Genomic DNA, 144,179 nt, shown 5'->3' with positions numbered 1-144,179 from the left:
AGTATGGACCCAACACTGTCTGATGTACAGTATGGACCCAACACTGATATACAGTATGGCCCCAACACTGTCTGATGTACAGTATGGACCCAACACTGATGTACAGTATGGACCCAACACTGTCTGATATACAGTATGGACCCAACACTGTCTGATATACAGTATGGACCCAACACTATCTGATATACAGTATGGACCCAACACTGATATACAGTATGGAGCCAACACTGTCTGATGTACGGTATGGACCCAACACTGATATACAGTATGGACCCAACACTGATATACAGTATGGACCCAACACTGATATACAGTATGGACCCAACACTGTCTGATATACAGTATGGACCCAACACTGTCTGATATACAGTATGGACCCAACACTGTCTGATATACAGTATGGACCCAACACTGTCTGATATACAGTATGGACCCAACACTGTCTGTTGTACAGTATGGACCCAACACTGTCTGATATACAGTATGGACCCAACACTGATGTACAGTATGGACCCAACACTGTCTAATGTACGGTATGGACCCAACACTGATGTACAGTATGGACCCAACACTGTCTGATATACAGTATGGACCCAACACTGTCTGATGTACGGTATGGACCCAACACTGATATACAGTATGGACCCAACACTGTCTGATATACAGTATGGACCCAACACTGATATACAGTATGGACCCAACACTGTCTGATGTACGGTATGGACCCAACACTGATATACAGTATGGACCCAACACTGTCTGATATACATTATGGACCCAACACTGTCTGATGTACGGTATGGGCCCAACACTGATATACAGTATGGACCCAACACAGTCTGATGTACAGTATGGACCCAACACTGATGTACAGTATGGACCCAACACTGTCTTATATACAGTATGGACCCAACACTGTCTGATATACAGTATGGACCCAACACTATCTGATATACAGTATGGACCCAACACTGATATACAGTATGGACCCAACACTGTCTGATGTACGGTATGGACCCAACACTGATATACAGTATGGACCCAACACTGATATACAGTATGGACCCAACACTGTCTGATATACAGTATGGACCCAACACTGTCTGATATACAGTATGGACCCAACACTGTCTGATATACAGTATGGACCCAACACTGTCTGATATACAGTATGGACCCAACACTGTCTGATATACAGTATGGACCCAACACTGTCTGATATACAGTATGGATCCAACACTGTCTGATATACAGTATGGACCCAACACTGTCTGATATACAGTATGGACCCAACACTGTCTGATATACAGTATGGACCCAACACTGTCTGATATACAGTATGGACCCAACACTGTCTGATATACAGTATGGACCCAACACTCACTGATGTACATTATGGACCCAACACTGTCTGATATACAGTATGGACCCAACACTGTCTGATATACAGTATGGACCCAACACTGTCTGATATACAGTATGGACCCAACACTATCTGATATACTTTATGGACCCAACACTGATATACAGTATGGACCCAACACTGTCTGATGTACGGTATGGACCCAACACTGATATACAGTATGGACCCAACACTGTCTGATATACAGTATGGACCCAACACTGTCTGATATACGGTATGGACCCAACACTGTCTGATATACAGTATGGACCCAACACTGTCTGATATACAGTATGGACCCAACACTGTCTGATATACAGTATGGACCCAACACTGTCTGATATACAGTATGGACCCAACACTGTCTGATATACAGTATGGACCCAACACTGTCTGATATACAGTATGGACCCAACACTGTCTGATTTACGGTATGGACCCAACACTGTCTGATGTATGGTATGGACCCAACACTGATGTACAGTATGGACCCAACACTGTCTGATGTACAGTATGGACACAAGACTGTCTGATGTACGGTATGGACCCAACACTGATATACAGTATGGACCCAACACTGTCTGATATACAGTATGGACCCAACACTGATATACAGTATGGACCCAACACTGTCTGATGTACGGTATGGACCCAACACTGATATACAGTATGGACCCAACACTGTCTGATATACATTATGGACCCAACACTGATATACAGTATGGACCCAACACTGTCTGATATACAGTATGGACCCAACACTGTCTGATATACAGTATGGACCCAACACTGTCTGATATACAGTATGGACCCAACACTGTCTGATGTACGGTATGGACCCAACACTGATATACAGTATGGACCCAACACTGTCTGATATACGGTATGGACCCAACACTGATATACAGTATGGACCCAACACTGTCTGATGTACAGTATGGACCCAACACTGATATACAGTATGGCCCCAACACTGTCTGATGTACAGTATGGACCCAACACTGATGTACAGTATGGACCCAACACTGTCTGATATACAGTATGGACCCAACACTGTCTGATATACAGTATGGACCCAACACTGTCTGATATACAGTATGGACCCAACACTATCTGATATACAGTATGGACCCAACACTGATATACAGTATGGACCCAACACTGTCTGATGTACGGTATGGACCCAACACTGATATACAGTATGGACCCAACACTGATATACAGTATGGACCCAACACTGATATACAGTATGGACCCAACACTGTCTGATATACAGTATGGACCCAACACTGTCTGATATACAGTATGGACCCAACACTGTCTGATATACAGTATGGACCCAACACTGTCTGATATACAGTATGGACCCAACACTGTCTGATATACAGTATGGACCCAACACTGTCTGATATACAGTATGGACCCAACACTGTCTGATATACAGTATGGACCCAACACTGTCTGATTTACGGTATGGACCCAACACTGTCTGATGTATGGTATGGACCCAACACTGATGTACAGTATGGACCCAACACTGTCTGATGTACAGTATGGACACAAGACTGTCTGATGTACGGTATGGACCCAACACTGATATACAGTATGGACCCAACACTGTCTGATATACAGTATGGACCCAACACTGATATACAGTATGGACCCAACACTGTCTGATGTACGGTATGGACCCAACACTGATATACAGTATGGACCCAACACTGTCTGATATACATTATGGACCCAACACTGATATACAGTATGGACCCAACACTGTCTGATATACAGTATGGACCCAACACTGTCTGATATACAGTATGGACCCAACACTGTCTGATATACAGTATGGACCCAACACTGTCTGATGTACGGTATGGACCCAACACTGATATACAGTATGGACCCAACACTGTCTGATATACGGTATGGACCCAACACTGATATACAGTATGGACCCAACACTGTCTGATGTACAGTATGGACCCAACACTGATATACAGTATGGCCCCAACACTGTCTGATGTACAGTATGGACCCAACACTGATGTACAGTATGGACCCAACACTGTCTGATATACAGTATGGACCCAACACTATCTGATATACAGTATGGACCCAACACTGATATACAGTATGGACCCAACACTGTCTGATGTACGGTATGGACCCAACACTGATATACAGTATGGACCCAACACTGATATACAGTATGGACCCAACACTGATATACAGTATGGACCCAACACTGATATACAGTATGGACCCAACACTGTCTGATATACAGTATGGACCCAACACTGTCTTATATACAGTATGGACCCAACACTGTCTGATATACAGTATGGACCCAACACTGTCTGATATACAGTATGGACCCAACACTGTCTGTTGTACAGTATGGACCCAACACTGTCTGATATACAGTATGGACCCAACACTGATGTACAGTATGGACCCAACACTGTCTGATGTACGGTATGGACTCAACACTGATGTACAGTATGGACCCAACACTGTCTGATATACAGTATGGACCCAACACTGTCTGATGTACGGTATGGACCCAACACTGATATACAGTATGGACCCAACACTGTCTGATATACAGTATGGACCCAACACTGATATACAGTATGGACCCAACACTGTCTGATGTACGGTATGGACCCAACACTGATATACAGTATGGACCCAACACTGTCTGATATACATTATGGACCCAACACTGTCTGATGTACGGTATGGGCCCAACACTGATATACAGTATGGACCCAACACAGTCTGATGTACAGTATGGACCCAACACTGATATACAGTATGGACCCAACACTGTCTGATGTACGGTATGGACCCAACACTGATATACAGTATGGACCCAACACTGATATACAGTATGGACCCAACACTGTCTGATATACAGTATGGACCCAACACTGTCTGATATACAGTATGGACCCAACACTGTCTGATATACAGTATGGACCCAACACTGTCTGATATACAGTATGGACCCAACACTGTCTGATATACAGTATGGACCCAACACTGTCTGATATACAGTATGGATCCAACACTGTCTGATATACAGTATGGACCCAACACTGTCTGATATACAGTATGGACCCAACACTGTCTGATATACAGTATGGACCCAACACTGTCTGATATACAGTATGGACCCAACACTGTCTGATATACAGTATGGACCCAACACTCACTGATGTACATTATGGACCCAACACTGTCTGATATACAGTATGGACCCAACACTGTCTGATATACAGTATGGACCCAACACTGTCTGATATACAGTATGGACCCAACACTATCTGATATACAGTATGGACCCAACACTGATATACAGTATGGACCCAACACTGTCTGATGTACGGTATGGACCCAACACTGATATACAGTATGGACCCAACACTGATATACAGTATGGACCCAACACTGTCTGATATACAGTATGGACCCAACACTGTCTGATATACAGTATGGACCCAACACTGTCTGATATACAGTATGGACCCAACACTGTCTGATATACAGTATGGACCCAACACTGTCTGATATACAGTATGGACCCAACACTGTCTGATATACAGTATGGACCCAACACTGTCTGATATACAGTATGGACCCAACACTGTCTGATATACAGTATGGACCCAACACTGTCTGATATACAGTATGGACCCAACACTGTCTGATTTACGGTATGGACCCAACACTGTCTGATGTATGGTATGGACCCAACACTGATGTACAGTATGGACCCAACACTGTCTGATGTACAGTATGGACACAAGACTGTCTGATGTACGGTATGGACCCAACACTGATATACAGTATGGACCCAACACTGATATAGAGTATGGACCCAACACTGTCTGATGTACGGTATGGACCCAACACTGATATACAGTATGGACCCAACACTGTCTGATATACATTATGGACCCAACACTGATATACAGTATGGACCCAACACTGTCTGATATACAGTATGGACCCAACACTGTCTGATATACAGTATGGACCCAACACTGTCTGATATACAGTATGGACCCAACACTGTCTGATGTACGGTATGGACCCAACACTGATATACAGTATGGACCCAACACTGTCTGATATACAGTATGGACCCAACACTGATATACAGTATGGACCCAACACTGTCTGATGTACGGTATGGACCCAACACTGATATACAGTATGGACCCAACACTGTCTGATATACATTATGGACCCAACACTGTCTGATGTACGGTATGGGCCCAACACTGATATACAGTATGGACCCAACACAGTCTGATGTACAGTATGGACCCAACACTGATATACAGTATGGACCCAACACTGATATACAGTATGGCCCCAACACTGTCTGATGTACAGTATGGACCCAACACTGATGTACAGTATGGACCCAACACTGTCTGATATACAGTATGGACCCAACACTGTCTGATATACAGTATGGACCCAACACTATCTGATATACAGTATGGACCCAACACTGATATACAGTATGGACCCAACACTGTCTGATGTACGGTATGGACCCAACACTGATATACAGTATGGACCCAACACTGATATACAGTATGGACCCAACACTGATATACAGTATGGACCCAACACTGATATACAGTATGGACCCAACACTGTCTGATATACAGTATGGACCCAACACTGTCTTATATACAGTATGGACCCAACACTGTCTGATATACAGTATGGACCCAACACTGTCTGATATACAGTATGGACCCAACACTGTCTGTTGTACAGTATGGACCCAACACTGTCTGATATACAGTATGGACCCAACACTGATGTACAGTATGGACCCAACACTGTCTGATGTACGGTATGGACTCAACACTGATGTACAGTATGGACCCAACACTGTCTGATATACAGTATGGACCCAACACTGTCTGATGTACGGTATGGACCCAACACTGATATACAGTATGGACCCAACACTGTCTGATATACAGTATGGACCCAACACTGATATACAGTATGGACCCAACACTGTCTGATGTACGGTATGGACCCAACACTGATATACAGTATGGACCCAACACTGTCTGATATACATTATGGACCCAACACTGTCTGATGTACGGTATGGGCCCAACACTGATATACAGTATGGACCCAACACAGTCTGATGTACAGTATGGACCCAACACTGATATACAGTATGGACCCAACACTGTCTGATGTACGGTATGGACCCAACACTGATATACAGTATGGACCCAACACTGATATACAGTATGGACCCAACACTGTCTGATATACAGTATGGACCCAACACTGTCTGATATACAGTATGGACCCAACACTGTCTGATATACAGTATGGACCCAACACTGTCTGATATACAGTATGGACCCAACACTGTCTGATATACAGTATGGACCCAACACTGTCTGATATACAGTATGGACCCAACACTGTCTGATATACAGTATGGATCCAACACTGTCTGATATACAGTATGGACCCAACACTGTCTGATATACAGTATGGACCCAACACTGTCTGATATACAGTATGGACCCAACACTGTCTGATATACAGTATGGACCCAACACTGTCTGATATACAGTATGGACCCAACACTCACTGATGTACATTATGGACCCAACACTGTCTGATATACAGTATGGACCCAACACTGTCTGATATACAGTATGGACCCAACACTGTCTGATATACAGTATGGACCCAACACTATCTGATATACAGTATGGACCCAACACTGATATACAGTATGGACCCAACACTGTCTGATGTACGGTATGGACCCAACACTGATATACAGTATGGACCCAACACTGATATACAGTATGGACCCAACACTGTCTGATATACAGTATGGACCCAACACTGTCTGATATACAGTATGGACCCAACACTGTCTGATATACAGTATGGACCCAACACTGTCTGATATACAGTATGGACCCAACACTGTCTGATATACAGTATGGACCCAACACTGTCTGATATACAGTATGGACCCAACACTGTCTGATATACAGTATGGACCCAACACTGTCTGATATACAGTATGGACCCAACACTGTCTGATATACAGTATGGACCCAACACTGTCTGATATACAGTATGGACCCAACACTGTCTGATTTACGGTATGGACCCAACACTGTCTGATGTATGGTATGGACCCAACACTGATGTACAGTATGGACCCAACACTGTCTGATGTACAGTATGGACACAAGACTGTCTGATGTACGGTATGGACCCAACACTGATATACAGTATGGACCCAACACTGATATAGAGTATGGACCCAACACTGTCTGATGTACGGTATGGACCCAACACTGATATACAGTATGGACCCAACACTGTCTGATATACATTATGGACCCAACACTGATATACAGTATGGACCCAACACTGTCTGATATACAGTATGGACCCAACACTGTCTGATATACAGTATGGACCCAACACTGTCTGATATACAGTATGGACCCAACACTGTCTGATGTACGGTATGGACCCAACACTGATATACAGTATGGACCCAACACTGTCTGATATACAGTATGGACCCAACACTGATATACAGTATGGACCCAACACTGTCTGATGTACGGTATGGACCCAACACTGATATACAGTATGGACCCAACACTGTCTGATATACATTATGGACCCAACACTGTCTGATGTACGGTATGGGCCCAACACTGATATACAGTATGGACCCAACACAGTCTGATGTACAGTATGGACCCAACACTGATATACAGTATGGACCCAACACTGATATACAGTATGGCCCCAACACTGTCTGATGTACAGTATGGACCCAACACTGATGTACAGTATGGACCCAACACTGTCTGATATACAGTATGGACCCAACACTGTCTGATATACAGTATGGACCCAACACTATCTGATATACAGTATGGACCCAACACTGATATACAGTATGGACCCAACACTGTCTGATGTACGGTATGGACCCAACACTGATATACAGTATGGACCCAACACTGTCTGATATACGGTATGGACCCAACACTGATATACAGTATGGACCCAACACTGTCTGATGTACAGTATGGACCCAACACTGATATACAGTATGGCCCCAACACTGTCTGATGTACAGTATGGACCCAACACTGATGTACAGTATGGACCCAACACTGTCTGATATACAGTATGGACCCAACACTGTCTGATATACAGTATGGACCCAACACTATCTGATATACAGTATGGACCCAACACTGATATACAGTATGGACCCAACACTGTCTGATGTACGGTATGGACCCAACACTGATATACAGTATGGACCCAACACTGATATACAGTATGGACCCAACACTGATATACAGTATGGACCCAACACTGATATACAGTATGGACCCAACACTGTCTGATATACAGTATGGACCCAACACTGTCTGATATACAGTATGGACCCAACACTGTCTGATATACAGTATGGACCCAACACTGTCTGATATACAGTATGGACCCAACACTGTCTGTTGTACAGTATGGACCCAACACTGTCTGATATACAGTATGGACCCAACACTGATGTACAGTATGGACCCAACACTGTCTGATGTACGGTATGGACTCAACACTGATGTACAGTATGGACCCAACACTGTCTGATATACAGTATGGACCCAACACTGTCTGATGTACGGTATGGACCCAACACTGATATACAGTATGGACCCAACACTGTCTGATATACAGTATGGACCCAACACTGATATACAGTATGGACCCAACACTGTCTGATGTACGGTATGGACCCAACACTGATATACAGTATGGACCCAACACTGTCTGATATACATTATGGACCCAACACTGTCTGATGTACGGTATGGGCCCAACACTGATATACAGTATGGACCCAACACAGTCTGATGTACAGTATGGACCCAACACTGATGTACAGTATGGACCCAACACTGTCTGATATACAGTATGGACCCAACACTGTCTGATATACAGTATGGACCCAACACTATCTGATATACAGTATGGACCCAACACTGATATACAGTATGGACCCAACACTGTCTGATGTACGGTATGGACCCAACACTGATATACAGTATGGACCCAACACTGATATACAGTATGGACCCAACACTGTCTGATATACAGTATGGACCCAACACTGTCTGATATACAGTATGGACCCAACACTGTCTGATATACAGTATGGACCCAACACTGTCTGATATACAGTATGGACCCAACACTGTCTGATATACAGTATGGACCCAACACTGTCTGATATACAGTATGGACCCAACACTGTCTGATATACAGTATGGACCCAACACTGTCTGATATACAGTATGGACCCAACACTGTCTGATATACAGTATGGACCCAACACTGTCTGATATACAGTATGGACCCAACACTGTCTGATGTACGGTATGGACCCAACACTGATATACAGTATGGACCCAACACTGATATACAGTATGGACCCAACACTGTCTGATTACGTAGGCCCACCGCGTATCGGGACCCAACACTGTCTGATATACAGTATGGACCCAACACTGTCTGATATACAGTATGGACCCAACACTGTCTGATATACAGTATGGACCCAACACTGTCTGATATACAGTATGGACCCAACACTGTCTGATATACAGTATGGACCCAACACTGTCTGATATACAGTATGGACCCAACACTGTCTGATATACAGTATGGACCCAACACTGTCTGATTTACGGTATGGACCCAACACTGTCTGATGTATGGTATGGACCCAACACTGATGTACAGTATGGACCCAACACTGTCTGATGTACAGTATGGACACAAGACTGTCTGATGTACGGTATGGACCCAACACTGATATACAGTATGGACCCAACACTGTCTGATATACAGTATGGACCCAACACTGATATACAGTATGGACCCAACACTGTCTGATGTACGGTATGGACCCAACACTGATATACAGTATGGACCCAACACTGTCTGATATACATTATGGACCCAACACTGATATACAGTATGGACCCAACACATTCTGATATACAGTATGGACCCAACACTGTCTGATATACAGTATGGACCCAACACTGTCTGATATACAGTATGGACCCAACACTGTCTGATGTACGGTATGGACCCAACACTGATATACAGTATGGACCCAACACTGTCTGATATACAGTATGGACCCAACACTGATATACAGTATGGACCCAACACTGTCTGATGTACGGTATGGACCCAACACTGATATACAGTATGGACCCAACACTGTCTGATGTACGGTATGGGCCCAACACTGATATACAGTATGGACCCAACACAGTCTGATGTACAGTATGGACCCAACACTGATATACAGTATGGACCCAACACTGATATACAGTATGGCCCCAACACTGTCTGATGTACAGTATGGACCCAACACTGATGTACAGTATGGACCCAACACTGTCTGATATACAGTATGGACCCAACACTGTCTGATATACAGTATGGACCCAACACTATCTGATATACAGTATGGACCCAACACTGATATACAGTATGGACCCAACACTGTCTGATGTACGGTATGGACCCAACACTGATATACAGTATGGACCAAACACTGATATACAGTATGGACCCAACACTGTCTGATATACAGTATGGACCCAACACTGTCTGATATACAGTATGGACCCAACACTGTCTGATATACAGTATGGACCCAACACTGTCTGATATACAGTATGGACCCAACACTGTCTTATATACAGTATGGACCCAACACTGTCTGATATACAGTATGGACCCAACACTGTCTGATATACAGTATGGATCCAACACTGTCTGATATACAGTATGGACCCAACACTGTCTGATATACAGTATGGACCCAACACTGTCTGATATACAGTATGGACCCAACACTGTCTGATATACAGTATGGACCCAACACTGTCTGATATACAGTATGGACCCAACACTCACTGATGTACAGTATGGACCCAACACTGTCTGATATACAGTATGGACCCAACACTGTCTGATATACAGTATGGACCCAACACTGTCTGATATACAGTATGGACCCAACACTATCTGATATACAGTATGGACCCAACACTGATATACAGTATGGACCCAACACTGTCTGATGTACGGTATGGACCCAACACTGATATACAGTATGGAGCCAACACTGATATACAGTATGGACCCAACACTGATATACAGTATGGACCCAACACTGTCTGATATACAGTATGGACCCAACACTGTCTGATATACAGTATGGACCCAACACTGTCTGATATACAGTATGGACCCAACACTGTCTGATATACAGTATGGACCCAACACTGTCTGATATACAGTATGGACCCAACACTGTCTGATTTACGGTATGGACCCAATACTGTCTGATGTATGGTATGGACCCAACACTGATGTACAGTATGGACCCAACACTGTCTGATGTACAGTATGGACACAAGACTGTCTGATGTACGGTATGGACCCAACACTGATATACAGTATGGACCCAACACTGTCTGATATACAGTATGGACCCAACACTGATATACAGTATGGACCCAACACTGTCTGATGTACGGTATGGACCCAACACTGATATACAGTATGGACCCAACACTGTCTGATATACATTATGGACCCAACACTGATATACAGTATGGACCCAACACTGTCTGATATACAGTATGGACCCAACACTGTCTGATATACAGTATGGACCCAACACTGTCTGATATACAGTATGGACCCAACACTATCTGATATACAGTATGGACCCAACACTGTCTGATATACAGTATGGACCCAACACTGTCTGATATACAGTATGGACCCAACACTGTCTGATATACAGTATGGACCCAACACTGTCTGATATACAGTATGGACACAACACTGTCTGATATACAGTATGGACCCAACACTGTCTGATATACAGTATGGACCCAACACTGTCTGATATACAGTATGGACCCAACACTGTCTGATATACAGTATGGACCCAACACTGTCTGATATACAGTATGGACCCAACACTGTCTGATGTACAGTATGGACCCAACACTGTCTGATGTACAGTATGGACCCAACACTGTCTGATATACAGTATGGACCCAACACTGATATACAGTATGGACCCAACACTGATATACAGTATGGACCCAACACTGTCTGATATACAGTATGAACCCAACACTGACATACAGTATGGACCCAACACTGTCTGATATACAGTATGGACCCAACACTGATATACAGTATGGCCCCAACACTGTCTGATGTACGGTATGGACCCAACACTGTCTGATATACAGTATGGACCCAACACTGTCTGATATACAGTATGGACCCAACACTGTCTGATATACAGTATGGACCCAACACTGTCTGATATACAGTATGGACCCAACACTGTCTGATATACAGTATGGACCCAACACTGTCTGATATACAGTATGGACCCAACACTGTCTGATATACAGTATGGACCCAACACTGTCTGATGTACAGTATGGACCCAACACTGTCTGATGTACGGTATGGACCCAACACTGTCTGATGTACAGTATGGACCCAACACTGATATACGGTATGGACCCAATACTGTCTGATATACAGTATGGACCCAACACTGATATACAGTATGGACACAACACTGTCTGATATACAGTATGGACCCAACACTGTCTGATATACAGTATGGACCCAACACTGTCTGATATACAGTATGGACCCAACACTGATATACAGTATGGACCCAACACTGTCTGATATACAGTATGGACCCAACACTGTCTGATATACAGTATGGACCCAACACTGTCTGATATACAGTATGGACCCAACACTGTCTGATATACAGTATGGACCCAACACTGTCTGATATACAGTATGGACCCAACACTGTCTGATATACAGTATTGACCCATAATGATATACAGTATTGACCCATACTGATATACAGTATGGACCCAACACTGTCTGATATACAGTATGGACCCAACACTGATATACAGTATGGACCCAACACTGTCTGATGTACGGTATGGACCCAACACTGATATACAGTATGGACCCAACACTGTCTGATATACATTATGGACCCAACACTGATATACAGTTTGGACCCAACACTGTCTGATATACAGTATGGACCCAACACTGTCTGATATACAGTATGGACCCAACACTATCTGATATACAGTATGGACCCAACACTCTCTGATATACAGTATGGACCCAACACTGATATACAGTATGGACCCAACACTGTCTGATATACAGTATGGACCCAACACTGTCTGATGTACAGTATGGACCCAACACTGATATACGTATGGACCCAATACTGTCTGATATACAGTATGGACCCAACACTGATATACAGTATGGACACAACACTGTCTGATATACAGTATGGACCCAACACTGTCTGATATACAGTATGGACCCAACACTGTCTGATATACAGTATGGACCCAACACTGATATACAGTATGGACCCAACACTGTCTGATATACAGTATGGACCCAACACTGTCTGATATACAGTATGGACCCAACACTGTCTGATATACAGTATGGACCCAACACTGTCTGATATACAGTATGGACCCAACACTGTCTGATATACAGTATGGACCCAACACTGTCTGATATACAGTATTGACCCATAATGATATACAGTATTGACCCATACTGATATACAGTATGGACCCAACACTGTCTGATATACAGTATGGACCCAACACTGATGTACAGTATGGACCCAACACTGTCTGATGTACGGTATGGACCCAACACTGATGTACAGTATGGACCCAACACTGTCTGATGTACAGTATGGACCCAACACTGTCTGATGTACGGTATGGACCCAACACTGTCTGATATACAGTATGGACCCAACACTGATATACAGTATGGACCCAACACTGTCTGATATACAGTATGGACCCAACACTTATATACAGTATGGACCCAACACTGTCTGATGTACGGTATGGACCCAACACTGATATACAGTATGGACCCAACACTGTCTGATATACATTATGGACCCAACACTGATATACAGTTTGGACCCAACACTGTCTGATATACAGTATGGACCCAGCACTGTCTGATATACAGTATGGACCCAACACTATCTGATATACAGTATGGACCCAACACTCTCTGATATACAGTATGGACCCAACACTGATATACAGTATGGACCCAACACTGTCTGATATACAGTATGGACCCAACAATGTCTGATATACAGTATGGACCCAACAATGTCTGATATACAGTATGGAACCAACACTGTCTGATATACAATATGGACCCAACACTGTCTGATATACAGTATGGACCCAACACTAATATACAGTATGGACCCAACACTGATATACAGTATGGACCCAACACTGTCTGATGTACGGTATGGACCCAACACTGATATACAGTATGGACCCAACACTGATATATAGTATGGACCCAACACTGTCTGATATACAGTATGGACACAACACTGTCTGATATACAGTATGGACCCAACACTGTCTGATATACAGTATGGACCCAACACTGTCTGATATACAGTATGGACCCAACACTGTCTGATATACAGTATGGACCCAACACTGTCTGATATACAGTATGGACCCAACACTGTCTGATATACAGTATGGACCCAACACTGTCTGATATACAGTATGGACCTAACACTGTCTGTTGTAAAGTATGGACCCAACACTGTCTGATATACAGTATGGACCCAACACTGATGTACAGTATGGACCCAACACTGTCTAATGTACGGTATGGACCCAACACTGATGTACAGTATGGACCCAACACTGTCTGATATACAGTATGGACCCAACACTGTCTGATGTACGGTATGGACCCAACACTGATATACAGTATGGACCCAACACTGTCTGATATACAGTATGGACCCAACACTGATATACAGTATGGACCCAACACTGTCTGATGTACGGTATGGACCCAACACTGATATACAGTATGGACCCAACACTGTCTGATATACATTATGGACCCAACACTGTCTGATGTACGGTATGGGCCCAAGACTGATATACAGTATGGACCCAACACAGTCTGATGTACAGTATGGACCCAACACTGATGTACAGTATGGACCCAACACTGTCTGATATACAGTATGGACCCAACACTGTCTGATATACAGTATGGACCCAACACTGATATACAGTATGGACCCAACACTGTCTGATGTACGGTATGGACCCAACACTGATATACAGTATGGACCCAACACTGTCTGATATACATTATGGACCCAACACTGATATACAGTTTGGACCCAACACTGATATACAGTTTGGACCCAACACTGTCTGATATACAGTATGGACCCAACACTGTCTGATATACAGTATGGACCCAACACTATCTGATATACAGTATGGACCCAACACTCTCTGATATACAGTATGGACCCAACACTGATATACAGTATGGACCCAACACTGTCTGATATACAGTATGGACCCAACACTGTCTGATGTACAGTATGGACCCAACACTGATATACGTATGGACCCAATACTGTCTGATATACAGTATGGACCCAACACTGATATACAGTATGGACACAACACTGTCTGATATACAGTATGGACCCAACACTGTCTGATATACAGTATGGACCCAACACTGTCTGATATACAGTATGGACCCAACACTGATATACAGTATGGACCCAACACTGTCTGATATACAGTATGGACCCAACACTGTCTGATATACAGTATGGACCCAACACTGTCTGATATACAGTATGGACCCAACACTGTCTGATATACAGTATGGACCCAACACTGTCTGATATACAGTATGGACCCAACACTGTCTGATATACAGTATGGACCCAACACTGTCTGATATACAGTATTGACCCATAATGATATACAGTATTGACCCATACTGATATACAGTATGGACCCAACACTGTCTGATATACAGTATGGACCCAACACTGATGTACAGTATGGACCCAACACTGTCTGATGTACGGTATGGACCCAACACTGATGTACAGTATGGACCCAACACTGTCTGATGTACAGTATGGACCCAACACTGTCTGATGTACGGTATGGACCCAACACTGTCTGATATACAGTATGGACCCAACACTGATATACAGTATGGACCCAACACTGTCTGATATACAGTATGGACCCAACACTTATATACAGTATGGACCCAACACTGTCTGATGTACGGTATGGACCCAACACTGATATACAGTATGGACCCAACACTGTCTGATATACATTATGGACCCAACACTGATATACAGTTTGGACCCAACACTGTCTGATATACAGTATGGACCCAGCACTGTCTGATATACAGTATGGACCCAACACTATCTGATATACAGTATGGACCCAACACTCTCTGATATACAGTATGGACCCAACACTGATATACAGTATGGACCCAACACTGTCTGATATACAGTATGGACCCAACAATGTCTGATATACAGTATGGACCCAACACTGTCTGATATACAATATGGACCCAACACTGTCTGATATACAGTATGGACCCAACACTGATATATAGTATGGACCCAACACTGTCTGATATACAGTATGGACACAACACTGTCTGATATACAGTATGGACCCAACACTGTCTGATATACAGTATGGACCCAACACTGTCTGATATACAGTATGGACCCAACACTGTCTGATATACAGTATGGACCCAACACTGTCTGATATACAGTATGGACCCAACACTGTCTGATATACAGTATGGACCCAACACTGTCTGTTGTACAGTATGGACCCAACACTGTCTGATATACAGTATGGACCCAACACTGATGTACAGTATGGACCCAACACTGTCTAATGTACGGTATGGACCCAACACTGATGTACAGTATGGACCCAACACTGTCTGATATACAGTATGGACCCAACACTGTCTGATGTACGGTATGGACCCAACACTGATATACAGTATGGACCCAACACTGTCTGATGTACGGTATGGACCCAACACTGATATACAGTATGGACCCAACACTGTCTGATATACATTATGGACCCAACACTGTCTGATGTACGGTATGGGCCCAACACTGATATACAGTATGGACCCAACACAGTCTGATGTACAGTATGGACCCAACACTGATGTACAGTATGGACCCAACACTGTCTGATATACAGTATGGACCCAACACTGTCTGATATACAGTATGGACCCAACACTATCTGATATACAGTATGGACCCAACACTGATATACAGTATGGACCCAACACTGTCTGATGTACGGTATGGACCCAACACTGATATACAGTATGGACCCAACACTGATATACAGTATGGACCCAACACTGTCTGATATACAGTATGGACCCAACACTGTCTGATATACAGTATGGACCCAACACTGTCTGATATACAGTATGGACCCAACACTGTCTGATATACAGTATGGACCCAACACTGTCTGATATACAGTATGGACCCAACACTGTCTGATATACAGTATGGACCCAACACTGTCTGATATACAGTATGGATCCAACACTGTCTGATATACAGTATGGACCCAACACTGTCTGATATACAGTATGGACCCAACACTGTCTGATATACAGTATGGACCCAACACTGTCTGATATACAGTATGGACCCAACACTGTCTGATATACAGTATGGACCCAACACTCACTGATGTACATTATGGACCCAACACTGTCTGATATACAGTATGGACCCAACACTGTCTGATATACAGTATGGACCCAACACTGTCTGATATACAGTATGGACCCAACACTATCTGATATACAGTATGGACCCAACACTGATATACAGTATGGACCCAACACTGTCTGATGTACGGTATGGACCCAACACTGATATACAGTATGGACCCAACACTGATATACAGTATGGACCCAACACTGATATACAGTATGGACCCAACACTGTCTGATATACAGTATGGACCCAACACTGTCTGATATACAGTATGGACCCAACACTGTCTGATATACAGTATGGACCCAACACTGTCTGATATACAGTATGGACCCAACACTGTCTGATATACAGTATGGACCCAACACTGTCTGATATACAGTATGGACCCAACACTGTCTGATATACAGTATGGACCCAACACTGTCTGATATACAGTATGGACCCAACACTGTCTGATATACAGTATGGACCCAACACTGTCTGATTTACGGTATGGACCCAACACTGTCTGATGTATGGTATGGACCCAACACTGATGTACAGTATGGACCCAACACTGTCTGATGTACAGTATGGACACAAGACTGTCTGATGTACGGTATGGACCCAACACTGATATACAGTATGGACCCAACACTGTCTGATATACAGTATGGACCCAACACTGATATACAGTATGGACCCAACACTGTCTGATGTACGGTATGGACCCAACACTGATATACAGTATGGACCCAACACTGTCTGATATACATTATGGACCCAACACTGATATACAGTATGGACCCAACACTGTCTGATATACAGTATGGACCCAACACTGTCTGATATACAGTATGGACCCAACACTGTCTGATATACAGTATGGACCCAACACTGTCTGATGTACGGTATGGACCCAACACTGATATACAGTATGGACCCAACACTGTCTGATATACGGTATGGACCCAACACTGATATACAGTATGGACCCAACACTGTCTGATGTACAGTATGGACCCAACACTGATATACAGTATGGCCCCAACACTGTCTGATGTACAGTATGGACCCAACACTGATGTACAGTATGGACCCAACACTGTCTGATATACAGTATGGACCCAACACTGTCTGATATACAGTATGGACCCAACACTGTCTGATATACAGTATGGACCCAACACTATCTGATATACAGTATGGACCCAACACTGATATACAGTATGGACCCAACACTGTCTGATATACAGTATGGACCCAACACTGATATACAGTATGGACCCAACACTGTCTGATGTACGGTATGGACCCAACACTGATATACAGTATGGACCCAACACTGTCTGATATACATTATGGACCCAACACTGATATACAGTATGGACCCAACACTGTCTGATATACAGTATGGACCCAACACTGTCTGATATACAGTATGGACCCAACACTGTCTGATATACAGTATGGACCCAACACTGTCTGATGTACGGTATGGACCCAACACTGATATACAGTATGGACCCAACACTGTCTGATATACGGTATGGACCCAACACTGATATACAGTATGGACCCAACACTGTCTGATGTACAGTATGGACCCAACACTGATATACAGTATGGACCCAACACTGTCTGATATACAGTATGGACCCAACACTGTCTTATATACAGTATGGACCCAACACTGTCTGATATACAGTATGGACCCAACACTGTCTGATATACAGTATGGATCCAACACTGTCTGATATACAGTATGGACCCAACACTGTCTGATATACAGTATGGACCCAACACTGTCTGATATACAGTATGGACCCAACACTGTCTGATATACAGTATGGACCCAACACTGTCTGATATACAGTATGGACCCAACACTCACTGATGTACAGTATGGACCCAACACTGTCTGATATACAGTATGGACCCAACACTGTCTGATATACAGTATGGACCCAACACTGTCTGATATACAGTATGGACCCAACACTATCTGATATACAGTATGGACCCAACACTGATATACAGTATGGACCCAACACTGTCTGATGTACGGTATGGACCCAACACTGATATACAGTATGGAGCCAACACTGATATACAGTATGGACCCAACACTGATATACAGTATGGACCCAACACTGTCTGATATACAGTATGGACCCAACACTGTCTGATATACAGTATGGACCCAACACTGTCTGATATACAGTATGGACCCAACACTGTCTGATATACAGTATGGACCCAACACTGTCTGATATACAGTATGGACCCAACACTGTCTGATTTACGGTATGGACCCAATACTGTCTGATGTATGGTATGGACCCAACACTGATGTACAGTATGGACCCAACACTGTCTGATGTACAGTATGGACACAAGACTGTCTGATGTACGGTATGGACCCAACACTGATATACAGTATGGACCCAACACTGTCTGATATACAGTATGGACCCAACACTGATATACAGTATGGACCCAACACTGTCTGATGTACGGTATGGACCCAACACTGATATACAGTATGGACCCAACACTGTCTGATATACATTATGGACCCAACACTGATATACAGTATGGACCCAACACTGTCTGATATACAGTATGGACCCAACACTGTCTGATATACAGTATGGACCCAACACTGTCTGATATACAGTATGGACCCAACACTATCTGATATACAGTATGGACCCAACACTGTCTGATATACAGTATGGACCCAACACTGTCTGATATACAGTATGGACCCAACACTGTCTGATATACAGTATGGACCCAACACTGTCTGATATACAGTATGGACACAACACTGTCTGATATACAGTATGGACCCAACACTGTCTGATATACAGTATGGACCCAACACTGTCTGATATACAGTATGGACCCAACACTGTCTGATATACAGTATGGACCCAACACTGTCTGATATACAGTATGGACCCAACACTGTCTGATGTACAGTATGGACCCAACACTGTCTGATGTACAGTATGGACCCAACACTGTCTGATATACAGTATGGACCCAACACTGATATACAGTATGGACCCAACACTGATATACAGTATGGACCCAACACTGTCTGATATACAGTATGAACCCAACACTGACATACAGTATGGACCCAACACTGTCTGATATACAGTATGGACCCAACACTGATATACAGTATGGCCCCAACACTGTCTGATGTACGGTATGGACCCAACACTGTCTGATATACAGTATGGACCCAACACTGTCTGATATACAGTATGGACCCAACACTGTCTGATATACAGTATGGACCCAACACTGTCTGATATACAGTATGGACCCAACACTGTCTGATATACAGTATGGACCCAACACTGTCTGATATACAGTATGGACCCAACACTGTCTGATATACAGTATGGACCCAACACTGTCTGATGTACAGTATGGACCCAACACTGTCTGATGTACGGTATGGACCCAACACTGTCTGATGTACAGTATGGACCCAACACTGATATACGGTATGGACCCAATACTGTCTGATATACAGTATGGACCCAACACTGATATACAGTATGGACACAACACTGTCTGATATACAGTATGGACCCAACACTGTCTGATATACAGTATGGACCCAACACTGTCTGATATACAGTATGGACCCAACACTGATATACAGTATGGACCCAACACTGTCTGATATACAGTATGGACCCAACACTGTCTGATATACAGTATGGACCCAACACTGTCTGATATACAGTATGGACCCAACACTGTCTGATATACAGTATGGACCCAACACTGTCTGATATACAGTATGGACCCAACACTGTCTGATATACAGTATTGACCCATAATGATATACAGTATTGACCCATACTGATATACAGTATGGACCCAACACTGTCTGATATACAGTATGGACCCAACACTGATATACAGTATGGACCCAACACTGTCTGATGTACGGTATGGACCCAACACTGATATACAGTATGGACCCAACACTGTCTGATATACATTATGGACCCAACACTGATATACAGTTTGGACCCAACACTGTCTGATATACAGTATGGACCCAACACTGTCTGATATACAGTATGGACCCAACACTATCTGATATACAGTATGGACCCAACACTCTCTGATATACAGTATGGACCCAACACTGATATACAGTATGGACCCAACACTGTCTGATATACAGTATGGACCCAACACTGTCTGATGTACAGTATGGACCCAACACTGATATACGTATGGACCCAATACTGTCTGATATACAGTATGGACCCAACACTGATATACAGTATGGACACAACACTGTCTGATATACAGTATGGACCCAACACTGTCTGATATACAGTATGGACCCAACACTGTCTGATATACAGTATGGACCCAACACTGATATACAGTATGGACCCAACACTGTCTGATATACAGTATGGACCCAACACTGTCTGATATACAGTATGGACCCAACACTGTCTGATATACAGTATGGACCCAACACTGTCTGATATACAGTATGGACCCAACACTGTCTGATATACAGTATGGACCCAACACTGTCTGATATACAGTATTGACCCATAATGATATACAGTATTGACCCATACTGATATACAGTATGGACCCAACACTGTCTGATATACAGTATGGACCCAACACTGATGTACAGTATGGACCCAACACTGTCTGATGTACGGTATGGACCCAACACTGATGTACAGTATGGACCCAACACTGTCTGATGTACAGTATGGACCCAACACTGTCTGATGTACGGTATGGACCCAACACTGTCTGATATACAGTATGGACCCAACACTGATATACAGTATGGACCCAACACTGTCTGATATACAGTATGGACCCAACACTTATATACAGTATGGACCCAACACTGTCTGATGTACGGTATGGACCCAACACTGATATACAGTATGGACCCAACACTGTCTGATATACATTATGGACCCAACACTGATATACAGTTTGGACCCAACACTGTCTGATATACAGTATGGACCCAGCACTGTCTGATATACAGTATGGACCCAACACTATCTGATATACAGTATGGACCCAACACTCTCTGATATACAGTATGGACCCAACACTGATATACAGTATGGACCCAACACTGTCTGATATACAGTATGGACCCAACAATGTCTGATATACAGTATGGACCCAACACTGTCTGATATACAATATGGACCCAACACTGTCTGATATACAGTATGGACCCAACACTAATATACAGTATGGACCCAACACTGATATACAGTATGGACCCAACACTGTCTGATGTACGGTATGGACCCAACACTGATATACAGTATGGACCCAACACTGATATATAGTATGGACCCAACACTGTCTGATATACAGTATGGACACAACACTGTCTGATATACAGTATGGACCCAACACTGTCTGATATACAGTATGGACCCAACACTGTCTGATATACAGTATGGACCCAACACTGTCTGATATACAGTATGGACCCACCACTGTCTGATATACAGTATGGACCCAACACTGTCTGATATACAGTATGGACCCAACACTGTCTGATATACAGTATGGACCTAACACTGTCTGTTGTAAAGTATGGACCCAACACTGTCTGATATACAGTATGGACCCAACACTGATGTACAGTATGGACCCAACACTGTCTAATGTACGGTATGGACCCAACACTGATGTACAGTATGGACCCAACACTGTCTGATATACAGTATGGACCCAACACTGTCTGATGTACGGTATGGACCCAACACTGATATACAGTATGGACCCAACACTGTCTGATATACAGTATGGACCCAACACTGATATACAGTATGGACCCAACACTGTCTGATGTACGGTATGGACCCAACACTGATATACAGTATGGACCCAACACTGTCTGATATACATTATGGACCCAACACTGTCTGATGTACGGTATGGGCCCAAGACTGATATACAGTATGGACCCAACACAGTCTGATGTACAGTATGGACCCAACACTGATGTACAGTATGGACCCAACACTGTCTGATATACAGTATGGACCCAACACTGTCTGATATACAGTATGGACCCAACACTGATATACAGTATGGACCCAACACTGTCTGATGTACGGTATGGACCCAACACTGATATACAGTATGGACCCAACACTGTCTGATATACATTATGGACCCAACACTGATATACAGTTTGGACCCAACACTGATATACAGTTTGGACCCAACACTGTCTGATATACAGTATGGACCCAACACTGTCTGATATACAGTATGGACCCAACACTATCTGATATACAGTATGGACCCAACACTCTCTGATATACAGTATGGACCCAACACTGATATACAGTATGGACCCAACACTGTCTGATATACAGTATGGACCCAACACTGTCTGATGTACAGTATGGACCCAACACTGATATACGTATGGACCCAATACTGTCTGATATACAGTATGGACCCAACACTGATATACAGTATGGACACAACACTGTCTGATATACAGTATGGACCCAACACTGTCTGATATACAGTATGGACCCAACACTGTCTGATATACAGTATGGACCCAACACTGATATACAGTATGGACCCAACACTGTCTGATATACAGTATGGACCCAACACTGTCTGATATACAGTATGGACCCAACACTGTCTGATATACAGTATGGACCCAACACTGTCTGATATACAGTATGGACCCAACACTGTCTGATATACAGTATGGACCCAACACTGTCTGATATACAGTATGGACCCAACACTGTCTGATATACAGTATTGACCCATAATGATATACAGTATTGACCCATACTGATATACAGTATGGACCCAACACTGTCTGATATACAGTATGGACCCAACACTGATGTACAGTATGGACCCAACACTGTCTGATGTACGGTATGGACCCAACACTGATGTACAGTATGGACCCAACACTGTCTGATGTACAGTATGGACCCAACACTGTCTGATGTACGGTATGGACCCAACACTGTCTGATATACAGTATGGACCCAACACTGATATACAGTATGGACCCAACACTGTCTGATATACAGTATGGACCCAACACTTATATACAGTATGGACCCAACACTGTCTGATGTACGGTATGGACCCAACACTGATATACAGTATGGACCCAACACTGTCTGATATACATTATGGACCCAACACTGATATACAGTTTGGACCCAACACTGTCTGATATACAGTATGGACCCAGCACTGTCTGATATACAGTATGGACCCAACACTATCTGATATACAGTATGGACCCAACACTCTCTGATATACAGTATGGACCCAACACTGATATACAGTATGGACCCAACACTGTCTGATATACAGTATGGACCCAACAATGTCTGATATACAGTATGGACCCAACACTGTCTGATATACAATATGGACCCAACACTGTCTGATATACAGTATGGACCCAACACTGATATATAGTATGGACCCAACACTGTCTGATATACAGTATGGACACAACACTGTCTGATATACAGTATGGACCCAACACTGTCTGATATACAGTATGGACCCAACACTGTCTGATATACAGTATGGACCCAACACTGTCTGATATACAGTATGGACCCAACACTGTCTGATATACAGTATGGACCCAACACTGTCTGATATACAGTATGGACCCAACACTGTCTGTTGTACAGTATGGACCCAACACTGTCTGATATACAGTATGGACCCAACACTGATGTACAGTATGGACCCAACACTGTCTAATGTACGGTATGGACCCAACACTGATGTACAGTATGGACCCAACACTGTCTGATATACAGTATGGACCCAACACTGTCTGATGTACGGTATGGACCCAACACTGATATACAGTATGGACCCAACACTGTCTGATGTACGGTATGGACCCAACACTGATATACAGTATGGACCCAACACTGTCTGATATACATTATGGACCCAACACTGTCTGATGTACGGTATGGGCCCAACACTGATATACAGTATGGACCCAACACAGTCTGATGTACAGTATGGACCCAACACTGATGTACAGTATGGACCCAACACTGTCTGATATACAGTATGGACCCAACACTGTCTGATATACAGTATGGACCCAACACTATCTGATATACAGTATGGACCCAACACTGATATACAGTATGGACCCAACACTGTCTGATGTACGGTATGGACCCAACACTGATATACAGTATGGACCCAACACTGATATACAGTATGGACCCAACACTGTCTGATATACAGTATGGACCCAACACTGTCTGATATACAGTATGGACCCAACACTGTCTGATATACAGTATGGACCCAACACTGTCTGATATACAGTATGGACCCAACACTGTCTGATATACAGTATGGACCCAACACTGTCTGATATACAGTATGGACCCAACACTGTCTGATATACAGTATGGATCCAACACTGTCTGATATACAGTATGGACCCAACACTGTCTGATATACAGTATGGACCCAACACTGTCTGATATACAGTATGGACCCAACACTGTCTGATATACAGTATGGACCCAACACTGTCTGATATACAGTATGGACCCAACACTCACTGATGTACATTATGGACCCAACACTGTCTGATATACAGTATGGACCCAACACTGTCTGATATACAGTATGGACCCAACACTGTCTGATATACAGTATGGACCCAACACTATCTGATATACAGTATGGACCCAACACTGATATACAGTATGGACCCAACACTGTCTGATGTACGGTATGGACCCAACACTGATATACAGTATGGACCCAACACTGATATACAGTATGGACCCAACACTGATATACAGTATGGACCCAACACTGTCTGATATACAGTATGGACCCAACACTGTCTGATATACAGTATGGACCCAACACTGTCTGATATACAGTATGGACCCAACACTGTCTGATATACAGTATGGACCCAACACTGTCTGATATACAGTATGGACCCAACACTGTCTGATATACAGTATGGACCCAACACTGTCTGATATACAGTATGGACCCAACACTGTCTGATATACAGTATGGACCCAACACTGTCTGATATACAGTATGGACCCAACACTGTCTGATTTACGGTATGGACCCAACACTGTCTGATGTATGGTATGGACCCAACACTGATGTACAGTATGGACCCAACACTGTCTGATGTACAGTATGGACACAAGACTGTCTGATGTACGGTATGGACCCAACACTGATATACAGTATGGACCCAACACTGTCTGATATACAGTATGGACCCAACACTGATATACAGTATGGACCCAACACTGTCTGATGTACGGTATGGACCCAACACTGATATACAGTATGGACCCAACACTGTCTGATATACATTATGGACCCAACACTGATATACAGTATGGACCCAACACTGTCTGATATACAGTATGGACCCAACACTGTCTGATATACAGTATGGACCCAACACTGTCTGATATACAGTATGGACCCAACACTGTCTGATGTACGGTATGGACCCAACACTGATATACAGTATGGACCCAACACTGTCTGATATACGGTATGGACCCAACACTGATATACAGTATGGACCCAACACTGTCTGATGTACAGTATGGACCCAACACTGATATACAGTATGGCCCCAACACTGTCTGATGTACAGTATGGACCCAACACTGATGTACAGTATGGACCCAACACTGTCTGATATACAGTATGGACCCAACACTGTCTGATATACAGTATGGACCCAACACTGTCTGATATACAGTATGGACCCAACACTATCTGATATACAGTATGGACCCAACACTGATATACAGTATGGACCCAACACTGTCTGATATACAGTATGGACCCAACACTGATATACAGTATGGACCCAACACTGTCTGATGTACGGTATGGACCCAACACTGATATACAGTATGGACCCAACACTGTCTGATATACATTATGGACCCAACACTGATATACAGTATGGACCCAACACTGTCTGATATACAGTATGGACCCAACACTGTCTGATATACAGTATGGACCCAACACTGTCTGATATACAGTATGGACCCAACACTGTCTGATGTACGGTATGGACCCAACACTGATATACAGTATGGACCCAACACTGTCTGATATACGGTATGGACCCAACACTGATATACAGTATGGACCCAACACTGTCTGATGTACAGTATGGACCCAACACTGATATACAGTATGGCCCCAACACTGTCTGATGTACAGTATGGACCCAACACTGTCTGATATACAGTATGGACCCAACACTGTCTGATATACAGTATGGACCCAACACTGATATACAGTATGGACCCAACACTGTCTGATATACAGTATGGACCCAACACTGTCTGATATACAGTATGGACCCAACACTGTCTGATATACAGTATGGACCCAACACTGTCTGATATACAGTATGGACCCAACACTGTCTGATATACAGTATGGACCCAACACTGTCTGATATACAGTATGGACCCAACACTGTCTGATATACAGTATTGACCCATAATGATATACAGTATTGACCCATACTGATATACAGTATGGACCCAACACTGTCTGATATACAGTATGGACCCAACACTGATGTACAGTATGGACCCAACACTGTCTGATGTACGGTATGGACCCAACACTGATGTACAGTATGGACCCAACACTGTCTGATGTACAGTATGGACCCAACACTGTCTGATGTACGGTATGGACCCAACACTGTCTGATATACAGTATGGACCCAACACTGATATACAGTATGGACCCAACACTGTCTGATATACAGTATGGACCCAACACTTATATACAGTATGGACCCAACACTGTCTGATGTACGGTATGGACCCAACACTGATATACAGTATGGACCCAACACTGTCTGATATACATTATGGACCCAACACTGATATACAGTTTGGACCCAACACTGTCTGATATACAGTATGGACCCAGCACTGTCTGATATACAGTATGGACCCAACACTATCTGATATACAGTATGGACCCAACACTCTCTGATATACAGTATGGACCCAACACTGATATACAGTATGGACCCAACACTGTCTGATATACAGTATGGACCCAACAATGTCTGATATACAGTATGGACCCAACACTGTCTGATATACAATATGGACCCAACACTGTCTGATATACAGTATGGACCCAACACTGATATATAGTATGGACCCAACACTGTCTGATATACAGTATGGACACAACACTGTCTGATATACAGTATGGACCCAACACTGTCTGATATACAGTATGGACCCAACACTGTCTGATATACAGTATGGACCCAACACTGTCTGATATACAGTATGGACCCAACACTGTCTGATATACAGTATGGACCCAACACTGTCTGATATACAGTATGGACCCAACACTGTCTGTTGTACAGTATGGACCCAACACTGTCTGATATACAGTATGGACCCAACACTGATGTACAGTATGGACCCAACACTGTCTAATGTACGGTATGGACCCAACACTGATGTACAGTATGGACCCAACACTGTCTGATATACAGTATGGACCCAACACTGTCTGATGTACGGTATGGACCCAACACTGATATACAGTATGGACCCAACACTGTCTGATGTACGGTATGGACCCAACACTGATATACAGTATGGACCCAACACTGTCTGATATACATTATGGACCCAACACTGTCTGATGTACGGTATGGGCCCAACACTGATATACAGTATGGACCCAACACAGTCTGATGTACAGTATGGACCCAACACTGATGTACAGTATGGACCCAACACTGTCTGATATACAGTATGGACCCAACACTGTCTGATATACAGTATGGACCCAACACTATCTGATATACAGTATGGACCCAACACTGATATACAGTATGGACCCAACACTGTCTGATGTACGGTATGGACCCAACACTGATATACAGTATGGACCCAACACTGATATACAGTATGGACCCAACACTGTCTGATATACAGTATGGACCCAACACTGTCTGATATACAGTATGGACCCAACACTGTCTGATATACAGTATGGACCCAACACTGTCTGATATACAGTATGGACCCAACACTGTCTGATATACAGTATGGACCCAACACTGTCTGATATACAGTATGGACCCAACACTGTCTGATATACAGTATGGATCCAACACTGTCTGATATACAGTATGGACCCAACACTGTCTGATATACAGTATGGACCCAACACTGTCTGATATACAGTATGGACCCAACACTGTCTGATATACAGTATGGACCCAACACTGTCTGATATACAGTATGGACCCAACACTCACTGATGTACATTATGGACCCAACACTGTCTGATATACAGTATGGACCCAACACTGTCTGATATACAGTATGGACCCAACACTGTCTGATATACAGTATGGACCCAACACTATCTGATATACAGTATGGACCCAACACTGATATACAGTATGGACCCAACACTGTCTGATGTACGGTATGGACCCAACACTGATATACAGTATGGACCCAACACTGATATACAGTATGGACCCAACACTGATATACAGTATGGACCCAACACTGTCTGATATACAGTATGGACCCAACACTGTCTGATATACAGTATGGACCCAACACTGTCTGATATACAGTATGGACCCAACACTGTCTGATATACAGTATGGACCCAACACTGTCTGATATACAGTATGGACCCAACACTGTCTGATATACAGTATGGACCCAACACTGTCTGATATACAGTATGGACCCAACACTGTCTGATATACAGTATGGACCCAACACTGTCTGATATACAGTATGGACCCAACACTGTCTGATTTACGGTATGGACCCAACACTGTCTGATGTATGGTATGGACCCAACACTGATGTACAGTATGGACCCAACACTGTCTGATGTACAGTATGGACACAAGACTGTCTGATGTACGGTATGGACCCAACACTGATATACAGTATGGACCCAACACTGTCTGATATACAGTATGGACCCAACACTGATATACAGTATGGACCCAACACTGTCTGATGTACGGTATGGACCCAACACTGATATACAGTATGGACCCAACACTGTCTGATATACATTATGGACCCAACACTGATATACAGTATGGACCCAACACTGTCTGATATACAGTATGGACCCAACACTGTCTGATATACAGTATGGACCCAACACTGTCTGATATACAGTATGGACCCAACACTGTCTGATGTACGGTATGGACCCAACACTGATATACAGTATGGACCCAACACTGTCTGATATACGGTATGGACCCAACACTGATATACAGTATGGACCCAACACTGTCTGATGTACAGTATGGACCCAACACTGATATACAGTATGGCCCCAACACTGTCTGATGTACAGTATGGACCCAACACTGATGTACAGTATGGACCCAACACTGTCTGATATACAGTATGGACCCAACACTGTCTGATATACAGTATGGACCCAACACTGTCTGATATACAGTATGGACCCAACACTATCTGATATACAGTATGGACCCAACACTGATATACAGTATGGACCCAACACTGTCTGATATACAGTATGGACCCAACACTGATATACAGTATGGACCCAACACTGTCTGATGTACGGTATGGACCCAACACTGATATACAGTATGGACCCAACACTGTCTGATATACATTATGGACCCAACACTGATATACAGTATGGACCCAACACTGTCTGATATACAGTATGGACCCAACACTGTCTGATATACAGTATGGACCCAACACTGTCTGATATACAGTATGGACCCAACACTGTCTGATGTACGGTATGGACCCAACACTGATATACAGTATGGACCCAACACTGTCTGATATACGGTATGGACCCAACACTGATATACAGTATGGACCCAACACTGTCTGATGTACAGTATGGACCCAACACTGATATACAGTATGGCCCCAACACTGTCTGATGTACAGTATGGACCCAACACTGATGTACAGTATGGACCCAACACTGTCTGATATACAGTATGGACCCAACACTGTCTGATATACAGTATGGACCCAACACTATCTGATATACAGTATGGACCCAACACTGATATACAGTATGGACCCAACACTGTCTGATGTACGGTATGGACCCAACACTGATATACAGTATGGACCCAACACTGATATACAGTATGGACCCAACACTGATATACAGTATGGACCCAACACTGATATACAGTATGGACCCAACACTGTCTGATATACAGTATGGACCCAACACTGTCTGATATACAGTATGGACCCAACACTGTCTGATATACAGTATGGACCCAACACTGTCTGATATACAGTATGGACCCAACACTGTCTGTTCTACAGTATGGACCCAACACTGTCTGATATACAGTATGGACCCAACACTGATGTACAGTATGGACCCAACACTGTCTGATGTACGGTATGGACTCAACACTGATGTACAGTATGGACCCAACACTGTCTGATATACAGTATGGACCCAACACTGTCTGATGTACGGTATGGACCCAACACTGATATACAGTATGGACCCAACACTGTCTGATATACAGTATGGACCCAACACTGATATACAGTATGGACCCAACACTGTCTGATGTACGGTATGGACCCAACACTGATATACAGTATGGACCCAACACTGTCTGATATACATTATGGACCCAACACTGTCTGATGTACGGTATGGGCCCAACACTGATATACAGTATGGACCCAACACAGTCTGATGTACAGTATGGACCCAACACTGATGTACAGTATGGACCCAACACTGTCTGATATACAGTATGGACCCAACACTGTCTGATATACAGTATGGACCCAACACTGTCTGATATACAGTATGGACCCAACACTATCTGATATACAGTATGGACCCAACACTGATATACGGTATGGACCCAACACTGTCTGATGTACGGTATGGACCCAACACTGATATACAGTATGGACCCAACACTGATATACAGTATGGACCCAACACTGTCTGATATACAGTATGGACCCAACACTGTCTGATATACAGTATGGACCCAACACTGTCTGATATACAGTATGGACCCAACACTGTCTGATATAAAGTATGGACCCAACACTGTCTGATATACAGTATGGACCCAACACTGTCTGATATACAGTATGGACCCAACACTCACTGATGTACATTATGGACCCAACACTGTCTGATATACAGTATGGACCCAACACTGTCTGATATACAGTATGGACCCAACACTGTCTGATATACAGTATGGACCCAACACTATCTGATATACAGTATGGACCCAACACTGATATACAGTATGGACCCAACACTGTCTGATGTACGGTATGGACCCAACACTGATATACAGTATGGACCCAACACTGATATACAGTATGGACCCAACACTGTCTGATATACAGTATGGACCCAACACTGTCTGATATACAGTATGGACCCAACACTGTCTGATATACAGTATGGACCCAACACTGTCTGATATACAGTATGGACCCAACACTGTCTGATATACAGTATGGACCCAACACTGTCTGATATACAGTATGGACCCAACACTGTCTGATATACAGTATGGACCCAACACTGTCTGATATACAGTATGGACCCAACACTGTCTGATATACAGTATGGACCCAACACTGTCTGATATACAGTATGGACCCAACACTGTCTGATTTACGGTATGGACCCAACACTGTCTGATGTATGGTATGGACCCAACACTGATGTACAGTATGGACCCAACACTGTCTGATGTACAGTATGGACACAAGACTGTCTGATGTACGGTATGGACCCAACACTGATATACAGTATGGACCCAACACTGATATACAGTATGGACCCAACACTGTCTGATGTACGGTATGGACCCAACACTGATATACAGTATGGACCCAACACTGTCTGATATACATTATGGACCCAACACTGATATACAGTATGGACCCAACACTGTCTGATATACAGTATGGACCCAACACTGTCTGATATACAGTATGGACCCAACACTGTCTGATATACAGTATGGACCCAACACTGTCTGATGTACGGTATGGACCCAACACTGATATACAGTATGGACCCAACACTGTCTGATATACAGTATGGACCCAACACTGATATACAGTATGGACCCAACACTGTCTGATGTACGGTATGGACCCAACACTGATATACAGTATGGACCCAACACTGTCTGATATACATTATGGACCCAACACTGTCTGATGTACGGTATGGGCCCAACACTGATATACAGTATGGACCCAACACAGTCTGATGTACAGTATGGACCCAACACTGATATACAGTATGGACCCAACACTGATATACAGTATGGACCCAACACTGATATACAGTATGGCCCCAACACTGTCTGATGTACAGTATGGACCCAACACTGATGTACAGTATGGACCCAACACTGTCTGATATACAGTATGGACCCAACACTGTCTGATATACAGTATGGACCCAACACTATCTGATATACAGTATGGACCCAACACTGATATACAGTATGGACCCAACACTGTCTGATGTACGGTATGGACCCAACACTGATATACAGTATGGACCCAACACTGTCTGATATACGGTATGGACCCAACACTGATATACAGTATGGACCCAACACTGTCTGATGGACAGTATGGACCCAACACTGATATACAGTATGGCCCCAACACTGTCTGATGTACAGTATGGACCCAACACTGATGTACAGTATGGACCCAACACTGTCTGATATACAGTATGGACCCAACACTGTCTGATATACAGTATGGACCCAACACTATCTGATATACAGTATGGACCCAACACTGATATACAGTATGGACCCAACACTGTCTGATGTACGGTATGGACCCAACACTGATATACAGTATGGACCCAACACTGATATACAGTATGGACCCAACACTGATATACAGTATGGACCCAACACTGATATACAGTATGGACCCAACACTGTCTGATATACAGTATGGACCCAACACTGTCTGATATACAGTATGGACCCAACACTGTCTGATATACAGTATGGACCCAACACTGTCTGATATACAGTATGGACCCAACACTGTCTGTTGTACAGTATGGACCCAACACTGTCTGATATACAGTATGGACCCAACACTGATGTACAGTATGGACCCAACACTGTCTGATGTACGGTATGGACTCAACACTGATGTACAGTATGGACCCAACACTGTCTGATATACAGTATGGACCCAACACTGTCTGATGTACGGTATGGACCCAACACTGATATACAGTATGGACCCAACACTGTCTGATATACAGTATGGACCCAACACTGATATACAGTATGGACCCAACACTGTCTGATGTACGGTATGGACCCAACACTGATATACAGTATGGACCCAACACTGTCTGATATACATTATGGACCCAACACTGTCTGATGTACGGTATGGGCCCAACACTGATATACAGTATGGACCCAACACAGTCTGATGTACAGTATGGACCCAACACTGATGTACAGTATGGACCCAACACTGTCTGATATACAGTATGGACCCAACACTGTCTGATATACAGTATGGACCCAACACTATCTGATATACAGTATGGACCCAACACTGATATACAGTATGGACCCAACACTGTCTGATGTACGGTATGGACCCAACACTGATATACAGTATGGACCCAACACTGATATACAGTATGGACCCAACACTGTCTGATATACAGTATGGACCCAACACTGTCTGATATACAGTATGGACCCAACACTGTCTGATATACAGTATGGACCCAACACTGTCTGATATACAGTATGGACCCAACACTGTCTGATATACAGTATGGACCCAACACTGTCTGATATACAGTATGGACCCAACACTGTCTGATATACAGTATGGATCCAACACTGTCTGATATACAGTATGGACCCAACACTGTCTGATATACAGTATGGACCCAACACTGTCTGATATACAGTATGGACCCAACACTGTCTGATGTACGGTATGGACCCAACACTGATATACAGTATGGACCCAACACTGATATACAGTATGGACCCAACACTGATATACAGTATGGACCCAACACTGTCTGATATACAGTATGGACCCAACACTGTCTGATATACAGTATGGACCCAACACTGTCTGATATACAGTATGGACCCAACACTGTCTGATATACAGTATGGACCCAACACTGTCTGATATACAGTATGGACCCAACACTGTCTGATATACAGTATGGACCCAACACTGTCTGATATACAGTATGGACCCAACACTGTCTGATATACAGTATGGACCCAACACTGTCTGATATACAGTATGGACCCAACACTGTCTGATTTACGGTATGGACCCAACACTGTCTGATGTATGGTATGGACCCAACACTGATGTACAGTATGGACCCAACACTGTCTGATGTACAGTATGGACACAAGACTGTCTGATGTACGGTATGGACCCAACACTGATATACAGTATGGACCCAACACTGTCTGATATACAGTATGGACCCAACACTGATATACAGTATGGACCCAACACTGTCTGATGTACGGTATGGACCCAACACTGATATACAGTATGGACCCAACACTGTCTGATATACATTATGGACCCAACACTGATATACAGTATGGACCCAACACTGTCTGATATACAGTATGGACCCAACACTGTCTGATATACAGTATGGACCCAACACTGTCTGATATACAGTATGGACCCAACACTGTCTGATGTACGGTATGGACCCAACACTGATATACAGTATGGACCCAACAATGTCTGATATACAGTATGGACCCAACACTGATATACAGTATGGACCCAACACTGTCTGATGTACGGTATGGACCCAACACTGATATACAGTATGGACCCAACACTGTCTGATGTACGGTATGGGCCCAACACTGATATACAGTATGGACCCAACACAGTCTGATGTACAGTATGGACCCAACACTGATATACAGTATGGACCCAACACTGATATACAGTATGGCCCCAACACTGTCTGATGTACAGTATGGACCCAACACTGATGTACAGTATGGACCCAACACTGTCTGATATACAGTATGGACCCAACACTGTCTGATATACAGTATGGACCCAACACTATCTGATATACAGTATGGACCCAACACTGATATACAGTATGGACCCAACACTGTCTGATGTACGGTATGGACCCAACACTGATATACAGTATGGACCCAACACTGATATACAGTATGGACCCAACACTGTCTGATATACAGTATGGACCCAACACTGTCTGATATACAGTATGGACCCAACACTGTCTGATATACAGTATGGACCCAACACTGTCTGATATACAGTATGGACCCAACACTGTCTGATATACAGTATGGACCCAACACTGTCTGATATACAGTATGGACCCAACACTGTCTGATATACAGTATGGATCCAACACTGTCTGATATACAGTATGGACCCAACACTGTCTGATATACAGTATGGACCCAACACTGTCTGATATACAGTATGGACCCAACACTGTCTGATATACAGTATGGACCCAACACTGTCTGATATACAGTATGGACCCAACACTCACTGATGTACAGTATGGACCCAACACTGTCTGATATACAGTATGGACCCAACACTGTCTGATATACAGTATGGACCCAACACTGTCTGATATACAGTATGGACCCAACACTATCTGATATACAGTATGGACCCAACACTGATATACAGTATGGACCCAACACTGTCTGATGTACGGTATGGACCCAACACTGATATACAGTATGGACCCAACACTGATATACAGTATGGACCCAACACTGATATACAGTATGGACCCAACACTGTCTGATATACAGTATGGACCCAACACTGTCTGATATACAGTATGGACCCAACACTGTCTGATATACAGTATGGACCCAACACTGTCTGATATACAGTATGGACCCAACACTGTCTGATATACAGTATGGACCCAACACTGTCTGATTTACGGTATGGACCCAACACTGTCTGATGTATGGTATGGACCCAACACTGATGTACAGTATGGACCCAACACTGTCTGATGTACAGTATGGACACAAGACTGTCTGATGTACGGTATGGACCCAACACTGATATACAGTATGGACCCAACACTGTCTGATATACAGTATGGACCCAACACTGATATACAGTATGGACCCAACACTGTCTGATGTACGGTATGGACCCAACACTGATATACAGTATGGACCCAACACTGTCTGATATACATTATGGACCCAACACTGATATACAGTATGGACCCAACACTGTCTGATATACAGTATGGACCCAACACTGTCTGATATACAGTATGGACCCAACACTGTCTGATATACAGTATGGACCCAACACTATCTGATATACAGTATGGACCCAACACTGTCTGATATACAGTATGGACCCAACACTGTCTGATATACAGTATGGACCCAACACTGTCTGATATACAGTATGGACCCAACACTGTCTGATATACAGTATGGACACAACACTGTCTGATATACAGTATGGACCCAACACTGTCTGATATACAGTATGGACCCAACACTGTCTGATATACAGTATGGACCCAACACTGTCTGATATACAGTATGGACCCAACACTGTCTGATATACAGTATGGACCCAACACTGTCTGATGTACAGTATGGACCCAACACTGTCTGATGTACAGTATGGACCCAACACTGTCTGATATACAGTATGGACCCAACACTGATATACAGTATGGACCCAACACTGATATACAGTATGGACCCAACACTGTCTGATATACAGTATGAACCCAACACTGACATACAGTATGGACCCAACACTGTCTGATATACAGTATGGACCCAACACTGATATACAGTATGGCCCCAACACTGTCTGATGTACGGTATGGACCCAACACTGTCTGATATACAGTATGGACCCAACACTGTCTGATATACAGTATGGACCCAACACTGTCTGATATACAGTATGGACCCAACACTGTCTGATATACAGTATGGACCCAACACTGTCTGATATACAGTATGGACCCAACACTGTCTGATATACAGTATGGACCCAACACTGTCTGATATACAGTATGGACCCAACACTGTCTGATGTACGGTATGGACCCAACACTGTCTGATGTACAGTATGGACCCAACACTGATATACGGTATGGACCCAATACTGTCTGATATACAGTATGGACCCAACACTGATATACAGTATGGACACAACACTGTCTGATATACAGTATGGACCCAACACTGTCTGATATACAGTATGGACCCAACACTGTCTGATATACAGTATGGACCCAACACTGATATACAGTATGGACCCAACACTGTCTGATATACAGTATGGACCCAACACTGTCTGATATACAGTATGGACCCAACACTGTCTGATATACAGTATGGACCCAACACTGTCTGATATACAGTATGGACCCAACACTGTCTGATATACAGTATGGACCCAACACTGTCTGATATACAGTATTGACCCATAATGATATACAGTATTGACCCATACTGATATACAGTATGGACCCAACACTGTCTGATATACAGTATGGACCCAACACTGATATACAGTATGGACCCAACACTGTCTGATGTACGGTATGGACCCAACACTGATATACAGTATGGACCCAACACTGTCTGATATACATTATGGACCCAACACTGATATACAGTTTGGACCCAACACTGTCTGATATACAGTATGGACCCAACACTGTCTGATATACAGTATGGACCCAACACTATCTGATATACAGTATGGACCCAACACTCTCTGATATACAGTATGGACCCAACACTGATATACAGTATGGACCCAACACTGTCTGATATACAGTATGGACCCAACACTGTCTGATGTACAGTATGGACCCAACACTGATATACGTATGGACCCAATACTGTCTGATATACAGTATGGACCCAACACTGATATACAGTATGGACACAACACTGTCTGATATACAGTATGGACCCAACACTGTCTGATATACAGTATGGACCCAACACTGTCTGATATACAGTATGGACCCAACACTGATATACAGTATGGACCCAACACTGTCTGATATACAGTATGGACCCAACACTGTCTGATATACAGTATGGACCCAACACTGTCTGATATACAGTATGGACCCAACACTGTCTGATATACAGTATGGACCCAACACTGTCTGATATACAGTATGGACCCAACACTGTCTGATATACAGTATGGACCCAACACTGTCTGATGTACAGTATGGACCCAACACTGTCTGATGTACAGTATGGACCCAACACTGTCTGATATACAGTATGGACCCAACACTGATATACAGTATGGACCCAACACTGATATACAGTATGGACCCAACACTGTCTGATATACAGTATGAACCCAACACTGACATACAGTATGGACCCAACACTGTCTGATATACAGTATGGACCCAACACTGATATACAGTATGGCCCCAACACTGTCTGATGTACGGTATGGACCCAACACTGTCTGATATACAGTATGGACCCAACACTGTCTGATATACAGTATGGACCCAACACTGTCTGATATACAGTATGGACCCAACACTGTCTGATATACAGTATGGACCCAACACTGTCTGATATACAGTATGGACCCAACACTGTCTGATATACAGTATGGACCCAACACTGTCTGATATACAGTATGGACCCAACACTGTCTGATGTACGGTATGGACCCAACACTGTCTGATGTACAGTATGGACCCAACACTGATATACGGTATGGACCCAATACTGTCTGATATACAGTATGGACCCAACACTGATATACAGTATGGACACAACACTGTCTGATATACAGTATGGACCCAACACTGTCTGATATACAGTATGGACCCAACACTGTCTGATATACAGTATGGACCCAACACTGATATACAGTATGGACCCAACACTGTCTGATATACAGTATGGACCCAACACTGTCTGATATACAGTATGGACCCAACACTGTCTGATATACAGTATGGACCCAACACTGTCTGATATACAGTATGGACCCAACACTGTCTGATATACAGTATGGACCCAACACTGTCTGATATACAGTATTGACCCATAATGATATACAGTATTGACCCATACTGATATACAGTATGGACCCAACACTGTCTGATATACAGTATGGACCCAACACTGATATACAGTATGGACCCAACACTGTCTGATGTACGGTATGGACCCAACACTGATATACAGTATGGACCCAACACTGTCTGATATACATTATGGACCCAACACTGATATACAGTTTGGACCCAACACTGTCTGATATACAGTATGGACCCAACACTGTCTGATATACAGTATGGACCCAACACTATCTGATATACAGTATGGACCCAACACTCTCTGATATACAGTATGGACCCAACACTGATATACAGTATGGACCCAACACTGTCTGATATACAGTATGGACCCAACACTGTCTGATGTACAGTATGGACCCAACACTGATATACGTATGGACCCAATACTGTCTGATATACAGTATGGACCCAACACTGATATACAGTATGGACACAACACTGTCTGATATACAGTATGGACCCAACACTGTCTGATATACAGTATGGACCCAACACTGTCTGATATACAGTATGGACCCAACACTGATATACAGTATGGACCCAACACTGTCTGATATACAGTATGGACCCAACACTGTCTGATATACAGTATGGACCCAACACTGTCTGATATACAGTATGGACCCAACACTGTCTGATATACAGTATGGACCCAACACTGTCTGATATACAGTATGGACCCAACACTGTCTGATATACAGTATTGACCCATAATGATATACAGTATTGACCCATACTGATATACAGTATGGACCCAACACTGTCTGATATACAGTTTGGACCCAACACTGATGTACAGTATGGACCCAACACTGTCTGATGTACGGTATGGACCCAACACTGATGTACAGTATGGACCCAACACTGTCTGATGTACAGTATGGACCCAACACTGTCTGATGTACGGTATGGACCCAACACTGTCTGATATACAGTATGGACCCAACACTGATATACAGTATGGACCCAACACTGTCTGATATACAGTATGGACCCAACACTTATATACAGTATGGACCCAACACTGTCTGATGTACGGTATGGACCCAACACTGATATACAGTATGGACCCAACACTGTCTGATATACATTATGGACCCAACACTGATATACAGTTTGGACCCAACACTGTCTGATATACAGTATGGACCCAGCACTGTCTGATATACAGTATGGACCCAACACTATCTGATATACAGTATGGACCCAACACTCTCTGATATACAGTATGGACCCAACACTGATATACAGTATGGACCCAACACTGTCTGATATACAGTATGGACCCAACAATGTCTGATATACAGTATGGACCCAACACTGTCTGATATACAATATGGACCCAACACTGTCTGATATACAGTATGGACCCAACACTAATATACAGTATGGACCCAACACTGATATACAGTATGGACCCAACACTGTCTGATGTACGGTATGGACCCAACACTGATATACAGTATGGACCCAACACTGATATATAGTATGGACCCAACACTGTCTGATATACAGTATGGACACAACACTGTCTGATATACAGTATGGACCCAACACTGTCTGATATACAGTATGGACCCAACACTGTCTGATATACAGTATGGACCCAACACTGTCTGATATACAGTATGGACCCAACACTGTCTGATATACAGTATGGACCCAACACTGTCTGATGTACAGTATGGACCCAACACTGTCTGATGTACAGTATGGACCCAACACTGTCTGATATACAGTATGGACCCAACACTGATATACAGTATGGACCCAACACTGATATACAGTATGGACCCAACACTGTCTGATATACAGTATGAACCCAACACTGACATACAGTATGGACCCAACACTGTCTGATATACAGTATGGACCCAACACTGATATACAGTATGGCCCCAACACTGTCTGATGTACGGTATGGACCCAACACTGTCTGATATACAGTATGGACCCAACACTGTCTGATATACAGTATGGACCCAACACTGTCTGATATACAGTATGGACCCGACACTGTCTGATATACAGTATGGACCCAACACTGTCTGATATACAGTATGGACCCAACACTGTCTGATATACAGTATGGACCCAACACTGTCTGATATACAGTATGGACCCAACACTGTCTGATGTACAGTATGGACCCAACACTGTCTGATGTACGGTATGGACCCAACACTGTCTGATGTACAGTATGGACCCAACACTGATATACGGTATGGACCCAATACTGTCTGATATACAGTATGGACCCAACACTGATATACAGTATGGACACAACACTGTCTGATATACAGTATGGACCCAACACTGTCTGATATACAGTATGGACCCAACACTGTCTGATATACAGTATGGACCCAACACTGATATACAGTATGGACCCAACACTGTCTGATATACAGTATGGACCCAACACTGTCTGATATACAGTATGGACCCAACACTGTCTGATATACAGTATGGACCCAACACTGTCTGATATACAGTATGGACCCAACACTGTCTGATATACAGTATGGACCCAACACTGTCTGATATACAGTATTGACCCATAATGATATACAGTATTGACCCATACTGATATACAGTATGGACCCAACACTGTCTGATATACAGTATGGACCCAACACTGATATACAGTATGGACCCAACACTGTCTGATGTACGGTATGGACCCAACACTGATATACAGTATGGACCCAACACTGTCTGATATACATTATGGACCCAACACTGATGTACGGTATGGACCCAACACTGTCTGATATACAGTTTGGACCCAACACTGTCTGATATACAGTATGGACCCAACACTGTCTGATATACAGTATGGACCCAACACTATCTGATATACAGTATGGACCCAACACTCTCTGATATACAGTATGGACCCAACACTGATATACAGTATGGACCCAACAATGTCTGATATACAGTATGGACCCAACACTGTCTGATATACAATATGGACCCAACACTGTCTGATATACAGTATGGACCCAACACTAATATACAGTATGGACCCAACACTGATATACAGTATGGACCCAACACTGTCTGATGTACGGTATGGACCCAACACTGATATACAGTATGGACCCAACACTGATATATAGTATGGACCCAACACTGTCTGATATACAGTATGGACACAACACTGTCTGATATACAGTATGGACCCAACACTGATATACAGTATGGACCCAACACTGTCTGATATACAGTATGGACCCAACACTGTCTGATATACAGTATGGACCCAACACTGTCTGATATACAGTATGGACCCAACACTGTCTGATATACAGTATGGACCCAACACTGTCTGATGTACAGTATGGACCCAACACTGTCTGATGTACAGTATGGACCCAACACTGTCTGATATACAGTATGGACCCAACACTGATATACAGTATGGACCCAACACTGATATACAGTATGGACCCAACACTGTCTGATATACAGTATGAACCCAACACTGACATACAGTATGGACCCAACACTGTCTGATATACAGTATGGACCCAACACTGATATACAGTATGGCCCCAACACTGTCTGATGTACGGTATGGACCCAACACTGTCTGATATACAGTATGGACCCAACACTGTCTGATATACAGTATGGACCCAACACTGTCTGATATACAGTATGGACCCAACACTGTCTGATATACAGTATGGACCCAACACTGTCTGATATACAGTATGGACCCAACACTGTCTGATATACAGTATGGACCCAACACTGTCTGATATACAGTATGGACCCAACACTGTCTGATGTACAGTATGGACCCAACACTGTCTGATGTACGGTATGGACCCAACACTGTCTGATGTACAGTATGGACCCAACACTGATATACGGTATGGACCCAATACTGTCTGATATACAGTATGGACCCAACACTGATATACAGTATGGACACAACACTGTCTGATATACAGTATGGACCCAACACTGTCTGATATACAGTATGGACCCAACACTGTCTGATATACAGTATGGACCCAACACTGATATACAGTATGGACCCAACACTGTCTGATATACAGTATGGACCCAACACTGTCTGATATACAGTATGGACCCAACACTGTCTGATATACAGTATGGACCCAACACTGTCTGATATACAGTATGGACCCAACACTGTCTGATATACAGTATGGACCCAACACTGTCTGATATAGAGTATTGACCCATAATGATATACAGTATTGACCCATACTGATATACAGTATGGACCCAACACTGTCTGATATACAGTATGGACCCAACACTGATATACAGTATGGACCCAACACTGTCTGATGTACGGTATGGACCCAACACTGATATACAGTATGGACCCAACACTGTCTGATATACATTATGGACCCAACACTGATATACAGTTTGGACCCAACACTGTCTGATATACAGTATGGACCCAACACTGTCTGATATACAGTATGGACCCAACACTATCTGATATACAGTATGGACCCAACACTCTCTGATATACAGTATGGACCCAACACTGATATACAGTATGGACCCAACACTGTCTGATATACAGTATGGACCCAACACTGTCTGATGTACAGTATGGACCCAACACTGATATACGGTATGGACCCAATACTGTCTGATATACAGTATGGACCCAACACTGATATACAGTATGGACACAACACTGTCTGATATACAGTATGGACCCAACACTGTCTGATATACAGTATGGACCCAACACTGTCTGATATACAGTATGGACCCAACACTGATATACAGTATGGACCCAACACTGTCTGATATACAGTATGGACCCAACACTGTCTGATATACAGTATGGACCCAACACTGTCTGATATACAGTATGGACCCAACACTGTCTGATATACAGTATGGACCCAACACTGTCTGATATACAGTATGGACCCAACACTGTCTGATATACAGTATTGACCCATAATGATATACAGTATTGACCCATACTGATATACAGTATGGACCCAACACTGTCTGATATACAGTATGGACCCAACACTGATGTACAGTATGGACCCAACACTGTCTGATGTACGGTATGGACCCAACACTGATGTACAGTATGGACCCAACACTGTCTGATGTACAGTATGGACCCAACACTGTCTGATGTACGGTATGGACCCAACACTGTCTGATATACAGTATGGACCCAACACTGATATACAGTATGGACCCAACACTGTCTGATATACAGTATGGACCCAACACTTATATACAGTATGGACCCAACACTGTCTGATGTACGGTATGGACCCAACACTGATATACAGTATGGACCCAACACTGTCTGATATACATTATGGACCCAACACTGATATACAGTTTGGACCCAACACTGTCTGATATACAGTATGGACCCAGCACTGTCTGATATACAGTATGGACCCAACACTATCTGATATACAGTATGGACCCAACACTCTCTGATATACAGTATGGACCCAACACTGATATACAGTATGGACCCAACACTGTCTGATATACAGTATGGACCCAACAATGTCTGATATACAGTATGGACCCAACACTGTCTGATATACAATATGGACCCAACACTGTCTGATATACAGTATGGACCCAACACTAATATACAGTATGGACCCAACACTGATATACAGTATGGACCCAACACTGTCTGATGTACGGTATGGACCCAACACTGATATACAGTATGGACCCAACACTGATATATAGTATGGACCCAACACTGTCTGATATACAGTATGGACACAACACTGTCTGATATACAGTATGGACCCAACACTGTCTGATATACAGTATGGACCCAACACTGTCTGATATACAGTATGGACCCAACACTGTCTGATATACAGTATGGACCCAACACTGTCTGATATACAGTGTGGACCCAACACTGTCTGATGTACAGTATGGACCCAACACTGTCTGATGTACAGTATGGACCCAACACTGTCTGATATAAAGTATGGACCCAACACTGATATACAGTATGGACCCAACACTGATATACAGTATGGACCCAACACTGTCTGATATACAGTATGAACCCAACACTGACATACAGTATGGACCCAACACTGTCTGATATACAGTATGGACCCAACACTGATATACAGTATGGCCCCAACACTGTCTGATGTACGGTATGGACCCAACACTGTCTGATATACAGTATGGACCCAACACTGTCTGATATACAGTATGGACCCAACACTGTCTGATATACAGTATGGACCCGACACTGTCTGATATACAGTATGGACCCAACACTGTCTGATATACAGTATGGACCCAACACTGTCTGATATACAGTATGGACCCAACACTGTCTGATATACAGTATGGACCCAACACTGTCTGATGTACAGTATGGACCCAACACTGTCTGATGTACGGTATGGACCCAACACTGTCTGATGTACAGTATGGACCCAACACTGATATACGGTATGGACCCAATACTGTCTGATATACAGTATGGACCCAACACTGATATACAGTATGGACACAACACTGTCTGATATACAGTATGGACCCAACACTGTCTGATATACAGTATGGACCCAACACTGTCTGATATACAGTATGGACCCAACACTGATATACAGTATGGACCCAACACTGTCTGATATACAGTATGGACCCAACACTGTCTGATATACAGTATGGACCCAACACTGTCTGATATACAGTATGGACCCAACACTGTCTGATATACAGTATGGACCCAACACTGTCTGATATACAGTATGGACCCAACACTGTCTGATATACAGTATTGACCCATAATGATATACAGTATTGACCCATACTGATATACAGTATGGACCCAACACTGATATACAGTATGGACCCAACACTGTCTGATGTACGGTATGGACCCAACACTGTCTGATATACATTATGGACCCAACACTGATATACAGTTTGGACCCAACACTGTCTGATATACAGTATGGACCCAACACTGTCTGATATACAGTATGGACCCAACACTATCTGATATACAGTATGGACCCAACACTCTCTGATATACAGTATGGACCCAACACTGATATACAGTATGGACCCAACACTGTCTGATATACAGTATGGACCCAACACTGTCTGATGTACAGTATGGACCCAACACTGATATACGGTATGGACCCAATACTGTCTGATATACAGTATGGACCCAACACTGATATACAGTATGGACACAACACTGTCTGATATACAGTATGGACCCAACACTGTCTGATATACAGTATGGACCCAACACTGTCTGATATACAGTATGGACCCAACACTGTCTGATATACAGTATGGACCCAACACTGTCTGATATACAGTATGGACCCAACACTGTCTGATATACAGTATGGACCCAACACTGTCTGATATACAGTATGGACCCAACACTGTCTGATATACAGTATGGACCCAACACTGTCTGATATACAGTATTGACCCATAATGATATACAGTATTGACCCATACTGATATACAGTATGGACCCAACACTGTCTGATATACAGTATGGACCCAACACTGATATACAGTATGGACCCAACACTGTCTGATGTACGGTATGGACCCAACACTGATATACAGTATGGACCCAACACTGTCTGATATACATTATGGACCCAACACTGATATACAGTTTGGACCCAACACTGTCTGATATACAGTATGGACCCAACACTGTCTGATATACAGTATGGACCCAACACTATCTGATATACAGTATGGACCCAACACTCTCTGATATACAGTATGGACCCAACACTGATATACAGTATGGACCCAACACTGTCTGATATACAGTATGGACCCAACACTGTCTGATATACAGTATGGACCCAACACTGTCTGATATACAGATTGGACCCAACACTGTCTGATATACAGTATGGACCCAACACTGATATACAGTATGGACCCAACACTGATATACAGTATGGACCCAACACTGTCTGATGTACGGTATGGACCCAACACTGATATACAGTATGGACCCAACACTGATATACAGTATGGACCCAACACTGTCTGATATACAGTATGGACCCAACACTGTCTGATATACAGTATGGACCCAACACTGTCTGATATACAGTATGGACCCAACACTGTCTGATATACAGTATGGACCCAACACTGATATATAGTATGGACCCAACACTGTCTGATATACAGTATGGACCCAACACTGTCTGATATACAGTATGGACCCAACACTGTCTGATGTACAGTATGGACCCAACACTGTCTGATGTACAGTATGGACCCAACACTGTCTGATATACAGTATGGACCCAACACTGATATACAGTATGGACCCAACACTGATATACAGTATGGACCCAACACTGTCTGATATACAGTATGAACCCAACACTGACATACAGTATGGACCCAACACTGTCTGATATACAGTATGGACCCAACACTGATATACAGTATGGCCCCAACACTGTCTGATGTACGGTATGGACCCAACACTGTCTGATATACAGTATGGACCCAACACTGTCTGATATACAGTATGGACCCAACACTGTCTGATATACAGTATGGACCCAACACTGTCTGATATACAGTATGGACCCAACACTGTCTGATATACAGTATGGACCCAACACTGTCTGATATACAGTATGGACCCAACACTGTCTGATATACAGTATGGACCCAACACTGTCTGATATACAGTATGGACCCAACACTGATGTACAGTATGGACCCTACACTGTCTGATGTACGGTATGGACCCAACACTGATGTACAGTATGGACCCAACACTGTCTGATGTACAGTATGGACCCAACACTGTCTGATGTATGGTATGGACCCAACACTGATATACAGTATGGACCCAACACTGATATACAGTATGGACCCAACACTGTCTGATATACAGTATGGACCCAACACTGATATACAGTATGGACTCAACACTGTCTGATGTACGGTATGGACCCAACACTGATATACAGTATGGACCCAACACTGTCTGATATACATTATGGACCAAACACTGATATACAGTATGGACCCAACACTGTCTGATATACAGTATGGACCCAACACTGTCTGATATACAGTATGGACCCAACACTATCTGATATACAGTATGGACCCAACACTGTCTGATATACAGTATGGACCCAACACTGATATACAGTATGGACCCAACACTGTCTGATGTACAGTATGGACCCAACACTGTCTGATGTACGGTATGGACCCAACACTGTCTGATGTACAGTATGGACCCAACACTGATATACGGTATGGACCCAATACTGTCTGATATACAGTATGGACCCAATACTGTCTGATATACAGTATGGACCCAACACTGTCTGATATACAGTATGGACCCAACACTGTCTGATATACAGTATGGACCCAACACTGTCTGATATACAGTATGGACCCAACACTGTCTGATATACAGTATGGACCCAACACTGATATACAGTATGGACCCAACACTGTCTGATATACAGTATGGACCCAACACTGTCTGATATACAGTATGGACCCAACACTGTCTGATATACAGTATGGACCCAACACTGTCTGATATACAGTATGGACCCAACACTGTCTGATATACAGTATTGACCCATACTGATATACAGTATTGACCCATACTGATATACAGTATGGACCCAACACTGTCTGATATACAGTATGGACCCAACACTGATATACAGTATGGACCCAACACTGTCTTATATACAGTATGGACCCAACACTGTCTGATGTACGGTATGGACCCAACACTGATGTACGGTATGGACCCAACACTGTCTGATATACAGTATGGACCCAACACTGTCTGATATACAGTATGGACCCAACACTGTCTGATATACAGTATGGACCCAACACTGTCTGATATACAGTATGGACCCAACACTGTCTGATATACAGTATGGACCCAACACTGATATACAGTATGGACCCAACACTGATATACAGTATGGACCCAACACTGTCTGATGTACGGTATGGACCCAACACTGATATACAGTATGGACCCAACACTGTCTGATATACAGTATGGACCCAACACTGTCTGATATACAGTATGGACCCAACACTGTCTGATGTACAGTATGGACCCAACACTGTCTGATGTACGGTATGGACCCAACACTGTCTGATGTACAGTATGGACCCAACACTGATATACGGTATGGACCCAATACTGTCTGATATACAGTATGGACCCAACACTGATATACAGTATGGACCCAACACTGTCTGATATACAGTATGGACCCAACACTGTCTGATATACAGTATGGACCCAACACTGTCTGATATACAGTACGGACCCAACACTGATATACAGTATGGACCCAACACTGTCTGATATACAGTATGGACCCAACACTGTCTGATATACAGTATGGACCCAACACTGTCTGATATAAAGTATGGACCCAACACTGTCTGATATACAGTATGGACCCAACACTGTCTGATATACAGTATGGACCCAACACTGTCTGATATACAGTATGGACCCAACACTGATATACAGTATGGACCCAACACTGTCTGATATACAGTATGGACCCAACACTGTCTGATGTACGGTATGGATCCAACACTGATGTACAGTATGGACCCAACACTGTCTGATATACAGTATGGACCCAACACTGTCTGATATACAGTATGGACCCAACACTGATATACAGTATGGACCCAACACTGTCTGATGTACGGTATGGACCCAACACTGATATACAGTATGGACCCAACACTGTCTGATATACAGTATGGACCCAACACTGTCTGATATACAGTATGGACCCAACACTGTCTGATGTACAGTATGGACCCAACACTGTCTGATGTACGGTATGGACCCAACACTGTCTGATGTACAGTATGGACCCAACACTGATATACGGTATGGACCCAATACTGTCTGATATACAGTATGGACCCAACACTGATATACAGTATGGACCCAACACTGTCTGATATACAGTATGGACCCAACACTGTCTGATATACAGTATGGACCCAACACTGTCTGATATACAGTATGGACCCAACACTGTCTGATATACAGTATGGACCCAACACTGTCTGATATACAGTATGGACCCAACACTGTCTGATATACAGTATTGACCCATACTGATATACAGTATTGACCCATACTGATATACAGTATGGACCCAACACTGTCTGATATACAGTATGGACCCAACACTGATATACAGTATGGACCCAACACTGTCTGATATACAGTATGGACCCAACACTGTCTGATGTACGGTATGGACCCAACACTGATGTACAGTATGGACCCAACACTGTCTGATATACAGTATGGACCCAACACTGTCTGATATACAGTATGGACCCAACACTGTCTGATATACAGTATGGACCCAACACTGTCTGATATACAGTATGGACCCAACACTGTCTGATATACAGTATGGACCCAACACTGTCTGATATACAGTATGGACCCAACACTGATATACAGTATGGACCCAACACTGTCTGATGTACGGTATGGACCCAACACTGATATACAGTATGGACCCAACACTGATATACAGTATGGACCCAACACTGTCTGATATACAGTATGGACCCAACACTGTCTGATATACAGTATGGACCCAACACTGTCTGATATACAGTATGGACCCAACACTGATATATAGTATGGACCCAACACTGTCTGATATACAGTATGGACCCAACACTGTCTGATATACAGTATGGACCCAACACTGTCTGATGTACAGTATGGACCCAACACTGTCTGATGTACAGTATGGACCCAACACTGTCTGATATACAGTATGGCCACAACACTGATATACAGTATGGACCCAACACTGATATACAGTATGGACCCAACACTGTCTGATATACAGTATGAACCCAACACTGACATACAGTATGGACCCAACACTGATATACAGTATGGACCCAACACTGATATACAGTATGGCCCCAACACTGTCTGATGTACGGTATGGACCCAACACTGTCTGATATACAGTATGGACCCAACACTGTCTGATATACAGTATGGACCCAACACTGTCTGATATACAGTATGGACCCAACACTGTCTGATATACAGTATGGACCCAACACTGTCTGATATACAGTATGGACCCAACACTGTCTGATATACAGTATGGACCCAACACTGTCTGATATACAGTATGGACCCAACACTGATGTACAGTATGGACCCTACACTGTCTGATGTACGGTATGGACCCAACACTGTCTGATGTACAGTATGGACCCAACACTGTCTGATGTATGGTATGGACCCAACACTGATATACAGTATGGACCCAACACTGATATACAGTATGGACCCAACACTGTCTGATATACAGTATGGACCCAACACTGATATACAGTATGGACTCAACACTGTCTGATGTACGGTATGGACCCAACACTGATATACAGTATGGACCCAACACTGTCTGATATATATTATGGACCAAACACTGATATACAGTATGGACCCAACACTGTCTGATATACAGTATGGACCCAACACTGTCTGATATACAGTATGGACCCAACACTATCTGATATACAGTATGGACCCAACACTGTCTGATATACAGTATGGACCCAACACTGATATACAGTATGGACCCAACACTGTCTGATGTACAGCATGGACCCAACACTGTCTGATGTACGGTATGGACCCAACACTGTCTGATGTACAGTATGGACCCAACACTGATATACGGTATGGACCCAATACTGTCTGATATACAGTATGGACCCAATACTGTCTGATATACAGTATGGACCCAACACTGTCTGATATACAGTATGGACCCAACACTGTCTGATATACAGTATGGACCCAACACTGTCTGATATACAGTATGGACCCAACACTGTCTGATATACAGTATATACCCAACACTGATATACAGTATGGACCCAACACTGTCTGATATACAGTATGGACCCAACACTGTCTGATATACAGTATGGACCCAACACTGTCTGATATACAGTATGGACCCAACACTGTCTGATATACAGTATGGACCCAACACTGTCTGATATACAGTATTGACCCATACTGATATACAGTATTGACCCATACTGATATACAGTATGGACCCAACACTGTCTGATATACAGTATGGACCCAACACTGATATACAGTATTGACCCAACACTGTCTTATATACAGTATGGACCCAACACTGTCTGATGTACGGTATGGACCCAACACTGATGTACGGTATGGACCCAACACTGTCTGATATACAGTATGGACCCAACACTGTCTGATATACAGTATGGACCCAACACTGTCTGATATACAGTATGGACCCAACACTGTCTGATATACAGTATGGACCCAACACTGTCTGATATACAGTATGGACCCAACACTGATATACAGTATGGACCCAACACTGATATACAGTATGGACCCAACACTGTCTGATGTACGGTATGGACCCAACACTGATATACAGTATGGACCCAACACTGTCTGATATACAGTATGGACCCAACACTGTCTGATATACAGTATGGACCCAACACTGTCTGATGTACAGTATGGACCCAACACTGTCTGATGTACGGTATGGACCCAACACTGTCTGATGTACAGTATGGACCCAACACTGATATACGGTATGGACCCAATACTGTCTGATATACAGTATGGACCCAACACTGATATACAGTATGGACCCAACACTGTCTGATATACAGTATGGACCCAACACTGTCTGATATACAGTATGGACCGAACACTGTCTGATATACAGTACGGACCCAACACTGATATACAGTATGGACCCAACACTGTCTGATATACAGTATGGACCCAACACTGTCTGATATACAGTATGGACCCAACACTGTCTGATATAAAGTATGGACCCAGCACTGTCTGATATACAGTATGGACCCAACACTGTCTGATATACAGTATGGACCCAACACTGTCTGATATACAGTATGGACCCAACACTGATGTACAGTATGGACCCTACACTGTCTGATGTACGGTATGGACCCAACACTGATGTACAGTATGGACCCAACACTGTCTGATGTACAGTATGGACCCAACACTGTCTGATGTATGGTATGGACCCAACACTGATATACAGTATGGACCCAACACTGATATACAGTATGGACCCAACACTGTCTGATATACAGTATGGACCCAACACTGATATACAGTATGGACTCAACACTGTCTGATGTACGGTATGGACCCAACACTGATATACAGTATGGACCCAACACTGTCTGATATACATTATGGACCAAACACTGATATACAGTATGGACCCAACACTGTCTGATATACAGTATGGACCCAACACTGTCTGATATACAGTATGGACCCAACACTATCTGATATACAGTATGGACCCAACACTGTCTGATATACAGTATGGACCCAACACTGATATACAGTATGGACCCAACACTGTCTGATGTACAGTATGGACCCAACACTGTCTGATGTACGGTATGGACCCAACACTGTCTGATGTACAGTATGGACCCAACACTGATATACGGTATGGACCCAATACTGTCTGATATACAGTATGGACCCAATACTGTCTGATATACAGTATGGACCCAACACTGTCTGATATACAGTATGGACCCAACACTGTCTGATATACAGTATGGACCCAACACTGTCTGATATACAGTATGGACCCAACACTGTCTGATATACAGTATGGACCCAACACTGATATACAGTATGGACCCAACACTGTCTGATATACAGTATGGACCCAACACTGTCTGATATACAGTATGGACCCAACACTGTCTGATATACAGTATGGACCCAACACTGTCTGATATACAGTATTGACCCATACTGATATACAGTATTGACCCATACTGATATACAGTATGGACCCAACACTGTCTGATATACAGTATGGACCCAACACTGATATACAGTATGGACCCAACACTGTCTTATATACAGTATGGACCCAACACTGTCTGATGTACGGTATGGACCCAACACTGATGTACGGTATGGACCCAACACTGTCTGATATACAGTATGGACCCAACACTGTCTGATATACAGTATGGACCCAACACTGTCTGATATACAGTATGGACCCAACACTGTCTGATATACAGTATGGACCCAACACTGTCTGATATACAGTATGGACCCAACACTGATATACAGTATGGACCCAACACTGATATACAGTATGGACCCAACACTGTCTGATGTACGGTATGGACCCAACACTGATATACAGTATGGACCCAACACTGTCTGATATACAGTATGGACCCAACACTGTCTGATATACAGTATGGACCCAACACTGTCTGATGTACAGTATGGACCCAACACTGTCTGATGTACGGTATGGACCCAACACTGTCTGATGTACAGTATGGACCCAACACTGATATACGGTATGGACCCAATACTGTCTGATATACAGTATGGACCCAACACTGATATACAGTATGGACCCAACACTGTCTGATATACAGTATGGACCCAACACTGTCTGATATACAGTACGGACCCAACACTGATATACAGTATGGACCCAACACTGTCTGATATACAGTATGGACCCAACACTGTCTGATATACAGTATGGACCCAACACTGTCTGATATAAAGTATGGACCCAACACTGTCTGATATACAGTATGGACCCAACACTGTCTGATATACAGTATGGACCCAACACTGTCTGATATACAGTATGGACCCAACACTGATATACAGTATGGACCCAACACTGTCTGATATACAGTATGGACCCAACACTGTCTGATGTACGGTATGGACCCAACACTGATGTACAGTATGGACCCAACACTGTCTGATATACAGTATGGACCCAACACTGTCTGATATACAGTATGGACCCAACACTGTCTGATATACAGTATGGACCCAACACTGATTTACAGTATGGACCCAACACTGTCTGATGTACGGTATGGACCCAACACTGATATACAGTATGGACCCAACACTGTCTGATATACAGTATGGACCCAACACTGTCTGATATACAGTATGGACCCAACACTGTCTGATGTACAGTATGGACCCAACACTGTCTGATGTACGGTATGGACCCAACACTGTCTGATGTACAGTATGGACCCAACACTGATATACGGTATGGACCCAATACTGTCTGATATACAGTATGGACCCAACACTGATATACAGTATGGACCCAACACTGTCTGATATACAGTATGGACCCAACACTGTCTGATATACAGTATGGACCCAACACTGTCTGATATACAGTATGGAACCAACACTGATATACAGTATGGACCCAACACTGTCTGATATACAGTATGGACCCAACACTGTCTGATATACAGTATGGACCCAACACTGTCTGATATACAGTACGGACCCAACACTGATATACAGTATGGACCCAACACTGATATACAGTATGGACCCAACACTGTCTGATATACAGTATGGACCCAACACTGATATACAGTATGGACTCAACACTGTCTGATGTACGGTATGGACCCAACACTGATATACAGTATGGACCCAACACTGTCTGATATACATTATGGACCAAACACTGATATACAGTATGGACCCAACACTGTCTGATATACAGTATGGACCCAACACTGTCTGATATACAGTATGGACCCAACACTATCTGATATACAGTATGGACCCAACACTGTCTGATATACAGTATGGACCCAACACTGATATACAGTATGGACCCAACACTGTCTGATGTACAGTATGGACCCAACACTGTCTGATGTACGGTATGGACCCAACACTGTCTGATGTACAGTATGGACCCAACACTGATATACGGTATGGACCCAATACTGTCTGATATACAGTATGGACCCAATACTGTCTGATATACAGTATGGACCCAACACTGTCTGATATACAGTATGGACCCAACACTGTCTGATGTACGGTATGGACCCAACACTGTCTGATGTACAGTATGGACCCAACACTGATATACGGTATGGACCCAATACTGTCTGATATACAGTATGGACCCAATACTGTCTGATATACAGTATGGATCCAACACTGTCTGATATACAGTATGGACCCAACACTGTCTGATATACAGTATGGACCCAACACTGTCTGATATACAGTATGGACCCAACACTGTCTGATATACAGTATGGACCCAACACTGATATACAGTATGGACCCAACACTGTCTGATATACAGTATGGACCCAACACTGTCTGATATACAGTATGGACCCAACACTGTCTGATATACAGTATGGACCCAACACTGTCTGATATACAGTATGGACCCAACACTGTCTGATATACAGTATTGACCCATACTGATATACAGTATTGACCCATACTGATATACAGTATGGACCCAACACTGTCTGATATACAGTATGGACCCAACACTGATATACAGTATTGACCCAACACTGTCTTATATACAGTATGGACCCAACACTGTCTGATGTACGGTATGGACCCAACACTGATGTACGGTATGGACCCAACACTGTCTGATATACAGTATGGACCCAACACTGTCTGATATACAGTATGGACCCAACACTGTCTGATATACAGTATGGACCCAACACTGTCTGATATACAGTATGGACCCAACACTGTCTGATATACAGTATGGACCCAACACTGATATACAGTATGGACCCAACACTGATATACAGTATGGACCCAACACTGTCTGATGTACGGTATGGACCCAACACTGATATACAGTATGGACCCAACACTGTCTGATATACAGTATGGACCCAACACTGTCTGATATACAGTATGGACCCAACACTGTCTGATGTACAGTATGGACCCAACACTGTCTGATGTACGGTATGGACCCAACACTGTCTGATGTACAGTATGGACCCAACACTGATATACGGTATGGACCCAATACTGTCTGATATACAGTATGGACCCAACACTGATATACAGTATGGACCCAACACTGTCTGATATACAGTATGGACCCAACACTGTCTGATATACAGTATGGACCGAACACTGTCTGATATACAGTACGGACCCAACACTGATATACAGTATGGACCCAACACTGTCTGATATACAGTATGGACCCAACACTGTCTGATATACAGTATGGACCCAACACTGTCTGATATAAAGTATGGACCCAGCACTGTCTGATATACAGTATGGACCCAACACTGTCTGATATACAGTATGGACCCAACACTGTCTGATATACAGTATGGACCCAACACTGATGTACAGTATGGACCCTACACTGTCTGATGTACGGTATGGACCCAACACTGATGTACAGTATGGACCCAACACTGTCTGATGTACAGTATGGACCCAACACTGTCTGATGTATGGTATGGACCCAACACTGATATACAGTATGGACCCAACACTGATATACAGTATGGACCCAACACTGTCTGATATACAGTATGGACCCAACACTGATATACAGTATGGACTCAACACTGTCTGATGTACGGTATGGACCCAACACTGATATACAGTATGGACCCAACACTGTCTGATATACATTATGGACCAAACACTGATATACAGTATGGACCCAACACTGTCTGATATACAGTATGGACCCAACACTGTCTGATATACAGTATGGACCCAACACTATCTGATATACAGTATGGACCCAACACTGTCTGATATACAGTATGGACCCAACACTGATATACAGTATGGACCCAACACTGTCTGATGTACAGTATGGACCCAACACTGTCTGATGTACGGTATGGACCCAACACTGTCTGATGTACAGTATGGACCCAACACTGATATACGGTATGGACCCAATACTGTCTGATATACAGTATGGACCCAATACTGTCTGATATACAGTATGGACCCAACACTGTCTGATATACAGTATGGACCCAACACTGTCTGATATACAGTATGGACCCAACACTGTCTGATATACAGTATGGACCCAACACTGTCTGATATACAGTATGGACCCAACACTGATATACAGTATGGACCCAACACTGTCTGATATACAGTATGGACCCAACACTGTCTGATATACAGTATGGACCCAACACTTTCTGATATACAGTATGGACCCAACACTGTCTGATATACAGTATGGACCCAACACTGTCTGATATACAGTATTGACCCATACTGATATACAGTATTGACCCATACTGATATACAGTATGGACCCAACACTGTCTGATATACAGTATGGACCCAACACTGATATACAGTATGGACCCAACACTGTCTTATATACAGTATGGACCCAACACTGTCTGATGTACGGTATGGACCCAACACTGATGTACGGTATGGACCCAACACTGTCTGATATACAGTATGGACCCAACACTGTCTGATATACAGTATGGACCCAACACTGTCTGATATACAGTATGGACCCAACACTGTCTGATATACAGTATGGACCCAACACTGTCTGATATACAGTATGGACCCAACACTGATATACAGTATGGACCCAACACTGATATACAGTATGGACCCAACACTGTCTGATGTACGGTATGGACCCAACACTGATATACAGTATGGACCCAACACTGTCTGATATACAGTATGGACCCAACACTGTCTGATATACAGTATGGACCCAACACTGTCTGATGTACAGTATGGACCCAACACTGTCTGATGTACGGTATGGACCCAACACTGTCTGATGTACAGTATGGACCCAACACTGATATACGGTATGGACCCAATACTGTCTGATATACAGTATGGACCCAACACTGATATACAGTATGGACCCAACACTGTCTGATATACAGTATGGACCCAACACTGTCTGATATACAGTACGGACCCAACACTGATATACAGTATGGACCCAACACTGTCTGATATACAGTATGGACCCAACACTGTCTGATATACAGTATGGACCCAACACTGTCTGATATAAAGTATGGACCCAACACTGTCTGATATACAGTATGGACCCAACACTGTCTGATATACAGTATGGACCCAACACTGTCTGATATACAGTATGGACCCAACACTGATATACAGTATGGACCCAACACTGTCTGATATACAGTATGGACCCAACACTGTCTGATGTACGGTATGGACCCAACACTGATGTACAGTATGGACCCAACACTGTCTGATATACAGTATGGACCCAACACTGTCTGATATACAGTATGGACCCAACACTGTCTGATATACAGTATGGACCCAACACTGATTTACAGTATGGACCCAACACTGTCTGATGTACGGTATGGACCCAACACTGATATACAGTATGGACCCAACACTGTCTGATATACAGTATGGACCCAACACTGTCTGATATACAGTATGGACCCAACACTGTCTGATGTACAGTATGGACCCAACACTGTCTGATGTACGGTATGGACCCAACACTGTCTGATGTACAGTATGGACCCAACACTGATATACGGTATGGACCCAATACTGTCTGATATACAGTATGGACCCAACACTGATATACAGTATGGACCCAACACTGTCTGATATACAGTATGGACCCAACACTGTCTGATATACAGTATGGACCCAACACTGTCTGATATACAGTATGGAACCAACACTGATATACAGTATGGACCCAACACTGTCTGATATACAGTATGGACCCAACACTGTCTGATATACAGTATGGACCCAACACTGTCTGATATACAGTACGGACCCAACACTGATATACAGTATGGACCCAACACTGATATACAGTATGGACCCAACACTGTCTGATATACAGTATGGACCCAACACTGATATACAGTATGGACTCAACACTGTCTGATGTACGGTATGGACCCAACACTGATATACAGTATGGACCCAACACTGTCTGATATACATTATGGACCAAACACTGATATACAGTATGGACCCAACACTGTCTGATATACAGTATGGACCCAACACTGTCTGATATACAGTATGGACCCAACACTATCTGATATACAGTATGGACCCAACACTGTCTGATATACAGTATGGACCCAACACTGATATACAGTATGGACCCAACACTGTCTGATGTACAGTATGGACCCAACACTGTCTGATGTACGGTATGGACCCAACACTGTCTGATGTACAGTATGGACCCAACACTGATATACGGTATGGACCCAATACTGTCTGATATACAGTATGGACCCAATACTGTCTGATATACAGTATGGACCCAACACTGTCTGATATACAGTATGGACCCAACACTGTCTGATATACAGTATGGACCCAACACTGTCTGATATACAGTATGGACCCAACACTGTCTGATATACAGTATGGACCCAACACTGATATACAGTATGGACCCAACACTGTCTGATATACAGTATGGACCCAACACTGTCTGATATACAGTATGGACCCAACACTGTCTGATATACAGTATGGACCCAACACTGTCTGATATACAGTATGGACCCAACACTGTCTGATATACAGTATTGACCCATACTGATATACAGTATTGACCCATACTGATATACAGTATGGACCCAACACTGTCTGATATACAGTATGGACCCAACACTGATATACAGTATTGACCCAACACTGTCTTATATACAGTATGGACCCAACACTGTCTGATGTACGGTATGGACCCAACACTGATGTACGGTATGGACCCAACACTGTCTGATATACAGTATGGACCCAACACTGTCTGATATACAGTATGGACCCAACACTGTCTGATATACAGTATGGACCCAACACTGTCTGATATACAGTATGGACCCAACACTGTCTGATATACAGTATGGACCCAACACTGATATACAGTATGGACCCAACACTGATATACAGTATGGACCCAACACTGTCTGATGTACGGTATGGACCCAACACTGATATACAGTATGGACCCAACACTGTCTGATATACAGTATGGACCCAACACTGTCTGATATACAGTATGGACCCAACACTGTCTGATGTACAGTATGGACCCAACACTGTCTGATGTACGGTATGGACCCAACACTGTCTGATGTACAGTATGGACCCAACACTGATATACGGTATGGACCCAATACTGTCTGATATACAGTATGGACCCAACACTGATATACAGTATGGACCCAACACTGTCTGATATACAGTATGGACCCAACACTGTCTGATATACAGTATGGACCCAACACTGTCTGATATACAGTATGGACCCAACACTGTCTGATATAACAGTATGGACCCAACACTGTCTGATATACAGTATGGACCCAACACTGTCTGATATACAGTATGGACCCAACACTGTCTGATATACAGTATGGACCCAACACTGTCTGATATACAGTATGGACCCAACACTGATATACAGTATGGACCCTACACTGTCTGATGTACGGTATGGACCCAACACTGATGTACAGTATGGACCCAACACTGTCTGATGTACAGTATGGACCCAACACTGTCTGATGTATGGTATGGACCCAACACTGATATACAGTATGGACCCAACACTGATATACAGTATGGACCCAACACTGTCTGATATACAGTATGGACCCAACACTGATATACAGTATGGACTCAACACTGTCTGATGTACGGTATGGACCCAACACTGATATACAGTATGGACCCAACACTGTCTGATATACATTATGGACCAAACACTGATATACAGTATGGACCCAACACTGTCTGATATACAGTATGGACCCAACACTGTCTGATATACAGTATGGACCCAACACTATCTGATATACAGTATGGACCCAACACTGTCTGATATACAGTATGGACCCAACACTGATATACAGTATGGACCCAACACTGTCTGATGTACAGTATGGACCCAACACTGTCTGATGTACGGTATGGACCCAACACTGTCTGATGTACAGTATGGACCCAACACTGATATACGGTATGGACCCAATACTGTCTGATATACAGTATGGACCCAATACTGTCTGGTATACAGTATGGACCCAACACTGTCTGATATACAGTATGGACCCAACACTGTCTGATATACAGTATGGACCCAACACTGTCTGATATACAGTATGGACCCAACACTGTCTGATATACAGTATGGACCCAACACTGATATACAGTATGGACCCAACACTGTCTGATATACAGTATGGACCCAACACTGTCTGATATACAGTATGGACCCAACACTGTCTGATATACAGTATGGACCCAACACTGTCTGATGTACAGTATGGACCCAACACTGATATACGGTATGGACCCAATACTGTCTGATATACAGTATGGACCCAACACTGATATACAGTATGGACCCAACACTGTCTGATATACAGTATGGACCCAACACTGTCTGATATACAGTACGGACCCAACACTGATATACAGTATGGACCCAACACTGTCTGATATACAGTATGGACCCAACACTGTCTGATATACAGTATGGACCCAACACTGTCTGATATAAAGTATGGACCCAACACTGTCTGATATACAGTATGGACCCAACACTGTCTGATATACAGTATGGACCCAACACTGTCTGATATACAGTATGGACCCAACACTGATATACAGTATGGACCCAACACTGTCTGATATACAGTATGGACCCAACACTGTCTGATGTACGGTATGGACCCAACACTGATGTACAGTATGGACCCAACACTGTCTGATATACAGTATGGACCCAACACTGTCTGATATACAGTATGGACCCAACACTGTCTGATATACAGTATGGACCCAACACTGATTTACAGTATGGACCCAACACTGTCTGATGTACGGTATGGACCCAACACTGATATACAGTATGGACCCAACACTGTCTGATATACAGTATGGACCCAACACTGTCTGATATACAGTATGGACCCAACACTGTCTGATATACAGTATGGACCCAACACTGATATACAGTATGGACCCAACACTGTCTGATATACAGTATGGACCCAACACTGTCTGATATACAGTATGGACCCAACACTGATATACAGTATGGACCCAACACTGTCTGATGTACAGTATGGACCCAACACTGTCTGATGTACGGTATGGACCCAACACTGTCTGATGTACAGTATGGACCCAACACTGATATACGGTATGGACCCAATACTGTCTGATATACAGTATGGACCCAACACTGATATACAGTATGGACCCAACACTGTCTGATATACAGTATGGACCCAACACTGTCTGATATACAGTATGGACCCAACACTGTCTGATATACAGTATGGACCCAACACTGATATACAGTATGGACCCAACACTGTCTGATATACAGTATGGACCCAACACTGTCTGATATACAGTATGGACCCAACACTGTCTGATATACAGTATGGACCCAACACTGATATACAGTATGGACCCAACACTGTCTGATATACAGTATGGACCCAACACTGTCTGATATACAGTATGGACCCAACACTGTCTGATATACAGTATGGACCCAACACTGTCTGATATACAGTATGGACCCAACACTGTCTGATATACAGTATTGACCCATACTGATATACAGTATTGACCCATACTGATATACAGTATGGACCCAACACTGTCTGATATACAGTATGGACCCAACACTGATATACAGTATTGACCCAACACTGTCTTATATACAGTATGGACCCAACACTGTCTGATGTACGGTATGGACCCAACACTGATGTACGGTATGGACCCAACACTGTCTGATATACAGTATGGACCCAACACTGTCTGATATACAGTATGGACCCAACACTGTCTGATATACAGTATGGACCCAACACTGTCTGATATACAGTATGGACCCAACACTGTCTGATATACAGTATGGACCCAACACTGATATACAGTATGGACCCAACACTGATATACAGTATGGACCCAACACTGTCTGATGTACGGTATGGACCCAACACTGATATACAGTATGGACCCAACACTGTCTGATATACAGTATGGACCCAACACTGTCTGATATACAGTATGGACCCAACACTGTCTGATGTACAGTATGGACCCAACACTGTCTGATGTACGGTATGGACCCAACACTGTCTGATGTACAGTATGGACCCAACACTGATATACGGTATGGACCCAATACTGTCTGATATACAGTATGGACCCAACACTGATATACAGTATGGACCCAACACTGTCTGATATACAGTATGGACCCAACACTGTCTGATATACAGTATGGACCCAACACTGTCTGATATACAGTACGGACCCAACACTGATATACAGTATGGACCCAACACTGTCTGATATACAGTATGGACCCAACACTGTCTGATATACAGTATGGACCCAACACTGTCTGATATAAAGTATGGACCCAACACTGTCTGATATACAGTATGGACCCAACACTGTCTGATATACAGTATGGACCCAACACTGTCTGATATACAGTATGGACCCAACACTGTCTGATATACAGTATGGACCCAACACTGATGTACAGTATGGACCCTACACTGTCTGATGTACGGTATGGACCCAACACTGATGTACAGTATGGACCCAACACTGTCTGATGTACAGTATGGACCCAACACTGTCTGATGTATGGTATGGACCCAACACTGATATACAGTATGGACCCAACACTGATATACAGTATGGACCCAACACTGTCTGATATACAGTATGGACCCAACACTGATATACAGTATGGACTCAACACTGTCTGATGTACGGTATGGACCCAACACTGATATACAGTATGGACCCAACACTGTCTGATATACATTATGGACCAAACACTGATATACAGTATGGACCCAACACTGTCTGATATACAGTATGGACCCAACACTGTCTGATATACAGTATGGACCCAACACTATCTGATATACAGTATGGACCCAACACTGTCTGATATACAGTATGGACCCAACACTGATATACAGTATGGACCCAACACTGTCTGATGTACAGTATGGACCCAACACTGTCTGATGTACGGTATGGACCCAACACTGTCTGATGTACAGTATGGACCCAACACTGATATACGGTATGGACCCAATACTGTCTGATATACAGTATGGACCCAATACTGTCTGGTATACAGTATGGACCCAACACTGTCTGATATACAGTATGGACCCAACACTGTCTGATATACAGTATGGACCCAACACTGTCTGATATACAGTATGGACCCAACACTGTCTGATATACAGTATGGACCCAACACTGATATACAGTATGGACCCAACACTGTCTGATATACAGTATGGACCCAACACTGTCTGATATACAGTATGGACCCAACACTGTCTGATATACAGTATGGACCCAACACTGTCTGATGTACAGTATGGACCCAACACTGATATACGGTATGGACCCAATACTGTCTGATATACAGTATGGACCCAACACTGATATACAGTATGGACCCAACACTGTCTGATATACAGTATGGACCCAACACTGTCTGATATACAGTACGGACCCAACACTGATATACAGTATGGACCCAACACTGTCTGATATACAGTATGGACCCAACACTGTCTGATATACAGTATGGACCCAACACTGTCTGATATAAAGTATGGACCCAACACTGTCTGATATACAGTATGGACCCAACACTGTCTGATATACAGTATGGACCCAACACTGTCTGATATACAGTATGGACCCAACACTGATATACAGTATGGACCCAACACTGTCTGATATACAGTATGGACCCAACACTGTCTGATGTACGGTATGGACCCAACACTGATGTACAGTATGGACCCAACACTGTCTGATATACAGTATGGACCCAACACTGTCTGATATACAGTATGGACCCAACACTGTCTGATATACAGTATGGACCCAACACTGATTTACAGTATGGACCCAACACTGTCTGATGTACGGTATGGACCCAACACTGATATACAGTATGGACCCAACACTGTCTGATATACAGTATGGACCCAACACTGTCTGATATACAGTATGGACCCAACACTGTCTGATATACAGTATGGACCCAACACTGATATACAGTATGGACCCAACACTGTCTGATATACAGTATGGACCCAACACTGTCTGATATACAGTATGGACCCAACACTGATATACAGTATGGACCCAACACTGTCTGATGTACAGTATGGACCCAACACTGTCTGATGTACGGTATGGACCCAACACTGTCTGATGTACAGTATGGACCCAACACTGATATACGGTATGGACCCAATACTGTCTGATATACAGTATGGACCCAACACTGATATACAGTATGGACCCAACACTGTCTGATATACAGTATGGACCCAACACTGTCTGATATACAGTATGGACCCAACACTGTCTGATATACAGTATGGACCCAACACTGATATACAGTATGGACCCAACACTGTCTGATATACAGTATGGACCCAACACTGTCTGATATACAGTATGGACCCAACACTGTCTGATATACAGTACGGACCCAACACTGATATACAGTATGGACCCAACACTGATATACAGTATGGACCCAACACTGTCTGATATACAGTATGGACCCAACACTGATATACAGTATGGACTCAACACTGTCTGATGTACGGTATGGACCCAACACTGATATACAGTATGGACCCAACACTGTCTGATATACATTATGGACCAAACACTGATATACAGTATGGACCCAACACTGTCTGATATACAGTATGGACCCAACACTGTCTGATATACAGTATGGACCCAACACTATCTGATATACAGTATGGACCCAACACTGTCTGATATACAGTATGGACCCAACACTGATATACAGTATGGACCCAACACTGTCTGATGTACAGTATGGACCCAACACTGTCTGATGTACGGTATGGACCCAACACTGTCTGATGTACAGTATGGACCCAACACTGATATACGGTATGGACCCAATACTGTCTGATATACAGTATGGACCCAATACTGTCTGATATACAGTATGGACCCAACACTGTCTGATATACAGTATGGACCCAACACTGTCTGATATACAGTATGGACCCAACACTGTCTGATATACAGTATGGACCCAACACTGTCTGATATACAGTATGGACCCAACACTGATATACAGTATGGACCCAACACTGTCTGATATACAGTATGGACCCAACACTGTCTGATATACAGTATGGACCCAACACTGTCTGATATACAGTATGGACCCAACACTGTCTGATATACAGTATGGACCCAACACTGTCTGATATACAGTATTGACCCATACTGATATACAGTATTGACCCATACTGATATACAGTATGGACCCAACACTGTCTGATATACAGTATGGACCCAACACTGATATACAGTATTGACCCAACACTGTCTTATATACAGTATGGACCCAACACTGTCTGATGTACGGTATGGACCCAACACTGATGTACGGTATGGACCCAACACTGTCTGATATACAGTATGGACCCAACACTGTCTGATATACAGTATGGACCCAACACTGTCTGATATACAGTATGGACCCAACACTGTCTGATATACAGTATGGACCCAACACTGTCTGATATACAGTATGGACCCAACACTGATATACAGTATGGACCCAACACTGATATACAGTATGGACCCAACACTGTCTGATGTACGGTATGGACCCAACACTGATATACAGTATGGACCCAACACTGTCTGATATACAGTATGGACCCAACACTGTCTGATATACAGTATGGACCCAACACTGTCTGATGTACAGTATGGACCCAACACTGTCTGATGTACGGTATGGACCCAACACTGTCTGATGTACAGTATGGACCCAACACTGATATACGGTATGGACCCAATACTGTCTGATATACAGTATGGACCCAACACTGATATACAGTATGGACCCAACACTGTCTGATATACAGTATGGACCCAACACTGTCTGATATACAGTATGGACCCAACACTGTCTGATATACAGTACGGACCCAACACTGATATACAGTATGGACCCAACACTGTCTGATATACAGTATGGACCCAACACTGTCTGATATACAGTATGGACCCAACACTGTCTGATATAAAGTATGGACCCAACACTGTCTGATATACAGTATGGACCCAACACTGTCTGATATACAGTATGGACCCAACACTGTCTGATATACAGTATGGACCCAACACTGTCTGATATACAGTATGGACCCAACACTGATGTACAGTATGGACCCTACACTGTCTGATGTACGGTATGGACCCAACACTGATGTACAGTATGGACCCAACACTGTCTGATGTACAGTATGGACCCAACACTGTCTGATGTATGGTATGGACCCAACACTGATATACAGTATGGACCCAACACTGATATACAGTATGGACCCAACACTGTCTGATATACAGTATGGACCCAACACTGATATACAGTATGGACTCAACACTGTCTGATGTACGGTATGGACCCAACACTGATATACAGTATGGACCCAACACTGTCTGATATACATTATGGACCAAACACTGATATACAGTATGGACCCAACACTGTCTGATATACAGTATGGACCCAACACTGTCTGATATACAGTATGGACCCAACACTATCTGATATACAGTATGGACCCAACACTGTCTGATATACAGTATGGACCCAACACTGATATACAGTATGGACCCAACACTGTCTGATGTACAGTATGGACCCAACACTGTCTGATGTACGGTATGGACCCAACACTGTCTGATGTACAGTATGGACCCAACACTGATATACGGTATGGACCCAATACTGTCTGATATACAGTATGGACCCAATACTGTCTGGTATACAGTATGGACCCAACACTGTCTGATATACAGTATGGACCCAACACTGTCTGATATACAGTATGGACCCAACACTGTCTGATATACAGTATGGACCCAACACTGTCTGATATACAGTATGGACCCAACACTGATGTACAGTATGGACCCTACACTGTCTGATGTACGGTATGGACCCAACACTGATGTACAGTATGGACCCAACACTGTCTGATGTACAGTATGGACCCAACACTGTCTGATGTATGGTATGGACCCAACACTGATATACAGTATGGACCCAACACTGATATACAGTATGGACCCAACACTGTCTGATATACAGTATGGACCCAACACTGATATACAGTATGGACTCAACACTGTCTGATGTACGGTATGGACCCAACACTGATATACAGTATGGACCCAACACTGTCTGATATACATTATGGACCAAACACTGATATACAGTATGGACCCAACACTGTCTGATATACAGTATGGACCCAACACTGTCTGATATACAGTATGGACCCAACACTATCTGATATACAGTATGGACCCAACACTGTCTGATATACAGTATGGACCCAACACTGATATACAGTATGGACCCAACACTGTCTGATGTACAGTATGGACCCAACACTGTCTGATGTACGGTATGGACCCAACACTGTCTGATGTACAGTATGGACCCAACACTGATATACGGTATGGACCCAATACTGTCTGATATACAGTATGGACCCAATACTGTCTGGTATACAGTATGGACCCAACACTGTCTGATATACAGTATGGACCCAACACTGTCTGATATACAGTATGGACCCAACACTGTCTGATATACAGTATGGACCCAACACTGTCTGATATACAGTATGGACCCAACACTGATATACAGTATGGACCCAACACTGTCTGATATACAGTATGGACCCAACACTGTCTGATATACAGTATGGACCCAACACTGTCTGATATACAGTATGGACCCAACACTGTCTGATATACAGTATGGACCCAACACTGTCTGATATACAGTATTGACCCATACTGATATACAGTATTGACCCATACTGATATACAGTATGGACCCAACACTGTCTGATATACAGTATGGACCCAACACTGATATACAGTATGGACCCAACACTGTCTTATATACAGTATGGACCCAACACTGTCTGATGTACGGTATGGACCCAACACTGATGTACGGTATGGACCCAACACTGTCTGATATACAGTATGGACCCAACACTGTCTGATATACAGTATGGACCCAACACTGTCTGATATACAGTATGGACCCAACACTGTCTGATATACAGTATGGACCCAACACTGTCTGATATACAGTATGGACCCAACACTGATATACAGTATGGACCCAACACTGATATACAGTATGGACCCAACACTGTCTGATGTACGGTATGGACCCAACACTGATATACAGTATGGACCCAACACTGTCTGATATACAGTATGGACCCAACACTGTCTGATATACAGTATGGACCCAACACTGTCTGATGTACAGTATGGACCCAACACTGTCTGATGTACGGTATGGACCCAACACTGTCTGATGTACAGTATGGACCCAACACTGATATACGGTATGGACCCAATACTGTCTGATATACAGTATGGACCCAACACTGATATACAGTATGGACCCAACACTGTCTGATATACAGTATGGACCCAACACTGTCTGATATACAGTACGGACCCAACACTGATATACAGTATGGACCCAACACTGTCTGATATACAGTATGGACCCAACACTGTCTGATATACAGTATGGACCCAACACTGTCTGATATAAAGTATGGACCCAACACTGTCTGATATACAGTATGGACCCAACACTGTCTGATATACAGTATGGACCCAACACTGTCTGATATACAGTATGGACCCAACACTGATATACAGTATGGACCCAACACTGTCTGATATACAGTATGGACCCAACACTGTCTGATGTACGGTATGGACCCAACACTGATGTACAGTATGGACCCAACACTGTCTGATATACAGTATGGACCCAACACTGTCTGATATACAGTATGGACCCAACACTGTCTGATATACAGTATGGACCCAACACTGATTTACAGTATGGACCCAACACTGTCTGATGTACGGTATGGACCCAACACTGATATACAGTATGGACCCAACACTGTCTGATATACAGTATGGACCCAACACTGTCTGATATACAGTATGGACCCAACACTGTCTGATGTACAGTATGGACCCAACACTGTCTGATGTACGGTATGGACCCAACACTGTCTGATGTACAGTATGGACCCAACACTGATATACGGTATGGACCCAATACTGTCTGATATACAGTATGGACCCAACACTGATATACAGTATGGACCCAACACTGTCTGATATACAGTATGGACCCAACACTGTCTGATATACAGTATGGACCCAACACTGTCTGATATACAGTATGGACCCAACACTGATATACAGTATGGACCCAACACTGTCTGATATACAGTATGGACCCAACACTGTCTGATATACAGTATGGACCCAACACTGTCTGATATACAGTATGGACCCAACACTGTCTGATATACAGTATGGACCCAACACTGTCTGATATACAGTATGGACCCAACACTGTCTGATATACAGTATTGACCCATACTGATATACAGTATTGACCCATACTGATATACAGTATGGACCCAACACTGTCTGATATACAGTATGGACCCAACACTGATATACAGTATGGACCCAACACTGTCTGATATACAGTATGGACCCAACACTGTCTGATGTACGGTATGGACCCAACACTGATGTACAGTATGGACCCAACACTGTCTGATATACAGTATGGACCCAACACTGTCTGATATACAGTATGGACCCAACACTGTCTGATATACAGTATGGACCCAACACTGTCTGATATACAGTATGGACCCAACACTGTCTGATATACAGTATGGACCCAACACTGATATACAGTATGGACCCAACACTGTCTGATGTACGGTATGGACCCAACACTGATATACAGTATGGACCCAACACTGATATACAGTATGGACCCAACACTGTCTGATATACAGTATGGACCCAACACTGTCTGATATACAGTATGGACCCAACACTGTCTGATATACAGTATGGACCCAACACTGATATATAGTATGGACCCAACACTGTCTGATATACAGTATGGACCCAACACTGTCTGATATACAGTATGGACCCAACACTGTCTGATGTACAGTATGGACCCAACACTGTCTGATGTACAGTATGGACCCAACACTGTCTGATATACAGTATGGACACAACACTGATATACAGTATGGACCCAACACTGATATACAGTATGGACCCAACACTGTCTGATATACAGTATGAACCCAACACTGACATACAGTATGGACCCAACACTGATATACAGTATGGACCCAACACTGATATACAGTATGGCCCCAACACTGTCTGATGTACGGTATGGACCCAACACTGTCTGATATACAGTATGGACCCAACACTGTCTGATATACAGTATGGACCCAACACTGTCTGATATACAGTATGGACCCAACACTGTCTGATATACAGTATGGACCCAACACTGTCTGATATACAGTATGGACCCAACACTGTCTGATATACAGTATGGACCCAACACTGATGTACAGTATGGACCCTACACTGTCTGATGTACGGTATGGACCCAACACTGATGTACAGTATGGACCCAACACTGTCTGATGTACAGTATGGACCCAACACTGTCTGATGTATGGTATGGACCCAACACTGATATACAGTATGGACCCAACACTGATATACAGTATGGACCCAACACTGTCTGATATACAGTATGGACACAACACTGATATACAGTATGGACTCAACACTGTCTGATGTACGGTATGGACCCAACACTGATATACAGTATGGACCCAACACTGTCTGATATACATTATGGACTTAACACTGATATACAGTATGGACCCAACACTGTCTGATATACAGTATGGACCCAACACTGTCTGATATACAGTATGGACCCAACACTATCTGATATACAGTATGGACCCAACACTGTCTGATATACAGTATGGACCCAACACTGATATACAGTATGGACCCAACACTGTCTGATGTACAGTATGGACCCAACACTGTCTGATGTACGGTATGGACCCAACACTGTCTGATGTACAGTATGGACCCAACACTGATATACGGTATGGACCCAATACTGTCTGATATACAGTATGGACCCAATACTGTCTGATATACAGTATGGACCCAACACTGTCTGATATACAGTATGGACCCAACACTGTCTGATATACAGTATGGACCCAACACTGTCTGATATACAGTATGGACCCAACACTGTCTGATATACAGTATGGACCCAACACTGATATACAGTATGGACCCAACACTGTCTGATATACAGTATGGACCCAACACTGTCTGATATACAGTATGGACCCAACACTGTCTGATATACAGTATGGACCCAACACTGTCTGATATACAGTATGGACCCAACACTGTCTGATATACAGTATTGACCCATACTGATATACAGTATTGACCCATACTGATATACAGTATGGACCCAACACTGTCTGATATACAGTATGGACCCAACACTGATATACAGTATTGACCCAACACTGTCTTATATACAGTATGGACCCAACACTGTCTGATGTACGGTATGGACCCAACACTGATGTACGGTATGGACCCAACACTGTCTGATATACAGTATGGACCCAACACTGTCTGATATACAGTATGGACCCAACACTGTCTGATATACAGTATGGACCCAACACTGTCTGATATACAGTATGGACCCAACACTGTCTGATATACAGTATGGACCCAACACTGATATACAGTATGGACCCAACACTGATATACAGTATGGACCCAACACTGTCTGATGTACGGTATGGACCCAACACTGATATACAGTATGGACCCAACACTGTCTGATATACAGTATGGACCCAACACTGTCTGATATACAGTATGGACCCAACACTGTCTGATGTACAGTATGGACCCAACACTGTCTGATGTACGGTATGGACCCAACACTGTCTGATGTACAGTATGGACCCAACACTGATATACGGTATGGACCCAATACTGTCTGATATACAGTATGGACCCAACACTGATATACAGTATGGACCCAACACTGTCTGATATACAGTATGGACCCAACACTGTCTGATATACAGTATGGACCCAACACTGTCTGATATACAGTACGGACCCAACACTGATATACAGTATGGACCCAACACTGTCTGATATACAGTATGGACCCAACACTGTCTGATATACAGTATGGACCCAACACTGTCTGATATAAAGTATGGACCCAACACTGTCTGATATACAGTATGGACCCAACACTGTCTGATATACAGTATGGACCCAACACTGTCTGATATACAGTATGGACCCAACACTGATATACAGTATGGACCCAACACTGTCTGATATACAGTATGGACCCAACACTGTCTGATGTACGGTATGGACCCAACACTGATGTACAGTATGGACCCAACACTGTCTGATATACAGTATGGACCCAACACTGTCTGATATACAGTATGGACCCAACACTGTCTGATATACAGTATGGACCCAACACTGATATACAGTATGGACCCAACACTGTCTGATGTACGGTATGGACCCAACACTGATATACAGTATGGACCCAACACTGTCTGATATACAGTATGGACCCAACACTGTCTGATATACAGTATGGACCCAACACTGTCTGATGTACAGTATGGACCCAACACTGTCTGATGTACGGTATGGACCCAACACTGTCTGATGTACAGTATGGACCCAACACTGATATACGGTATGGACCCAATACTGTCTGATATACAGTATGGACCCAACACTGATATACAGTATGGACCCAACACTGTCTGATATACAGTATGGACCCAACACTGTCTGATATACAGTATGGACCCAACACTGTCTGATATACAGTATGGACCCAACACTGATATACAGTATGGACCCAACACTGTCTGATATACAGTATGGACCCAACACTGTCTGATATACAGTATGGACCCAACACTGTCTGATATACAGTATGGACCCAACACTGTCTGATATACAGTATGGACCCAACACTGTCTGATATACAGTATGGACCCAACACTGTCTGATATACAGTATTGACCCATACTGATATACAGTATTGACCCATACTGATATACAGTATGGACCCAACACTGTCTGATATACAGTATGGACCCAACACTGATATACAGTATGGACCCAACACTGTCTGATATACAGTATGGACCCAACACTGTCTGATGTACGGTATGGACCCAACACTGATGTACAGTATGGACCCAACACTGTCTGATATACAGTATGGACCCAACACTGTCTGATATACAGTATGGACCCAACACTGTCTGATATACAGTATGGACCCAACACTGTCTGATATACAGTATGGACCCAACACTGTCTGATATACAGTATGGACCCAACACTGTCTGATATACAGTATTGACCCATACTGATATACAGTATTGACCCATACTGATATACAGTATGGACCCAACACTGTCTGATATACAGTATGGACCCAACACTGATATACAGTATGGACCCAACACTGTCTTATGTACGGTATGGACCCAACACTGATATACAGTATGGACCCAACACTGTCTGATATACATTATGGACCCAACACTGATATACAGTTTGGACCCAACACTGTCTGATATACAGTATGGACCCAGCACTGTCTGATATACAGTATGGACCCAACACTATCTGATATACAGTATGGACCCAACACTCTCTGATATACAGTATGGACCCAACACTGATATACAGTATGGACCCAACACTGTCTGATATACAGTATGGACCCAACACTGTCTGATATACAGTATGGACCCGACACTGTCTGATATACAGTATGGACCCAACACTGTCTGATATACAGTATGGACCCAACACTGTCTGATATACAGTATGGACCTGACACTGATATACAGTATGGACCCAACACTGATATACAGTATGGACCCAACACTGTCTGATGTACGGTATGGACCCAACACTGATATACAGTATGGACCCAACACTGATATACAGTATGGACCCAACACTGTCTGATATACAGTATGGACCCAACACTGTCTGATATACAGTATGGACCCAACACTGTCTGATATACAGTATGGACCCAACACTGATATATAGTATGGACCCAACACTGTCTGATATACAGTATGGACCCAACACTGTCTGATATACAGTATGGACCCAACACTGTCTGATGTACAGAATGGACCCAACACTGTCTGATGTACAGTATGGACCCAACACTGTCTGATATACAGTATGGACCCAACACTGATATACAGTATGGACCCAACACTGATATACAGTATGGACCCAACACTGTCTGATATACAGTATGAACCCAACACTGACATACAGTATGGACCCAACACTGTCTGATATACAGTATGGACCCAACACTGATATACAGTATGGCCCCAACACTGTCTGATGTACGGTATGGACCCAACACTGTCTGATATACAGTATGGACCCAACACTGTCTGATATACAGTATGGACCCAACACTGTGTGATATACAGTATGGACCCAACACTGTGTGATATACAGTATGGACCCAACACTGTCTGATATACAGTATGGACCCAACACTGTCTGATATACAGTATGGACCCAACACTGTCTGATATACAGTATGGACCCAACACTGTCTGATATACAGTATGGACCCAACACTGATGTACAGTATGGACCAACACTGTCTGATGTACGGTATGGACCCAACACTGATGTACAGTATGGACCCAACACTGTCTGATGTACAGTATGTTCCAACACTGTCTGATGTATGGTATGGACCCAACACTGATATACAGTATGGACCCAACACTGATATACAGTATGGACCCAACACTGTCTGATATACAGTATGGACCCAACACTGATATACAGTATGGACTCAACACTGTCTGATGTACGGTATGGACCCAACACTGATATACAGTATGGACCCAACACTGTCTGTTATACATTATGGACCCAACACTGATATACAGTATGGACCCAACACTGTCTGATATACAGTATGGACCCAACACTGTCTGATATACAGTATGGACCCAACACTATCTGATATACAGTATGGACCCAACACTGTCTGATATACAGTATGGACCCAACACTGTCTGATATACAGTATGGACCCAACACTGATATACAGTATGGAACCAACACTGTCTGATGTACAGTATGGACCCAACACTGTCTGATGTACGGTATGGACCCAACACTGTCTGATGTACAGTATGGACCCAATACTGTCTGATATACAGTATGGACCCAACACTGTCTGATATACAGTATGGACCCAACACTGTCTGATATACAGTATGGACCCAACACTGTCTGATATACAGTATGGACCCAACACTGATATACAGTATGGACCCAACACTGTCTGATATACAGTATAGACCCAACACTGTCTGATATACAGTATGGACCCAACACTGTCTGATATACAGTATAGACCCAACACTGTCTGATATACAGTATGGACCCAACACTGTCTGATATACAGTATGGACCCAACACTGTCTGATATACAGTATTGACCCATACTGATATACAGTATTGACCCATACTGATATACAGTATGGACCCAACACTGTCTGATATACAGTATGGACCCAACACTGATATACAGTATGGACCCAACACTGTCTTATATACAGTATGGACCCAACACTGTCTGATGTACGGTATGGACCCAACACTGATGTACGGTATGGATCCAACACTGTCTGATATACAGTATGGACCCAACACTGTCTGATATACAGTATGGACCCAACACTGTCTGATATACAGTATGGACCCAACACTGTCTGATATACAGTATGGACCCAACACTGTCTGATATACAGTATGGACCCAACACTGTCTGATATACAGTATGGACCCAACACTGTCTGATATACAGTATGGACCCATAACTGATATACAGTATGGACCCAACACTGATATACAGTATGGACCCAACACTGTCTGATGTACGGTATGGACCCAACACTGATATACAGTATGGACCCAACACTGTCTGATATACAGTATGGACCCAACACTGTCTGATATACAGTATGGACCCAACACTGTCTGATGTACAGTATGGACCCAACACTGTCTGATGTACGGTATGGACCCAACACTGTCTGATGTACAGTATGGACCCAACACTGATATACGGTATGGACCCAATACTGTCTGATATACAGTATGGACCCAACACTGATATACAGTATGGACCCAACACTGTCTGATATACAGTATGGACCCAACACTGTCTGATATACAGTATGGACCCAACACTGTCTGATATACAGTATGGACCCAACACTGATATACAGTATGGACCCAACACTGTCTGATATACAGTATGGACCCAACACTGTCTGATATACAGTATGGACCCAACACTGTCTGATATAAAGTATGGACCCAACACTGTCTGATATACAGTATGGACCCAACACTGTCTGATATACAGTATGGACCCAACACTGTCTGATATACAGTATGGACCCAACACTGATATACAGTATGGACCCAACACTGTCTGATGTACAGTATGGACCCAACACTGTCTGATATACAGTATGGACCCAACACTGTCTGATATACAGTATTGACCCATACTGATATACAGTATTGACCCATACTGATATACAGTATGGACCCAACAATGTCTGATATACAGTATGGACCCAACACTGATATACAGTATGGACCCAACACTGTCTTATATACAGTATGGACCCAACACTGTCTGATGTACGGTATGGACCCAACACTGATGTACGGTATGGATCCAACACTGTCTGATATACAGTATGGACCCAACACTGTCTGATATACAGTATGGACCCAACACTGTCTGATATACAGTATGGACCCAACACTGTCTGATATACAGTATGGACCCAACACTGTCTGATATACAGTATGGACCCAACACTGTCTGATATACAGTATGGACCCAACACTGTCTGATATACAGTATGGACCCAACACTGTCTGATATACAGTATGGACCCAACACTGATATACAGTATGGACCCAACACTGATATACAGTATGGACCCAACACTGTCTGATGTACGGTATGGACCCAACACTGATATACAGTATGGACCCAACACTGTCTGATATACAGTATGGACCCAACACTGTCTGATATACAGTATGGACCCAACACTGTCTGATGTACAGTATGGACCCAACACTGTCTGATGTACGGTATGGACCCAACACTGTCTGATGTACAGTATGGACCCAACACTGATATACGGTATGGACCCAATACTGTCTGATATACAGTATGGACCCAACACTGATATACAGTATGGACCCAACACTGTCTGATATACAGTATGGACCCAACACTGTCTGATATACAGTATGGACCCAACACTGTCTGATATACAGTATGGACCCAACACTGATATACAGTATGGACCCAACACTGATATACAGTATGGACCCAACACTGTCTGATATACAGTATGGACCCAACACTGTCTGATATAAAGTATGGACCCAACACTGTCTGATATACAGTATGGACCCAACACTGTCTGATATACAGTATGGACCCAACACTGTCTGATATACAGTATGGACCCAACACTGATATACAGTATGGACCCAACACTGTCTGATATACAGTATGGACCCAACACTGTCTGATGTACGGTATGGACCCAACACTGATGTACAGTATGGACCCAACACTGTCTGATATACAGTATGGACCCAACACTGTCTGATATACAGTATGGACCCAACACTGTCTGATATACAGTATGGACCCAACACTGTCTGATATACAGTATGGACCCAACACTGATATACAGTATGGACCCATACTGATATACAGTATGGACCCAACACTGTCTGATGTACGGTATGGATCCAACACTGATATACAGTATGGACCCAACACTGTCTGATATACAGTATGGACCCAACACTGTCTGATATACAGTATGGACCCAACACTGTCTGATGTACAGTATGGACCCAACACTGTCTGATGTACGGTATGGACCCAACACTGTCTGATATACAGTATGGACCCAACACTGATATACGGTATGGACCCAATACTGTCTGATATACAGTATGGACCCAACACTGATATACAGTATGGACCCAACACTGTCTGATATACAGTATGGACCCAACACTGTCTGATATACAGTATGGACCCAACACAATCTGATATACAGTATGGACCCAACACTGTCTGATATACAGTATGGACCCAACACTGTCTGATATACAGTATGGACCCAACACTGATATACAGTATGGACCCAACACTGTCTGATGTACAGTATGGACCCAACACTGTCTGATGTACGGTATGGACCCAACACTGTCTGATGTACAGTATGGACCCAATACTGTCTGATATACAGTATGGACCCAACACTGTCTGATATACAGTATGGACCCAACACTGTCTGATATACAGTATGGACCCAACACTGTCTGATATACAGTATGGACCCAACACTGATATACAGTATGGACCCAACACTGTCTGATATACAGTATGGACCCAACACTGTCTGATATACAGTATGGACCCAACACTGTCTGATATACAGTATGGACCCAACACTGTCTGATATACAGTATGGACCCAACACTGTCTGATATACAGTATGGACCCAACACTGTCTGATATACAGTATTGACCCATACTGATATACAGTATTGACCCATACTGATATACAGTATGGACCCAACAATGTCTGATATACAGTATGGACCCAACACTGATATACAGTATGGACCCAACACTGTCTTATATACAGTATGGACCCAACACTGTCTGATGTACGGTATGGACCCAACACTGATGTACGGTATGGATCCAACACTGTCTGATATACAGTATGGACCCAACACTGTCTGATATACAGTATGGACCCAACACTGTCTGATATACAGTATGGACCCAACACTGTCTGATATACAGTATGGACCCAACACTGTCTGATATACAGTATGGACCCAACACTGTCTGATATACAGTATGGACCCAACACTGTCTGATATACAGTATGGACCCAACACTGTCTGATATACACTATGGACCCAACACTGATATACAGTATGGACCCAACACTGATATACAGTATGGACCCAACACTGTCTGATGTACGGTATGGACCCAACACTGATATACAGTATGGACCCAACACTGTCTGATATACAGTATGGACCCAACACTGTCTGATATACAGTATGGACCCAACACTGTCTGATGTACAGTATGGACCCAACACTGTCTGATGTACGGTATGGACCCAACACTGTCTGATGTACAGTATGGACCCAACACTGATATACGGTATGGACCCAATACTGTCTGATATACAGTATGGACCCAACACTGATATACAGTATGGACCCAACACTGTCTGATATACAGTATGGACCCAACACTGTCTGATATACAGTATGGACCCAACACTGTCTGATATACAGTATGGACCCAACACTGATATACAGTATGGACCCAACACTGTCTGATATACAGTATGGACCCAACACTGTCTGATATACAGTATGGACCCAACACTGTCTGATATAAAGTATGGACCCAACACTGTCTGATATACAGTATGGACCCAACACTGTCTGATATACAGTATGGACCCAACACTGTCTGATATACAGTATGGACCCAACACTGTCTGATATACAGTATGGACCCAACACTGTCTGATGTACGGTATGGACCCAACACTGATGTACAGTATGGACCCAACACTGTCTGATATACAGTATGGACCCAACACTGTCTGATATACAGTATGGACCCAACACTGTCTGATATACAGTATGGACCCAACACTGTCTGATATACAGTATGGACCCAACACTGATATACAGTATGGACCCATACTGATATACAGTATGGACCCAACACTGTCTGATGTACGGTATGGATCCAACACTGATATACAGTATGGACCCAACACTGTCTGATATACAGTATGGACCCAACACTGTCTGATATACAGTATGGACCCAACACTGTCTGATGTACAGTATGGACCCAACACTGTCTGATGTACGGTATGGACCCAACACTGTCTGATATACAGTATGGACCCAACACTGATATACGGTATGGACCCAATACTGTCTGATATACAGTATGGACCCAACACTGATATACAGTATGGACCCAACACTGTCTGATATACAATATGGACCCAACACTGTCTGATATACAGTATGGACCCAACACTGTCTGATATACAGTATGGACCCAACACTGATATACAGTATGGACCCAACACTGTCTGATATACAGTATGGACCCAACACTGTCTGATATACAGTATGGACCCAACACTGTCTGATATACAGTATGGACCCAACACTGTCTGATATTCAGTATGGACCCAACACTGTCTGATATACAGTATTGACCCATACTGATATACAGTATTGACCCATACTGATATACAGTATGGACCCAACACTGTCTGATATACAGTATGGACCCAACACTGATATACAGTATGGACCCAACACTGTCTGATATACAGTATGGACCCAACACTTTCTGATGTACGGTATGGACCCAACACTGATGTACAGTATGGACCCAACACTGTCTGATATACAGTATGGACCCAACACTGTCTGAAATACAGTATGGACCCAACACTGTCTGATATACAGTATGGACCCAACACTGTCTGATATACAGTATGGACCCAACACTGTCTGATATACAGTATGGACCCAACACTGTCTGATATACAGTATTGACCCATACTGATATACAGTATTGACCCATACTGATATACAGTATGGACCCAACACTGTCTGATATACAGTATGGACCCAACACTGATATACAGTATGGACCCAACACTGTCTTATATACAGTATGGAACCAACACTGTCTGATGTACGGTATGGACCCAACACTGATGTACGGTATGGACCCAACACTGTCTGATATACAGTATGGACCCAACACTGTCTGATATACAGTATGGACCCAACACTGTCTGATATACAGTATGGACCCAACACTGTCTGATATACAGTATGGACCCAACACTGTCTAATATACAGTATGGACCCAACACTGATATACAGTATGGACCCCACACTGTCTGATGTACGGTATGGACCCAACACTGATATACAGTATGGACCCAACACTGTCTGATATACAGTATGGACCCAACACTGTCTGATATACAGTATGGACCCAACACTGTCTGATGTACAGTATGGACCCAACACTGTCTGATGTACGGTATGGACCCAACACTGTCTGATGTACAGTATGGACCCAACACTGATATACGGTATGGACCCAATACTGTCTGATATACAGTATGGACCCAACACTGATATACAGTATGGACCCAACACTGTCTGATATACAGTATGGACCCAACACTGTCTGATATACAGTATGGACCCAACACTGTCTGATATACAGTACGGACCCAACACTGATATACAGTATGGACCCAACACTGTCTGATATACAGTATGGACCCAACACTGTCTGATATACAGTATGGACCCAACACTGTCTGATATAAAGTATGGACCCAACACTGTCTGATATACAGTATGGACCCAACACTGTCTGATATACAGTATGGACCCAACACTGTCTGATATACAGTATGGACCCAACACTGTCTGATATACAGTATGGACCCAACACTGTCTGATATACAGTATGGACCCAACACTGATATACAGTATGGACCCAACACTGATATACAGTATGGACCCAACACTGTCTGATGTACGGTATGGACCCAACACTGATATACAGTATGGACCCAACACTGTCTGATATACAGTATGGACCCAACACTGTCTGATATACAGTATGGACCCAACACTGTCTGATGTACAGTATGGACCCAACACTGTCTGATGTACGGTATGGACCCAACACTGTCTGATGTACAGTATGGACCCAACACTGATATACGGTATGGACCCAATACTGTCTGATATACAGTATGGACCCAACACTGATATACAGTATGGACCCAACACTGTCTGATATACAGTATGGACCCAACACTGTCTGATATACAGTATGGACCCAACACTGTCTGATATACAGTATGGACCCAACACTGATATACAGTATGGACCCAACACTGATATACAGTATGGACCCAACACTGTCTGATATACAGTATGGACCCAACACTGTCTGATATAAAGTATGGACCCAACACTGTCTGATATACAGTATGGACCCAACACTGTCTGATATACAGTATGGACCCAACACTGTCTGATATACAGTATGGACCCAACACTGATATACAGTATGGACCCAACACTGTCTGATATACAGTATGGACCCAACACTGTCTGATGTACGGTATGGACCCAACACTGATGTACAGTATGGACCCAACACTGTCTGATATACAGTATGGACCCAACACTGTCTGATATACAGTATGGACCCAACACTGTCTGATATACAGTATGGACCCAACACTGTCTGATATACAGTATGGACCCAACACTGATATACAGTATGGACCCATACTGATATACAGTATGGACCCAACACTGTCTGATGTACGGTATGGATCCAACACTGATATACAGTATGGACCCAACACTGTCTGATATACAGTATGGACCCAACACTGTCTGATATACAGTATGGACCCAACACTGTCTGATGTACAGTATGGACCCAACACTGTCTGATGTACGGTATGGACCCAACACTGTCTGATATACAGTATGGACCCAACACTGATATACGGTATGGACCCAATACTGTCTGATATACAGTATGGACCCAACACTGATATACAGTATGGACCCAACACTGTCTGATATACAGTATGGACCCAACACTGTCTGATATACAGTATGGACCCAACACAATCTGATATACAGTATGGACCCAACACTGTCTGATATACAGTATGGACCCAACACTGTCTGATATACAGTATGGACCCAACACTGATATACAGTATGGACCCAACACTGTCTGATGTACAGTATGGACCCAACACTGTCTGATGTACGGTATGGACCCAACACTGTCTGATGTACAGTATGGACCCAATACTGTCTGATATACAGTATGGACCCAACACTGTCTGATATACAGTATGGACCCAACACTGTCTGATATACAGTATGGACCCAACACTGTCTGATATACAGTATGGACCCAACACTGATATACAGTATGGACCCAACACTGTCTGATATACAGTATGGACCCAACACTGTCTGATATACAGTATGGACCCAACACTGTCTGATATACAGTATGGACCCAACACTGTCTGATATACAGTATGGACCCAACACTGTCTGATATACAGTATGGACCCAACACTGTCTGATATACAGTATTGACCCATACTGATATACAGTATTGACCCATACTGATATACAGTATGGACCCAACAATGTCTGATATACAGTATGGACCCAACACTGATATACAGTATGGACCCAACACTGTCTTATATACAGTATGGACCCAACACTGTCTGATGTACGGTATGGACCCAACACTGATGTACGGTATGGATCCAACACTGTCTGATATACAGTATGGACCCAACACTGTCTGATATACAGTATGGACCCAACACTGTCTGATATACAGTATGGACCCAACACTGTCTGATATACAGTATGGACCCAACACTGTCTGATATACAGTATGGACCCAACACTGTCTGATATACAGTATGGACCCAACACTGTCTGATATACAGTATGGACCCAACACTGTCTGATATACACTATGGACCCAACACTGATATACAGTATGGACCCAACACTGATATACAGTATGGACCCAACACTGTCTGATGTACGGTATGGACCCAACACTGATATACAGTATGGACCCAACACTGTCTGATATACAGTATGGACCCAACACTGTCTGATATACAGTATGGACCCAACACTGTCTGATGTACAGTATGGACCCAACACTGTCTGATGTACGGTATGGACCCAACACTGTCTGATGTACAGTATGGACCCAACACTGATATACGGTATGGACCCAATACTGTCTGATATACAGTATGGACCCAACACTGATATACAGTATGGACCCAACACTGTCTGATATACAGTATGGACCCAACACTGTCTGATATACAGTATGGACCCAACACTGTCTGATATACAGTATGGACCCAACACTGATATACAGTATGGACCCAACACTGTCTGATATACAGTATGGACCCAACACTGTCTGATATACAGTATGGACCCAACACTGTCTGATATAAAGTATGGACCCAACACTGTCTGATATACAGTATGGACCCAACACTGTCTGATATACAGTATGGACCCAACACTGTCTGATATACAGTATGGACCCAACACTGTCTGATATACAGTATGGACCCAACACTGTCTGATGTACGGTATGGACCCAACACTGATGTACAGTATGGACCCAACACTGTCTGATATACAGTATGGACCCAACACTGTCTGATATACAGTATGGACCCAACACTGTCTGATATACAGTATGGACCCAACACTGTCTGATATACAGTATGGACCCAACACTGATATACAGTATGGACCCATACTGATATACAGTATGGACCCAACACTGTCTGATGTACGGTATGGATCCAACACTGATATACAGTATGGACCCAACACTGTCTGATATACAGTATGGACCCAACACTGTCTGATATACAGTATGGACCCAACACTGTCTGATGTACAGTATGGACCCAACACTGTCTGATGTACGGTATGGACCCAACACTGTCTGATATACAGTATGGACCCAACACTGATATACGGTATGGACCCAATACTGTCTGATATACAGTATGGACCCAACACTGATATACAGTATGGACCCAACACTGTCTGATATACAATATGGACCCAACACTGTCTGATATACAGTATGGACCCAACACTGTCTGATATACAGTATGGACCCAACACTGATATACAGTATGGACCCAACACTGTCTGATATACAGTATGGACCCAACACTGTCTGATATACAGTATGGACCCAACACTGTCTGATATACAGTATGGACCCAACACTGTCTGATATTCAGTATGGACCCAACACTGTCTGATATACAGTATTGACCCATACTGATATACAGTATTGACCCATACTGATATACAGTATGGACCCAACACTGTCTGATATACAGTATGGACCCAACACTGATATACAGTATGGACCCAACACTGTCTGATATACAGTATGGACCCAACACTTTCTGATGTACGGTATGGACCCAACACTGATGTACAGTATGGACCCAACACTGTCTGATATACAGTATGGACCCAACACTGTCTGAAATACAGTATGGACCCAACACTGTCTGATATACAGTATGGACCCAACACTGTCTGATATACAGTATGGACCCAACACTGTCTGATATACAGTATGGACCCAACACTGTCTGATATACAGTATTGACCCATACTGATATACAGTATTGACCCATACTGATATACAGTATGGACCCAACACTGTCTGATATACAGTATGGACCCAACACTGATATACAGTATGGACCCAACACTGTCTTATATACAGTATGGAACCAACACTGTCTGATGTACGGTATGGACCCAACACTGATGTACGGTATGGACCCAACACTGTCTGATATACAGTATGGACCCAACACTGTCTGATATACAGTATGGACCCAACACTGTCTGATATACAGTATGGACCCAACACTGTCTGATATACAGTATGGACCCAACACTGTCTAATATACAGTATGGACCCAACACTGATATACAGTATGGACCCAACACTGATATACAGTATGGACCCCACACTGTCTGATGTACGGTATGGACCCAACACTGATATACAGTATGGACCCAACACTGTCTGATATACAGTATGGACCCAACACTGTCTGATATACAGTATGGACCCAACACTGTCTGATGTACAGTATGGACCCAACACTGTCTGATGTACGGTATGGACCCAACACTGTCTGATGTACAGTATGGACCCAACACTGATATACGGTATGGACCCAATACTGTCTGATATACAGTATGGACCCAACACTGATATACAGTATGGACCCAACACTGTCTGATATACAGTATGGACCCAACACTGTCTGATATACAGTATGGACCCAACACTGTCTGATATACAGTACGGACCCAACACTGATATACAGTATGGACCCAACACTGTCTGATATACAGTATGGACCCAACACTGTCTGATATACAGTATGGACCCAACACTGTCTGATATAAAGTATGGACCCAACACTGTCTGATATACAGTATGGACCCAACACTGTCTGATATACAGTATGGACCCAACACTGTCTGATATACAGTATGGACCCAACACTGATATACAGTATGGACCCAACACTGTCTGATATACAGTATGGACCCAACACTGTCTGATGTACGGTATGGACCCAACACTGATGTACAGTATGGACCCAACACTGTCTGATATACAGTATGGACCCAACACTGTCTGATATACAGTATGGACCCAACACTGTCTGATATACAGTATGGACCCAACACTGATATACAGTATGGACCCAACACTGTCTGATGTACGGTATGGACCCAACACTGATATACAGTATGGACCCAACACTGTCTGATATACAGTATGGACCCAACACTGTCTGATATACAGTATGGACCCAACACTGTCTGATGTACGGTATGGACCCAACACTGTCTGATGTACAGTATGGACCCAACACTGATATACGGTATGGACCCAATACTGTCTGATATACAGTATGGACCCAACACTGATATACAGTATGGACCCAACACTGTCTGATATACAGTATGGACCCAACACTGTCTGATATACAGTATGGACCCAACACTGTCTGATATACAGTATGGACCCAACACTGTCTGATATACAGTATGGACCCAACACTGTCTGATATACAGTATGGACCCAACACTGTCTGATATACAGTATGGACCCAACACTGTCTGATATACAGTATGGACCCAACACTGTCTGATATACAGTATGGACCCAACACTGTCTGATATACAGTATTGACCCATACTGATATACAGTATTGACCCATACTGATATACAGTATTGACCCATACTGATATACAGTATGGACCCAACACTGTCTGATATACAGTATGGACCCAACACTGATATACAGTATGGACCCAACACTGTCTGATATACAGTATGGACCCAACACTGTCTGATGTACGGTATGGACCCAACACTGTCTGATATACAGTATGGACCCAACACTGATATACAGTATGGACCCAACACTGTCTGATATACAGTATGGACCCAACACTGTCTGATATACAGTATGGACCCAACACTGTCTGATATACAGTATGGACCCAACACTGTCTGATATACAGTATGGACCCAACACTGTCTGATATACAGTATGGACCCAACACTGTCTGATATACAGTATTGACCCATACTGATATACAGTATTGACCCATACTGATATACAGTATGGACCCAACACTGTCTGATATACAGTATGGACCCAACACTGATATACAGTATGGACCCAACACTGTCTTATGTACGGTATGGACCCAACACTGATATACAGTATGGACCCAACACTGTCTGATATACAGTATGGACCCAACACTCTCTGATATACAGTATGGACCCAACACTGATATACAGTATGGACCCAACACTGTCTGATATACAGTATGGACCCAACACTGTCTGATATACAGTATGGACCCGACACTGTCTGATATACAGTATGGACCCAACACTGTCTGATATACAGTATGGACCCAACACTGTCTGATATACAGTATGGACCCAACACTGATATACAGTATGGACCCAACACTGATATACAGTATGGACCCAACACTGTCTGATGTACGGTATGGACCCAACACTGATATACAGTATGGACCCAACACTGATATACAGTATGGACCCAACACTGTCTGATATACAGTATGGACCCAACACTGTCTGATATACAGTATGGACCCAACCCTGTCTGATATACAGTATGGACCCAACACTGATATATAGTATGGACCCAACACTGTCTGATATACAGTATGGACCCAACACTGTCTGATATACAGTATGGACCCAACACTGTCTGATGTACAGTATGGACCCAACACTGTCTGATGTACAGTATGGACCCAACACTGTCTGATATACAGTATGGACCCAACACTGATATACAGTATGGACCCAACACTGATATACAGTATGGACCCAACACTGTCTGATATACAGTATGAACCCAACACTGACATACAGTATGGACCCAACACTGTCTGATATACAGTATGGACCCAACACTGATATACAGTATGGCCCCAACACTGTCTGATGTACGGTATGGACCCAACACTGTCTGATATACAGTATGGACCCAACACTGTCTGATATACAGTATGGACCCAACACTGTGTGATATACAGTATGGACCCAACACTGTGTGATATACAGTATGGACCCAACACTGTCTGATATACAGTATGGACCCAACACTGTCTGATATACAGTATGGACCCAACACTGTCTGATATACAGTATGGACCCAACACTGTCTGATATACAGTATGGACCCAACACTGATGTACAGTATGGACCAACACTGTCTGATGTACGGTATGGACCCAACACTGATGTACAGTATGGACCCAACACTGTCTTATGTACGGTATGGACCCAACACTGATATACAGTATGGACCCAACACTGTCTGATATACAGTATGGACCCAACACTCTCTGATATACAGTATGGACCCAACACTGATATACAGTATGGACCCAACACTGTCTGATATACAGTATGGACCCAACACTGTCTGATATACAGTATGGACCCGACACTGTCTGATATACAGTATGGACCCAACACTGTCTGATATACAGTATGGACCCAACACTGTCTGATATACAGTATGGACCCAACACTGATATACAGTATGGACCCAACACTGATATACAGTATGGACCCAACACTGTCTGATGTACGGTATGGACCCAACACTGATATACAGTATGGACCCAACACTGATATACAGTATGGACCCAACACTGTCTGATATACAGTATGGACCCAACACTGTCTGATATACAGTATGGACCCAACCCTGTCTGATATACAGTATGGACCCAACACTGATATATAGTATGGACCCAACACTGTCTGATATACAGTATGGACCCAACACTGTCTGATATACAGTATGGACCCAACACTGTCTGATGTACAGTATGGACCCAACACTGTCTGATGTACAGTATGGACCCAACACTGTCTGATATACAGTATGGACCCAACACTGATATACAGTATGGACCCAACACTGATATACAGTATGGACCCAACACTGTCTGATATACAGTATGAACCCAACACTGACATACAGTATGGACCCAACACTGTCTGATATACAGTATGGACCCAACACTGATATACAGTATGGCCCCAACACTGTCTGATGTACGGTATGGACCCAACACTGTCTGATATACAGTATGGACCCAACACTGTCTGATATACAGTATGGACCCAACACTGTGTGATATACAGTATGGACCCAACACTGTGTGATATACAGTATGGACCCAACACTGTCTGATATACAGTATGGACCCAACACTGTCTGATATACAGTATGGACCCAACACTGTCTGATATACAGTATGGACCCAACACTGTCTGATATACAGTATGGACCCAACACTGATGTACAGTATGGACCAACACTGTCTGATGTACGGTATGGACCCAACACTGATGTACAGTATGGACCCAACACTGTCTGATGTACAGTATGTTCCAACACTGTCTGATGTATGGTATGGACCCAACACTGATATACAGTATGGACCCAACACTGATATACAGTATGGACCCAACACTGTCTGATATACAGTATGGACCCAACACTGATATACAGTATGGACTCAACACTGTCTGATGTACGGTATGGACCCAACACTGATATACAGTATGGACCCAACACTGTCTGTTATACATTATGGACCCAACACTGATATACAGTATGGACCCAACACTGTCTGATATACAGTATGGACCCAACACTGTCTGATATACAGTATGGACCCAACACTATCTGATATACAGTATGGACCCAACACTGTCTGATATACAGTATGGACCCAACACTGTCTGATATACAGTATGGACCCAACACTGATATACAGTATGGACCCAACACTGTCTGATGTACAGTATGGACCCAACACTGTCTGATGTACGGTATGGACCCAACACTGTCTGATGTACAGTATGGACCCAATACTGTCTGATATACAGTATGGACCCAACACTGTCTGATATACAGTATGGACCCAACACTGTCTGATATACAGTATGGACCCAACACTGTCTGATATACAGTATGGACCCAACACTGATATACAGTATGGACCCAACACTGTCTGATATACAGTATGGACCCAACACTGTCTGATATACAGTATGGACCCAACACTGTCTGATATACAGTATGGACCCAACACTGTCTGATATACAGTATGGACCCAACACTGTCTGATATACAGTATGGACCCAACACTGTCTGATATACAGTATTGACCCATACTGATATACAGTATTGACCCATACTGATATACAGTATGGACCCAACACTGTCTGATATACAGTATGGACCCAACACTGATATACAGTATGGACCCAACACTGTCTTATATACAGTATGGACCCAACACTGTCTGATGTACGGTATGGACCCAACACTGATGTACGGTATGGATCCAACACTGTCTGATATACAGTATGGACCCAACACTGATATACAGTATGGACCCAACACTGTCTGATATACAGTATGGACCCAACACTGATATACAGTATGGACCCAACACTGTCTGATATACAGTATGGACCCAACACTGTCTGATATACAGTATGGACCCAACACTGTCTGATATACAGTATGGACCCAACACTGTCTGATATACAGTATGGACCCAACACTGTCTGATATACATTATGGACCCAACACTGTCTGATATACAGTATGGACCCAACACTGTCTGATATACAGTATGGACCCAACACTGATATACAGTATGGACCCAACACTGTCTGATATACAGTATGGACCCAACACTGATATACAGTATGGACCCAACACTGTCTGATGTACGGTATGGACCCAACACTGATATACAGTATGGACCCAACACTGTCTGATATACAGTATGGACCCAACACTGTCTGATATACAGTATGGACCCAACACTGTCTGATGTACAGTATGGACCCAACACTGTCTGATGTACGGTATGGACCCAACACTGTCTGATGTACAGTATGGACCCAACACTGATATACGGTACGGACCCAATACTGTCTGATACACAGTATGGACCCAACACTGATATACAGTATGGACCCAACACTGTCTGATATACAGTATGGACCCAACACTGTCTGATATACAGTATGGACCCAACACTGATATACAGTATGGACCCAACACTGTCTGATATACAGTATGGACCCAACACTGTCTGATATACAGTATGGACCCAACACTGTCTGATATAAAGTATGGACCCAACACTGTCTGATATACAGTATGGACCCAACACTGTCTGATATACAGTATGGACCCAACACTGTCTGATATACAGTATGGACCCAACACTGTCTGATGTACGGTATGGACCCAACACTGATGTACAGTATGGACCCAACACTGTCTGATATACAGTATGGACCCAACACTGATATTCAGTATGGACCCAACACTGATATACAGTATGGACCCAACACTGTCTGATATACAGTATGAACCCAACACTGACATACAGTATGGACCCAACACTGTCTGATATACAGTATGGACCCAACACTGATATACAGTATGGCCCCAACACTGTCTGATGTACGGTATGGACCCAACACTGTCTGATATACAGTATGGACCCAACACTGTCTGATATACAGTATGGACCCAACACTGTGTGATATACAGTATGGACCCAACACTGTGTGATATACAGTATGGACCCAACACTGTCTGATATACAGTATGGACCCAACACTGTCTGATATACAGTATGGACCCAACACTGTCTGATATACAGTATGGACCCAACACTGTCTGATATACAGTATGGACCCAACACTGATGTACAGTATGGACCAACACTGTCTGATGTACGGTATGGACCCAACACTGATGTACAGTATGGACCCAACACTGTCTGATGTACAGTATGTTCCAACACTGTCTGATGTATGGTATGGACCCAACACTGATATACAGTATGGACCCAACACTGATATACAGTATGGACCCAACACTGTCTGATATACAGTATGGACCCAACACTGATATACAGTATGGACTCAACACTGTCTGATGTACGGTATGGACCCAACACTGATATACAGTATGGACCCAACACTGTCTGATATACATTATGGACCCAACACTGATATACAGTATGGACCCAACACTGTCTGATATACAGTATGGACCCAACACTGTCTGATATACAGTATGGACCCAACACTATCTGATATACAGTATGGACCCAACACTGTCTGATATACAGTATGGACCCAACACTGTCTGATATACAGTATGGACCCAACACTGATATACAGTATGGACCCAACACTGTCTGATGTACAGTATGGACCCAACACTGTCTGATGTACGGTATGGACCCAACACTGTCTGATGTACAGTATGGACCCAATACTGTCTGATATACAGTATGGACCCAACACTGTCTGATATACAGTATGGACCCAACACTGTCTGATATACAGTATGGACCCAACACTGTCTGATATACAGTATGGACCCAACACTGATATACAGTATGGACCCAACACTGTCTGATATACAGTATGGACCCAACACTGTCTGATATACAGTATGGACCCAACACTGTCTGATATACAGTATGGACCCAACACTGATATACAGTATGGACCCAACACTGATATACAGTATGGACCCAACACTGTCTGATGTACGGTATGGACCCAACACTGATATACAGTATGGACCCAACACTGTCTGATATACAGTATGGACCCAACACTGTCTGATATACAGTATGGACCCAACACTGTCTGATGTACAGTATGGACCCAACACTGTCTGATGTACGGTATGGACCCAACACTGTCTGATGTACGGTATGGACCCAACACTGATATACGGTATGGACCCAATACTGTCTGATATACAGTATGGACCCAACACTGATATACAGTATGGACCCAACACTGTCTGATATACAGTATGGACCCAACACTGTCTGATATACAGTATGGACCCAACACTGTCTGATATACAGTATGGACCCAACACTGTCTGATATACAGTATGGACCCAACACTGTCTGATATACAGTATTGACCCATACTGATATACAGTATTGACCCATACTGATATACAGTATGGACCCAACACTGTCTGATATACAGTATGGACCCAACACTGATATACAGTATGGACCCAACACTGTCTTATATACAGTATGGACCCAACACTGTCTGATATACAGTATGGACCCAACACTGTCTGATATACACTATGGACCAACACTGTCTGATGTACGGTATGGACCCAACACTGATGTACAGTATGGACCCAACACTATCTGATATACAGTATGGACCCAACACTGTCTGATATACAGTATGGACCCAACACTGTCTGATATACAGTATGGACCCAACACTGATATACAGTATGGACCCAACACTGTCTGATGTACAGTATGGACCCAACACTGTCTGATGTACGGTATGGACCCAACACTGTCTGATGTACAGTATGGACCCAATACTGTCTGATATACAGTATGGACCCAACACTGTCTGATATACAGTATGGACCCAACACTGTCTGATATACAGTATGGACCCAACACTGTCTGATATACAGTATGGACCCAACACTGATATACAGTATGGACCCAACACTGTCTGATATACAGTATGGACCCAACACTGTCTGATATACAGTATGGACCCAACACTGTCTGATATACAGTATGGACCCAACACTGATATACAGTATGGACCCAACACTGATATACAGTATGGACCCAACACTGTCTGATGTACGGTATGGACCCAACACTGATATACAGTATGGACCCAACACTGTCTGATATACAGTATGGACCCAACACTGTCTGATATACAGTATGGACCCAACACTGTCTGATGTACAGTATGGACCCAACACTGTCTGATGTACGGTATGGACCCAACACTGTCTGATGTACTGTATGGACCCAACACTGATATACGGTATGGACCCAATACTGTCTGATATACAGTATGGACCCAACACTGATATACAGTATGGACCCAACACTGTCTGATATACAGTATGGACCCAACACTGTCTGATATACAGTATGGACCCAACACTGTCTGATATACAGTATGGACCCAACACTGTCTGATATACAGTATGGACCCAACACTGTCTGATATACAGTATTGACCCATACTGATATACAGTATTGACCCATACTGATATACAGTATGGACCCAACACTGTCTGATATACAGTATGGACCCAACACTGATATACAGTATGGACCCAACACTGTCTTATATACAGTATGGACCCAACACTGTCTGATATACAGTATGGACCCAACACTGTCTGATATACAGTATGGACCAACACTGTCTGATGTACGGTATGGACCCAACACTGATGTACAGTATGGACCCAACACTGTCTGATATACAGTATGGACCAACACTGTCTGATGTACGGTATGGACCCAACACTGATATACAGTATGGACCCAACACTGATATACAGTATGGACCCAACACTGTCTGATATACAGTATGGACCCAACACTGATATACAGTATGGACTCAACACTGTCTGATGTACGGTATGGACCCAACACTGATATACAGTATGGACCCAACACTGTCTGTTATACATTATGGACCCAACACTGATATACAGTATGGACCCAACACTGTCTGATATACAGTATGGACCCAACACTGTCTGATATACAGTATGGACCCAACACTATCTGATATACAGTATGGACCCAACACTGTCTGATATACAGTATGGACCCAACACTGTCTGATATACAGTATGGACCCAACACTGATATACAGTATGGACCCAACACTGTCTGATGTACAGTATGGACCCAACACTGTCTGATGTACGGTATGGACCCAACACTGTCTGATGTACAGTATGGACCCAATACTGTCTGATATACAGTATGGACCCAACACTGTCTGATATACAGTATGGACCCAACACTGTCTGATATACAGTATGGACCCAACACTGTCTGATATACAGTATGGACCCAACACTGATATACAGTATGGACCCAACACTGTCTGATATACAGTATGGACCCAACACTGTCTGATATACAGTATGGACCCAACACTGTCTGATATACAGTATGGACCTAACACTGTCTGATATACAGTATGGACCCAACACTGTCTGATATACAGTATGGACCCAACACTGTCTGATATACAGTATTGACCCATACTGATATACAGTATTGACCCATACTGATATACAGTATGGACCCAACACTGTCTGATATACAGTATGGACCCAACACTGATATACAGTATGGACCCAACACTGTCTTATATACAGTATGGACCCAACACTGTCTGATGTACGGTATGGACCCAACACTGATGTACGGTATGGATCCAACACTGTCTGATATACAGTATGGACCCAACACTGTCTGATATACAGTATGGACCCAACACTGTCTGATATACAGTATGGACCCAACACTGTCTGATATACAGTATGGACCCAACACTGTCTGATATACAGTATGGACCCAACACTGTCTGATATACATTATGGACCCAACACTGTCTGATATACAGTATGGACCCAACACTGTCTGATATACAGTATGGACCCAACACTGATATACAGTATGGACCCAACACTGATATACAGTATGGACCCAACACTGTCTGATGTACGGTATGGACCCAACACTGATATACAGTATGGACCCAACACTGTCTGATATACAGTATGGACCCAACACTGTCTGATATACAGTATGGACCCAACACTGTCTGATGTACAGTATGGACCCAACACTGTCTGATGTACGGTATGGACCCAACACTGTCTGATGTACAGTATGGACCCAACACTGATATACGGTATGGACCCAATACTGTCTGATATACAGTATGGACCCAACACTGATATACAGTATGGACCCAACACTGTCTGATATACAGTATGGACCCAACACTGTCTGATATACAGTATGGACCCAACACTGATATACAGTATGGACCCAACACTGATATACAGTATGGACCCAACACTGTCTGATATACAGTATGGACCCAACACTGTCTGATATACAGTATGGACCCAACACTGTCTGATATACAGTATGGACCCAACACTGTCTGATATACAGTATGGACCCAACACTGTCTGATATACAGTATGGACCCAACACTGATATACAGTATGGACCCAACACTGTCTGATATACAGTATGGACCCAACACTGTCTGATGTACGGTATGGACCCAACACTGATGTACAGTATGGACCCAACACTGTCTGATATACAGTATGGACCCAACACTGATATTCAGTATGGACCCAACACTGATATACAGTATGGACCCAACACTGTCTGATATACAGTATGAACCCAACACTGACATACAGTATGGACCCAACACTGTCTGATATACAGTATGGACCCAACACTGATATACAGTATGGCCCCAACACTGTCTGATGTACGGTATGGACCCAACACTGTCTGATATACAGTATGGACCCAACACTGTCTGATATACAGTATGGACCCAACACTGTGTGATATACAGTATGGACCCAACACTGTGTGATATACAGTATGGACCCAACACTGTCTGATATACAGTATGGACCCAACACTGATGTACAGTATGGACCAACACTGTCTGATGTACGGTATGGACCCAACACTGTCTGATATACAGTATGGACCCAACACTGTCTGATATACAGTATGGACCCAACACTGTCTGATATACAGTATGGACCCAACACTGTCTGATATACAGTATGGACCCAACACTGTCTGATATACAGTATGGACCCAACACTGATGTACAGTATGGACCAACACTGTCTGATGTATGGTATGGACCCAACACTGATGTACAGTATGGACCCAACACTGTCTGATGTACAGTATGTTCCAACACTGTCTGATGTATGGTATGGACCCAACACTGATATACGGTATGGACCCAACACTGATATACAGTATGGACCCAACACTGTCTGATATACATTATGGACCCAACACTGATATACAGTATGGACCCAACACTGTCTGATATACAGTATGGACCCAACACTGTCTGATATACAGTATGGACCCAACACTATCTGATATACAGTATGGACCCAACACTGTCTAATATACAGTATGGACCCAACACTGTCTGATATACAGTATGGACCCAACACTGATATACAGTATGGACCCAACACTGTCTGATGTACAGTATGGACCCAACACTGTCTGATGTACGGTATGGACCCAACACTGTCTGATGTACAGTATGGACCCAATACTGTCTGATATACAGTATGGACCCAACACTGTCTGATATACAGTATGGACCCAACACTGTCTGATATACAGTATGGACCCAACACTGTCTGATATACAGTATGGACCCAACACTGATATACAGTATGGACCCAACACTGTCTGATATACAGTATGGACCCAACACTGTCTGATATACAGTATGGACCCAACACTGTCTGATATACAGTATGGACCCAACACTGTCTGATATACCGTATGGACCCAACACTGATATACAGTATGGACCCAACACTGATATACAGTATGGACCCAACACTGTCTGATGTACGGTATGGACCCAACACTGATATACAGTATGGACCCAACACTGTCTGATATACAGTATGGACCCAACACTGTCTGATATACAGTATGGACCCAACACTGTCTGATGTACAGTATGGACCCAACACTGTCTGATGTACGGTATGGACCCAACACTGTCTGATGTACAGTATGGACCCTACACTGATATACGGTATGGACCCAATACTGTCTGATATACAGTATGGACCCAACACTGATATACAGTATGGACACAACACTGTCTGATATACAGTATGGACCCAACACTGTCTGATATACAGTATGGACCCAACACTGTCTGATATACAGTATGGACCCAACACTGTCTGATATACAGTATGGACCCAACACTGTCTGATATACAGTATTGACCCATACTGATATACAGTATTGACCCATACTGATATACAGTATGGACCCAACACTGTCTGATATACAGTATGGACCCAACACTGATATACAGTATGGACCCAACACTGTCTTATATACAGTATGGACCCAACACTGTCTGATGTACGGTATGGACCCAACACTGATGTACGGTATGGATCCAACACTGTCTGATATACAGTATGGACCCAACACTGTCTGATATACAGTATGGACCCAACACTGTCTGATATACAGTATGGACCCAACACTGTCTGATATACAGTATGGACCCAACACTGTCTGATATACAGTATGGACCCAACACTGTCTGATATACAGTATGGACCCAACACTGTCTGATATACAGTATGGACCCAACACTGTCTGATATACAGTATGGACCCAACACTGATATACAGTATGGACCCAACACTGATATACAGTATGGACCCAACACTGTCTGATGTACGGTATGGACCCAACACTGATATACAGTATGGACCCAACACTGTCTGATATACAGTATGGACCCAACACTGTCTGATATACAGTATGGACCCATCACTGTCTGATGTACAGTATGGACCCAACACTGTCTGATGTACGGTATGGACCCAACACTGTCTGATGTACAGTATGGACCCAACACTGATATACGGTATGGACCCAATACTGTCTGATATACAGTATGGACCCAACACTGATATACAGTATGGACCCAACACTGTCTGATATACAGTATGGACCCAACACTGTCTGATATACAGTATGGACCCAACACTGTCTGATATACAGTATGGACCCAACACTGATATACAGTATGGACCCAACACTGTCTGATATACAGTATGGACCCAACACTGTCTGATATACAGTATGGACCCAACACTGTCTGATATAAAGTATGGACCCAACACTGTCTGATATACAGTATGGACCCAACACTGTCTGATATACAGTATGGACCCAACACTGTCTGATATACAGTATGGACCCAACACTGATATACAGTATGGACCCAACACTGTCTGATATACAGTATGGACCCAACACTGTCTGATGTACGGTATGGACCCAACACTGATGTACAGTATGGACCCAACACTGTCTGATATACAGTATGGACCCAACACTGTCTGATATACAGTATGGACCCAACACTGTCTGATATACAGTATGGACCCAACACTGTCTGATATACAGTATGGACCCAACACTGATATACAGTATGGACCCATACTGATATACAGTATGGACCCAACACTGTCTGATGTACGGTATGGATCCAACACTGATATACAGTATGGACCCAACACTGTCTGATATACAGTATGGACCCAACACTGTCTGATATACAGTATGGACCCAACACTGTCTGATGTACAGTATGGACCCAACACTGTCTGATGTACGGTATGGACCCAACACTGTCTGATATACAGTATGGACCCAACACTGATATACGGTATGGACCCAATACTGTCTGATATACAGTATGGACCCAACACTGATATACAGTATGGACCCAACACTGTCTGATATACAGTATGGACCCAACACTGTCTGATATACAGTATGGACCCAACACTGTCTGATATACAGTATGGACCCAACACTGATATACAGTATGGACCCAACACTGTCTGATATACAGTATGGACCCAACACTGTCTGATATACAGTATGGACCCAACACTGTCTGATATACAGTATGGACCCAACACTGTCTGATATTCAGTATGGACCCAACACTGTCTGATATACAGTATTGACCCATACTGATATACAGTATTGACCCATACTGATATACAGTATGGACCCAACACTGTCTGATATACAGTATGGACCCAACACTGATATACAGTATGGACCCAACACTGTCTGATATACAGTATGGACCCAACACTTTCTGATGTACGGTATGGACCCAACACTGATGTACAGTATGGACCCAACACTGTCTAATATACAGTATGGACCCAACACTGTCTGATATACAGTATGGACCCAACACTATCTGATATACAGTATGGACCCAACACTGTCTAATATACAGTATGGACCCAACACTGTCTGATATACAGTATGGACCCAACACTGATATACAGTATGGACCCAACACTGTCTGATGTACAGTATGGACCCAACACTGTCTGATGTACGGTATGGACCCAACACTGTCTGATGTACAGTATGGACCCAATACTGTCTGATATACAGTATGGACCCAACACTGTCTGATATACAGTATGGACCCAACACTGTCTGATATACAGTATGGACCCAACACTGTCTGATATACAGTATGGACCCAACACTGATATACAGTATGGACCCAACACTGTCTGATATACAGTATGGACCCAACACTGTCTGATATACAGTATGGACCCAACACTGTCTGATATACAGTATGGACCCAACACTGTCTGATATACCGTATGGACCCAACACTGATATACAGTATGGACCCAACACTGATATACAGTATGGACCCAACACTGTCTGATGTACGGTATGGACCCAACACTGATATACAGTATGGACCCAACACTGTCTGATATACAGTATCGACCCAACACTGTCTGATATACAGTATGGACCCAACACTGTCTGATGTACAGTATGGACCCAACACTGTCTGATGTACGGTATGGACCCAACACTGTCTGATGTACAGTATGGACCCTACACTGATATACGGTATGGACCCAATACTGTCTGATATACAGTATGGACCCAACACTGATATACAGTATGGACACAACACTGTCTGATATACAGTATGGACCCAACACTGTCTGATATACAGTATGGACCCAACACTGTCTGATATACAGTATGGACCCAACACTGTCTGATATACAGTATGGACCCAACACTGTCTGATATACAGTATTGACCCATACTGATATACAGTATTGACCCATACTGATATACAGTATGGACCCAACACTGTCTGATATACAGTATGGACCCAACACTGATATACAGTATGGACCCAACACTGTCTTATATACAGTATGGACCCAACACTGTCTGATGTACGGTATGGACCCAACACTGATGTACGGTATGGATCCAACACTGTCTGATATACAGTATGGACCCAACACTGTCTGATATACAGTATGGACCCAACACTGTCTGATATACAGTATGGACCCAACACTGTCTGATATACAGTATGGACCCAACACTGTCTGATATACAGTATGGACCCAACACTGTCTAATATACAGTATGGACCCAACACTGATATACAGTATGGACCCAACACTGATATACAGTATGGACCCAACACTGTCTGATGTACGGTATGGACCCAACACTGATATACAGTATGGACCCAACACTGTCTGACATACAGTATGGACCCAACACTGTCTGATATACAGTATGGACCCAACACTGTCTGATGTACAGTATGGACCCAACACTGTCTGATGTACGGTATGGACCCAACACTGTCTGATGTACAGTATGGACCCAACACTGATATACGGTATGGACCCAATACTGTCTGATATACAGTATGGACCCAACACTGATATACAGTATGGACCCAACACTGTCTGATATACAGTATGGACCCAACACTGTCTGATATACAGTATGGACCCAACACTGTCTGATATACAGTACGGACCCAACACTGATATACAGTATGGACCCAACACTGTCTGATATACAGTATGGACCCAACACTGTCTGATATACAGTATGGACCCAACACTGTCTGATATAAAGTATGGACCCAACACTGTCTGATATACAGTATGGACCCAACACTGTCTGATATACAGTATGGACCCAACACTGTCTGATATACAGTATGGACCCAACACTGATATACAGTATGGACCCAACACTGTCTGATATACAGTATGGACCCAACACTGTCTGATGTACGGTATGGACCCAACACTGATGTACAGTATGGACCCAACACTGTCTGATATACAGTATGGACCCAACACTGTCTGATATACAGTATGGACCCAACACTGTCTGATATACAGTATGGACCCAACACTGATATACAGTATGGACCCAACACTGTCTGATGTACGGTATGGACCCAACACTGATATACAGTATGGACCCAACACTGTCTGATATACAGTATGGACCCAACACTGTCTGATATACAGTATGGACCCAACACTGTCTGATGTACGGTATGGACCCAACACTGTCTGATGTACAGTATGGACCCAACACTGATATACGGTATGGACCCAATACTGTCTGATATACAGTATGGACCCAACACTGATATACAGTATGGACCCAACACTGTCTGATATACAGTATGGACCCAACACTGTCTGATATACAGTATGGACCCAACACTGTCTGATATACAGTATGGACCCAACACTGTCTGATATACAGTATGGACCCAACACTGTCTGATATACAGTATGGACCCAACACTGTCTGATATACAGTATGGACCCAACACTGTCTGATATACAGTATGGACCCAACACTGTCTGATATACAGTATGGACCCAACACTGTCTGATATACAGTATGGACCCAACACTGTCTGATATACAGTATTGACCCATACTGATATACAGTATTGACCCATACTGATATACAGTATTGACCCATACTGATATACAGTATGGACCCAACACTGTCTGATATACAGTATGGACCCAACACTGATATACAGTATGGACCCAACACTGTCTGATATACAGTATGGACCCAACACTGTCTGATGTACGGTATGGACCCAACACTGTCTGATATACAGTATGGACCCAACACTGATATACAGTATGGACCCAACACTGTCTGATATACAGTATGGACCCAACACTGTCTGATATACAGTATGGACCCAGCACTGTCTGATATACAGTATGGACCCAACACTGTCTGATATACAGTATGGACCCAACACTGTCTGATATACAGTATGGACCCAACACTGTCTGATATACAGTATTGACCCATACTGATATACAGTATTGACCCATACTGATATACAGTATGGACCCAACACTGTCTGATATACAGTATGGACCCAACACTGATATACAGTATGGACCCAATACTGTCTGATATACAGTATGGACCCAACACTGATATACAGTATGGACCCAACACTGTCTGATATACAGTATGGACCCAACACTGTCTGATATACAGTATGGACCCAACACTGTCTGATATACAGTACGGACCCAACACTGATATACAGTATGGACCCAACACTGTCTGATATACAGTATGGACCCAACACTGTCTGATATACAGTATGGACCCAACACTGTCTGATATAAAGTATGGACCCAACACTGTCTGATATACAGTATGGACCCAACACTGTCTGATATACAGTATGGACCCAACACTGTCTGATATACAGTATGGACCCAACACTGATATACAGTATGGACCCAACACTGTCTGATATACAGTATGGACCCAACACTGTCTGATGTACGGTATGGACCCAACACTGATGTACAGTATGGACCCAACACTGTCTGATATACAGTATGGACCCAACACTGTCTGATATACAGTATGGACCCAACACTGTCTGATATACAGTATGGACCCAACACTGATATACAGTATGGACCCAACACTGTCTGATGTACGGTATGGACCCAACACTGATATACAGTATGGACCCAACACTGTCTGATATACAGTATGGACCCAACACTGTCTGATATACAGTATGGACCCAACACTGTCTGATGTACGGTATGGACCCAACACTGTCTGATGTACAGTATGGACCCAACACTGATATACGGTATGGACCCAATACTGTCTGATATACAGTATGGACCCAACACTGATATACAGTATGGACCCAACACTGTCTGATATACAGTATGGACCCAACACTGTCTGATATACAGTATGGACCCAACACTGTCTGATATACAGTATGGACCCAACACTGTCTGATATACAGTATGGACCCAACACTGTCTGATATACAGTATGGACCCAACACTGTCTGATATACAGTATGGACCCAACACTGTCTGATATACAGTATGGACCCAACACTGTCTGATATACAGTATGGACCCAACACTGTCTGATATACAGTATGGACCCAACACTGTCTGATATACAGTATTGACCCATACTGATATACAGTATTGACCCATACTGATATACAGTATTGACCCATACTGATATACAGTATGGACCCAACACTGTCTGATATACAGTATGGACCCAACACTGATATACAGTATGGACCCAACACTGTCTGATATACAGTATGGACCCAACACTGTCTGATGTACGGTATGGACCCAACACTGTCTGATATACAGTATGGACCCAACACTGATATACAGTATGGACCCAACACTGTCTGATATACAGTATGGACCCAACACTGTCTGATATACAGTATGGACCCAGCACTGTCTGATATACAGTATGGACCCAACACTGTCTGATATACAGTATGGACCCAACACTGTCTGATATACAGTATGGACCCAACACTGTCTGATATACAGTATTGACCCATACTGATATACAGTATTGACCCATACTGATATACAGTATGGACCCAACACTGTCTGATATACAGTATGGACCCAACACTGATATACAGTATGGACCCAACACTGTCTTATGTACGGTATGGACCCAACACTGATATACAGTATGGACCCAACACTGTCTGATATACAGTATGGACCCAACACTCTCTGATATACAGTATGGACCCAACACTGATATACAGTATGGACCCAACACTGTCTGATATACAGTATGGACCCAACACTGTCTGATATACAGTATGGACCCGACACTGTCTGATATACAGTATGGACCCAACACTGTCTGATATACAGTATGGACCCAACACTGTCTGATATACAGTATGGACCCAACACTGATATACAGTATGGACCCAACACTGATATACAGTATGGACCCAACACTGTCTGATGTACGGTATGGACCCAACACTGATATACAGTATGGACCCAACACTGATATACAGTATGGACCCAACACTGTCTGATATACAGTATGGACCCAACACTGTCTGATATACAGTATGGACCCAACACTGTCTGATATACAGTATGGACCCAACACTGATATATAGTATGGACCCAACACTGTCTGATATACAGTATGGACCCAACACTGTCTGATATACAGTATGGACCCAACACTGTCTGATGTACAGTATGGACCCAACACTGTCTGATGTACAGTATGGACCCAACACTGTCTGATATACAGTATGGACCCAACACTGATATACAGTATGGACCCAACACTGATATACAGTATGGACCCAACACTGTCTGATATACAGTATGAACCCAACACTGACATACAGTATGGACCCAACACTGTCTGATATACAGTATGGACCCAACACTGATATACAGTATGGCCCCAACACTGTCTGATGTACGGTATGGACCCAACACTGTCTGATATACAGTATGGACCCAACACTGTCTGATATACAGTATGGACCCAACACTGTGTGATATACAGTATGGACCCAACACTGTGTGATATACAGTATGGACCCAACACTGTCTGATATACAGTATGGACCCAACACTGTCTGATATACAGTATGGACCCAACACTGTCTGATATACAGTATGGACCCAACACTGTCTGATATACAGTATGGACCCAACACTGATGTACAGTATGGACCAACACTGTCTGATGTACGGTATGGACCCAACACTGATGTACAGTATGGACCCAACACTGTCTGATGTACAGTATGTTCCAACACTGTCTGATGTATGGTATGGACCCAACACTGATATACAGTATGGACCCAACACTGATATACAGTATGGACCCAACACTGTCTGATATACAGTATGGACCCAACACTGATATACAGTATGGATTCAACACTGTCTGATGTACGGTATGGACCCAACACTGATATACAGTATGGACCCAACACTGTCTGTTATACATTATGGACCCAACACTGATATACAGTATGGACCCAACACTGTCTGATATACAGTATGGACCCAACACTGTCTGATATACAGTATGGACCCAACACTATCTGATATACAGTATGGACCCAACACTGTCTGATATACAGTATGGACCCAACACTGTCTGATATACAGTATGGACCCAACACTGATATACAGTATGGACCCAACACTGTCTGATGTACAGTATGGACCCAACACTGTCTGATGTACGGTATGGACCCAACACTGTCTGATGTACAGTATGGACCCAATACTGTCTGATATACAGTATGGACCCAACACTGTCTGATATACAGTATGGACCCAACACTGTCTGATATACAGTATGGACCCAACACTGTCTGATATACAGTATGGACCCAACACTGATATACAGTATGGACCCAACACTGTCTGATATACAGTATGGACCCAACACTGTCTGATATACAGTATGGACCCAACACTGTCTGATATACAGTATGGACCCAACACTGTCTGATATACAGTATGGACCCAACACTGTCTGATATACAGTATGGACCCAACACTGTCTGATATACAGTATTGACCCATACTGATATACAGTATTGACCCATACTGATATACAGTATGGACCCAACACTGTCTGATATACAGTATGGACCCAACACTGATATACAGTATGGACCCAACACTGTCTTATATACAGTATGGACCCAACACTGTCTGATGTACGGTATGGACCCAACACTGATGTACGGTATGGATCCAACACTGTCTGATATACAGTATGGACCCAACACTGATATACAGTATGGACCCAACACTGTCTGATATACAGTATGGACCCAACACTGATATACAGTATGGACCCAACACTGTCTGATATACAGTATGGACCCAACACTGTCTGATATACAGTATGGACCCAACACTGTCTGATATACAGTATGGACCCAACACTGTCTGATATACAGTATGGACCCAACACTGTCTGATATACATTATGGACCCAACACTGTCTGATATACAGTATGGACCCAACACTGTCTGATATACAGTATGGACCCAACACTGATATACAGTATGGACCCAACACTGATATACAGTATGGACCCAACACTGTCTGATGTACGGTATGGACCCAACACTGATATACAGTATGGACCCAACACTGTCTGATATACAGTATGGACCCAACACTGTCTGATATACAGTATGGACCCAACACTGTCTGATGTACAGTATGGACCCAACACTGTCTGATGTACGGTATGGACCCAACACTGTCTGATGTACAGTATGGACCCAACACTGATATACGGTACGGACCCAATACTGTCTGATACACAGTATGGACCCAACACTGATATACAGTATGGACCCAACACTGTCTGATATACAGTATGGACCCAACACTGTCTGATATACAGTATGGACCCAACACTGTCTGATATACAGTATGGACCCAACACTGATATACAGTATGGACCCAACACTGTCTGATATACAGTATGGACCCAACACTGTCTGATATACAGTATGGACCCAACACTGTCTGATATAAAGTATGGACCCAACACTGTCTGATATACAGTATGGACCCAACACTGTCTGATATACAGTATGGACCCAACACTGTCTGATATACAGTATGGACCCAACACTGTCTGATGTACGGTATGGACCCAACACTGATGTACAGTATGGACCCAACACTGTCTGATATACAGTATGGACCCAACACTGATATTCAGTATGGACCCAACACTGATATACAGTATGGACCCAACACTGTCTGATATACAGTATGAACCCAACACTGACATACAGTATGGACCCAACACTGTCTGATATACAGTATGGACCCAACACTGATATACAGTATGGCCCCAACACTGTCTGATGTACGGTATGGACCCAACACTGTCTGATATACAGTATGGACCCAACACTGTCTGATATACAGTATGGACCCAACACTGTGTGATATACAGTATGGACCCAACACTGTCTGATATACAGTATGGACCCAACACTGTCTGATATACAGTATGGACCCAACACTGTCTGATGTACGGTATGGACCCAACACTGATGTACAGTATGGACCCAACACTGTCTGATATACAGTATGGACCCAACACTGATATTCAGTATGGACCCAACACTGATATACAGTATGGACCCAACACTGTCTGATATACAGTATGAACCCAACACTGACATACAGTATGGACCCAACACTGTCTGATATACAGTATGGACCCAACACTGATATACAGTATGGCCCCAACACTGTCTGATGTACGGTATGGACCCAACACTGTCTGATATACAGTATGGACCCAACACTGTCTGATATACAGTATGGACCCAACACTGTGTGATATACAGTATGGACCCAACACTGTGTGATATACAGTATGGACCCAACACTGTCTGATATACAGTATGGACCCAACACTGTCTGATATACAGTATGGACCCAACACTGTCTGATATACAGTATGGACCCAACACTGTCTGATATACAGTATGGACCCAACACTGATGTACAGTATGGACCAACACTGTCTGATGTACGGTATGGACCCAACACTGATGTACAGTATGGACCCAACACTGTCTGATGTACAGTATGTTCCAACACTGTCTGATGTATGGTATGGACCCAACACTGATATACAGTATGGACCCAACACTGATATACAGTATGGACCCAACACTGTCTGATATACAGTATGGACCCAACACTGATATACAGTATGGACTCAACACTGTCTGATGTACGGTATGGACCCAACACTGATATACAGTATGGACCCAACACTGTCTGATATACATTATGGACCCAACACTGATATACAGTATGGACCCAACACTGTCTGATATACAGTATGGACCCAACACTGTCTGATATACAGTATGGACCCAACACTATCTGATATACAGTATGGACCCAACACTGTCTGATATACAGTATGGACCCAACACTGTCTGATATACAGTATGGACCCAACACTGATATACAGTATGGACCCAACACTGTCTGATGTACAGTATGGACCCAACACTGTCTGATGTACGGTATGGACCCAACACTGTCTGATGTACAGTATGGACCCAATACTGTCTGATATACAGTATGGACCCAACACTGTCTGATATACAGTATGGACCCAACACTGTCTGATATACAGTATGGACCCAACACTGTCTGATATACAGTATGGACCCAACACTGATATACAGTATGGACCCAACACTGTCTGATATACAGTATGGACCCAACACTGTCTGATATACAGTATGGACCCAACACTGTCTGATATACAGTATGGACCCAACACTGATATACAGTATGGACCCAACACTGATATACAGTATGGACCCAACACTGTCTGATGTACGGTATGGACCCAACACTGATATACAGTATGGACCCAACACTGTCTGATATACAGTATGGACCCAACACTGTCTGATATACAGTATGGACCCAACACTGTCTGATGTACAGTATGGACCCAACACTGTCTGATGTACGGTATGGACCCAACACTGTCTGATGTACGGTATGGACCCAACACTGATATACGGTATGGACCCAATACTGTCTGATATACAGTATGGACCCAACACTGATATACAGTATGGACCCAACACTGTCTGATATACAGTATGGACCCAACACTGTCTGATATACAGTATGGACCCAACACTGTCTGATATACAGTATGGACCCAACACTGTCTGATATACAGTATGGACCCAACACTGTCTGATATACAGTATTGACCCATACTGATATACAGTATTGACCCATACTGATATACAGTATGGACCCAACACTGTCTGATATACAGTATGGACCCAACACTGATATACAGTATGGACCCAACACTGTCTTATATACAGTATGGACCCAACACTGTCTGATATACAGTATGGACCCAACACTGTCTGATATACACTATGGACCAACACTGTCTGATGTACGGTATGGACCCAACACTGATGTACAGTATGGACCCAACACTATCTGATATACAGTATGGACCCAACACTGTCTGATATACAGTATGGACCCAACACTGTCTGATATACAGTATGGACCCAACACTGATATACAGTATGGACCCAACACTGTCTGATGTACAGTATGGACCCAACACTGTCTGATGTACGGTATGGACCCAACACTGTCTGATGTACAGTATGGACCCAATACTGTCTGATATACAGTATGGACCCAACACTGTCTGATATACAGTATGGACCCAACACTGTCTGATATACAGTATGGACCCAACACTGTCTGATATACAGTATGGACCCAACACTGATATACAGTATGGACCCAACACTGTCTGATATACAGTATGGACCCAACACTGTCTGATATACAGTATGGACCCAACACTGTCTGATATACAGTATGGACCCAACACTGATATACAGTATGGACCCAACACTGATATACAGTATGGACCCAACACTGTCTGATGTACGGTATGGACCCAACACTGATATACAGTATGGACCCAACACTGTCTGATATACAGTATGGACCCAACACTGTCTGATATACAGTATGGACCCAACACTGTCTGATGTACAGTATGGACCCAACACTGTCTGATGTACGGTATGGACCCAACACTGTCTGATGTACGGTATGGACCCAACACTGATATACGGTATGGACCCAATACTGTCTGATATACAGTATGGACCCAACACTGATATACAGTATGGACCCAACACTGTCTGATATACAGTATGGACCCAACACTGTCTGATATACAGTATGGACCCAACACTGTCTGATATACAGTATGGACCCAACACTGTCTGATATACAGTATGGACCCAACACTGTCTGATATACAGTATTGACCCATACTGATATACAGTATTGACCCATACTGATATACAGTATGGACCCAACACTGTCTGATATACAGTATGGACCCAACACTGATATACAGTATGGACCCAACACTGTCTTATATACAGTATGGACCCAACACTGTCTGATATACAGTATGGACCCAACACTGTCTGATATACAGTATGGACCAACACTGTCTGATGTACGGTATGGACCCAACACTGATGTACAGTATGGACCCAACACTGTCTGATATACAGTATGGACCAACACTGTCTGATGTACGGTATGGACCCAACACTGATATACAGTATGGACCCAACACTGATATACAGTATGGACCCAACACTGTCTGATATACAGTATGGACCCAACACTGATATACAGTATGGACTCAACACTGTCTGATGTACGGTATGGACCCAACACTGATATACAGTATGGACCCAACACTGTCTGTTATACATTATGGACCCAACACTGATATACAGTATGGACCCAACACTGTCTGATATACAGTATGGACCCAACACTGTCTGATATACAGTATGGACCCAACACTATCTGATATACAGTATGGACCCAACACTGTCTGATATACAGTATGGACCCAACACTGTCTGATATACAGTATGGACCCAACACTGATATACAGTATGGACCCAACACTGTCTGATGTACAGTATGGACCCAACACTGTCTGATGTACGGTATGGACCCAACACTGTCTGATGTACAGTATGGACCCAATACTGTCTGATATACAGTATGGACCCAACACTGTCTGATATACAGTATGGACCCAACACTGTCTGATATACAGTATGGACCCAACACTGTCTGATATACAGTATGGACCCAACACTGATATACAGTATGGACCCAACACTGTCTGATATACAGTATGGACCCAACACTGTCTGATATACAGTATGGACCCAACACTGTCTGATATACAGTATGGACCTAACACTGTCTGATATACAGTATGGACCCAACACTGTCTGATATACAGTATGGACCCAACACTGTCTGATATACAGTATTGACCCATACTGATATACAGTATTGACCCATACTGATATACAGTATGGACCCAACACTGTCTGATATACAGTATGGACCCAACACTGATATACAGTATGGACCCAACACTGTCTTATATACAGTATGGACCCAACACTGTCTGATGTACGGTATGGACCCAACACTGATGTACGGTATGGATCCAACACTGTCTGATATACAGTATGGACCCAACACTGTCTGATATACAGTATGGACCCAACACTGTCTGATATACAGTATGGACCCAACACTGTCTGATATACAGTATGGACCCAACACTGTCTGATATACAGTATGGACCCAACACTGTCTGATATACATTATGGACCCAACACTGTCTGATATACAGTATGGACCCAACACTGTCTGATATACAGTATGGACCCAACACTGATATACAGTATGGACCCAACACTGATATACAGTATGGACCCAACACTGTCTGATGTACGGTATGGACCCAACACTGATATACAGTATGGACCCAACACTGTCTGATATACAGTATGGACCCAACACTGTCTGATATACAGTATGGACCCAACACTGTCTGATGTACAGTATGGACCCAACACTGTCTGATGTACGGTATGGACCCAACACTGTCTGATGTACAGTATGGACCCAACACTGATATACGGTATGGACCCAATACTGTCTGATATACAGTATGGACCCAACACTGATATACAGTATGGACCCAACACTGTCTGATATACAGTATGGACCCAACACTGTCTGATATACAGTATGGACCCAACACTGATATACAGTATGGACCCAACACTGATATACAGTATGGACCCAACACTGTCTGATATACAGTATGGACCCAACACTGTCTGATATACAGTATGGACCCAACACTGTCTGATATACAGTATGGACCCAACACTGTCTGATATACAGTATGGACCCAACACTGTCTGATATACAGTATGGACCCAACACTGATATACAGTATGGACCCAACACTGTCTGATATACAGTATGGACCCAACACTGTCTGATGTACGGTATGGACCCAACACTGATGTACAGTATGGACCCAACACTGTCTGATATACAGTATGGACCCAACACTGATATTCAGTATGGACCCAACACTGATATACAGTATGGACCCAACACTGTCTGATATACAGTATGAACCCAACACTGACATACAGTATGGACCCAACACTGTCTGATATACAGTATGGACCCAACACTGATATACAGTATGGCCCCAACACTGTCTGATGTACGGTATGGACCCAACACTGTCTGATATACAGTATGGACCCAACACTGTCTGATATACAGTATGGACCCAACACTGTGTGATATACAGTATGGACCCAACACTGTGTGATATACAGTATGGACCCAACACTGTCTGATATACAGTATGGACCCAACACTGTCTGATATACAGTATGGACCCAACACTGTCTGATATACAGTATGGACCCAACACTGTCTGATATACAGTATGGACCCAACACTGATGTACAGTATGGACCAACACTGTCTGATGTACGGTATGGACCCAACACTGATGTACAGTATGGACCCAACACTGTCTGATGTACAGTATGTTCCAACACTGTCTGATGTATGGTATGGACCCAACACTGATATACGGTATGGACCCAACACTGATATACAGTATGGACCCAACACTGTCTGATATACATTATGGACCCAACACTGATATACAGTATGGACCCAACACTGTCTGATATACAGTATGGACCCAACACTGTCTGATATACAGTATGGACCCAACACTATCTGATATACAGTATGGACCCAACACTGTCTAATATACAGTATGGACCCAACACTGTCTGATATACAGTATGGACCCAACACTGATATACAGTATGGACCCAACACTGTCTGATGTACAGTATGGACCCAACACTGTCTGATGTACGGTATGGACCCAACACTGTCTGATGTACAGTATGGACCCAATACTGTCTGATATACAGTATGGACCCAACACTGTCTGATATACAGTATGGACCCAACACTGTCTGATATACAGTATGGACCCAACACTGTCTGATATACAGTATGGACCCAACACTGATATACAGTATGGACCCAACACTGTCTGATATACAGTATGGACCCAACACTGTCTGATATACAGTATGGACCCAACACTGTCTGATATACAGTATGGACCCAACACTGTCTGATATACCGTATGGACCCAACACTGATATACAGTATGGACCCAACACTGATATACAGTATGGACCCAACACTGTCTGATGTACGGTATGGACCCAACACTGATATACAGTATGGACCCAACACTGTCTGATATACAGTATGGACCCAACACTGTCTGATATACAGTATGGACCCAACACTGTCTGATGTACAGTATGGACCCAACACTGTCTGATGTACGGTATGGACCCAACACTGTCTGATGTACAGTATGGACCCTACACTGATATACGGTATGGACCCAATACTGTCTGATATACAGTATGGACCCAACACTGATATACAGTATGGACACAACACTGTCTGATATACAGTATGGACCCAACACTGTCTGATATACAGTATGGACCCAACACTGTCTGATATACAGTATGGACCCAACACTGTCTGATATACAGTATGGACCCAACACTGTCTGATATACAGTATTGACCCATACTGATATACAGTATTGACCCATACTGATATACAGTATGGACCCAACACTGTCTGATATACAGTATGGACCCAACACTGATATACAGTATGGACCCAACACTGTCTTATATACAGTATGGACCCAACACTGTCTGATGTACGGTATGGACCCAACACTGATGTACGGTATGGATCCAACACTGTCTGATATACAGTATGGACCCAACACTGTCTGATATACAGTATGGACCCAACACTGTCTGATATACAGTATGGACCCAACACTGTCTGATATACAGTATGGACCCAACACTGTCTGATATACAGTATGGACCCAACACTGTCTGATATACAGTATGGACCCAACACTGTCTGATATACAGTATGGACCCAACACTGTCTGATATACAGTATGGACCCAACACTGATATACAGTATGGACCCAACACTGATATACAGTATGGACCCAACACTGTCTGATGTACGGTATGGACCCAACACTGATATACAGTATGGACCCAACACTGTCTGATATACAGTATGGACCCAACACTGTCTGATATACAGTATGGACCCATCACTGTCTGATGTACAGTATGGACCCAACACTGTCTGATGTACGGTATGGACCCAACACTGTCTGATGTACAGTATGGACCCAACACTGATATACGGTATGGACCCAATACTGTCTGATATACAGTATGGACCCAACACTGATATACAGTATGGACCCAACACTGTCTGATATACAGTATGGACCCAACACTGTCTGATATACAGTATGGACCCAACACTGTCTGATATACAGTATGGACCCAACACTGATATACAGTATGGACCCAACACTGTCTGATATACAGTATGGACCCAACACTGTCTGATATACAGTATGGACCCAACACTGTCTGATATAAAGTATGGACCCAACACTGTCTGATATACAGTATGGACCCAACACTGTCTGATATACAGTATGGACCCAACACTGTCTGATATACAGTATGGACCCAACACTGATATACAGTATGGACCCAACACTGTCTGATATACAGTATGGACCCAACACTGTCTGATGTACGGTATGGACCCAACACTGATGTACAGTATGGACCCAACACTGTCTGATATACAGTATGGACCCAACACTGTCTGATATACAGTATGGACCCAACACTGTCTGATATACAGTATGGACCCAACACTGTCTGATATACAGTATGGACCCAACACTGATATACAGTATGGACCCATACTGATATACAGTATGGACCCAACACTGTCTGATGTACGGTATGGATCCAACACTGATATACAGTATGGACCCAACACTGTCTGATATACAGTATGGACCCAACACTGTCTGATATACAGTATGGACCCAACACTGTCTGATGTACAGTATGGACCCAACACTGTCTGATGTACGGTATGGACCCAACACTGTCTGATATACAGTATGGACCCAACACTGATATACGGTATGGACCCAATACTGTCTGATATACAGTATGGACCCAACACTGATATACAGTATGGACCCAACACTGTCTGATATACAGTATGGACCCAACACTGTCTGATATACAGTATGGACCCAACACTGATATACAGTATGGACCCAACACTGTCTGATATACAGTATGGACCCAACACTGTCTGATATACAGTATGGACCCAACACTGTCTGATATACAGTATGGACCCAACACTGTCTGATATACCGTATGGACCCAACACTGATATACAGTATGGACCCAACACTGATATACAGTATGGACCCAACACTGTCTGATGTACGGTATGGACCCAACACTGATATACAGTATGGACCCAACACTGTCTGATATACAGTATGGACCCAACACTGTCTGATATACAGTATGGACCCAACACTGTCTGATGTACAGTATGGACCCAACACTGTCTGATGTACGGTATGGACCCAACACTGTCTGATGTACAGTATGGACCCTACACTGATATACGGTATGGACCCAATACTGTCTGATATACAGTATGGACCCAACACTGATATACAGTATGGACACAACACTGTCTGATATACAGTATGGACCCAACACTGTCTGATATACAGTATGGACCCAACACTGTCTGATATACAGTATGGACCCAACACTGTCTGATATACAGTATGGACCCAACACTGTCTGATATACAGTATTGACCCATACTGATATACAGTATTGACCCATACTGATATACAGTATGGACCCAACACTGTCTGATATACAGTATGGACCCAACACTGATATACAGTATGGACCCAACACTGTCTTATATACAGTATGGACCCAACACTGTCTGATGTACGGTATGGACCCAACACTGATGTACGGTATGGATCCAACACTGTCTGATATACAGTATGGACCCAACACTGTCTGATATACAGTATGGACCCAACACTGTCTGATATACAGTATGGACCCAACACTGTCTGATATACAGTATGGACCCAACACTGTCTGATATACAGTATGGACCCAACACTGTCTGATATACAGTATGGACCCAACACTGTCTGATATACAGTATGGACCCAACACTGTCTGATATACAGTATGGACCCAACACTGATATACAGTATGGACCCAACACTGATATACAGTATGGACCCAACACTGTCTGATGTACGGTATGGACCCAACACTGATATACAGTATGGACCCAACACTGTCTGATATACAGTATGGACCCAACACTGTCTGATATACAGTATGGACCCATCACTGTCTGATGTACAGTATGGACCCAACACTGTCTGATGTACGGTATGGACCCAACACTGTCTGATGTACAGTATGGACCCAACACTGATATACGGTATGGACCCAATACTGTCTGATATACAGTATGGACCCAACACTGATATACAGTATGGACCCAACACTGTCTGATATACAGTATGGACCCAACACTGTCTGATATACAGTATGGACCCAACACTGTCTGATATACAGTATGGACCCAACACTGATATACAGTATGGACCCAACACTGTCTGATATACAGTATGGACCCAACACTGTCTGATATACAGTATGGACCCAACACTGTCTGATATAAAGTATGGACCCAACACTGTCTGATATACAGTATGGACCCAACACTGTCTGATATACAGTATGGACCCAACACTGTCTGATATACAGTATGGACCCAACACTGATATACAGTATGGACCCAACACTGTCTGATATACAGTATGGACCCAACACTGTCTGATGTACGGTATGGACCCAACACTGATGTACAGTATGGACCCAACACTGTCTGATATACAGTATGGACCCAACACTGTCTGATATACAGTATGGACCCAACACTGTCTGATATACAGTATGGACCCAACACTGTCTGATATACAGTATGGACCCAACACTGATATACAGTATGGACCCATACTGATATACAGTATGGACCCAACACTGTCTGATGTACGGTATGGATCCAACACTGATATACAGTATGGACCCAACACTGTCTGATATACAGTATGGACCCAACACTGTCTGATATACAGTATGGACCCAACACTGTCTGATGTACAGTATGGACCCAAAACTGTCTGATGTACGGTATGGACCCAACACTGTCTGATATACAGTATGGACCCAACACTGATATACGGTATGGACCCAATACTGTCTGATATACAGTATGGACCCAACACTGATATACAGTATGGACCCAACACTGTCTGATATACAGTATGGACCCAACACTGTCTGATATACAGTATGGACCCAACACTGTCTGATATACAGTATGGACCCAACACTGATATACAGTATGGACCCAACACTGTCTGATATACAGTATGGACCCAACACTGTCTGATATACAGTATGGACCCAACACTGTCTGATATACAGTATGGACCCAACACTGTCTGATATACAGTATGGACCCAACACTGTCTGATATACAGTATTGACCCATACTGATATACAGTATTGACCCATACTGATATACAGTATGGACCCAACACTGTCTGATATACAGTATGGACCCAACACTGATATACAGTATGGACCCAACACTGTCTTATATACAGTATGGACCCAACACTGTCTGATATACAGTATGGACCCAACACTGTCTGATATACACTATGGACCAACACTGTCTGATGTACGGTATGGACCCAACACTGATGTACAGTATGGACCCAACACTATCTGATATACAGTATGGACCCAACACTGTCTGATATACAGTATGGACCCAACACTGTCTGATATACAGTATGGACCCAACACTGATATACAGTATGGACCCAACACTGTCTGATGTACAGTATGGACCCAACACTGTCTGATGTACGGTATGGACCCAACACTGTCTGATGTACAGTATGGACCCAATACTGTCTGATATACAGTATGGACCCAACACTGTCTGATATACAGTATGGACCCAACACTGTCTGATATACAGTATGGACCCAACACTGTCTGATATACAGTATGGACCCAACACTGATATACAGTATGGACCCAACACTGTCTGATATACAGTATGGACCCAACACTGTCTGATATACAGTATGGACCCAACACTGTCTGATATACAGTATGGACCCAACACTGATATACAGTATGGACCCAACACTGATATACAGTATGGACCCAACACTGTCTGATGTACGGTATGGACCCAACACTGATATACAGTATGGACCCAACACTGTCTGATATACAGTATGGACCCAACACTGTCTGATATACAGTATGGACCCAACACTGTCTGATGTACAGTATGGACCCAACACTGTCTGATGTACGGTATGGACCCAACACTGTCTGATGTACGGTATGGACCCAACACTGATATACGGTATGGACCCAATACTGTCTGATATACAGTATGGACCCAACACTGATATACAGTATGGACCCAACACTGTCTGATATACAGTATGGACCCAACACTGTCTGATATACAGTATGGACCCAACACTGTCTGATATACAGTATGGACCCAACACTGTCTGATATACAGTATGGACCCAACACTGTCTGATATACAGTATTGACCCATACTGATATACAGTATTGACCCATACTGATATACAGTATGGACCCAACACTGTCTGATATACAGTATGGACCCAACACTGATATACAGTATGGACCCAACACTGTCTTATATACAGTATGGACCCAACACTGTCTGATATACAGTATGGACCCAACACTGTCTGATATACAGTATGGACCAACACTGTCTGATGTACGGTATGGACCCAACACTGATGTACAGTATGGACCCAACACTGTCTGATATACAGTATGGACCAACACTGTCTGATGTACGGTATGGACCCAACACTGATATACAGTATGGACCCAACACTGATATACAGTATGGACCCAACACTGTCTGATATACAGTATGGACCCAACACTGATATACAGTATGGACTCAACACTGTCTGATGTACGGTATGGACCCAACACTGATATACAGTATGGACCCAACACTGTCTGTTATACATTATGGACCCAACACTGATATACAGTATGGACCCAACACTGTCTGATATACAGTATGGACCCAACACTGTCTGATATACAGTATGGACCCAACACTATCTGATATACAGTATGGACCCAACACTGTCTGATATACAGTATGGACCCAACACTGTCTGATATACAGTATGGACCCAACACTGATATACAGTATGGACCCAACACTGTCTGATGTACAGTATGGACCCAACACTGTCTGATGTACGGTATGGACCCAACACTGTCTGATGTACAGTATGGACCCAATACTGTCTGATATACAGTATGGACCCAACACTGTCTGATATACAGTATGGACCCAACACTGTCTGATATACAGTATGGACCCAACACTGTCTGATATACAGTATGGACCCAACACTGATATACAGTATGGACCCAACACTGTCTGATATACAGTATGGACCCAACACTGTCTGATATACAGTATGGACCCAACACTGTCTGATATACAGTATGGACCTAACACTGTCTGATATACAGTATGGACCCAACACTGTCTGATATACAGTATGGACCCAACACTGTCTGATATACAGTATTGACCCATACTGATATACAGTATTGACCCATACTGATATACAGTATGGACCCAACACTGTCTGATATACAGTATGGACCCAACACTGATATACAGTATGGACCCAACACTGTCTTATATACAGTATGGACCCAACACTGTCTGATGTACGGTATGGACCCAACACTGATGTACGGTATGGATCCAACACTGTCTGATATACAGTATGGACCCAACACTGTCTGATATACAGTATGGACCCAACACTGTCTGATATACAGTATGGACCCAACACTGTCTGATATACAGTATGGACCCAACACTGTCTGATATACAGTATGGACCCAACACTGTCTGATATACATTATGGACCCAACACTGTCTGATATACAGTATGGACCCAACACTGTCTGATATACAGTATGGACCCAACACTGATATACAGTATGGACCCAACACTGATATACAGTATGGACCCAACACTGTCTGATGTACGGTATGGACCCAACACTGATATACAGTATGGACCCAACACTGTCTGATATACAGTATGGACCCAACACTGTCTGATATACAGTATGGACCCAACACTGTCTGATGTACAGTATGGACCCAACACTGTCTGATGTACGGTATGGACCCAACACTGTCTGATGTACAGTATGGACCCAACACTGATATACGGTATGGACCCAATACTGTCTGATATACAGTATGGACCCAACACTGATATACAGTATGGACCCAACACTGTCTGATATACAGTATGGACCCAACACTGTCTGATATACAGTATGGACCCAACACTGATATACAGTATGGACCCAACACTGATATACAGTATGGACCCAACACTGTCTGATATACAGTATGGACCCAACACTGTCTGATATACAGTATGGACCCAACACTGTCTGATATACAGTATGGACCCAACACTGTCTGATATACAGTATGGACCCAACACTGTCTGATATACAGTATGGACCCAACACTGATATACAGTATGGACCCAACACTGTCTGATATACAGTATGGACCCAACACTGTCTGATGTACGGTATGGACCCAACACTGATGTACAGTATGGACCCAACACTGTCTGATATACAGTATGGACCCAACACTGATATTCAGTATGGACCCAACACTGATATACAGTATGGACCCAACACTGTCTGATATACAGTATGAACCCAACACTGACATACAGTATGGACCCAACACTGTCTGATATACAGTATGGACCCAACACTGATATACAGTATGGCCCCAACACTGTCTGATGTACGGTATGGACCCAACACTGTCTGATATACAGTATGGACCCAACACTGTCTGATATACAGTATGGACCCAACACTGTGTGATATACAGTATGGACCCAACACTGTGTGATATACAGTATGGACCCAACACTGTCTGATATACAGTATGGACCCAACACTGTCTGATATACAGTATGGACCCAACACTGTCTGATATACAGTATGGACCCAACACTGTCTGATATACAGTATGGACCCAACACTGATGTACAGTATGGACCAACACTGTCTGATGTACGGTATGGACCCAACACTGATGTACAGTATGGACCCAACACTGTCTGATGTACAGTATGTTCCAACACTGTCTGATGTATGGTATGGACCCAACACTGATATACGGTATGGACCCAACACTGATATACAGTATGGACCCAACACTGTCTGATATACATTATGGACCCAACACTGATATACAGTATGGACCCAACACTGTCTGATATACAGTATGGACCCAACACTGTCTGATATACAGTATGGACCCAACACTATCTGATATACAGTATGGACCCAACACTGTCTAATATACAGTATGGACCCAACACTGTCTGATATACAGTATGGACCCAACACTGATATACAGTATGGACCCAACACTGTCTGATGTACAGTATGGACCCAACACTGTCTGATGTACGGTATGGACCCAACACTGTCTGATGTACAGTATGGACCCAATACTGTCTGATATACAGTATGGACCCAACACTGTCTGATATACAGTATGGACCCAACACTGTCTGATATACAGTATGGACCCAACACTGTCTGATATACAGTATGGACCCAACACTGATATACAGTATGGACCCAACACTGTCTGATATACAGTATGGACCCAACACTGTCTGATATACAGTATGGACCCAACACTGTCTGATATACAGTATGGACCCAACACTGTCTGATATACCGTATGGACCCAACACTGATATACAGTATGGACCCAACACTGATATACAGTATGGACCCAACACTGTCTGATGTACGGTATGGACCCAACACTGATATACAGTATGGACCCAACACTGTCTGATATACAGTATGGACCCAACACTGTCTGATATACAGTATGGACCCAACACTGTCTGATGTACAGTATGGACCCAACACTGTCTGATGTACGGTATGGACCCAACACTGTCTGATGTACAGTATGGACCCTACACTGATATACGGTATGGACCCAATACTGTCTGATATACAGTATGGACCCAACACTGATATACAGTATGGACACAACACTGTCTGATATACAGTATGGACCCAACACTGTCTGATATACAGTATGGACCCAACACTCTCTGATATACAGTATGGACCCAACACTGTCTGATATACAGTATGGACCCAACACTGTCTGATATACAGTATTGACCCATACTGATATACAGTATTGACCCATACTGATATACAGTATGGACCCAACACTGTCTGATATACAGTATGGACCCAACACTGATATACAGTATGGACCCAACACTGTCTTATATACAGTATGGACCCAACACTGTCTGATGTACGGTATGGACCCAACACTGATGTACGGTATGGATCCAACACTGTCTGATATACAGTATGGACCCAACACTGTCTGATATACAGTATGGACCCAACACTGTCTGATATACAGTATGGACCCAACACTGTCTGATATACAGTATGGACCCAACACTGTCTGATATACAGTATGGACCCAACACTGTCTGATATACAGTATGGACCCAACACTGTCTGATATACAGTATGGACCCAACACTGTCTGATATACAGTATGGACCCAACACTGATATACAGTATGGACCCAACACTGATATACAGTATGGACCCAACACTGTCTGATGTACGGTATGGACCCAACACTGATATACAGTATGGACCCAACACTGTCTGATATACAGTATGGACCCAACACTGTCTGATATACAGTATGGACCCATCACTGTCTGATGTACAGTATGGACCCAACACTGTCTGATGTACGGTATGGACCCAACACTGTCTGATGTACAGTATGGACCCAACACTGATATACGGTATGGACCCAATACTGTCTGATATACAGTATGGACCCAACACTGATATACAGTATGGACCCAACACTGTCTGATATACAGTATGGACCCAACACTGTCTGATATACAGTATGGACCCAACACTGTCTGATATACAGTATGGACCCAACACTGATATACAGTATGGACCCAACACTGTCTGATATACAGTATGGACCCAACACTGTCTGATATACAGTATGGACCCAACACTGTCTGATATAAAGTATGGACCCAACACTGTCTGATATACAGTATGGACCCAACACTGTCTGATATACAGTATGGACCCAACACTGTCTGATATACAGTATGGACCCAACACTGATATACAGTATGGACCCAACACTGTCTGATATACAGTATGGACCCAACACTGTCTGATGTACGGTATGGACCCAACACTGATGTACAGTATGGACCCAACACTGTCTGATATACAGTATGGACCCAACACTGTCTGATATACAGTATGGACCCAACACTGTCTGATATACAGTATGGACCCAACACTGTCTGATATACAGTATGGACCCAACACTGATATACAGTATGGACCCATACTGATATACAGTATGGACCCAACACTGTCTGATGTACGGTATGGATCCAACACTGATATACAGTATGGACCCAACACTGTCTGATATACAGTATGGACCCAACACTGTCTGATATACAGTATGGACCCAACACTGTCTGATGTACAGTATGGACCCAACACTGTCTGATGTACGGTATGGACCCAACACTGTCTGATATACAGTATGGACCCAACACTGATATACGGTATGGACCCAATACTGTCTGATATACAGTATGGACCCAACACTGATATACAGTATGGACCCAACACTGTCTGATATACAGTATGGACCCAACACTGTCTGATATACAGTATGGACCCAACACTGATATACAGTATGGACCCAACACTGTCTGATATACAGTATGGACCCAACACTGTCTGATATACAGTATGGACCCAACACTGTCTGATATACAGTATGGACCCAACACTGTCTGATATACCGTATGGACCCAACACTGATATACAGTATGGACCCAACACTGATATACAGTATGGACCCAACACTGTCTGATGTACGGTATGGACCCAACACTGATATACAGTATGGACCCAACACTGTCTGATATACAGTATGGACCCAACACTGTCTGATATACAGTATGGACCCAACACTGTCTGATGTACAGTATGGACCCAACACTGTCTGATGTACGGTATGGACCCAACACTGTCTGATGTACAGTATGGACCCTACACTGATATACGGTATGGACCCAATACTGTCTGATATACAGTATGGACCCAACACTGATATACAGTATGGACACAACACTGTCTGATATACAGTATGGACCCAACACTGTCTGATATACAGTATGGACCCAACACTGTCTGATATACAGTATGGACCCAACACTGTCTGATATACAGTATGGACCCAACACTGTCTGATATACAGTATTGACCCATACTGATATACAGTATTGACCCATACTGATATACAGTATGGACCCAACACTGTCTGATATACAGTATGGACCCAACACTGATATACAGTATGGACCCAACACTGTCTTATATACAGTATGGACCCAACACTGTCTGATGTACGGTATGGACCCAACACTGATGTACGGTATGGATCCAACACTGTCTGATATACAGTATGGACCCAACACTGTCTGATATACAGTATGGACCCAACACTGTCTGATATACAGTATGGACCCAACACTGTCTGATATACAGTATGGACCCAACACTGTCTGATATACAGTATGGACCCAACACTGTCTGATATACAGTATGGACCCAACACTGTCTGATATACAGTATGGACCCAACACTGTCTGATATACAGTATGGACCCAACACTGATATACAGTATGGACCCAACACTGATATACAGTATGGACCCAACACTGTCTGATGTACGGTATGGACCCAACACTGATATACAGTATGGACCCAACACTGTCTGATATACAGTATGGACCCAACACTGTCTGATATACAGTATGGACCCATCACTGTCTGATGTACAGTATGGACCCAACACTGTCTGATGTACGGTATGGACCCAACACTGTCTGATGTACAGTATGGACCCAACACTGATATACGGTATGGACCCAATACTGTCTGATATACAGTATGGACCCAACACTGATATACAGTATGGACCCAACACTGTCTGATATACAGTATGGACCCAACACTGTCTGATATACAGTATGGACCCAACACTGTCTGATATACAGTATGGACCCAACACTGATATACAGTATGGACCCAACACTGTCTGATATACAGTATGGACCCAACACTGTCTGATATACAGTATGGACCCAACACTGTCTGATATAAAGTATGGACCCAACACTGTCTGATATACAGTATGGACCCAACACTGTCTGATATACAGTATGGACCCAACACTGTCTGATATACAGTATGGACCCAACACTGATATACAGTATGGACCCAACACTGTCTGATATACAGTATGGACCCAACACTGTCTGATGTACGGTATGGACCCAACACTGATGTACAGTATGGACCCAACACTGTCTGATATACAGTATGGACCCAACACTGTCTGATATACAGTATGGACCCAACACTGTCTGATATACAGTATGGACCCAACACTGTCTGATATACAGTATGGACCCAACACTGATATACAGTATGGACCCATACTGATATACAGTATGGACCCAACACTGTCTGATGTACGGTATGGATCCAACACTGATATACAGTATGGACCCAACACTGTCTGATATACAGTATGGACCCAACACTGTCTGATATACAGTATGGACCCAACACTGTCTGATGTACAGTATGGACCCAAAACTGTCTGATGTACGGTATGGACCCAACACTGTCTGATATACAGTATGGACCCAACACTGATATACGGTATGGACCCAATACTGTCTGATATACAGTATGGACCCAACACTGATATACAGTATGGACCCAACACTGTCTGATATACAGTATGGACCCAACACTGTCTGATATACAGTATGGACCCAACACTGTCTGATATACAGTATGGACCCAACACTGATATACAGTATGGACCCAACACTGTCTGATATACAGTATGGACCCAACACTGTCTGATATACAGTATGGACCCAACACTGTCTGATATACAGTATGGACCCAACACTGTCTGATATTCAGTATGGACCCAACACTGTCTGATATACAGTATTGACCCATACTGATATACAGTATTGACCCATACTGATATACAGTATGGACCCAACACTGTCTGATATACAGTATGGACCCAACACTGATATACAGTATGGACCCAACACTGTCTGATATACAGTATGGACCCAACACTTTCTGATGTACGGTATGGACCCAACACTGATGTACAGTATGGACCCAACACTGTCTAATATACAGTATGGACCCAACACTGTCTGATATACAGTATGGACCAAACACTATCTGATATACAGTATGGACCCAACACTGTCTAATATACAGTATGGACCCAACACTGTCTGATATACAGTATGGACCCAACACTGATATACAGTATGGACCCAACACTGTCTGATGTACAGTATGGACCCAACACTGTCTGATGTACGGTATGGACCCAACACTGTCTGATGTACAGTATGGACCCAATACTGTCTGATATACAGTATGGACCCAACACTGTCTGATATACAGTATGGACCCAACACTGTCTGATATACAGTATGGACCCAACACTGTCTGATATACAGTATGGACCCAACACTGATATACAGTATGGACCCAACACTGTCTGATATACAGTATGGACCCAACACTGTCTGATATACAGTATGGACCCAACACTGTCTGATATACAGTATGGACCCAACACTGTCTGATATACCGTATGGACCCAACACTGATATACAGTATGGACCCAACACTGATATACAGTATGGACCCAACACTGTCTGATGTACGGTATGGACCCAACACTGATATACAGTATGGACCCAACACTGTCTGATATACAGTATGGACCCAACACTGTCTGATATACAGTATGGACCCAACACTGTCTGATGTACAGTATGGACCCAACACTGTCTGATGTACGGTATGGACCCAACACTGTCTGATGTACAGTATGGACCCTACACTGATATACGGTATGGACCCAATACTGTCTGATATACAGTATGGACCCAACACTGATATACAGTATGGACACAACACTGTCTGATATACAGTATGGACCCAACACTGTCTGATATACAGTATGGACCCAACACTGTCTGATATACAGTATGGACCCAACACTGTCTGATATACAGTATGGACCCAACACTGTCTGATATACAGTATTGACCCATACTGATATACAGTATTGACCCATTCTGATATACAGTATGGACCCAACACTGTCTGATATACAGTATGGACCCAACACTGATATACAGTATGGACCCAACACTGTCTTATATACAGTATGGACCCAACACTGTCTGATGTACGGTATGGACCCAACACTGATGTACGGTATGGATCCAACACTGTCTGATATACAGTATGGACCCAACACTGTCTGATATACAGTATGGACCCAACACTGTCTGATATACAGTATGGACCCAACACTGTCTGATATACAGTATGGACCCAACACTGTCTGATATACAGTATGGACCCAACACTGTCTGATATACAGTATGGACCCAACACTGTCTGATATACAGTATGGACCCAACACTGTCTGATATACAGTATGGACCCAACACTGTCTGATATACAGTATGGACCCAACACTGATATACAGTATGGACCCAACACTGTCTGATGTACGGTATGGACCCAACACTGATATACAGTATGGACCCAACACTGTCTGATATACAGTATGGACCCAACACTGTCTGATATACAGTATGGACCCATCACTGTCTGATGTACAGTATGGACCCAACACTGTCTGATGTACGGTATGGACCCAACACTGTCTGATGTACAGTATGGACCCAACACTGATATACGGTATGGACCCAATACTGTCTGATATACAGTATGGACCCAACACTGATATACAGTATGGACCCAACACTGTCTGATATACAGTATGGACCCAACACTGTCTGATATACAGTATGGACCCAACACTGTCTGATATACAGTATGGACCCAACACTGATATACAGTATGGACCCAACACTGTCTGATATACAGTATGGACCCAACACTGTCTGATATACAGTATGGACCCAACACTGTCTGATATAAAGTATGGACCCAACACTGTCTGATATACAGTATGGACCCAACACTGTCTGATATACAGTATGGACCCAACACTGTCTGATATACAGTATGGACCCAACACTGATATACAGTATGGACCCAACACTGTCTGATATACAGTATGGACCCAACACTGTCTGATGTACGGTATGGACCCAACACTGATGTACAGTATGGACCCAACACTGTCTGATATACAGTATGGACCCAACACTGTCTGATATACAGTATGGACCCAACACTGTCTGATATACAGTATGGACCCAACACTGTCTGATATACAGTATGGACCCAACACTGATATACAGTATGGACCCATACTGATATACAGTATGGACCCAACACTGTCTGATGTACGGTATGGATCCAACACTGATATACAGTATGGACCCAACACTGTCTGATATACAGTATGGACCCAACACTGTCTGATATACAGTATGGACCCAACACTGTCTGATGTACAGTATGGACCCAACACTGTCTGATGTACGGTATGGACCCAACACTGTCTGATATACAGTATGGACCCAACACTGATATACGGTATGGACCCAATACTGTCTGATATACAGTATGGACCCAACACTGATATACAGTATGGACCCAACACTGTCTGATATACAGTATGGACCCAACACTGTCTGATATACAGTATGGACCCAACACTGTCTGATATACAGTATGGACCCAACACTGATATACAGTATGGACCCAACACTGTCTGATATACAGTATGGACCCAACACTGTCTGATATACAGTATGGACCCAACACTGTCTGATATACAGTATGGACCCAACACTGTCTGATATTCAGTATGGACCCAACACTGTCTGATATACAGTATTGACCCATACTGATATACAGTATTGACCCATACTGATATACAGTATGGACCCAACACTGTCTGATATACAGTATGGACCCAACACTGATATACAGTATGGACCCAACACTGTCTGATATACAGTATGGACCCAACACTTTCTGATGTACGGTATGGACCCAACACTGATGTACAGTATGGACCCAACACTGTCTGGTATACAGTATGGACCCAACACTGTCTGAAATACAGTATGGACCCAACACTGTCTGATATACAGTATGGACCCAACACTGTCTGATATACAGTATGGACCCAACACTGTCTGATATACAGTATGGACCCAACACTGTCTGATATACAGTATGGACCCAACACTGTCTGATGTACAGTATGGACCCAACACTGATATACAGTATGGACCCATACTGATATACAGTATGGACCCAACACTGTCTGATGTACGGTATGGATCCAACACTGATATACAGTATGGACCCAACACTGTCTGATATACAGTATGGACCCAACACTGTCTGATATACAGTATGGACCCAACACTGTCTGATGTACAGTATGGACCCAACACTGTCTGATGCTACTATGGCCTATTTATTGTCTTACCTCATCACGCCATTTGCACACACTGTATATAGACTTTATTTTTTCTATTGTGTTATTGACTGTACGCTTGTTTATTCCATGTGTAACTCTGTGTTGTTGTCTGTGTCGCACTGCTTTGCTTTATCTTAGCCAGGTCACAGTGGTAAATGAGAACTTGTTCTCAACTGGCCTACCTGGTTAAATAAAGGTGAAATAAAATAAAATAAAAATATACTTTCTCTTCAAATGCCCACAAACCCTGGTCAGTTCTGTTACTTGCCCTTGCCTCATTTCAACACTATAGTAACAGTAAAATAAGTGACTGTTACATTTCTAATCACTCTAAATGCATTAGTTGATCTCCCTGTAACGTTAGTGACCAATCACTTTCAGCTTGCACTGATTATGAATCACTGTGCACCTTTCAATGTAGAGAACACACTGATGCATGATGGTTTCACTGGTAGGCCTCCCCTAGATCCAGAGGGGGTCAGTGTTGATCAGGATGAAACACTGGACTGAACAAGGCTGCATTCTGATTCGCCACCCTTTGAAGGGGCAATCCCCCACTTGCTTTGGTAAAATGCTGAGGGATGGGGCTTAAGACATATAGAAAGAGAAATTGTCGTGCTCAGCTCATTTCACGTCTGTAGTGACAATAGGTCTCTGGTGCCGGGTTCATCAATTATTTACATTCATTATTTACATACATTATTTACATACATTATTTACATACAGTTCTATGAAATGCATCTGTTTTTCTGACCTCTGCTGCAAAAATAAACATTAAAACGTATAGAATAGTTCAGTGAGTGCAGGTTTTTACTTTCTTCATGCTTAAGAAATATATATATTTTTTATTTAATCTTCATTTAACGAGGCAAGTCAGTTAAGAACAAATTCTTATTTACAATGACAGTCTACCCCGGCCAAACCCTAACAACGCTGGGCCAATTGTGCGCCGCCCTATGGGATTCCCAATCACGGCCGGTTGTGATACAGCCTGGAATCGAACCAGGGTCTGTAGTGACGCCTCTCGCACTTTGATGCAGTGACTTAGCCTGCTGCGCCACTCGGGAGCAAAAACCACTCTCAAATTCATAGCAAGAGCTATGAATGCAAGGACTGACCGTCCATGTTTCAAAGCTATATAGTTTGCTTACAAAACTTTACATTGACTTTGTTTACAAACATTAGAATTAAACTATATTTTGGGTTCTGATAGGCGACAACAGTTGAACTAAGCTCATGAGTAATTTATAAGTTATATTCTTCAACAATCAATGAGAGAGCCCCTCTATATAAAGAGCACTTCTATATAAAGATATATAAAGAGCCCATCTATATAAAGAGCACTTCTATATAAAGATATATAAAGAGCCCATCTATATAAAGAGCCCCTCTATATAACGATATATAAAGAGCCCATCTATATAACGATATATAAAGAGCCCATCTATATAACGATATATAAAGAGCCCATCTATATAACGATATATAAAGAGCCCATCTATATAATGATATATAAAGAGCCCATCTATATAACGATATATAAAGAGCCCATCTATATAACGATATATAAAGAGCCCCTCTATATAAAGAGCCCCTCTATATAACGATATATAAAGAGCCCATCTATATAACGATATATAAAGAGCCCATCTATATAACGATATATAAAGAGCCCCTCTTTATAAAGAGCACCTCTATATAACGATATATAAAGAGCCCATCTATATAACGATATATAAAGAGCCCATCTATATAACGATATATAAAGAGCCCATCTATATAACGATATATAAAGAGCCCATCTATATAACGATATATAAAGAGCCCATCTATATAACGATATATAAAGAGCCCCTCTATACAACGATATATAAAGAGCCCATCTATATAACGATATATAAAGAGCCCATCTATATAACGATATATAAAGAGCCCCTCTATATAACTCTATATAAAGAGCCCATCTATATAACGATATATAAAGAGCCCCTCTATATAAAGAGCCCATCTATATAATGATATATAAAGAGCCCCTCTATATAACGATATATAAAGAGCCCATCTATATAACGATATATAAAGAGCCCATCTATATAATGATATATAAAGAGCCCCTCTATATAAAGAGCCCCTCTATATAAAGAGCCCATCTATATAACGATATATAAAGAGCCCATCTATATAAAGAGCCCATCTATATAACGATATATAAAGAGCCCCTCTATATAATGATATATAAAGAGCCCATCTATATAATGATATATAAAGAGCCCCTCTATATAACGATATATAAAGAGCACCTCTATATAAAGAGCACCTCTATATAAAGAGCCCCTCTATATAAAGAGCCCCTCTATATAAAGAGCCCCTCTATATAACGATATATAAAGAGCCCATCTATATAACGATATATAAAGAGCCCATCTATATAACGATATATAAAGAGCCCATCTATATAACGATATATAAAGAGCACCTCTATATAAAGAGCCCCTCTATATAAAGAGCCCCTCTATATAACGATATATAAAGAGCCCATCTATATAACGATATATAAAGAGCCCATCTATATAACGATATATAAAGAGCCCCTCTATATAAAGAGCCCCTCTATATAACTCTTTATAAAGAGCCCATCTATATAAAGAGCCCCTCTATAACGATATATAAAGAGCCCCTCTATATAAAGAGCCCATCTATATAACGATATATAAAGAGCACATCTATATAACGATATATAACGAGCCCCTCTATATAACGATATATAAAGAGCCCATCTATATAAAGAGCCCCTCTATATAATGATATATAAAGAGCCCCTCTATATAAAGAGCCCCTCTATATAACGATATATAAAGAGCCCCTCTATATAAAGAGCCCCTCTATATAAAGAGCCCCTCTATATAATGATATATAAAGAGCCCCTCTATATAAAGAGCCCCTCTATATAATGATATATAAAGAGCCCCTCTATATAAAGAGCCCCTCTATATAACGATATATAAAGAGCCCCTCTATATAAAGAGCCCCTCTATATAAAGAGCCCCTCTATATAAAGAGCCCCTCTATATAATGATATATAAAGAGCCCATCTATATAAAGAGCCCCTCTATATAAAGAGCCCATCTATATAACGATATATAAAGAGCCCATCTATATAAAGAGCCCCTCTATATAACGATATATAAAGAGCCCCTCTATATAAAGAGCCCCTCTATATAAAGATATATAAAGAGCCCATCTATATAACGATATATAAAGAGCCCCTCTATATAAAGAGCCCCTCTATATAAAGAGCCCCTCTATATAACGATATATAAAGAGCCCCTCTATATAACGATATATAAAGAGCCCCTCTATATAACGATATATAAAGAGCCCATCTATATAACGATATATAAAGAGCCCCTCTATATAAAGAGCCCCTCTATATAACGATATATAAAGAGCCCCTCTATATAACGATATATAAAGAGCCCCTCTATATAACGATATATAAAGAGCCCCTCTATATAAAGAGCCCCTCTATATAGCGATATATAAAGAGCCATCTATATAAAGAGCCCCTCTATATAATGATATATAAAGAGCCCCTCTATATAATGATATATAAAGAGCCCATCTATATAAAGAGCCCCTCTATATAAAGAGCCCCTCTATAACGATATATAAAGAGCCCCTCTATATAAAGAACCCCTCAATATAACGATATATAAAGAGCCCCTCTATATAATGATAAATAAAAAGCCCCTCTATATAAAGAGCCTTTCTATATAATTATTTATAAAGAGCCCCTCTATATAACGATATATAAAGAGCCCCTCTATATAAAGAGCCCCTCTATATAAAGAGCCCCTCTATATAACGATATATAAAGAGCACCTCTATATAAAGAGCCCATCTATATAACGATATATAAAGAGCCCTTCTATGTAACGATATATAAAGAGCCCCTCTATATAACGATATATAAAGAGCCCCTCTATATAACGATATATAAAGAGCCCCTCTATATAAAGAGCCCCTCTATATAATGATATATAAAGAGCCCCTCTATATAACGATATATAAAGAGCCCCTCTATATAACGATATATAAAGAGCCCCTCTATATAAAGAGCCCCTCTATATAATGATATATAAAGAGCCCCTCTATATAACGATATATAAAGAGCCCCTCTATATAAAGAGCCCCTCTATATAATGATATATAAAGAGCCCCTCTATATAACGATATATAAAGAGCCCTTCTATATAACGATATATAAAGAGCCCCTCTATATAAAGAGCCCCTCTATATAGCGATATATAAAGAGCCATCTATATAAAGAGCCCCTCTATATAATGATATATAAAGAGCCCCTCTATATAAAGAGCCCCTCTATATAATGATATATAAAGAGCCCATCTATATAAAGAGCCCCTCTATATAAAGAGCCCCTCTATATAAAGAGCCCCTCTATAACGATATATAAAGAGCCCCTCTATATAAAGAACCCCTCAATATAACGATATATAAAGAGCCCCTCTATATAAAGAGCCTTTCTATATAATTATTTATAAAGAGCCCCTCTATATAACGATATATAAAGAGCCCCTCTATATAAAGAGCCCCTCTATATAACGATATATAAAGAGCACCTCTATATAAAGAGCACCTCTATATAACGATATATAAAGAGCCCCTCTTTATAAAGAGCACCTCTATATAAAGAGCACCTCTATATAAAGAGCACCTCTATATAATGATATATAAAGAGCCCCTCTAGATAAAGAGCCCCTCTAGATAAAGAGTCAAATCAAATTTTATTGGTCACATACACATGTTTAGCAGATGTTACTGTGGGTGTAGCGAAATGCTTGTGTTTCTAGCTCCAACAGTGCAGTAGTATCTAACAAGTTAAATCTAACAATTTCACATAATATACTGTACCCAATACACACAAATCTAAGTAAAGGAATTGAATTAAGAATAAATAAATATATGGACGAGCAATGTCAGAGTGGCATAGACTAAGATACAGTAGCATAGTATAGAATACAGTATATACATATGAGTAATGTAAGATATGTAAACATTATTAAAGTGAATAATGTTGAGTTTATTAAAGTGGCCAGTAATTTCAAGTCTATGTACAGTTGAAGTCGGAAGTTTGCATACACCTTTGCCAATTACATTTAAACTCAGTTTTTCACAATTCCTGACATTTAATCCTCGTGTCACGTCCTGACCAGTAATAGGGGTTATTTGTATTGTAGTTTGGTCAGGACGTGGCAGGGGGTATTTGTTTTATGTGGTTCGGGGTGGTTGGTTGTTTAGAAGGGTGTTTGATTTATTATTTCCGGGTTTTGGGCTATGTTCATTCTAGTATTAGTATTTCTTTGTTTAGGTCATTGGGTGTTGGACTCTCAATTGGAGGCAGGTGTTCCTAGTTGCCTCTGATTGAGAGTCCTATATATAGGTTTGTGTTGGTAGTTTGTGGGAGATTGTGATAGGTATAGCCTTAATGCCTTACCGGCCTGTTATTCGTCATTGTGTTTTGGGTACGTGTTTATTTTGGTTTTTCCTTTGCCAATTCAATAAAAGATGATGAGTGCACATAACCCCGCTGCGTTTTGGTCCGACAATGATTTTTCTTTATCATCTGACGAAGAAGAATGTGACACCTAGTAAAAATTCCCTGTCTTAGGATCACCACTCTATTTTAAGAATGTGAAATGTCAGAATAATAGTTCAGAGAATGATTTATTTCAGCTTTTATTTCTTTCATCACATTCCCAGTGGGTCACAAGTTTACATACACTCAATTAGTATTTGGTAACATTGCCTTTAAATTGTTTAACTTGGGTGAAACGTTTTGGGTAGCCTTCCACATACTTCCCACAATAAGTTGGGTGAATTTTGGCCCATTCCTCCTGACAGAGCTAGTGAAACTGAGTCAGGTTTGTAGGTCTCCTTGCTCGCACAAGCTTTTTCAGTTCTGCCCACAAATGTTCCATAGGATTGAGGTCAAGGCTTTGTGATGGCCACTCCAATACCTTGACTTTGTTGTCCTTAAGCCATTTTGCCACACCTTTGGAAGTATGCTTGTGGTCATTGTCCATTTGGAAGACCCATTTGCGACCAAGCTTTAACTTCCTGACTGATGTTGCTTCAATATATCCACATAATTTTCCATCCTCATGATGCCATCTATTTTGAGAAGTGCACCAGTCCCTCCTGCAGCAAAGCACCCCCACAACATGATGCTGCCACCCCTGTGCTTCACGGTTGGGATGGTGTTCTTAGGCTTGCAAGCCTCCCCCCTATTTCCTCCAAATATAACGATGGCCATTATGGCCAAACAGTTCTATTTTTGTTTCATCAGACCAGAGGACATTTCTCCAAAAAGTACAATCTTTGTCCCCATGTGCAGTTGCAAACCATAGTCTGGCTTTTTTAATGGAGGTTTTGGAGCAGTGGTTTTTCCTTGTTGAGCGGCCTTTCAGGTTATGTCACTATAGGACTCGTTTTACTGTGGATATAATTTTGTACCTGTTTCCTCCAGCATCTTCACAAGGTCCTTTGCTGTTGTTCTGGGATTGATTTGTACTTTTCACACCAAAGTACGTTCATCTCTAGGAGACAGAACACGTCTTCTTCCTGAGCGGTATGACAGCTGCGTGGTCCCATGGTGTTTATACTTGCGTACTATTGTTTGTACAGATGAACGTGGTACCTTCAGGCGTTTGGAACTTGCTCCCAAGGATGAACCAGACTTGTTTGCAACTCAGATTGCAGCCCAAATAAATGCTTCATAGAGTTCAAGTAACAGACACATCTCAACATCAACTGTTCAGCGGAGAATGCGTGAATCAAGCCTTCATGGTCAAATCGCTGCAAAGAAACCACTAATAAAGGACATCGAGAAGAAGAAGAGACTTGCTTGGGACAAGAAACACGAGCAATGGACATTAGACTGGTGGAAATCTGCCCTTTGGTCTAATGAGTCTGAATTTGAGATTTTTGGTTCCAATCGCCGTGTCTTTGTGAGACGCAGAGTGGGTGAGTGGATGATATCTGCATGTGTGGTTCCCACCGTGAAGCATGGAGGAGGAGGAGGAGGTGTGGTGGTGCTTTGCTGGTGACACTGCGTGATTTATTCAGAATTCAAGGCACATTTAACCAGCATGGCTACCATAGCATTCTGCAGCGATACGCAATCCCATCTGGTTTGCGCTTAGTGGGATTATCATTTTTCAACAGGACAATGACCCAAAACACACCTCCAGGCTGTGTAAGGGCTATTTGACCAAGAAGGAGAGTGATGGAGGGCTGCATCAGATGACCTGGCCTCCACAATCACCCGACCTCAACCCAATTGAGATGGTTTGGGATGAGTTAGACCGCAGAGTGAAGGAAAAGCAGCCAACAAGTGCTCAGCATATGAGGGAACTCCTTCAAGACTGTTAGAAAAGCATTCCACATGAAGCTGGTTGAGAAAAGGCAAAGGGTGGCTACTTTGAAGAATCTCAAATATAAAATATATTTTGATTTGTTTAACACTTGGTTATTACATGATTCCAAATGTGTTATTTCATAGTTTTGATGTCTTCACTATTATTCTACAATGTAGAAAATACAAAAAATAAAGAAAATCCCTTGAATGAGTAGGTGTGTCCAATCTTTTCACTGGTACTGTATATATATATTTGATAAAATATTGAATTTGGCTTTTACTACTATAGTCCATAGAAATGCATTGAATAACGCATTCATAAATAGCAAATGACTGTCAAATAATAAATAATAAGGAATAAGATTTTGAAGTGTCTGTCCTATATCTAGGAGATAAGAAAGTTCAGGAAATATTTGGTTTTTTTTGGACAGATATTTAACCCCTTATTTTTAATGGCACATAACGACCTCCATACTTCCATTTGTTTGTATGGGTTGCCTTCAGAGGAGTCCTGTGACACTTGTGAGAGTGGTGGAGCAAAACAGAGAACACCATTGTGTTTGTGAGAGTCTAGGCCAAGCCATTCGGACATTACATGTACAGACGATTTCGTGAGAAGACCGAATTTCGGGAAATTCTCTTGGTGTGACCAAACGGCAGACATAGGCGAATGCTTTAGATTGAGACGCAGCCAATAAACTGATATCTCTAGCTTTGAAGTGGATTTTTTTTTAGTTTGATTCTCTTACACCGGGTGCGTCAATAAACTCTACTCTCATGGGACACGTCATCATGTTTTACCTGCTGTATGACAAAATAG

This window comes from Salmo salar, chromosome 04, assembly GCF_965601325.2.
Source record: "Salmo salar chromosome 04, fSalSal1, whole genome shotgun sequence".
Lineage (NCBI taxonomy): Eukaryota > Metazoa > Chordata > Actinopteri > Salmoniformes > Salmonidae > Salmo > Salmo salar.
This window is presented reverse-complemented; position numbering follows the sequence as displayed.